Source organism: Heloderma suspectum, chromosome 5 (assembly GCF_057233095.1).
Source record: "Heloderma suspectum isolate Gila_16-S chromosome 5, 16-S_ref, whole genome shotgun sequence".
Classification (NCBI taxonomy): domain Eukaryota; kingdom Metazoa; phylum Chordata; class Lepidosauria; order Squamata; family Helodermatidae; genus Heloderma; species Heloderma suspectum.
In genome coordinates this window covers 50,019,265-50,163,443 of record NC_139462.1, presented here as the reverse complement: position 1 = coordinate 50,163,443, position 144,179 = coordinate 50,019,265, and positions in this window count along the sequence as shown.

The window sequence follows — 144,179 nt, the reverse complement described above, 5'->3', positions numbered from 1 at the left end:
CGATCCATGCCCTGGTAACCTCCCCTCAGGATTAGTATAATGCATTGTATGCAGACCTGCCTTTGAAAATGGTCTGAAAACTTCAGTTGGTACAGAAGAGGGTGGCAAGCTCGCTAACTGTGGCTGGCTATTATGCCAGTACTTTGTTATCTTCACTGGGTCCCTCACAATCCATTTCCAGGCCCAATGCAAAGTGCTGGTTTTGACCTTCAAGGCTCTTCCCAATGTGGGACTATGGTACCTGAAGGTTCGCCTCTCACCACATGTTCCTACCTGGACCTTGAGATCATTGTTGGAAGCCCTTCTTCGGGTGCCTCTGCCAAGTAAGCAATGGGTGGCTATGAGTGAAGGGTCTTTTTTGGTAGTGGCACCCTGGTTTTGGAATGCCTTCCCCAGGAGGCTTGCCTGTTGTCTATTTTAATGTCCTTGCAGTGCCAGGCAAAAACCTTTAATATTTTCCCCCAGGGTCTTTAATTTTTTCTGTAATTTTTAAATGTTTAACTCTTAAGTTTCATTCTCTGCTCTCCCCCCCCCCCGCCTTAATTTGAAGTTTGTTTTACTATGGCATCAAATGTTCTAGCATTACTCTTTTTATTGTTGTTGATTTTAATTTGTTTCAAGTTTGAAAGACACCCTGATAACCTTTTGTACAGGGAAGCCTATAAATATCAAAAATAAATGAGTAAAATAAATAAGAAGGTAGCACTAATTTCATAGAAGTTAAATGGCTTTCACCTGGCTTGCAATGGGGTGGATTTGCCCCACTCCTCCCTGCCAGGATGAAACACAAGCAAGTGGTGTGACAGAGCAAAGGGCAGATTGCCTTCATAAAGGAATACTTCCTTCTCAGTCTCTTTTCCTCCAAGTGGCAATGGAGGAACATCTGTGCCACAGGAAGGGAAAAACTGCAAGCCCAGCCCAAGGGCTTGAGCTCAGTGGGTAGTGACAAATGGGCTGGAAGAGTGACCAAAGTGGCAACAGTGGCAGGACCAACTTGAAGGAAGGCAGGAAAGGACATGGTTTAGTCCACAAAGGAAAAGAAAGGGGAGAAGGGAAGCCACTGGGGAGCTAGATGTACAGTCGGCTTGCTGGGTATGGGGTGGAGGAGCATCCCCCTTCACTTTCTGGATAGTACACCTTTTGAAGACATAAAGGCTGCTTCAACCCTGGCCCCAATCAAGATAGGAGTCTGTGGCTGCCTTTACACTAAAGAAAACCCCCACAGTCCTCCCGTTGTGGAGCCTTCCCACCTTTATTGCTGGCTCCCAGACAGCAACCACATGACTGCTGAGAGGGGAAGCTTTTAATTTTCAAGATTCCATCCAACTCAATGAAACAGCACCATCTAGTGGCTGTTTTAATAGTGTAAAAATCTGACTTTAACAGATGGTTCATAAGTTCTGGATCTTTTTGGAGCAAAATATCCAGGAAATACCTCTGGATGTCCCCTGGAGGTTCACGACGTCATGACAAGGACCTGCAAACTTCCATGAGTGAGCAATCTCAATAGCAGGATAAAAGCAGGGGTGGACGAAAGTCACTTACCTGTCCTCGAAGCTTGTTCGTGGTGGGGGGGAGGCGCTTCGCTGCTCCCCCCGTGAAGTTCAGGCCGGGGGGGGAGGCTTCCCGCCTCGCCCCGGCCGAAATTCAGGCCGGGGGGGAGGCTTCCCGCCTCGCCCGGCCGAAATTCAGGCCGGGGAGGAGGCGCCTCTCCTCGCCCGGCCGCGAACTCCAAAGTTTTTTAAAAAAACAAAAAACGCCCCCGTGATAGGCTACGTGACGATTAACGTAGCCTATCACGGCTAGATCTGCAAAGTCAGCCGTGATAGGCTACGTTAATCGTCACGTAGCCTATCACGGGTGACTTAAAAAAAAAAAGTGCGTACGCAAATGTCGGCCCCCATAGGGAGCCGCCATTCCCGTTCCTTATTTGGTCGCTGTAGTCTACGTAAATCTTTACGTAGACTACGGCAAAAATAAGGGCAACGCAAATAGCGAATGGGAAAAATGGGAATGGAGGCTCCCTATGGGGGCCGCCATTATCCGTACGCGCTTTTTTTTTTTTTAAGTCACCCGTGATAGGCTACGTGACGATTTACATAGCCTATCACGGCTGACTTTGCAGATCTAGCCATGATAGGCTACGTTAATCATCACGTAGCCTATCACGGGGGCGTTTTTTCTTTTCTTTTATTGGAATGGCGGGGGCGGCAGCCGGTCGAAAGACTGGCTGCTGCTCCCGCCCCAGACGAACACCCGCCAAAACGCCGGCCGGACCCGCCGCCGGGAGGGACATTCGGCAAAGGTAAGTCCTGTCCCGGGGGGGGGGGTGCGGGGTGCGGGGGGGTGCGGAGAATTTCTCCCCGAAACTTGTTCGGGGGGCCGAACATGTTGGCGCTCGGCCCCCCGAAGTTTCGGGGAGAAAATCTCCGCCATCCCTAGATAAAAGCTCTATGTGAAGGAGCCCTGTAGCAATCACAGAATTCTCTCTCTCCCTCTCTCATCTCATACTAGGGACGCTGGAGAACTCTGCAACAGATCCAAATGAGGTCAGACTTCTAGGAATCTGACCTGCAGATTCTGCAGAAGACTGGCTTTTTCCAAGACATGCAAATTCCATGGACTTGTGGACCAGTTTTTTTTAAAAAAACTTTGCGGGGATTTGCACTAATTAACTCATATGCATTAGCACATTCACACAAATGCATATTAGCACTAATGCGAAGTAGCACAATTAGAATGAAATTCTGGTAAAAACACACACCTATTTGTTAATGAGCAGGTGATAGAAAGATGCTTGACAATCCACAAAACCCTGATGGAATGGATTTTATAAAATCCATACGTTCTATCTCATACACACACACTCCCTCTCTTTCTGTCTCCATACATCCCTATCTCATACACTCACTCTCTCTTTCTCTTTCCATACATCCTTATCTCATACATTATCTCTCTCTCTCTTTCTCTCTCTCTGCCAATTTTAGTTTGTTTTAGGTGCCATGTTAAAGCAATTTTTACCCCTGGCTCAAAGCATTTAAACAATTAGTTGTTGTTTTTTAAATCACTGCTTCAGACTTATTTTTACGTTACTGGATTCAGTTGGTGCTTCCCCCGCCCACCCCCATTTTATGCTGCTGTTTTGTTTTGTTTTTGTTATAAAACTATTTGTATAATATCATTGTTGTATTATTCTGATGATACTGTGATTTATTGTTTTATTGGTTTGTATTCTTTGTCAATTTGCCTTGTGAATTTAATGTATGTTAAAAAAATCCAAATAAATTATACAAATGAATGAAATAAACATGTTGCTTTATTCCACCAATATTCAATAAATACATGCAGTTATCATTTTTAAAAGCTCACACTCTTGACTTAAGGATAGGTGACAAAAGTGTAATCTTTTTAAGGACACCCGGCAGTTGAATATTGGTATAAGGCTTACAAAATGTGTTAATTTAGCCATAACTGCATATTCCTGTCCTAGTTTCCTCTTCTGCATTTGAATTTCATGTTCCTTCAGATGCTTGGCATGGAGAATTCTAGTTGCAGTTATCATATAACATAACAATTTTCAGTGACCATTATTTATTGCTTTTGTATGTCGGTAAATTCTTAGAGGGTCAAGAGGTATTTCTATTCTAGTAACTCCTTTGATAATCTTGTTAATATTAAACCACAAAAAAAAGGCAAAAAAAGAGCATGGGGCCAAGTCAACCATAAATGGATAAAAGTTCCTGTTTCTCTTTTACATTTCCAGCACAGAATATTATAGCAGTCTGTAATGTTTGAGGAGTTATGTACCATCATAATTTTATAACGGTTATTTCTTAAATTAATACAATATGAGAAATTAATACTGTATTTCCAGATGTTTTCCCAAAGCACCAAGGTTTATAGTATGACCTTAGTTTTGTGCCCAAGTTATCGTGATTTTTCCCACTAGTTCTGTTTCACAATGTTTCATCAATAGTTTATATATGTTTGATAATAAGTGTTTTGTTGATGTTAGAGAATGAACAAGTCAGATCTACAACAAAATGGTGCACTGTGGAGTGTGCTCCTATTCAGGCCAGCCATGTCTGTTTCAGGATACTCAGTTTTCTTTCTCCTCTACCCCTGTTTTCTTTGTTTTTAATCCCCAACAATCAGGCATGACAACTGGGCATGCTCAGTCCTCAATGCGTGGTTCCCTCCCCCCTTTCCATAGGACATTTTTTCTAAAGTCTTTTCATAATCATTCAAACTATGGGATACCTCCCTATGGTGCTGTTTTGGCTACATAAGAACAGGTACTGAAAGAATGAGTTCACTAGGCCTTCCCCAATCCATCCTCCTACCTTCACTAGACCTTTGACCCCAGCAAAGGTGGGTGGAGAATTTCTGCAACCTTTGGGACTTATATCAAAGGTCAGAAAACTTCCTTGGATGGGGTCAATTTACTTTTCGATGAGGAGGCTAAGTGGTATCCATCTCCTCCTTCCTCTTCCTCCTCCTCCTCCTCTTCCTTAAACAAGGTCAAGCCCCTACATCCAGTAGCTGGCTGCCTGCTGTCTAAACATTGCTTTTAAGAATGGTACTGGGAACATCTCTGCATGATGGCATACCATGGTTTCCAGCAACATTGTACAGGGAAAAAAATAGCTGCCACCTAGTCAAAAAGTAGTTCTCACACACACACCTGAAAGTTTTCTCCTCTCAAATGTCACTAACCCCCTCCCAAACTTTTGGAGCCCCCCCCCACAACTCACCCACCAAAATGCAAAATATTCCACTGTGGAACAGAATCATCCTGGCTTTTAATGAATAAGGCTATGTAAAAGACAGATGAAATTGTGAGTGGTACCCACCAATATTTCACAGGTGAAAATAGGGGCAGTCTTTTAACAGCTGCTTAAGTTCTCCCCACCGCTACCACTGCCCCACATTACACATTGCTGAAGCTTCCATCCACTGCATGTTGCAATTCTTTAGTCTTCAGTAGGCTGTCCTTTGCTAACCAACAGCACAATCCTATTCATGTCTGCTTGAGTTCAATGGTTCTGATTCTCAGGTACGTGTGTATAGAACTGCAGCCTTAAAAGCCGAGAGGGTTTTGTTCTTTGGGTTAAAGATATATGGGAAAAGCATAATTGTTCTAAAATACATTACTAACATTTTGACATATATATCAGCAGCTGTATCATATAAAATGTCATGCTACGCACTGCATCAGATTTCCCCCATTATTCCTGACCATGTCCATGCTGTTTGGGGTAATATGGGAGGGCACCAGAATAGGGAAGTTTAAACTACATGCCTGAGAGACTAACTAACTATGTATGACACTATGATTATCAGTTCTGTTGCTGGTTATTTAAAATTAAGTATCAGTGTACCAAGAGCAGGATCGGCCCAAGACATTCTGACACCTGCGGCAAAGGACAAAATGGTGCCCCTCCCCACATTCAATGGATTGGCCAATGCATCTTTCTTCAGAACTGCCAATGGGTCAGCGTCCTCTACCACTTCTGAAGGCAGCAATAGGGGGTAAAGAGCAGGCCATGTGGAGCACTGGTTAGGCCTCATCTGGAGTACTGTGTCCAGTTCTGGGCACCACACTTGAAGAAGGATGCAGACAAGCTGGAGAGGGTTCAGAGGAGGGCAACAAAGATGATCAGGGGACTGGAAACAAAGCCCTATGAAGAGAGACTGAAGGAACTGGGCATGTTTAGCCTTGAGAAGAGAAGACTGAGGGGAGATATGATAGCGCTCTTCAAGTACTTGAAAGGTTGTCACAGAGAGGAAGGCCAGGATCTCTTCTCGATCATCCCAGAGTGCAGGACACGGAATAATGGGCTCAAGTTACAGGAAGCCAGATTCCGGCTGAACATCAGGAAAAACTTCCTGAGTGTCAGAGCAATACGACAATGGAACCAATTACCTGGGGAGGTGGTGGGCTCTCCCACACTGGAGGCCTTCAAGACGAGGCTGGACAGCCATTTGTCAGGGATGCTCTGACTTGGATTCCTGCACTGAGCAGGGGGTTGGACTCGATGGCCTTGTAGGCCCCTTCCAGCCCTACTATTCTATGATTCTATGATTCTATGATCACAGCTCTTTCTTCCAACACCTGGCTGCCAACTCCCAGCGTCTGCCACCTGAGGGGACCACATTGCTCTGCCTCATGGTAGAGCCATGGTAGAGCCATCCCTGATCATGAGCAATGGAAGTAAGTGGAGGGGCTCAGGATCTAGTAAGGAAACAGGAAGTGCTGGGAAAGGAAGCCAGTATGAAGAGTGCTTGCTTACTGCAACAGGTCTACAGAGACTCTGGCTGTGCACACTCATAACTGCAAAAAAACCTTTCCTCTCATCTAAAGCCAGCCAGTGATTTATGCTAATAAAACAATCAGAGGCAGATTAGGGGTGATAGTCATCAGTGGTGCAGCATGCAGGGAGGGATGGTTTAAGCCTTCCCTTCCCATCCACAACCTCAGTTTCACCCCCCCCCCAACACACACAATGCCAATTAGCATTAGGGGAAAAACTCCAGTTGGTGCCAATGGAATCATGGCTGAGGGTGGAAGGCTTAAACCTCCCCTTCTCTCCCCCTTGATATTTATCTGCTGCGCAATAGCTGAAGCTCTCTGGGTGGTTCACAAAACAAAACTTAAAACCATAAAATAAAATAACATAGTAAAACATAATATAAAAAGGTTAAGTTTAAAACAGAATAAAACCAGTTTAGTAATCAAGATAAAAACCCACAGCAATGTAAATATCTAAAAAATACATGAACATATTTTTTTTTAAAAAACCCAAAGGGCTAAAAAACCTGGGAAAGTAAAAAAAAAAAGGTCTCCACCTGGGGCTGAAAAGACCACAATGTAGGCACCAGGAAGCCTCTCTAGAGAGGGAATTTCACAACTGGGGCGCTACCCTCTCCTTAGTAGCCACCCCACCTCACCTCATTTGGTGGAGGCACCTAGAGAAGGGCCTCTGAGGATGATCTTCGTGTTCAAGCAGGTCTATACAGATGGAGATGATCCTTGAGGTAACCTGGCCCCAAGCCATTCAGAGCTTTGTAGGTTAATACTAGCACTTTGCATTTAGCCTGGAAACAGACTGAAAGCCAGGGCCCTTTGTGTCTGTGCACATGAATTTATTTATTTCATTTCTATACCGCCCAATAGCTGAAGCTCTCTGGGTGGTTCACAAAAATTAAAGCCATAAGGTACAACATAAAACATTATAAAACATGAAAGTTTAAAACTGCTTTTGTACAACCAGAATAAAACCTAGCAGCAATGCAGAGATTTACAATCCAGATTTAAAACAGCAGAGCTAAAAGACTCGAATACTAAAATGCTGGAAAAATGAAAAGGTCCAGGCGAATCACTCTAGCAAGCTCATTCCACAGCCAGGGTGCCACAACACAAAAGGCCCTCTTCCTGGTAACCACCCACCTCACTTCCTTTGGCAGAGGCTCCCAGAGAAGGGCCGGGATGCACTGCATATGCACATGAAATAAGATGTAATGCTCCCTCAGAGAGGGAGGGGGACATACCCTGAAGAATGACAACTCCAGTGACTTTTACTAACTAGGCTTAATTAGGCAGTCACCCAAAAGCAACACAATGAGGACAGTGATTTACCAGAGACAAGTAACAGGAAATAGAGATTGTCCCTGATAAATAGGAATGGATGAAGCATATGGAATGGGTACGTTTTAAAACTGTATGACTGCTTTGTTATGAAATATATGTTCTAATTGCTAATGGGTTTGTTGTAGAAATGAGCTCATGCTGAAAAGACAAATTTTAAATGCACAAGTAATGCCTCACTATGGTAATTTTTTCTAAGGAGAGACAATATTTCTGCTTCTAAATAATCTTAACAGCTGTGCAGAAAGCTACTCAGTGACTAAATTATCTTTGATCACTGAAATCACTTTTCATTGTTAATAAAACTTGATATCTTGGATGCAAGATTTTGGAAGGGGTTGTGAGGGAGCATTAATATTAGGCCTGCAAATGGCAGTCAATGATGTTTAATGGAATCTTTTATAACACTTAATTTAACTCAATAAAGAAAACATAACATTTCAGGCATATTATCTAACCTTAGCCACTGGCCTTAACCCTTCATGTTGATGTCAATGTTAAAATTACCACCAACTTAAAAATACATAATAAGTCTTGCTCTCAAGTCTGATATCTATCTATCTATCTATCTATCTATCTATCTATCTATCTATCTATCATCTATCTACTATCACACATACACACACACACACACACACACACACACACAGAGTATATGTATGTATGTATGTATGTATGTTATATACACCATTAAAGCAGATTTAAAAGGCAGACAACTTGAGAGATGGGGGGCGGGGGGGGGGCAAGATAGCTACAACTCTGACCCCAAAGCCGATCCTTTCCCTACATCTACTGCTTTTCACTCCTCTTTATAGGATTCCACCATTCTGAACAGATCAAGAACCACTACCTGTATTCGCGTAGATTCTGGGAAAGTGTGGCTGTAGCAATGGCTCATAAAAGGGTGCAGGTTTTGATATGAGAACTTGATAATGTGCTACCTCCAGCTCTGAGGCAGTTGTTCGAGAGCATAAAAACAACCCTGTTCTTGTTTGCGTGGTGCAGGTACTGAAAAGAATTCAGGTGGACCTAACCAATGTGCAGTTATAAGTTATAATGGTTCAGGGTTAAGTTAGAAATCAAGAAAATGCCTCTTATTTTATTCCTAACAATAAATGGGAGTGATTAATAACATCCATTGAAACTACAGGTAGTATCCAACAGGGCTGTGCACAAGTGGGACCCAGCACCAGTGCAACAGAGAGATAACCCTTTCTTAAGAAGCCCAGGGAATGAGTGGAAATGCTCATTTCCAGATTGGGACAGGACAGCAGACTTCCCTCCACTAACCCGCCCCATTCTGGTGGAAATGAGCATTTCTGCTTTTTTCTGGTTCCTGTATGAAGCACTAACTCCATTTTGCTAGTGGTAGGTTCTGGATACTTCCCAGTATCTCCAGCCCTTAAGCATATCTTTCCTATCTGTTTTCTTTTATAAGAGTGAATGTCTGAAATTTTAAAACTGTCCCAGACAAATGCTGTGAATGTCCAAACTTCATAAATATATGTGTAGCAAACTATTATCCAACCTTTCCTTCCTGTCCATTTTATCTTAACACTGTGAGGTAGCTTAAGCTGAGAGATATCAACTGACCCAAGATATGAACATGGGTTTTTCTGCCCCTAATCCAACACTCTATACCATATTTTTCTCATATATACCAGTGAATGTTGATTGGCACATAGAAATGAAATATTGGATTCACTTGTGTATTACAAAATGTGGGAAATATATCTATATCTACTTTTGAACATTTATATAATGTATCTAGGATTGTCAACAGTCAGTCACACAAAAATGTCAATATTCATGAAATTATGGACATTTGCTATGTCATAAACATTACTTTTGATTCTACCCTTAGCAACATTTGGTAAAAGCAAGAAAATTGTGAAATCATTGTGAAAATAATGGGTTGTATCCAATGGTGCCATTCCCTAGCTCAAAGGTTCTACTGCTTGCAGAAACCCCATTCTCTCTCTTTAGTTTTTTTAAAATACTTTTTATTCTGTTTTTTATCTTTACAAATGAAATAAATGGTACCAACAACAACAATCTACATTTTCCAACAATGCAGTATTCTTAGGAGGACACAGCAATAAGGAAAAGAGAAAAAAAATAAAAGAAAACAGAAAACAGAAGAAGGAAGAAGAAAGCAAGCAAGAAAATTAAAAAAATATACAAAAGTTACTTAAAATGATTAAATTTAAACTCCATTACACACAAACTTCAAATACCACTCTACTTAAAAGTTATACCTATAGCATTGGCAATATTACAATTCAGTACAGCATAGATAATCAACCTTACTTTTCAATAACATATTATCAGTCTTCTAGCAAGGAAGCAGGCCTACAATTCATTTCCAATAACCATATATTGCCCTTCAGTTAACATATGATAGACAGTAGAGTTTAACAATTTAACCAGCCAAAAATATTACTAACTAGTCTCATAATAATAATAGTAATAAAAATAAAAAGGAAGGAAATTAAAAAGGATAAATAATAATAACAAATCACTAATAAATTTTATATTGTTATATAATAATAATAAAGCTTAAAATCAACTTTACAACAATCACTAATATATTTTGTACTAGATATATAAATGAGCGTGCACATTTCTATACACCCTCAAACAGTAAATTTAAGTACAGTATATCATATCAATTTAAAGAGAAAGGATTTAAAAGAAAAGAAAAAAATGAGAGAAAAAAGATGGATATATATGAGCAATTATCTCTGGCCTAGCCTAGATCTTACAGACTAAGCATAGCCAGTTGACAAAACATGTTTATAAATTCCAGTTCATGGGGCTGGAACAAGAGTCTCACGTGTTTTTCCGATTAGCCATGCCTCCGCCATTTTGTGATTTAGAAACTTCTTCATCTGACCTTCAGAAAAAATGCAAAATGTAGCAGGATATTTAAATGATATTGTAAGTTCATTTGTTTTGCCAGGTTTTTCGCCTTGGTAAATTGCCTTCTTTTATCAACAATTTATTTGGTGTAATCCAGAAATAACATGATTTTATCTTGTTTTGATCCCCAAATAAGACTTCTGCCCCCTCTTGCCAGATGCAGGATATAATTTTTTTGTGGCAATTCTTGCAAATTGGACTATAATTGTATAACCAGTCCCTTTGGCATTTGGCACACGGAATGCCTGCTCAATATCAAGTAAATAATCAGATGACACAGGGAGTATCTCATGCAGAAGCTTATCTACAAAAGTAGACAAATTTACATCAGTAGGTAGATCTTTAATACCAATAATATGTACATTTGCCCTGTGCGTGAGAGCCTCAAGTTGGGAGATTCTGGCAGAAAAATTGTTGTTAAAAGCTTGTGATGCAGTCTCTTTCGCTGCTACCCAATCTTGCAGCTCGTTAACCTTCGGGACTTCCGGTCGGAGCCAATGTCACCCTGGCAGCATTCTGTGGAGCCTCCGTGGGATGCTATCTCAAACAGCTTTTAAAAGGTTGAAAAACCTTTTCATCTTCCCCTGGAATGAAAAGGGGAGACAAGAGCAGCATCTGGATGAAGTCTTGGAAGGGTAGCCCTCTTTGCAAAGCAGCAAAGGGGCTGGGCTCCGAGGCTAGTCTGCCAGAACTTAGACATCGCTCAAAGTTGTTTTGAGACTCCTATCTAATTAGGAGAAATCAGGGCTGACGTGCTCCAATGTAGTTTATGGATTAAGAAATACCAACAATATTTGAGGACCTGCAAGATCTGTTTGAAGAAAAGGATGGCTACATCAAGGAGGAAAAAAGGAGCAGGATCTCCACCTACACCCTCCCCATACCTCCCGTGGCAAAGGTTCTGAGAAGCAAAAATACAGAGGAGTTGCTTGCTCTGATAAAAAACGTTGTATTTGCAATTTGCTGAACAGGCTAAGAGGCTGGATACAATTCAAAATTCCATCATTGCCCTGCAAGGGGCTGTGGACTTAATTAACACTTCTTGGCAAAAAATGGAGGCAGAAACCCCATTCTCATTCTTGCAAAAGAGTCAAATCCAGTACTTAGATTCTGCTTGTTCAAGCTGTTGCACTAGCCATTATCTATTGCAAGAGGGTGTTTCATATTGCAAAATCCATTCCACAAACCATTCCACAAGGTGTTCCACAACTCATTACAGCTTCATCAGGCCAGGTGTTGCTTGTGCTACTTGTTCCAGTTGTTCTACTTATAGTTGTGTAACTGTGAGCAGAACGACAGCAACTCTTGTAATTTTCTGCTAGCATACCATTGATTATAACCCAATCACTATAATTAGGGATGTCGCAGGAGTCCAGGAAGGGGATGGAGTCTGGCGGACTCCCCCTGCTCAGCCTCCCAGACGCCAGTTTGTGGACCACCACTCTTGTCCGAGTCTGCACATGCCTAGTTGGGCAAGCATGGCTGTTGTCACTGGTCCCCCATGCTGCCATTTTGTAAAACAAGAAAAAAAAAAAATGTGGCTTGGGCTTTTTCATAAATGTACTGTTGCATAAATGGCGGCTGTAAAGGGGCCATTTATACAGCTTTACAGGCACAGATGGTCCATTTACACAATATTACATTTATGCAATTTTACATTTGCAAAAAACCCGAGCCACCTTTTTTTCACAAAATGATGGCTTGGCGAGGGATCAGATGGCCATGCATGGCTCACCAGGTGCCTGTGGACCATGTGGCAGCTCACGTGGCACAGTGAACAGGGCCGGCCAGCCGGCAGAGGTTCGGTGAGCAATGCGCCGCACAGATGGAGGTGAGTCCATTCATCCCTAACTATAATTTTATGTTTTTAATATGCTTTTACCATGATTTAAAAGCAAACTTTTTTAACTCTTGCTGTCCAATAAATTCATGATTAGGTCTCCTCAATCAAAAACAAACACACTAAAACTGATTATGAATTGTGGGGCCTTATTGAAATAACCTTTCCTTTCCAAATGGCATGGTTTTCTGCGTTGTAAAGGATATTCTTGTCACAGCCATATATATGCTGTTTATTTGTACAATTCCAATATATAATGATTAGATAAAAAGGATATGAATGTTGCACTGTGTACTTGGGAGCAGAAGGGCTACTGATTGCAGATTCAACGAGATGTGGCTGAGCTTCCAAGACAAAAAACTTATCACCAATAAAACTATTTAGCATAAGGCACATAGATATATTCCTGCTATTTTCATTACAATAATAATAAAAAGACTGGGTCTAAACAGTTGAGGTCAAACCCCGATCTCTATTTCTTTTACTTGGAGGTCTTTGCAGGAACTTTATAAAGTCAGAGTATTTATGCAGCATTTTCATGGATAAGAGATGACGGCAACGATTAATCCTGGGGTTTTCTGCTCAGACACAACACATAATGTGAAAGGAATAAAATAGCCCTTGCATGTTAAATGAAGTCTTAATTGGAGCCAAAGACCTATTTAAAGTTATTTTTAGGCAGACATATTCAAGTCCTGGGGGAGTGAAAAGAAGTCATATACCTATAACTGCAAAGGCCTTCCAGGCAAATACTTCCTGGCCCCATAAAATGCCTAGGAAAGCCAATGTCCTGTTCTCATCTTTCTCCACCCACATATTTAGGCAAGGCCATGACATCAAGAAATTCAGTGATTAGGTGCAGTCTTCTTTTAAATTGCCTCATTTTCATTACTGTTACTCAGTTGCCATGAGGATAGAAATGGAAACACGGCACACTGTAATATTTCAACTGCAAGTAGCATTCAGTCAGTATCTGCATGAAATCCACAACAGACTGATGGATAAGGCAATCAATAGGAACCTCTGCAGGGATGAGAAATGCTCAGCCCCGGGATGGTATGTTAGGGCCAATGTTAGAAAACCCAAGTAGAAGAGAAAAGCAAGGCAACTGTTAAAAAGCCAAGACCCAGACTATAGGCTACAGGTCTAATCAGAAAACAAGATGAAAACCAGTGTTCATGTCAAGATCATATATTGTCCAATTAAATGTCAGAGGAGCAGGCTCAGGAGAGGATATTTGTCTAGAATTCAGAACAGCAGGATAGAGAGAATTGGTGGGGGACACAATTCACCTGCACCCAAGTCACTTGGTTGGTAACGCATCAGATGCTGTAGAGCAGGGCTGTGGGGAGATATTTTCTGTCAAGAGCCTTAGGGGGAATCTGTTGGAGGCCCTTGACAGAAAATATCTCCCCCACTCCTGCTCTACAGATGCTGTAACAACCAAGTGTCTTGGGTGGAAGTGAATTGTGTCCCCCACCAATTTTCTGTATGCTGTTGTTCTGAATTCTATTATCCTTTCCAGAGCCTGCTCCTCTGACATTTACCTGGACAATTTATCCAGGTGGGGGGACATCCCTTCTCTCTTTCTCATCTCTCTCTTTCCCTCTTTCTGAAATTCTGACATCTGTCACTTTGTGGTGTCATGTCATCTCCCCACACAAAAGGGCTTTTCTCTCTGCATCCTCCCTCCGTCCCTCAATCTCACCTCTTTTCCCATTATCCCTTCTCCAGCCTTCTTTCTGACCCAACATATTTTGTTTGGACTTTTTCCTCCCCATTCCTCACTCTGTCTATCATCATGCCTTCACTCACACAGAGGAATTGGAAGAGCAAAGGTGCAGTCCCAGGAGGCTAGAGCAAGCTGGCAAAATCCAGAGAGCTACATGGTGCTTTGGGCCCTCCTCCGGCAAACGTGCTTGTTTTCTGTGATATGGCTGGGTGAGAATCTGGTTTAAGTTCTTTTCTTTTTTATATAAGAATCATACGTTTCTTTGTATTTGAGATAGAAAGAACTTCAGATTAAAAAGATCTGAAAGTGGAAGAAACCGAAACCAACAGGTTCTTCCATCCAGGCAGAGGGCTTTGAGTACTTAGCTCTTAACTGTGTCCTTGTGTATTCATCCATGTTTGTGGTGCTGAATTAGGCTCCTTCCTCTTTTTCAACATGGCCTTTTTCACGCTTGGAACAGCTGTATCTATTGAATTTCGCTGGTGCAGATGGGTGAGAAATTCATTTCAGGGTGTTTTGGATGAGGATTTACTAAAATCCACAAATTTCTTAATATTTGGGATGGAAAGAACCTGAGATTTTTTTTTTAAAAAAAAACTGAATGCAGGAGAAAGCAAAACTGAGAGATTTGTCTATCCCTGTTCTGAGATGGTTGCAGAGGGCGGGACTTCTCTTTCTTTCTGGCCAGCACGAAAACAAAACACACCAGGCAGCTAGAGGAGGGACAGATCAGTCTGTCCCTCCTGACTGAGCTGTTCACTGTGGTTCAGTGTTGGCCCCAGAGGAAGAGAAGGTCCTCCCCAGACCCCCTTCCTCTGCAGCCATCACACAAACCAAGCAGTCTCCAAGAGGACAGACAAAGTGATCCACTGCATTCCTGTCTGGACACACACAGAAGGAGTAGGCGGGGCAAGGGGGATTGACCAAGGCTGAATGAAAAGATGCTACAGGCCAGCTCTGGCCCGCAGGCTAACTGTTCCTGATCCCCAATCTAGGGTTTGAATGTCCATTCAGGTATGTTCAAGCCCAATTTCCTTTTGAAGACCTTCATGTAAACCAAATGTTAGTGAGCATGCTGCCCTGAACTTCTCACACTGCTCAGGAAAGTGGGGAGCATGTAACACAGGAGGGCTGGGGGCTATTTACACCCCTGGACTGCACCTCCCCCCAGGGTGCTATAAAAATAAAATAAAATAAATACATGGCATCCAGATCAGCTATGTAGTATCAAAAAGATTAAAAAATTACCTTGTTTGCAAGCTAATTTGGACCATTATGGTGCATAGTAGTGGCTATGGAGGACTCAAAGGGTCATCATTACTTGCAAATGAGCTAATTTTGACCCTTTTAGTGCTCTGTAGCTGCTCTGGTTGCCATTTTTAAAACGTTTTTTACAGTTTTAGGGAGCAGTGGGGGCAATTTTGTTCACCCCTGGTGTAATAGTACTGTTGTATTTTTATCTACATTGTGTAATGTGCCTTGGGGAAGTTTTCAAAAGGTGGGATACAAATCTGTAAAATAAACAAAACACACCAATAATAAATGTGAGGCATGTGTGAGCTTCTTTGTAAGTTAGTCCTCTTGGGTGTTTTGGAGAGCACCCTGTCCATAGGTCAATGGCCTAGTACATCCTTTGCATACAAAATTGTCCAGGGCATTTGTGACTCCTCCATCCAGCCATCTCTTTGAAACAGCCATGTGCAAAGCTGTTGCCTACACAAGGTATGAAAGAGGTACTTCATGTCTAAATTGCAACTTGTTATTTGAATTTACATTTTTCTAGATAAGGGATGGGAAATGCCATATTTTCATGTGCCACTGTATTACCCCCTTCCTTTTCTGTTAATATCTACATGAAACCCAAAATTATGTAATCTACCATTGTTACTAGCGGAAAATAAATAGCTTTTCCCCCCCAAAGGTATCCATTTTAATTCCCCACCCTCTAGGGTTGTGCAATACTTGGGCTTGTGGAGGTTCTCCAAATTCCACCTCAAATCTCATTTCGAGCTGTGCCTGTGCCCATATTAGATTCCAAGAGTTGCTTTTTCTTTTCACACAAATTTTTTTGCATATTTTTGTGCGTATTTTTGAAATGTGTACTTTTGGAAATGTACGCATTTTCTCCAATGCACTGAATTGTGTCTGTGGACATTTTTCAAAAGCGTGCATTTTTATGTGCATTTTGCGACGTGCATTTTTAACAAATGTTTTTGTTTGACAGATGACACTGTAAGCTTGAAAATTTATGGACTTCAGCCAGAGATTGTGTTTAGGTCCATGTTTGGTTTCAGGAGGTGTGAACTAGATAAATTCTGGTCAAAAACCTCTGAAACTAGTTTCTCATGAATCCCTACTGCCCACAACCTCCCTTAAATTGATGCTGAATATGATGGTCTATATCCTGCATTTCTTTACCCCTAAAACCTAATTCTCTGAAGCGAACTTATTTTTTTCGGCCAGTTATGCTTCATAACACAGGAACTACTAAGTCATAGAAATCCTACCTACAGCAGCTGGAAATAATATTCATTACTTTAATTAGATCTTTCCTAGAGTTCTATACAAGCAGAACTGAACCATAAACAAAGGGGCATTCGGTGGATGCTACTGCTAAATATACTTTGTTACTTGATGAATGGAAGAAAATAGGAAATGAAAAATAAAACTATTTTCATTTCATTGAACCCTAGCCAGCACTGTATCTATTAGGAGGACTGCAACCTTTAATCAGAGTAATCTGTAGAAAAATCAGTGAAAGGTTTCACTGAGTAATTAGGGGTGGGAGCAATATAATTGGTGAGGACAAAATTTAATTGTTTATGGTTATGGCAATGAGTTAAGGGCACACTTGTTATTTTTAGAGGCTACTTTGGTTACTGTGTCCAACTGCAAAATGGAAACAAAAAAGATGACATTTCTTTCTAACAATGGGTGGCAGCTTTTGTTCATTAAACTACTTGCTCTCTTTCATTTCCTCCAATACTGCAAAAAAAGCAACAATACTGAGGTTTTAGTGATACACACATCTGTTTAATTTTAATTGATGAAAAAGCAGATGGTCAATAAACTAAAGTTTCTTTAGTCAGTTGGCAGCCCTGGTATATACCAAAGAAGGTTGAGCATGTAGTTTATCTATGTAATTATCCAGATTGCTACTTACTTGGCATGCAGTTGTACAGTTTGTCCATGAAAAAATAATATGCGCATATTTAAAGTAATTAATTTAGTAATATTTGACAAAGCTAAACAGAAAATTACGTTGAAGTCTTTTGTTGTGGATATTTTCTGTTGCAATAGTATTTATGTGTTTAGTTTAGTTAGTTCATTCATTTCTTAGTTTAGTTAGACTGCAAGCTAACTGTGGGAGTAAGCTCCCTTGAACACAGATTTCCTTTGACCATTTATTTCTCAGTAAACATGCACAGGAGTGTATTGTTAGTGACCAGAGCAATCCTATGGGTCACTTGTAATGTTGTGGGAGATCTGCTGGCAGAGCAATCATTACATCTATAGCCTGCTGCAGTTAAAACAGTTAAAGGCACAATCCTATGCATGTTTAGACTGAAAAAGGCCTATAAATCCCAGCATCCCTCCAGCCAGCCATGCTGGATGGCGCATCCTGGGGATTGTAGGACCTTTTTCTGTCTAAATGTGAATAGGATTGCACCCTAAAGGCACAATCCTATGCATGTTTGGACAGGAAAAAAAAGCCTACACATCCCAGCATACTGGGAGTTGTAGGCCATTTTTCTGTCTAAACATGCATAAGATTGTGCCCTAAAACAATTAGAAGGAAATGAGAAATAACTGCTCATCTCCCCCTACTCCTGTAATGACCAGCCCACCGCTCTCCATCATTTGTCTGTTTAACACAAGTCCTGCATTCGGGTGACCAAAGAGTTCTCTCAGTTCATTTTTTGATGAAGAAGTTATAAAAAATCACACATTTCTCCATAAATGGGATGAAAAGAACTTGAGAGGTTTTTTGTTTTGTTTTGATTTTAAGAAATCAAATGTGGGAGGAAGTGAAACTGACAGATTCAGCCATGCAGGCAGAGAGCTTTGAATGCTTAGCTCTTAAACATCTGGGTTTGAATTCCTATGTATTTAGCCATGTTTGTGGTACTGAATTAGGTTTTGTACCTCTAGGGATGTACAGACTGTGTAAAATCTGCTCCGTCTGTGTTTCGCGGATTGTCAGGCTCCTTTCTTTCCATTGTCCGCCCACAGATGGATGTGAATATTTTCTCATCATGTGGAAAAATATGCAAATAATTACATAAATACTCCCAGTAGTAATGTATGGCTGTGAGAGCTGGACTATAAGGAAGGCTGAGCACCGAAGAATTGATGCTTTCGAACTGTGGTGCTGGAGAAGACTCTTACGAGTCCCCTGGACTGCAAGGAGGTCAAACCAGTCAATCCTAAAGGAAATCAACCCTGACTGCTCATTGGAAGGACAGATACTGAAGCTGAAGCTCCAATATTTTGGCCACCTAATGCGAAGAGAAAACTCCCTGGAAAAGACCCTGATGCTGGGAAAGACTGAAGGCAAAAGGAGAAGGGGATGACAGAGGATGTGATGGCTAGATAGCATCACCGATACAATGAATATGAACTTGAGCACACTCCGGGAGAGAGCGCAGGACAGGAAGGCCTGGCGTGCTATGGTCCATGGGGTCACGAAGAGTTGGACACGACTGAACGACTGAACAACAACAACAAAGTATTTACATAATTTACCTCAGTATGTAACATTTAGTGTATTGTCCCCCATTCCATTCAACATTTCCTCAGCAGAAACTTACGTATTTTTCTACAGATTTATATTTCGGGAAAGTAAAAAAATCATCCCAAAGTCCACAGACTTCACGTGGCTTGAGGGGGGCTCTCCACAGCAGATTCCACAGGTCGGATTCTTTGAAATCCAAGCTCATTTTAGTCTGTCTCAAATTTCTCCAGCATCTCTAGCCACCTCTTTTTCTGACAGGTAAGAACATAAGAAGAACCATGCTGGATTAGACCAAGGGTCCATCTAGTCCAGCATTCTGCTTACACAGTGGCCAGCCAGCTGTCGACCAGGAACCCACAAGAAGGACATGAGTGCAACAGAACCCTCCCACCCATGTTCCCCAGCAACTGGTGTACACAGCCTCTGGTACCCGAGGTGGCCATAGCCATCAAAACTAGTAGCCATTGATCGCCTTTTCCTCCAGGAATTTGTCCAACCCCCTTTTAAAGCCATCCAAATTGGTGGACATCACTACATCCTGCAGTAGCAAATTCTTCTCAGCTTCATGGCAGGCATGCACAACATGGTCCTCTCCATGCTAGCAATAGCTATGTATACCTACTGATTTTGGCTGGTTCAGATGGGTGAGAATTTCACTCGGTTCATTGTTTAGTAAGAACTTACCAAAATCTGCAAATTTCTTCATAAACAGGACAGAAATAACACCTCCCCCCCTCTCACACACACACCCCAAATGTGGGAGAAAGTGAAACTGAAAGACTTGTCCATCCCCAAGCACAAGTAACAAGGGGCAGAGCAATAGTTTCCCAGTACCATCTTCTAGATCTGGCCATCTATGTAGGAGTGGAACCACTGGAGCATAGTGCCAGATTCCCATCCTGGGAAGCTTCGACAACTAGTCCAGAAGGATACTATGGTCAATGTAGGTTCCAAAGGGTACGTAAAGATCAAGGAGAATTAACAGGATCTCATTCCTCCTCCCACAGGCCCTGCATAATGGTGACCAAGAAGGTTTCAATACCAAATCAGATTGAAATGTACCTAGAAAACAAGTGTTATTCAAAAATGTCTGAAGTTGTACATTTAGCACCCACTTAGACACCCCCCAGCTCCGCTGCCCCCCTACAAAGGCAGATTTGAGGCTGATAATTGGAACAATCTTCTTGGTCAGAAAAGGAAATAGTAGACTCGGGGCCAAACTTCAGCCCCTTCTAATCCATCTTGTTTTTTGAACAGAATAACATTATTTATTTATTTTGTTCCTAACCATCACGAGAGTATGTGTGAATAACCACAGTTAAAATTACAAGCCTATAAAACTTATAAGATGAAACACTTTCTAAAATGCTGCTAAAATAAAGTGCAACCATTTAATCCAATCTGTTCAAATGAGATCTTCTTACAATGCTTCTGGTGAAATCTTACAACACTTCTGGGCAGTGCCTAGGCTCATACTGGGATGAGCATGGAAGGAAGGAAGGAGGGGACAAAAGGAAGCGGGGTAGGAAGAAAATAATTGAGATGGGGGCATTTTATTCTCCAAAATAGTTCAACAGAATGAAATTAAAGCCCTTTAGGGTGCAGTCCTATGCAGCTTCTGACAGAAAAACATCCTACAACACTCAGCATTCCCCAGGCAGCATGTTGTAGGACTTTTTTATGTTTAAGCATGCATAGGATTCCGCCCTTAGAGATGTTTACTTAGGAAGAGTGGCAGAAGCCTCTCTACAGATGTTTCAGTGAATGTGTAGAACTCGGGAATAGAACTTGCTACTGCAGTGGGACTCCCTTTTCCCTTCACATGATCATTGTCCCCAAACAAACATCTGTAAGGGGATATATATATATATATATATATGAAGAAAGTATATCTGATTAGCCAGTTTAAGAGGGGGAAATACAACTGTTCTATATTTTTGGTAGGTTATAATTAAACTATTCCTTTTCTATTGCTTTCAGTTGTGCTTGTCCTATGAGAGGTAATTTGAAAGCAAACATGTGTCAGGCTGCTCAATCTTTCCAGTGGGTGGCTTTCACAATGGTTAGCCAGTTTCTAAGTGATTTCTTCATCAGAACCGCAAGACAAACAAAGCTAGACTTCTTCAACTTGGGGGAGGGGGAACACTGTTTGTAGCTCCCTGTCTTGAACCACATTCAACCCGATTAAAATGCAGTGGAGGCTGTTTACAAACATTGGCCATTTCCCCAAAGAAAAAGATTTCTGGATTAACTGAATCAGAGGAAGAGAATTTAAAGCCATGGGTCAGTTCCTGAAGTCCTTTGGCCATTTATTAGAGGGGTATTGGCTGATGGCCCAGAAAGAAAGTATGAAAGTATGTTAGAGTGTTGCAACTTCTATGGTAGAACATGAATGTAAGATAAACACAGAGAAACATAACTACACATTGATATAAAAAGTTACACTGTGCATCTTCCTCAGCAAAATTATAATTATTATAATTTATCAATGGATATCAAAGATCATGGGCTGGATCCAATTTTAAGCTGGATCAACTGTACTGGAAATGGACTTTCCCACCCCCCTCCTTCCCACAGGAGCCCCTAAAAATGCTACACAGAGAGTCAGGAGACCCTGCTGAATGGGATGAACTGTGGTGGGTGTGTGGGAGGGAGAAACTTCCAAAATCAGGTGGAAGGACCCTTTCTCTTGAAGAAGGCAGATCCTGGATCCAACCCCTAGGATTTTGCCAATTTCTACAATAGTTAAAAACACTTTGCCAGTATAAACATACATACTAGCCTATATAGAAGGGGTGGGTAATTTGTGGTCCTCCAGATGTTTTGGTCTACAACTCTCATCATAGCCATTGACTATGCTGGCTAGGTCTGTTGGGAGTTGTGGCCTTCCAGATGTGTTGGCCTACAAGTTGCCCACCCCTGCTATTTAGTTATCACTCAATAATATCACAAATGCTTTGCATGCAGAAGGTACCAGGTTCAATCTAGGGATGTTGTGGGAGTCCGAGAGGGGGGTGGAGTCTGGTGGATTCTCCCCTGCTCAGCCTCTCAGATCCTGTTCACCAAGCCTCCATGCTTACTGGACCCAGCTTGCCAAGCTACTGCACAGTCTGTGAGCACCCAACAGCTACCCAACCTGTCAGCAAACCACCATTTTGCAAAAAAAGATGGCGGCTTGAGTTTTTCCATAAATGTAATGTTATGTAAAGGGCATCATAAAGGGGCCATTTATGCAACGTTCCAGGCATAAATGGTCTGTTTACGCCTGTAAAGTTGCATAAATGGCCTCTTTACAGCCAGCATTTATGCAACATTACATTTATAGGAAAACACAAGCCACTATTTTTTCACAAAATGGGATCTCACTGACGGGTGGGTGGCTGCGAGGTGCTTGTTGGGTTCCCACGGACTGTGGGGCAGCTCATCCAGGGAACCGAATAGGGGCGGCCGGCCAGTGGCGGCTTGGCTAGTGCCTGGCAGCACAGACAGAAGTAAGTCCATCCATCCCTAGTTCAGTCGCAAACATCTTTCATTAAAGAGATTGAATTTAGCAGGATGGGAGAGTTGCTACCAGTCACAGTAGGGAATACTGAGTCTGATTCAGCGTCATCATCATCATGGCGATCACTCGTGACCGAATAAGATTGTCTTCCAAAGATAGAGTCTATATAGATAACTCTTTAAAAGGATTAGACAGATTCATAGAAGATAGGTCCATCAACACATTAATCTCTAGCAGTGAGTCTGCAGGTGGCTGTAAAAGCTGATTCTGGATCTACACAGCCTCCCATAGTGAGGACATAGGTTTCCAGGTGGAAGGTGGTCACGGTGAGGGTTTGCTTGACATGCCTTCTGCTGAGCTCGTTTCTCCCTTTCGCTCTGTACTCGTGCTTCTTCCCAGTTCTCAATGCTTATGTTACATTTTTTTTAGATTAGCTTTAAGAACATCTTTAAATCTCTTTTGCTGTCCACCAATATTCCGTTTTCCATTCATAAGTTGGGAATAGAGTAACTGCTTTGGAAGACGATAATCAGGCATTCGAACAATATGGCCAATCCAGCGAAGTTGATGTTGGAGAATCATTGTTTCAACGCTGGTGGTCTTTGCTTCTTTCAGTATGCTCACATTAGTCCGTCTGTCTTCCCAAGTAATTTGCAGAATTTTTTGGAGGCAGCGTTGGTGGAATTTTTCGAGAAGTTGGGAGTGGCATTTATAGATGGTCCATGTTTCAAAGGAGTACAGTAAGACTGGTAGTACAATGGCTTTGTAAACAAGCATTTTGGTCTCCCTGTGAATGTCCCGATCCTCGAACACTATACGCTTCATTTGGGAAAATGCTACAGTCTCAGATGCTGAATTTCAGCATCGATGTTGGCTTTTGTGGAGAGATGGCTGCCAAGATAAGAAAGTGATTGACATTTTCCAGCATCACACCGTTAAGCTGGATTGATGGTGCTACAGAGGGATTGGTTTGTGCCTGGTAAAGCACTTTGTAGGGATGTACGAATTCCTTACCTGGCTCCGTGCAGGGGCATCCGCGGTGGGAGGGAGGCACTCCGTCCCTCCCCGGAATCCTCCCTGGCCGGCTCTGCTCCATGGCGGCTCCGTGGAGCCACTGGCCAGGGCCATCCGCAGCTGGAGTTCCAGCCATGGCCGGGCTACTGCAGCTGCAAATGGCGGCCGTCGTAGCAGCCGCCATTTGCATCCTGCCAGGATGCCGTGATAGGCTACGTAAGTGTTTACGTAGCCTATCACGGCAAAGAGCAGGGACGCAAACGGTGGCCGCTACACCGTTTGCGCCCCTGCTCTTTCCGTGATAGGCTACATAAGTATTTATGTAGCCTATCATGGTAAAGGTGGCCACACAAATGGCATAACAACCACCATTTGTGTGGCTGCCTTTACCGTGATAGGCTACCTAAATACTTACGTAGCCTATCACGGCAAAAAGCAGGGGTGCAAATGGCATAGCGGCTGCCATGTGCCTCCCTGTTTTAGCCGTTGTAGGCTACGTAAATATTTACGTAGCCTATCACGGGCTACCGTAGGGATGCAAATGGCGTCCCCTACGCAGGACGCCATTTGTGTCTGCACCAGCCCAGCAACAGCTAGAGGCCCTGTTGCAGATCAGCCCGGGCGGTGGCTCCACGGACTGGCTTTGGAGTGGAGCTGGCTGGGCAGGATTCTGGGGGGGGGAGGACCAGATCGCCTCCCCCCTGTTGAGGATTTCGGGGGCGGAATGGATCACATTCCCTCCCCCCCAGCGGATGCCCCGACCGGAACCAGGTAAGGGATTTGTACATCCCTAGGCAGAAGCCATTTTGGGATTCAGGGAGATGTCTTCTGAGTAGGGCTGGATGAAAGTCCCTTACCTGTCCTTGAAGGATGTTCGCGGTGGGGGGGAGGCGCTTCGCTGCTCCCCCCGCGAAGTTCAGGCCGGGGGGGGAGGCTTCCCACCTCGCCCTGGCCGAAATTCAGGCCGGGGGGAAGGCTTCCCGCCTTGCCCCGGCCGAAATTCAGGCCGGGGAGCAGGCTTCCCGCCTCGCCGGCCGCGAACGCGAAAGTTAAAAAAAAAACAAAAACGCCCCCTGATAGGCTATGTGATGATTAACGTAGCCTATCACGGCTAGATCTGCAAAGTCAGCCGTGATAGGCTACGTCAATCGTCATGTAGCCTATCACGGGTGACTTAAAAAAAAAAAAAGCGTGTACGCTAATGGCGGCTCCCATAGGGAGCCGCCATTCGCGTTCCTTATTTGGTTGCTGTAGTCTACGTAAATCTTTACGTAGACTACAGCGACCAAATAAGGAACGGGAATGGCGGCTCCCTATGGGGGCCGCCATTATCCGTACGCGCTTTTTTTTTTTAAACTCACCCGTGATAGGCTACATGACGATTGATGTAGCCTATCACGGCTGACGTTGCAAATCTAGCCATGATAGGCTACGTTAATCATCACGTAGCCTATCAGGGGGCATTTTTTTTTCTTTTATTGCAATGGCGGCGGCGGCAGCCGGTCGAAAGACCGGCTGCCGCTCCCGGCCCGCACGAACACCCGCCGAACCGCCGGCCGGACCCGCCGCCAGGAGGGACATTCGGCAAAGGTAAGTCCCGTCCCGGGGGGGGGTGCGGGGGGCAGGGGGGGTGCAGAGAATTTCTCCCCAAAACTTGTTCGGGGGGCCGAACACATTGGCGCTTGGCCCCCCGAAGTTTCGGGGAGAAATTCTCCGCCATCCCTATTTTAAAGAGAGAGATAATTATGGTATCCCTGAAGTCTGCTGGGATGTCCTCCCTCATCCAGATTTTTTTGATGAGCTTGTGAAGCTGTTGTGTAGCTTCAGGCCCACCTTATTTAAAGACTTCAACAGGGATCTCATTGGCTCCACTAGCTTTATTATTTTTCATTTGGTTAATGCCTTTACTGACTTCCTCCAAACTAGGTGATACTGCAAGCTCATCTCTGGTTTCTTTTTCTGGGATTTGCAAGAAAACATCATCAGCCACAATAGAGTTACGGTTAAGGAGGTTGTGGTAATGCTCTTTCCAACACAGTGCAATAGACTCTTTGTCCTTTAGAAGTTCGGCACCATCTATTGAGCGTAAGGGGTTTGTACCATGTTTTGTTGGTCTGCAAATGGCCTTCGTGGCATTAAAAAAGCCCTGTGCATCATGGGCATCTGCAAAATGCTGGATTTCTTGAGCTTTCTTTATCCACCAGGTGTTCTTAAGTTCTCTAGTTCTTCTTTGGACCTCAGCCTTTGCACTGGTGTAGGTCTTTTTCTTAGCGGCACAGGTGGTGTATTTTTGCCATATTTGGTAAGCTTTCCTTTTCTTATCAATAATATGTTCAATCTCCCTATCATTCTCATCAAACCAGTCCTGCTGTTTCTTAGTTTGGTATCCAATAGTTTGTTCACAGGCTGCGGTAATGGAAATCTTCAGTTTATTCCAGTGTTCCTCGACATTTTCAGGGGTTTCCATAGGTAGATGTTTCTTGAGGGTTGTTTGAAAGCAGGCTCGCTTAATAGGGTCTTGAAGGGCTTGGGTGTTCATTTTACGACTTGGTTTTCTTCCTTGGAGCCTATGTTGAGGGACAATCTTAATGGCCATCGTGGAACGAATTAATCAGTGGTCTGTCTAGCAGTCATCAGCACTCGTCATGGCTCTAGTGAGGAGTACATCGCAGCGATCTCTGGCACGGACAATTATATAATCTAGAAGATGCCAGTGCTTCGACCAGGGGTGCTTCCATGATGTTTTAAATGTATTTTTCTGATGAAAAAGTGTGTTGGTAATGACAAATAGCGTTGGCAAATAGCGTTGCCCTTATTTTCGCCATAGTCTACGTAATCTTTACGTAGACTACAGCGACCAAATAAGGAACGTGAATGGCGGCTCCCTATGGGGGCCGCCATTAGCCGTACGCGCTTTTTTTTTTTTAAAGTCACCCGTGATAGGCTACGTGACGATTTACGTAGCCTATCATGGCTGACTTTGCAAATCTAGCCGTGATAGGCTACGTTAATCGTCACGTAGCCTATCACGGGGGCGTGTTTTTTTTTTTAACTTTTATTGGAATGGTGGCGGCGGCAGCCGGTTAAAAGACCGGCTGCCGCCTCTGCCCCTGTCGAAGACCTGACGAACCGCCGCCGGGACCCGCCGCCAGGAGGGACATTTGGGAAAGGTAAGTCCCGTCCCGGGGGGGGGTGCGGGGTGCGGGGGGGTGCGGAGAATTTCTCCCCGAAACTACTTCGGGGGGCCGAACACGTTGGCACTCGGCCCCCCGAAGTTTCGGGGAGAAATTCTCTCCCATCCCTAATTCAGAGGGTTGAGAGTCGTTCATTAATGCCAGTAGGAACTTCTGACAAGACCTTCATAAGTTCATTTTTAATAGCAAAGCCTACTCCATGGATTCGTCGTTCTTGTTCAGGCAGTCCTTTCCAGAAGAAGGTATAACCTCCTTTTTCTTCCTTCAGTTGTCCCTCTCCTGCTCTTCAAGTTTCTTGGAGTGCTGCTATGTCAATGTTAAAATGTCTCAGCTCCCTTGCAATGATGGCAGTCCTGTGTTCAGGGTGTTCACTATCTGTATTGTCCAGCAGTGTCCGTATATTCCATGTTCCAAAGTTCATTTGTCTTTTGCGACCACTAAATGGTGACCCCACTGGACGCAGTAATCCAGTCAGGGAGAAGATTAAGCAGACTATGTTTAGGGCACCTTTTCTAGCCCCCTCCCCATACGGGGTGAGCAGAGTGGGTCCTGAATAGGACTGCTCAGTCATGGATACAGCTGCTGAACTACTCAACTGCCTCGGTCCTTGAGTCAGGACGACTGAATCTGTGCGTTCATGTATCGTTGACCCTTGTTCCAGTCCATGACTAGGGGCTTCCCGATTTCACAGTCCTGCGACTCCTGCCCCTGTTGCCATTCACCAATCGCCATGGGACTTTTAGTTGGTTGGGTTTAGATTGGAAGACGCCTGTGCGTGAATTTGTTTTATGTGTGGAGATCAGTGCTAGGGGTGGACGAAAGTCCCTTACCTTTCGCCGAAGCTTGTTTGCGGTGGGGGGGGAGGCGCTTTGCTGCTCCCCCCACGAAGTTCAGGCCGGGGGGGAGGCTTCCCGCCTTGCTCCGGCCGCGAACGCGAAAGTTTAAAAAAAAAACAAAACGCCCCCTGATAGGCTACGTGACAATTAACGTAGCCTATCATGGCTAGATTTGCAAAGTCAGCCGTGATAGGCTACGTCAATCGTCACGTAGCCTATCACGGGTGACTTAAAAAAAAAAAAAGCGCGTACGGATAATGGCGGCCCCCATAGGGAGCCGCCATTCCCGTTCCTTATTTGGTCGCTATAGTCTACGTAAAGATTTACGTAGACTACGTTGCCCTTATTTTCGCCGTAGTCTACGTAAATCTTTACGTAGACTATAGCGACCAAATAAGGAACGGGAATGGCGGCTCCCTATGGGGGCCGCCATTATCCGTACGTGCTTTTTTTTTTTTTAAAGTCACCCGTGATAGGCTACGTGACGATTGACGTAGCCTATCACGGCTGACTTTGCAAATCTAGCCATGATAGGCTACGTTAATCGTCACGTAGCCTATTAGGGGGCGTTTTTTTTTCTTTTATTGCAATGGTGGCGGCGGCAGCCGGTCGAAAGACCAGCTGCCGCTCCCGCCCCGCTCGAACACCCGCCGAACCGCCGGACGGACCCGCCACTGGGAGGGACATTCGGCGAAGGTAAGTCCCATCCCGGGGGGGGGGTGCGGGGGGGTTCAGAGGATTTCTCCCCGAAACTTGTTCGGGGGGCTGAACACGTTGGCCCTCGGCCCCCTGAAGTTTTGGGGAGAAATTCTCCGCCATTCCTAATCAGTGCACAATGATCAACACACAGTCTTCACAGAAAAGGCTCTAATCCAATGGCATGAATATCATGACAATTGGTGGTCCTTTATCTGCTGCAGCCTTCATCCGCCTTCTCAGCCGTTGTAACATACACCTTGTATCTTCCGCCTGTTCTGCCGCTGGGGACTTTCTTGGATCGTTCTTTGTCTGGTTCCTCTCCCTTGATCTTACCGCCATGGGTGACCCTGCTGGGACTACATGACTCCCGACAGCTTCACTCACAGGGTTCACTGGAACACACGAGCCCTCTCACCACAGCAAGGTGACGATCCAGCAGAGTAGGTGACTCAGTGAAAGGCAGCATCATATGTACATTTTCATAAGTGTTTTGTGTCGATGTCTTTTGCTTGGTTATTTCTCCAGTAACGGGGTGTGTATACAGGCAATAACTGGAAATATTTGAGGGGAGATACCCTTACCCTTGGTTACTATGCTAGGGAACTTCCCAACTGAGAGAAAATGGTATAGACCCAGACAGAATCAATGAAGTGTCTATAAACATTACTTTAAAGACGCAGCTGGCACCTACACCTTTTCTCTTTACTCAAAAGTAAGTGTGAGGGACCCAATCCACACTGTCATGCCTTCATGTGGTTTTTTTAGCACCCTTTGCCATTCCTGCATTTGCAATCCAGATCAGACTACTGCACCTGCCATTTGCATTGCCAGACTTGCAATGGAAAATTGGCCATGCAAATTGCAATGCAAAAAATGGGCACTGCAAATTTAGCAGGGCATGTGTGTGCGATGATCCAGGTGGGGACAGCAGTAGGGGTAAAATGGTAAGCCCCCTTCTCTGTGCTAGGTTCCCAGTTCTGATCAGGTGCTTGTTTATGAGCCAGGAAAAACATGCAGCTGCTAGCCAGTAATATGTGGCTTGATCAAATGACTGCTTTTGTTTTCACTATGTGAAAACCAGTTTGTAGCCATTGTGGGATGGGAATCCCTTTGCATCTGGGTTATCAGTAGAACTTGACAGGTATCATTTGTTGTCCGAAGAGGTGGCGGGGGAAACAAACTTGATGAAAGAATGGTTTGGACTCAGCAAACTTTGGATTCTTTCAGATAGTGTAGTTCCAGAGGGTCCCTACCATGTAAGGAAGAAAAACGTGATCATCCAAATGCATATTAATTATTAAGGCAGACCAGGGATGATGATTGCCTTGGCTGATTGCAACAGAAGATGAGGAGAGAATGAAACAGATGGAGTCAGAATGAGAGCATGCCAGCACAAATCACATAAGGATTGATTTGTATCCCCAAGGGATAATAGAAATTGATTATCGATGGAAAGGAGCGGAAACACATTTTTTATTTCTTTTTTTATAATGTTATACACCTTTACTAAAAAAAAATGGTCCTGTTAAATTCAATGGGACTTATTCCCAATCCCAGGTAAATTGGTATAGGACTGCAGCCTAACGCTTCTCATTTTGCACTTTATTAATTGAGTTATCCAGTCATGTCTAATGTCTGACTCTTAGATAACTGTTCAAAACCAATCCACCATTTCTTCTGAATTCAGCCATGTCATTTCCATGTGCTATTCGAAAACAAGTAATCTTAAACAACCTTTAATTATCAAGCCTTTGTGAATCAGCTAATCCACAACTGTGCCCATAGTAATAACTCCTGGACTAGAATTGCAAATTAAAATACATTGGAGTCATTTCATTAAGTCCCATTTATGTGTTTTTTTCTTGGCAACACCCCCCTGCCGTGTGAAAATCCCAATAATCCTGCCCTTAAAAATCATGTATAAAATATATTAGTTTTATTATGTTATCATATTAGTACTTCAAATCATTTCAAACTCTAATGAATGTGCTTAATTATGCACAGGAATGCTTTGCCTCAGGGGAAATGAACGCTTTGCAAGCTTGTGTCTTAGCTTTGACAGATGTGACTGTTCTAAATTATGCTGGATGAGGAAGAGAAAAGTTTTAAAGACATGCACCCTTACCCGTCCCCCCCTTTCTTTTGGTGTGTAGCAGAGGCTTGTCTTTATATGTCGAATGAAATGAAATGACATCTCCCTAGGACTGAGCACATAGTGCAAATGGTCATAGGTAGCATAAATACCATAAATATTGACATTTCCCAAGTTTCTGTGATATCTATGCACGGAACAATAATTTACAAAAGACTCTGTTCCATTTTTTACTTGTGTCTGCTATGCTTATTATAGATCTTGATTACTGGGGAATGTATTCTGAAACAGAGTGATTCATTCACAAAGGCAAATAATTCATTGAAATACTCTTCAGATCATCACTTCATCCCAGGAATTCTTACTAGTGCAAGAGTTCAGATTCACATATGGAACTCCCTTGCCTGCATGGACTTCTTTTCTCATTTAAACAAGTAGGACCTTCTGTCTGGCGTTGTTCTTCCTGAAATACTCATAGAAGTTCAATGTAATACTAAATTCTGATTACATCCCTTGATTCCTCAGCATTTAAGTAGTGCCTCCACTTGACACAGCTGAATGTGCAGATGGATTCCTTTGAAATATATTCTGTTGAGGACCTGATCTACACATGCAGCAGCTGACAGAAACTTGAGGTGGACTGAGCCATAGCAGTGGGAAATCGCCTTTCTGAATTGTCCACCTAGAGCAAAAAAAATAAAGTATCTCCCTGCAAATAAGAAACCATTAAGAGAGAGATTCTAGATCAAACTGATCCTTGTTTTGCTAGTTTTCTACTTCTGGGAAGTTTCTTTCTGTAGAAGGGAGCATTTAGTATCTGCCATATGAAGTGGTGGTACGGTCCATGCCACCACCACAGAACTCTTGGTGCCTGATGATGATTAGCAGGGTTTTAACAATGGCTCCCTGCTATTTATGTAATAGTGCCGCTGATAATGTCAGTTCCTTTGGGACAGCCTGTACAAAAATGCACCATGCAATCAAGGACAACAACCACACCATTTGTTTGTGTTTATATGACATGAGAGAGCTCTGGGCATAAGCACTGAGATTCATCCTGATTGCTACCAAGTAATCGTTTACAGACTTGTTAATCAAAACTGTGGTTGATTTTCATCAGTGTGATTGTCATGTTTTTGAAACTGAGCTAATTAAATCTTTATGAGCATGCCATTAGAAAGAAGACAGACTGTCCTGCTTTTTGGCATTTGAAATAAAATAAGCCATAGAGATTCAGCAAAAATTAGCATCTTTTCTTTTTTGTTGTTTCCTAACCAGAATCTATGGGTCAGGGTTTTGTTTTTCAGTTCTGGCTTTTCAAGCTGCTTATCCCATTTGTTTCATATAGCTCGTGGCATAATGTACACACCATGTCATATCCCCATACAAGGACCACCCCTTGGGAGTGGTGGGGGGAAGGCAAAGTTAATGGACCAGGTGAAATACTTGGGCGATCGCTGGTCATTCTGGGGTGACATTACAGTCAAATCCAAAGCAGGACATCTCTTTAGTCATTGTCATGACTTGCTCTTTGTGAGGTAGCTTACCAGTAAGAATTAAACCTTTGGCAGGTATTCATGTGGAGTAAACTGAGTGCATGTGAGGAGGGGGCAACATGGAAGAAGGAGGCTCGGCCCCCAGCCAATGAACAATGTCTACAGAGAGCCCCCGCTCATATGATTTTAGGGACTCCCCACAGGCGCACATGAGGAGGCACTCTGGATGTTTTAATGAATTGCGTTGGTCAGTGGAAGGTAATGATGTGCCTGGAGCATGAAGCAGGAGTGGGAGACAGGACAGGAGTTAAAAACGGCCACAACTTTGTTGCTTACAGTTACAGCTAGGGATTCAGCAAAACCTGTTGAGACACTCTGAATTCCACACCTCAGGGCTCATTCTGTCTGTATCAGATTGCAAGCACTGTGTTTTCTCCACATGAGAAAATGCACATTTTCATGTGCATTTCCCCAAATGTATGCATTAATGATGCACATTTTTGAAAAGTATACATTTTTTTCTCCCATAATTCTGTACATGTTTCAAACATACACATTTTTCATGCATATTTTTCAAAAATATGCATTCTTCGGATACATTTTTGTTGTGCGAATTGCATTCGAAGTTCAGAAATGTATGGATGCCAGCCAGTCCACATTTGGTTCCAGGAGGTGCAAACTGGATAAATTCTGGTCAAAAACAAACAAAAATGAATTTCTCACCCATCTCTAATTGCAGCTTAAACAGCTACAGGAGGCATGGCATAGGGCAACTGGACTGCCCAAATGCTAATCAATGCAACCACCTGCATGCTGTGAAATGTAAGTCAGAGGGAGATGAGTTCAGGCCTCCATGGTGTGGGCCAGTTCAATAGGCTATCATCACCAGCCTGGCATGCCAGACCCTAAGCTATGCTGGGCCTTGAAGAGACCCCCCAGACCACTTAAGGGAGCCCCCAGTTATGAGGGACTCCACCTCTGCTTACCTTGCCTGTGGATCCTGCCCAAAGCCTCCAGTGCTTGCCAGAAAGTTGTGATGATAGTACTATAGTGAAGCATAATTGAACACGCCACACAAACACTGCTGTGCAGAAGGCCAAAAAAACATTCCCAGAACACTTCAGCCAATAGTGAATTGATGGGAAAAAAATCCTCCCCATCTCCAATAACATCTGTCCAATAACTCACTAACATCTGTCCATAGCAAGGTGATGAGCAATGCAAGATAAGGGCAGGTGGAAAGAAAGTCAGAGATGGCAATGCTGAAGCCCAGTCCAGACTCCCATATATAACCCAGGAGTGGACCAGAAGAAAGAGGTTCTCACTCTGGTCTACATCGAAGCCCTGTGCCCAGAGACCAAATGGCACAGCCAATTAGCTCATGGGCTGGACCTGGATGGTAGTGTGGCTGGATGGTGACCCAGCCAACCCACTGTCCAACCACTGCTGAGAGGATTGTATCCTTGTCCCCAGGGGTGCAACTGAGTCCCCTTCCTAAGTGGGGAATGCTACTGCAATGCTACTTCCCCTCACCCCCCATATATTCCCTTTACTTCATTTTACCTTTGTCTCCCTGTCTTGCTACCTCAGTCAAAAATACACACTTCCCTTTCCTCAGCTGATCATCAGTTAGCTCACTGGTTGCCTATGTACATGGTTCATATCCCCCACTTGCTGTATTGTTCTGTACATTGCACATTTAAATTATACTACTTTCAACACCTTTTACTAAGAAAGAGTAGAAATAGAATTTAGCATTTATTGAAGAGCCATTTCTGATGCATTACCCCTGGTGGCCCAGCTATCCTCCAGGTATTCTTATATGTCCACTTGCAGATTGGTTTAGGTATCAGATGGCAGAGGGAAAAAATCCCACTCACTCTATCAACTTTAGACTCAGATGCCTATGTAGGAACCTGCACCTAAGATGTTCTTGCCTTCTATCTCTACAAATTCCAGCCTCTAGGTAAAATAAGGTACAGGTGATGTCTAAGCATCTTTCAGTTGGTTTCCAAAGGTACATAACGATTTAGGATAGATGAACTACAAGTTTTCTCAGAAATTACTGTGTGTAAAAGGAAGTGATTAGGAATTGGATTATATATTCTGGAGTAGTTTACTGACTTTGTCATCTTACTAATGGTCTAGAAGAAACCCACAGTTATGATGTCCAGTTAGAAAGAAGTACCTTTGTATTCAGTTGGACTTGTTCCCAGGTAAGGGTGCATACACATATTTAGGAGTAAGCCCCATTAAAAACACTGGAATTTACTGCTGAGTAGACATGTATAGGGTTGACCTACATAAGATAAACGGCAAAATATTTTATGCAAAAAGAAAATGCTGGAACTCAGAAGCATCAAAATCAAAAGGGCATTTAACATGGAGATGTCCATTATGAGTGTTCTCCCTTAAAGTATTTTCAATCTCTGTTTCGTGAGATTATGAGAATTCTCTCTCTCTCTCTCACGCACACACACAATTTTGTTTATTTCTCAGTTAAAACCAAGCTGCCTCGTTTTTGATCTTTAAAATACTCTTCACTTTGTGATACATTAATAGGAGAACAGACATTAGTGGTTAAGAATCTGGGAGAAGAGATGTCAAAGCAATTTTCAACAAGATGCTAAAATTGGACCAGAACATACCCTGTGACCTATACTGTGGGGCTGTTGTGGTTGCTTTATGTAAACTGCACCTGTTCCACACCTGGAGTCCCATTGACATCAGTGGGAAATCAGCATGTGCAATGAATCTAGAAGAAAGAGGAACTGGACCATGAATGGAAAGAAGAAAAAAATGCCTTAAAGCTATAATAGACAAAAGACAACTCTTGCTGTTTCCATATTTGTGGGACACAATAATGTGTGCCCTGCAGAACAATGCTAATTAAGAGGTCTGTTACTTTATTGCTTACATGCTGTGTTAATTTGTAGAGACAACATGATATAAAGAGTATTTGTTTTTGGTCACTATTGCTTCACTAATGGAGACACAGATTGTAATTAAGCACCATTTGATTTATATTAATGGTGTGCAGATTGGCTTAAGAGTACACTGTGATACTGAAAACTTTTCAACAGGCAGCAAACCCTTTCCTTATAAAAATACAGATGCAGTTGATAAATTTCAGTTATTACTGAAATTTATGTAAGATACTGTATGTAAGATTTATGTATGTAAGATATTGGGGTAAAAGCAAAACTGAAGTACTTTGGCCAAATAATGAGAAGACAGGACACCCTGGAGAAGATGCTGATGCTAGGGAAAGTGGAAGGCAAAAGGAAGAGGGGCCGACCAAGGGCAAGATGGATGGATGACATTCTGGAAGTGACGGACTCAACCTTGGGGGAGCTGGGGGTGGCGACGGCTGACAGGAAGCTCTGGCATGGGCTGGTCCATGAAGTCACGAAGAGTCGGAAGCGACTGAATGAATAAACAACAACAAGGTATTGGGACCTTCTTGCCTCTGCATACCACTGGAAAACTACTTGCCCAAAGAGTTATGTAATAAGACAGCACACATTGGACCCTGGGTGGAAGTGGTGTCTCAGCTATTGCACACCTTGCTTCTTTAGTGAGAAAAGAACTTATTATGGACTCCGAGTTAACGAGCTTGATTTTCAGGTTCCTTCTTGACATCACTGCTGGCTCCAGGTTTTTGAGGGCCTTTGGACAAGACATCTTCAGTGGGCCCCCTCCCTCAGTGAATACCTTCTCACCAACATTGTCACCTGCTGTTATTGCTCCTCATCCTCTTTCTCCTCATTGCTACCACTTGTTTGCTTGACACACAAAGAGCCAGTGAGAAAGTAGGCAGTGGTATTTACTGCTCCACCTCACCATACACCATTGTCTGGGCCAGACTGAGAGGCAGGTGAAGAAGCAGGTTGTAATGATGAAGAGGAACAACTCTAGGGGGCTCTTGTCAGTGGGCCTCTGCTGGGGTGTGGGTCCTCGGTAGGTGCGCAATCATGCCTAGCCTTGATGCCAGCCTTACTTGACATAGCAATTCCACAGTGATTATTCCTCATTCTTCAGCCTTTCTTCTCAACACACCCTCCTTTAGCTCAGTGCTAAAGCTCAAGCTTTGCGTGTATAAATGTCTTGAGTTCAACTATTGGTATCACAAGTTAAATTATCTCAGGAAAGATGGACAAGCACTCTTCTGGAGGCCTTGGAGTGGCACTGCCAATTGGAGCAGACAGCAGTGGGCTGGATAGATCCATGATCTGCCTCACTATTTATTTATTCATTTATTTTACTCATTTATAATGAGTATAAGCCAGCAGCTTCATAAGTTTGTATGTATCTCACATCCTGAATCCAGTATATATCACAGACCTACTTAAAATGAAAGTGCTCTAAGGAATGCTAAATACCAGATCTCAAAATTGAAGTTGACTGAAGATCTCAACCACTGTGGAAAGAAAAGTTCCACACTATGAAGCAAAAAGCATAGTGCCATCATGTTACCACATCACAAATGCAAAGACTGGCCTTAAACTAGCAAAGCCAATCTGTCTGCAAAAATATACACATTCTAATACCAGGATGACATACTTGTACTGGGATAGCCACCTTGGGTGCCATTTGTTGGTAGAAAAGCAGCGTATGAATAAAATATAATAAAGACTAGGGATGGGTGAATGAGCAGTGGTCAAAATGTGGTCAAAATTGCTAGGATTTCCCAAACTTTGTCTCGTCCCTTACTACCTGGTGGCTGATTCCCATTTGTGTTTGCGATCACTGCTTGTTCTGTGCAAGCCGCGATTGAATGGGAGAGTTTCCCCAAATTTGCACAACTTTCCTAATTTGTGCAACTTCCCTCCATAGATAAGAATGGAGCTGATTCAGCTTATGGAGGAAATTTGCACAAATTAGGAAATTTGTGCAAATTGATCTGGGAATCAGGAACGAAATGAATGAGAGCACGTGTTCATCAGTTTACAAATATTTTTCGCTAATGTGCTCATGCTCACATGCACATTTAGAGCTTTGAATGGGGTATGCATGCATCTTTTGTGAGCAAAAATGAAATTCTCATAATCTCTAAGGAAGGCAATTAGTGGAATAAGAGCTTTTGGCTATTGGGCAGTATAGAAATCAAAAAAAAAAAGACCTATGACAATTGCAGTTCAGAGGAAAATACATGGCGACTCTCGTATCACACGTCCAGCTTTGTGTTATTGAAACTGCAGCAATACCCTCATATATGATCTTTTGATCTAACAGCCATGTTTTTTTTTTTTTTGAAGTGCCAAGTATGAAAATCTATCTTTTATTGTTGTTGTTGTTCTTGACTCTTGGAAAATGTGCTGTCTCTGAATGTGAGACATGGTTTTGCATCTTTTCCTAATAAACCAATTTTTCTGGAATAATAACTGGCAGATTTATTTTAAGAGTGGCCTTGCATTGTTTAAACCAGTTAGGAGAGGGCTGGGTCACTGGGTGAACTAAACAGTAAGAAGGTGACCAAGCATATCATTTATGAATTACTTTGGGTCACATCCTTTTAAACTGAGCCAGGGAAAGGTATAGTCAAAGAACATACAGTACCTTCTTGTGATCCACCAAGAAAAATATTACCCACTAGTCATGTAGAAAGCAGAAATGAGGGAGATACCAGGCACCTGGCAGGATACAATACATGGCTGGCATTGACCTTGGCAGGGAGGGCCATAGCTCTGCAGGCCTGTTCTACATGGGATCTATGAAACATTCATGATTTCCCCATTGATATTGTTTTGAAAAGGGTTGGTTAATGACAAGCAATGGTAAATACTGAAAGGTGAAAGTTCCCTCTGTAACTCAATTATTTTGCATTAGGCAATTAGTAGTAATTGGTACTACGAGTAATGAGTACATGAGCTGCTCAAAATTCCTTACAATAACTGTGAGACTCCAAAGCTCTCTTCAGGTGTTTGCCAAAGAGAGGTTAACTGTAAGAGTGGCGGGAGCTGGGGGTGTTCACTTCACCCCTGGCAGGCCCACTTCCAGTTGCCCGATCTTGACGGGGAAGGCAGGAAAGAGCAGTCTAAGCTGAATGCACTTACTCCCCTCCATGTGACCAGGAGGCCTGGATTAGCAGGGTTCCTGATCATGTGGGGATCTGTAATGTGTTCAGCCAAATGCAGTTCAGTGCCCTTTGCAAAACCTTCCCCATCAACAAGAAGAGGTCAGGAATGGAGCTGATGTATGGCCATCAGGACTAGTAGCCATTGATAGCCTGCTCTTCCATGAATTTGTCTAACTAATCCCCTTTTAAAGCCATCTAAGTTGGTGGACATCACTACATCGTGTGTTAGTGAATTATATAGTTTAACCATGCTGTGTGTGAAGAAGGACTTTCTTTCAAGTGTCTTGAATCTCCCACCATTCAGCTGCATTGGATGACCCCAGGTTCTAAGTACAGATGGGCGAACTCACCTTAGTCTGCCCTGTGCCCTGCTCACTGGATCCCTGCCAGCTGCCCACCCCTGCCCGCACCGGGACGCAAGCCACCCAGTGTTCCGTGGGAGCCCAGTGACCGGCCACCTGCTTCCCCGGCAAGCTGCTTCCCACTTGGCCACCGAGAGCAACTGTGTCTCTGTCTGCTGGGCACCCGCAGTGGGACACAAGGTTCCTCGGTGGCCATGGCAGCGAAGGCGGCAGGATGGGAACCATCCTGCTGCTGTCCCAGCTGCCAAGAACAACTGTGTCTCTCTCTGCTGGGCACTGGCAGAAAGAAGTGGATTGCTCAGTGGCAGCAGCAGGATGGGAACTGAGAGGTCCCATCCTGCTGCCACTGCGTCTGAGAACAACCACACCCTCTCTACTGGGCACCAGCAGAAAGGGAAGCGTGGTTGCTCAGCAGAGCACAGTGGCGGAGGCAGTAGGATGGGAACTGAAAGGTAAACACCATGGTGCTTCCCTCTCAGCTCCCGTCCTGCTGCTGAGAGCAACCGGAGGCCCAGTTGCTCAGCCAGCAGCAGCCCCTCATACGCTCCTTCATTGCACAGGGAGCATGAAGGGTTAAGAGCCCAGGCAGAGGGGGCCCATTCAGTAAAGGCCAATTTTATATAAAATCAGCCTTTATGAAACAGGCCAAGCTGCTAGTCAGGCAAGGAGGGACTCAGCATGTGCCGAGCCGGGCAAGGTCAGGGTGCTGCAGACTGGCATCTCATCTGGGGGGCTGAACTGGTGGGAACCCACCGAGCTCAAGCCCCCAAATGGGTGCTCGCAACATCCCTATTTCTAATAATACAAGAGACAGAGAAAGACTTCTACTTATCCACTCTATCCACACTATGCACAATTTTATACACCTCTATCATGTTCCCCATCACTCACATGTTCTCTAAGCAATTATGCCGAAAACATAACGTTTTCTCATAGGGAGTGTTGCTCCAGCCCCCTGATCATTTTGGTTAATACCATGGCATCACTTGAGAATCACCTATTCAAATTTAGGATTTGATCGCACACCATTTTCCCTCTGTCTCTTGGTCCTATTTAGCACGACGGGATAGTGGGATGGGAAAACTAAGGTCTACTCGAAATTACTGTCTGTCTGTAGCCTATTGGGATATTAAACCTCATGTGATTCCAATTGTGTAAGGGCAAGAGTGGGGCCATGCCTGCTTGCCCCTTGCCTTTTCCACAGCATCCCTGATGGCTCTGTCCCACTGCTGTTCATGTGTTGAGGCTGAAGGTCTGAAGAAGGGAGCCCAGTGCATGAGCGTAAGCACTATGTGCGGGTTGGAACCCTGATTGTCCATGGTTCTCAATGGGGCGGGGCCCAATATACATGCAGCAGGCTCCCAACATGTGGGTGGAGCTGGCGAGGATGCAATTTGGGGGAAAGGCCAGCAAGCGCTCCCCCACTCTCTCACTGATGCGATTGGAACCACAGGAGTAATGAATGCCCCGACAGAGCTTCTATTTATATCTTATTACTGAATTCCAGGAGCAGAAAGCTGTAGCCTTTTTTTCTTTTAGATTGGTGGGGAATAAGATCTCCCAGACTTGCCACTTTTTGAATTTTGATTGCTGCTGTGTCTGAAGTCACAAAAAAATGTTACTTTAGAATGAAACCTAATAAAGACAGTGGGTCAATGTGTGCGCAAAGATGTGTTCTGCTCACAGGAAGGCTGCTTCACATACACCTGGTGCTGGAGGGTTGTGCAAGAAAAGTGAAACCACAGAAGTTCTTGTGCTTGCAGGCAGCTCTTGCACAAGCAGAAGCATAGAAAGAACTACAGAATGTACCTGCAATAGCACTGCGCAAAGCTTTTCTACAACAGCTTTTGTACAACAGCACTAGTGTCTATTTTTGTTCTGCTTATGGTTCTTTGGATCCAACCCAATACATCATGTATTGGTTTCTTCCCCACCCATCTGCCTGCCCTGTCGCCACTGTACAGGCAGCCTTAAAATTCCATGCTAACGCTTGGATTCATACACTTCTGTATTTCCTTAACTTTTGGCTTCAGATTGGTAAATAATATGATCATTTGAGGGGAAAATATTGCTCTTGAGTTTATAAGGTTTCATTGTGACTTACTGTGAATTTAGATTTATAGCAACAGGAACATTTTCTGAAGCTCTGAACAGGTTATTCATCACATAGATGCAGTCATTTGATCACACAGCACAGCACAGTGTTGGTGGTTGCATAAAACTGCAATCATTTCTGTTCCCCTTCTAATCCCCAGCGATGGCTACAGATACTTTGATTTCATGGCTGCTTTTTTCTCCATACCAAACTGAATGTGAAAGGAGCACACAATTAAATACCACTGACTCAAACTGCATCTTATTATTTTAATAGCTCTACAACTGCACTCCCCTTGTGTGGCCTGCAGTCTGCAGAACATTGGTAGAACACTGTAATAGCAGCTGTGAAAACAGCCAGCCTTCCTTGTGTTTAGATATCTATCTGTGGCTAGGGAGTATGTGTGGGGAGGAGAGGAGGGAAGCCCAAACTCAAAGAAGGTAACGAGGGTTGAGAATTGTACAGTAGATGCATTCTTATAGCTGCTCTTAAGGAAAACTAGTTGCAGGCCTGTCTTCTCGTTCATAGAGAAGCCAAATTTCCTGACAGTGACCTTACACTCAAGCTCAGTCTTTCTGAGGGTACAGCATATGATCTTTAAGAGTTCTATTTGACTGACACTGAAATATGAGCAGACTCCGGTCACAGAGTAGAGAAGTAAAAAAGAAAAGAAAAAAAGGCAGATCTGGACCTCAAGGGGGAGCTGCTTTAAGTGGACTTGCATGTTTTTTTTCTGAAACACTGTCCCTGGAGCAAAACCACCATGAAACTGATATACAGCTAACCACCCTGATTTCTTCAGATGATGGGCAGTCTAAAAATAATTTTAATAAATAAAACAGCAGTTTCTTAAACAAGCGATGCTACTGTGTGAATTGATCCTAAACCCATAAAATGATACACACATCCCCATAAACATAATTATTATTCTGAAACATCATCCATATCCACATGTTACTCATGTATCTAGGGCAGAGGTCCCCAGCCTTTTTTGGTTGGTGGGCACATTTTGAATTTTTAGAACATGTAATGGGTTCTCTTGTGAAATGGCTGCTATGGGGGGGGGGGCTTGCCTATTCATAAAATGGCTGTCATGGTGGGCATGACCAGTCACAAAACACTTATTTCCCAGAAGGCAAATGGGTAAGGCTAAAAGAAAAGTAACTCGCCCAAGAACCTAAGTTCAATGAAGAGGTGAGATTCACTTTCCAAACCACAAAATCACTCTTTTGAACCCAAATAAAATTGGTGCTGGAGGGCAGCACTCTGCTTTTGCAGCATGCCAGTGTCCCAGTTAAAAAATAATTACTTTAAAAATCTTAAGAAATAAAATAAAAATCAGGAGGGGTTGGGAACCTGGCAGGTGCCAAGAGAAGTGTCTGGGGCCCATTTACACCTGTAACCTTGCGTATATCAGCCATTCACAGCACCATTTTGCAGAAGAGCAAATGTCAAATGTGTGCTTATCTGCGCCTGCCATTTTTTTTTCACAAAATGGCAGGTGAAGAGATTACTGGATGGTCCTGGGTTAAGTGTGGGTGGTTTGGCAAGCAGGGGGGAAGTTGGTCACATGTCCGAGGGCATGCGAGCAGGGGCAGGGGCTTGGCGGGCACCTGGAAAACCTGGATGGGGAGGGCACCAGTCCTTCCCTAGTGGCAGGGCTGCATGTTTAATGCAGTTCCATTGGCAAAGGCATTCAGAGCACCATCTGGTCCAGTTTTATTGGATGAGTTTCAGTTATTGAGTCCTGAGGATGCAGACAACGTGCTTGGCCAAGTCTGATCGACCACTTGTGTGCTTGACCCTTGCCCTTCATGGCTTATTAAATTAAACAAGGAGGGGATGTCTGACTGGGCCCAGGAGGTTGTAAATTCCTCCTTGAGAGAGGGAGTGGTGCTGGCCTCTTTAAAAGAGGCGGTGATCAGTCCACTCCTGAAAAGCCTAACCTGGACCCGGAGGACGTTAACAATTACAGGCCAGTGGCCAACATCCCCTTCCTGGGCAAAGTGCTTGAGTGGGTGGTTGCAGGACAGCTCCAGGCACTCTTGAATGAAACAGATTATCTAGATCCATTTCAATCATGCTTCAAGCCTGGTTTTGGAATGGAAACTGCCTTGGCCGCACTGTGGGAAGACCTTTGCTGGGAGAGGGACAGAGGAAGTGTGACACTGTTGATTCTCCTGGACCTCTCAACAGCTTTCAATACCATCAACCATGGTATCCTTCTGGATAGGTTGTCTGGGTTGGGAGTTGGAGGCACTGCACTTCAGTGGTTCTGCTCCTACTTGGATGGTCGATTCCAGAAGGTGGTGCTGGGGGATTATTGCTCTGTGCCATGGCAATTATGCCATGGGGTTCCACAGGGCTCTATTTTATCCCCCATGCTGTTACCATCTACATGAAACCACTGGGGGAGGTTATCCAGAGGTGTGGGCTGAGGTGCCATCAATAATGTGAATGACACCCAGCTCTACCTCTCTTTCTCATCAAAGCCAGGTGAGGCAGTGGCTGTTTTGAATCAGTGCTGGGCACAGTAATGGGCTGGATGAGGGCCAATACACTGAAACTCAATCCAGACAAAATGGAGGTACTGTTAGTGGGTGGTTCATCTGCCCGGCTAGGTAATATTTAACCTGTTCTGGAGGGGGTTGCACTCCCCCTAAAGGATCACATTCATAGTTTGGGGCTGCTCTTGGATCCAGAACTGCACTTGAGGCTAGGGGTGTACGAAGCCCCACCTACCTTGCTCTGCTGGGGTCTGGGGGGGGGGAGGTGATCTGGTCCACCCCCCCAGAATCCTGCCCGGCCTGCTCCGCTCCCCGGCCAGTCCACAGAGCCGCTGTCCGGGCTGATCCGCAGAGGGCCTCCATCCGCTGCTGGGCTGCTGCGGACGCAAATGGCATCCTCCGTAGGGGACGCCATTTGCATCCCTATGCTAGGCTGTGATAGGCTACGTATTTATTTACGTAGCCTATCACGGCTAAAGCAGGGACGCAAATGGTGTAGGGGATGCCATTTGCGTCCCTGCTTTAGCCGTGATAGGCTTCGTAAATAAATATGTAGCCTATCACAGCCTAGCATAGGGACACGAATGGCGTCCCCTACGCCATTTGCGTCCCTGCTTTAGCCGTGATAGGCTATGTAAATAAATACGTAGCCTATCACGGCCTAGCGTAGGGATGCAAATGGCGGCCGCTATGCCGGCTGCCATTTGCGGCCGCAGCAGCCCAGACGGATGGACCGGACAGCCGACACAAGGTAGGTCTGTTCTGGGGGGATTTCGGGGGTGGTGGTGGGGGGTGTAGTGTGTTCCGCCACAGACTCCGGAGGGGGGGGGATTCTTTAGAATCTGGCCTCACTGGAGTCCATGGAGGATTTCTCTGCCATCCCTACTTGAGGCACAGGTGAACTCAGTGGCATGGAGCACTTTTTTTATCAGCTTAGGCTGATATACCAACTACGCCCTTAACTGGACAGACATAGCCTAGCCACAGTTATCCATGCTCTGATAACATCTCGTCTGGATTACTGCAATGTGTTATACACGGGGCTGCCTTTGGAAATGGTCCAGAAACTTCAGCTGGCCCAAAAGAGGGCAGCAAGATTGTTAACAGGGACTGGCCAATGAGCTTATATTATGCCGAACTGCCGGTACTTTTCCAGCTGCACTGGCTGCCAGTCCATTTCTGGGCCTGATTCAAAGTGCTGGTGTTAACATTCAAAGCCCTTAACGGCTTGGGGCCAGGTATCTGAAGGATCGCCTCCTCTCATACCTGCCTGCCTGGACCTTAAGATCATCCTCAGCAGTCCTTCTCCATGAGCCCCTGCCAAAGGAATTGAGGTGGGTGGCTACTAGGAGGAGGACCTTTTCTGCTGTGGCACCCCGGCTGTAGAATAAACTCCTTAGTGAGGTTCGCCTGGCACCTACATTGTTTTCCTTCCAGTGCTAGCTGAAGACCTTTTTATTTTCCCAAACATTTTAGCATTTTAGCTTTCTAGTTTTTTAGCTTTGGTGTTTTAAATCTGTATTTTAAATCTCTGCATTGCTGCTAGGGATGGCGGAGAATTTCTCCACGAATCTTCGGGAGGCCGAGCGCCAAGGCATTCGGCCCCTCGAAAGTGTTGGGGAAATTCTCCACTGGCCCCCCGCCCCCCCCGGGATGGGGCTTACCGTGGCCGAATGTCCCTCTCGGCGGCGGGTCCCGGCGGCGGTTCGGTGGCGGTTCGTCGGGGCCGGGGGCGGCGGCTGGTCTCCCGACTGGCTGCCGCCGCTGCCATTACAAAATAAACAAGTAAAAAACAAAACAAAACACACACTCGTGATAGGCTACGTGACGATTTACGTAGCCAATCACGGCTAGACTTCCAAAGTCAGCCACGATAGGCTACGTAAATCGTCACGTAGCCTATCACGGGTGACTTTGGAAGAAAAAAAAAAGTGCGTATGCAAATGGCGGCGGCCCATGGGCGCCGCCATTTGCGTTCCTTATTTTGGCACGTCTAGTCTACGTAAAGATTTACGTAGACTACGGCGAAAATAAGGGCAACGCAAATAGCGTTCCCTTATTTTCACCATAGTCTACGTAAATCTTTACGTAGACTAGACGTGCCGAAATAAGGAATGCAAATGGCGGCGCCCATGGGCCGCCGCCATTTGCGTATGCACTTTTTTTTTTCCCCAAAGTCACCCGTGATAGGCTACGTGACGATTAACGTAGCCTATCGCAGCTGACTTTGGAAATCTAGCCGTGATAGGCTACGTTAATCGTTACGTAGCCTATCACTTTTTTTCCCCCACTTTTTCTTTCACGGCCGGGGAGATGGGGCGCTTCTCCCCGGCCTGAATTTTGGCCAGGCAAGGCGGGGTGCCTCCCCCCCCCGGCCTGAATTTCGGCTGGGCGAGGTGGGGCGCCTCCCTCCCCTCGCCTGAAGTTCGGAGGGAGAAGCTAAGCGCCTCCCCCCCACCGCGAAGCAAGCTGCGGGACACGGTAAGTCCCTTTCGTACATCCCTAATTGCTGCTAGGTTTTATTCTGGTTTTATTCTGGTTACATTGTTATATTGTGGTTTTAATGCTTTAATATTATATTGTTTTGCTGTGTGCTTTTTGGTTTTAATTTTTGTGAACTGCCAAGAGAGCTTCGGCTATTGGGTGGTATAGAAGTGAAATAAATAAATAAATAAATAAATGCATACATACATACATGCATGTTTAACACCCCGGCCCCCATGTCAAGCCACATTTTCTCTCTCCCTCCACCCCACTGTCACTGTTGCCATGTTCTGCACAACTTCTGCAGTGGGGTATCTCCTGTACTTGTGGAAGGCTCCTTGGATGATTCAGAACCCTGATTATGCCTCCAGACATATAGAACCCACTATATTCACTATAGATACACTGTTCACATGAGCAGCACATGAATAGGGATATAGTGTCCTATTATTCAAATCCCTGGGTTTTTGTGTAGCTTCATTGATAACAACCAATACTACTTAACATTAGAAATGCCACCAAAATCTGCCAACCTCAATTTGGAAATTAATGACCTTTGGGGACTTGACAATGCTTGCCTCAAAGGATAGGCAAGTGCTAGAAGGACTGCAATACTTCTCCAGCTTGGATGAAAAATTACTCTGATTCAAAGTGCTGTTATTAACATTTAAAGCTCCTAATGGCTTGAATAGTTATCTGAAAGATCGCCTCCTCCCATATGTGCCTGCCTGGAACCCAAGATCATCCTCAGTGGTCCTTCTCCATGAGCCCCTGCCAAAGGAAGTGAGGCGGGTGGATACCAGGAAGAGGGCCTTTTCTGCTCTGGCACCCCGGCTGTGGAATGAGCTCCCTAGAGAGATTCGCCTGGTGCCTATGCTGTATTCCTTCTGGCACCAGGTGAAGACTTTTTTTTAATTCTCCCAGGCATTTAGCTTCCTAGTCTTTTATCGTTGGTGTTTTAAATCTGTATTTTAAATCTCTGCATTGCTGCTAGGTTTTATTCTGGTTGTATTGTTATATTGTGGTTTTAATGCTTTTATATTTTATATTGTTTTATCCTCTGCTTTTTGGTTTTAATTTTTGTGAACTGCCCAGAGAGCTTTGGCTATTGGGAGGTATGGAAATGAGATAGTTAAATAAATAAATAAATAAATACTCCTGTAGGGAAAAAGCCCACCCCTCACAAGGGAACTGAGCCAAGGGTCCCCTGTGGGTGAGTGTTTGGTCCTGCGCAACATTTTTTGGGGAAGCAGCCTTGGAAAGTAGTGATTAAAGAGGATTTGAAGCCCATGTCTTCACACAGATTTATATAAGGTCCTCAGATAGATTTATATATGATCCAAGCTCCAGGGGTGTGTGTGAGAAAGATTACAGTGGCCTCTATTTCAGGCTTCTTGGCCCGAGTTACTGAAATGAAAAGAGTGTCCTGACACTTTTCCCTTCAGGAGTGATTTGGCTTTCTGAGTCAATCAGTGACTAGTAAAATACAAAGCCAAGTCTATACATTATCTTGGCAGACAGAGGACAGATGTCTCAAAATAGGGAACCATAACTATTTCTGCCAATTCTTCAGGCTCGCTATATTTATGGTTTATGAGGATAGCATAATTGACAGTACCCCAAAGAGCTCTGCAAAGCTGGTGGTATTGGCATGTTTGTGGCATCTCACATTTTTCCAAAGCAAGATGATCAATAGGAGATGTGTGGAAATAGTCGTTACTCGTTCCTGAATCCACACTAGGGCCAATCCAAATGACCCCACAGGGGAACATTCAGCAGATTTGCAGGGGAGTGGGCAGGGGCAAAACCCATCCCGAAGAAGAGGAGTGACATTTGGATGGAGGAATACTAGTTAATTTACATTAATACAAGGTGGTCCGAGGGCTTTTTCTCTATTATTGCTTCTTTTTGTGCAATTTCTGTAACAGTAAAAGCTGCATCAAGCATCTAGAAAGTGCAGCTCCCCCCTCACACTTTCTAAATCATTCTGGAATCTGGAATAATATATCTGGAAGTGGTGCTACATGAGCCAGTAGCTTCACAGTGATGCTGTGCAGCCATGGGAGCTGCCATCTTTTTTTCTGTACAATGTCTCTGGAAGTGACGCTGTGCTATCATGTAATGCAGGGGTATTGAACCTCAGGCCTGGAGACCAAATCTGGCCTACCAGGAATCTGAATCTGGCCCTCTTGGATTCCCCAGAAGGTCACACCCTCTTCCCCATGTCACCAGATGGTTCCCACTCCCCCCCCCCTACCCAACTGCCTATCATGTTGTGGTTTCCTGGAACTGCGGTTTTCCTCCATTCTGAAAGGTTGGAATGCCTCTCCTAAGGCTTCATTACTGGCAGGAAGAGCTTTAAGCTAAAAATATGCTGATATTTTTGGTAGTTTGGCCCCACCCCATTTGTTTTTGTCCCTGCCCCCTTTGCCTTCAGCCCCACTGCACCTATGGTCTGAATTTGACCCTTGAGCTTTCAAACTCCTCTGCAACACTCCTCAGTTCAAGGGGCCTGCTTCCAGCCCCATTTAGGAAACACAAGGTGGGAGCTGCACTTCTAACAACTTTATACTAGAGCTGGGCACAACTGGCCTCTCATAGTTCTCCAGCCTATTTGTGGGGAGAGTAATCGGAGGGACAATTCCACCGAATTTCTCCGAGGGGAGGAGAAATTCTCCAACACTTTCTAACAGATAGGGCTCACTATTGGCAGGGGTTGTGACGCAGCTTCTTTCTTTTTTTTCCCCTAAGATTTTTTGGTTTATTTCATTGCTGTGAACTGTGTTGAGGCTTCCACTTCTTTTGAGGCAAATTTTTAAACTTCTTTTGGTAGTATTTTTGAGCTTGCCTAATCACTGTGAGGTGGTTGAGGGTGCTGTGTGTGTTTTCTCTCTCTATTACACATCTTTCCATTGCTCTGCAGCCTCCTAGCCCCCCTGCACTTTCTGAACTGAAAAATCCCCATGGGAGGAATTGCCTCATGATGTCTTCCTCATGGCGGCTTTACCTGATGTGTGGGAAGCCGAGAAGGCTACAGGGTGCCACAGAGATTACTGTACAACGACAGATAGGATGCTCATGTACACTGATCAGCCACCTCACAAGTAAGGTAAGCACAACAACCCCGCACCCAACGCATGAGAATTTCTCCGAAATTTCTCCTCCTTTAATTTCTTGTCAAAAGCAATTTCTTTTCTATCAAATTGAATGACAATGGTAAAAAAAAAAATGTGGGAGAAATTTTCAGCACAGCACTACTTGATACAGCCTTTTCCTTTATAAAAGTTTTTTTAAAAAGAAGAAATAATGGAGAAAAACCCATAGGACCACCTTGTAACTGTAAGTTTAACAAGTAACCTCCATACCTGAAAGTCAAATGACTTTTTCCCTCAGCTCCCGGATACCACTGAATTTTTCCTCCTTACCTTTGTTGGAAACAGAAATCCAGCAATGGTGCAGGAGGGAGCTTTGCACAGTCCTAGTCCATACCATTCTTCATAACTGAAATCTTAAGTTCCTAAAAACTATAAGCATTTCTACAACTCATCCATTTCTAACCAAACTGTTGGAAATATTGGTAAGCTTGCTGCTTTGCAGTATATTCATCATCAGAAGGACATGTTGACCCTTTGCTTTGCTTTCATTGTTTTTGAATGGTGCAGAAAACTGAAGCAACCATAGGAGATTTATATATAATGTATGCTCCTACCCTCTGATTAGATGAGTACATTATAATAAAAATTAGGAAGATGAATGAGAGGAGCTGTTTTAATTGTAGAACCAAATAGCAACAAAAGAAACAGAGTATATCCCACAAGTGAATCAAGACCATTTTGTTGGGGTAGGCAGTTTTTCATTAAAAACATGCAAAAAGTTCTATTTGGCTGAAATCCTATGCACACTTGTGTGGGAGTAAATCCCATTGACCACAGTGAGATGTATTTCTGAGTAAGCATGCGTAGGATTGCACCAGACATTATTCTTCAAGCATAGATATTTTAAAATTAATTAGGGCACAATCCTATGCATCATCAGCTGGCTAGGGAATGCTGGGAATTATAGGATTTTTTTCTGCCTAAACATGCATAGGATTGTGCCTTTATTCTGTTGTCACCCAGTCTGAACCTGAAAATAAAGGCTGATTCAGCCTAAAGTGAACAGACATGTTTACCTGGTGCCAACTGTATTATCTTTTAGGAGCCAGGTGGGGTCTGGAAATATTTAGCATTTAGAGTTAAGCATGTGTTTGGTTCCCTCCCACTAAAATCAAGTGCTTAACTTTGGCTGGGTTGTTTCTTCAATAAAATATTTATTTCATTTTAATTCAGGTGGTCAAGACTTCAAAGTTGATTTCAGAGATGATGGACAATCACAACCTAAGAGAAAAAAAAAATCACTTGTGTTGTTGAAGGTAAGGAGTACACTGGATCATGTTTCTTCCTGCTTGGCAAAATAGAATGACAGTTGATAGAAAGCTATGGCATGTATCAAGGCTTTTGTACAGAAATCTTGTCTCTTTTTACACTGTATTACAGCAGTAATGCTTTCATTTTAAAAAGTAAAATAAGAGAAGTTAGATTTATGATAACCAAACAACTAATAGTAAGCAAATCTCAAACCAGAACAACATGGTGATATGGCTTTTGTCACAAACAACCTATTTACTTGGCCAAGTCAGATTTAGAATTTGTACAACAAGCTGCCAAGCATGTGCTTTCATTTACATGCATGCGCCTGGGCACATACATATCAAAAACGGTTTTGCAAATAAATACTGACGGCTAGAGCTGAACTGAAGGGGGGCATTGCAGGTTTAGGCAAGAAGAAAGAGATGAAATACAAGCTTTCGGGGATGGGCCACAGCTTTATTAGCAATTTAATAGCAACTGCAGAAGCAAACCTAGATCTGCACATAGTGCAGGCATTACTACTAAGGGCTGTTTGGGGATGAGGTTCATGCTGGTTTTGAACCAGAAGCAGTTAGTCACTGCAACCATCTCATCATTGCCATACCTTGTGGCAATGCCTGAATCAACCTGCCCCCGGACAGTTACATCTGGTCTGGGTGGGTGGGTTATGCATGCCCAAAGGGTGCTCTTGGTTTCCCCACCTGGATCTATTACCACTGGGAAATTGGTCTGAAGAGCCCTTCCCTCTACCTTGCATTTGAAATTTCAGGCTGCTGCTGCTCACCAGTCTTTTCTGTTCTCTGTCTGCCAGCTGTGACCTGGCAATCAACTAGTTATGGCTAGGGGTATATGAGAAGTTCATTTCAGTTTGTTTTTGGTCAGGATTTTACCCAGTTTGCACCTTCACAGACTCAGATGTAATCTGTGGTCAATGTCCATACATTTCTGAGCTTGCAATGTGATTTGCAGAACCCCTCCCCCCCAAAAGTGTTTGACAGCATGTGTACATTTCAAAAATACATATGTTTCGAAATGAGTATATTTCAAAATGAGTATATTAAAAAAAAAGTAAGTTTAAAAAATGAGTATGTTTCAAAAGGGAATATTGTCAGAGATTGGGCCGAGGCTCCATGTTGAGTCTGAAGATTCTGATTCAGATTCAGAGGCAGGGCTAGGAGAAGAACAGCTGGGACAGAGGGCAGTGGAGGAAATTCCAGAAGTCTTTCCAGGAGCCAGTGAAGAACTTTCCCAAGGGCATATCAATCAGGAGGGTCAGGTACAGATACTGCCTTCCCCTCTCCCCATGGGAAATCAGCTTCAGACGGGCAGGAAGGGCACGAATTGGCAGATGCAAGAGTCCACTGTCGATCCAAGAGGGAGGGTCTTATGAAAGGAGGAAGATGCTCTGCCAGGCTGGCCACCCACTGGAGGCAAGGGAGGGAGGACCCACCCTGAAGGAGGGGCTCAGAAAGCCATTTGGGTACTGTGTAGCAGCCTGTAGTTAGTTGAGCAACAAATCTCTTCCCTACTGAAGTTTTCTGTACCAGAGGGCTCAACTTAGCTAATTAGACTCGGAGGGCAGCCTCTAGCCTTACAGGCTCTGGTAGTTTGAAGAGCCAATGTTAGCTCAATAAAAGAGTATAGATTGCAAGTCGAGTCCCTGACTGTTTCACTGCTCAGTGGGAGGGCCTTGAAACACGACAAGTATGTTTAAAAAATGAGTACATTTAAAAAATGAGCACATTTCAAAAATGTGCATAACTGATGCATACTTTTGGGAAAATATGCACAAAAGTAAGTATGGATTTTCATGTGAAAAAAAGGGGGGAAGCTCACAATGTGATATGGACTTGAGTCAGAACAAGCTGCAGAATGGAATGTGGAGAATTTTGGCAAGCTTGGGTTTTGCTGGTTTGCACATCCCTATTTATGGCTACCTTCAAAACCATTCCTGGCTTATTGGGGCAGAGTAGAAAAAACATTATGGGGCTGCGGTGGCTTAGTGGTTAAGACGCTGAACTGCAGACTGGAAGGTTGGCAGGTCAGCAGTTCGAGACCCGAGTGCTGCGTGACGGAGTGAGCTCCCGTCTTCAGTCCCAGCTTCTGCCAACCTAGCAGCTCGAAAGCAAGAAATTGCAAGTAGATAAATAGGTACCGTCTCGGCGGGAAAGGTAACAGTGTTCCGTGCACCTCGGTGTTCAGTCATGCCGGCCACATGACCACAGAAGCGTCTTCGGACAGCGCTGGCTCTTCAGCTTAGAAATGGAGATGAGCACCACACCCTAGAGTCGGACACGACTGGTTGGGGACACCTTTACCTTTACCTTTTAGAAAAAACAATCAAACCCCTTTTCCCATGACTAATGCAGGTTAAACCGGGGGGGGGGGATCAGCTTGGCCCTTTGACCGCCAACTAATTCTGCACTGTGTTGAAGGGAAAGTGAGGTGGTGTTGATCTGCTTGTGAAGAATGCCTGGGTGGAGCTGCCACCCGCTTGAATAGCCAGTGCCCGCCTGCCTCCTGTTAGCTGCCTGCTCCCACATCAGCGCAGATAATAACTGATGCTTGGTTCTGCCTTCCCTCCAAGCCCACAAACATCCCTCATTGAAACACTGCATGGTGTGTGGAGTGGGAACAGCTTTCCATGGACATCTTCAGCAGAAGTTTTGGAATGGCTCTCCCTTTCCAGAGTGGTAGCCCCTGCTATTCTGTTGCAGCCAAGCAACAAAGAGTCTTGTGGCATCTTAAAGATTAATAAATGTATGGCATAATAATGGACTGCGTTATGAACCACAGTCCACTTCATCACATGCATAAAGCGTTCTCTGGAGTTACAGGTATATATGCACATGCCTGAGTTACAGTGATATATGCAAGTGGTTGGGAGAGGGGAATTGTAAACACTGAGGTCAGAAGGAAATGAAATCCAGAAAGCACAGACAGTGATAATCATGATATTGTGACCATTCACGCTACAGTTGTTGCTGATAGCCTTATCTTCATATTTGTGTTATCAGTGGCTACTAGTCATGATAGCTAAGCATTTGCATCCAGTTTCAGAGGCAGTATGCCTCTGAATACCAGTTATTAAGGAACATGAACAGAAAGCTGCTATTGCATCATATCCTGCTTGTGGGCTTCCCATAGGCATCTGGTTGGCCACTGTGGGAACAGAAAACTGGACAACATAAGCCTTTGGTCTGATCCAGAATGATTCTTTTTATGATATCATGTTAAACATCCTGACAGTTTGTAATGGAGCAAAGATTGAATGGCCTTTATGATTAAGTATAGGATTAAGATAACTTCTTAAAAGTTATCCTAAGACGAGATGGAATATAATAGAATTGTACTTCAGTTTACAGTAGCTGTAAATTCTCAGAATGCATACTTGAAACTAGGGGTGTCAGAGAATTCCACCACAGACGGGATCGAATTCCCTTCAGTCCCTGCCACGGAATCCTCTGTGAAGCGGCACCACGAGGTCCTGAGGAGCCAGCCATCATGTGGCTTTTTTGCTGTCATTCGCAAAGAGTTGCAAAATTTACATAAATAAATACGCAGTATAATTTGTCAGTTGGAAGGATAGTAAAGTAATATAACAATAATACATCTGTAAGGTTTTTTTTTTTTTTTTAATGAATTGTACTTACTGCCTTGTGTGTGTTCTTTTTAAATTGAAATCCTCCTTCTCTGTTGGGGAGTTTACTTTCAGCCAAAAACTTCCTCTTCCCAAAAGAAGGCTGTCTTAGGTGTGCCTGAGAGATAAACTATTTATTTAAAGCAACACTGTTTTAAAGAAAGAAAAAAACCTTTTAAAATTACCATGCCAGTCCTGGGGCCCTGCACCATGTATTATTCCCCCTGCTAAGCTTTGTATTTCCACATCCAGTGTTGTTGATGTTGTGAGGCTAAAATGGTGAGGAGAACCAACTCTGTGCATGTCTACTTAGAAGTAGGTCTTATTGAGTTCGATGGGACTTACTCCTACACATGTCAGCTCAGCACCCCTCTTTGCCCCCAGCTCAACTTTGTATTTCCACATCTAGCTCATCATCTAACCTCACCTCCTACTAGTTATCTGAGAAGACCCTTGGGTGAACGGGGGGGGGGAGTTTTCAGGGAAACAGCTGGATTGGAGGAGAAGCTCCCCCCCACCCCACACATAATGGCAGAATGTAGTTCTTCATATTCCCTGGTATGTTTATTCCTTATTTTTCCATTCCCTGAGCATGTGCAGAGTGTGCTTTTTATTCAAACAAAGAGAGAAACTTGCTAATCTTTCCACTCATGCTACATTTGTTCAACTGGTTATCAGTAGCAGCCATCATCAACCTATAAATTGATGATGGCTATCAACCTATCAATCTATAACCCTCCTTAGTCTACTAATGGTCCAGAGCAGCCTGCTAATCACAGCTTTTGATGTAACACCCCCCCCCTCCATAATTTTACACAGGTTTCAGCTTGTATTTACATGCTGAAGTTCTAAATATCTAAGCACAATTTAGCATTAGCAACTGTTTTGAAATTCAGGGAGAAATATGATGGAGAAGAGAACTTCAAGTCCAGTTCTACTGGGGCTGTATCAGCTATGCCAGCACTTTGCTAGAAGAAAATATCAAGTGTACTACTTAATGTGCTGACTCATAGATATTTCCTTCTGGTTCCAATTCCATTTATGCTTGTGTTTTATAGGACTTGGGTTGATGGAGAAATATTGCTGGAAGATCCAGATCACATTTCCAATATAAGCTCTAGGGAGCTTCTTGTGTGCACTGCTTTGCTGAGCAAACAGAGAGATGCTGGAGTCACAGCTAAAGGAAAACAAATATTGTCACAGATAGGATAAAAGCAATGGTTTGGCACTATGCTATGCATTCTGTGTAATAGATTTTCTTATCTGATGTTCTGTTATAATTCTTGACAGTGTTATCCTATAAACTGAAATGATCATATCTGTGGACATATGTCAGCTGGACATACGTTAGAATAGTTATTAAATCATGGTTTTACTAAAAGCATAATTCAAAACCCACTTTCATAGTTAGAGTGAGAGTATTACTGGTTACATTTCTTTCTTTCTTTCTTTCTTTCTTTCTTTCTTTCTTTCTTTCTTTCAGCTACACCAATGCTTATGACTCTGTTTTTGATCTGTGTCACTGTTGCATGTGTTCTCTCATAAGTCTACTCCATCACATTTCTGCAGTAATCTCTGATTTTTTAAAAAATAAAATCTGCCCTCAAATTTGCATTTAAATGTTTTACTAATTGTGGCTTCTGGACTGTCTTCAAGGGAAGCCCCACATACAACATATTGGGAATAAAATATATCAAAAGATTCATTAGCAAAGTTTCAACAGCATTCTCTGGAGGTTCCTTCAGCTTTGCAAAGAACTGAATACTCTTCTGTTCTCACTGAAAACAGTGTCAGACTGAAGAGGGAAGAGGGATGAGAACAGTATGCTTGTGAGGGCATTACCTTTAAAATGGATTGTGGAAGACCATGTCTGTGTATTGACAGAGTGTGGTCCATGAGGTTTTTCAAGGAATTATAGGGAAACACAGAAAGGAAAGTGTTGGGATACCATCACCTAAGGTGATCTTCCTTTGAAAAGAAAATTATGTATGTATTTCTGTACATGAGGTATGGGGAATCACGTTAAGCCTGTGGGCTGAATAGGCCCCAGACTGGGTCATGAGAGGTCACATGCCATCAGTGGGCAGAGCCAATGTCCAAAGTGAAATAATGATCCATAGAACGGTTGACTGCAAAAAACTGGAGACGAGTCTTTCTCCCAGCTGCAGTGCTGAGAGAGGGAAAAGGCCATATCTCCAATCTGTTGCGGATCAGAGATAAATGCTTTCTCCGTCTCTCGGTGCAGGGGCAGGGGAAAGGAGTGGGGCCTGGAGAAGAAGGTTGGTGGGTCAGATGAGGAACGTCCATGGGTCATAATCAGCCCACAGGCCAGAGGTTCCTCATGTGTGCTGTGCATAAAATGTGAAGTGAACAGAAGCCAGACGTTTGCTCCTCTACAATGCATACAGTAGCATAAAATGCTGTTCACCTTTCTTCATAGGCTCTCGTCAGTGTAATCAGCATTGCTCTGTTCAATTAGTGGAGCTATGTCACTAATATGTGTCAGGTGTGGACATGGTCAAGCCTCCTAATAAACACTGTAATCAAGGGACACCATGTCCTCATGCTCAATTGGCCCTTTTGCCCTTGTAGTTTGCCAGTTCACGCACACAGTTGCCTGTGTGTTCTGCAGCTTCATTGTTTTGAAAAGGCACCCTTTAATAGGTTGTAGTTCTGGTTAGTTTTGTTATGCACAGTGTAGTGAGCTCTTTGCAGAACAAAATTCTTTTCACTGGAGCATGAAGGGAGCACTGGAAACAAACTCTGTCATTTCCACGTTTATGCAATAAAACAAAGGGGAAACATGCTCCTCTCTCCGTACTGTTGGGATCTGCAGCTTTTGTTTTTCCTCAGCTTTCAGCTTGAGAATTGAAATTTGTTTTCAGTTTGTGCTTCCCAAGCATATTAATGAAGTGCTATATATATATATATATATATATATATATATATATATATATATATATAAAAAGTATGTGGACATTTCTGTGTTGCAGAAGTATCACAGGCTGTGTGTGTGTGTGTGTGTTTTCTGAGCGATTGGCACATAAAGTCTGGAAGGGGAAATAATTTACTGGAAGGCTCTTTTTTTAACAAGAGTTTATATAAAACTCCTTCTTCAGGTTGGGGCAGTGGCGGTGTAGGGGGGTTGGAATCATGCTTTTATGAATTTCAAAAACCTCAAATTCTGTAGCTGTTTCAGAGACATGCAGATATGTAGTACTAAGATAAGGATTGACAAGTCTCTGGATTTTGTTTTTCTGCAGGGTTTCATTTTTTCAATCCTCAGTTTGTTTGGTCCCATCAGTTTGCTGGGGGTGGGGTGGGGGGTGTCTCCATGAAAATGTGTGTGCAGTTTCATGTACATTTTCCTAATGTACACATTTTTGTAAGCAGTTTGTCAAGTATACACATTTTTGCAAGCAATTTTCCCTTACATCATGCTTTTTTTAAAAAAAAAAATCCCACTAATGTATGTATTTTGTGTTTGGAGAACTATATCAAAACATTTTGGGAAGTGCAAGTACCAAACGATAACTGCAGTCCTGATCACATATTTATTTAGGATGTGCAAATTTGGTAAGTTCTAAATGTGACATAAAGAAAATTCTCCCTCATTGCCTACAAAGAGATATATGCAACAGATAGACAGGCAGACAGACAGGCAGACAGACATAAGAGATGTGTGAATGGGCCAAACTCGAGCTCACTGAAGTTCTCTGAATTCCACCTTGAAGCTTGTTCCAACTCGAATCCATATCAAATTGTGAGCTTTATTTTTTTCTTTTCACATGAAAATCTGTGCCTATTTTTGTGACTATTTTACCAAATGTATGCATCAAATATGCACATCTTTAAAATGTGCACATTCTTCTCCCACTGATTAAAGCATATTTGTATCCATTTTTCAAAAGTATGCATTTTTCATGTGCATTTTTTAAATGTATGCATGTTGCTGTATGCATTTTTTTTTTTTAGGCCCGCAAATCACATTGCATGCTCAGAAATGCAAGAATAGCCTGACCTTAAGTCAAGGGACACTTTATTTCTGCAGTGCTCCTAATGGGGAAATCCTAGAATAGGCCCTCCCCCACATCACTGAAAGGAGAAGGCAGTTCCAGGAGTTGGTGGATCATCCCTTAGAAGTTTTCAGTAAAAAGCTAAACAATAATGCAACATGCAAAAATCATGTCCCTTTTCCAGACCTCAAGCTATCATATAGCATTAGCAATACATATGTGTAACTGGATATTGAGGCTGACGTATAGAACTGATGTTATGGATGTGGCGATGAAAGCAGGAGAGACCACAAGCAAGTCAGGAAAGTCAAGATACCATCAAAATGGCAGTATAATGCATATTAAGCACAGCCACTGCTCACAAAGTCCTAAAACTGATTTTTAGCTCACGAAGCAGAAGCATGTATTCTACCTAATGGCAGCATAACATCTGTTGCTGGGCTCATTATTAAACTGACCAAAATAGTGCCTGGATGTGATGGTCTGTTGAAGATATAAACACACAAGGTTTTTGTAAAGCCTCACTTATATGCCATTCAGCTTCTGCAGTGCTCACACACTTTTAAATAGTGCCAGGAATTCTCATATCAAATAATTTATAATAATCATGCAAGACAATACCAGTGGCTAATACACCAACAACTTTTTTGGTAGTATACACCATCAGAGATTTTATCGAGAAAGAAAACAAAATGGGCCATTGTTTGATCCATTTCCTACTCAAGTGGTTGCCTTTGACATAAATACCATATAGCTCATTACCCAACAGCAATGTTCATAGAATGATGGGTGATGATGATTTCACTTGCTAATGGTTCTAATTTAGAACTTACTTCTGTATGGAGTGGAAGAAGACCATTAGTGAGGCCTTAGTTAAATCACCAGTCTGTGTAAAACAATAGTTTAACCATGAGGAATATATATCTATATCCATATCCATCTATCTATATCTAGCAATCAGCCATGATCACCTTGAGGTGATCATTCAGATTTATTTAGGGTGCAATCCTAGACAGAAAAAAGTTCTACAACTCCCAGCATTACCGAGGCATCCATGATGGCTGGGGAATGCTGGGAGTTGTAGGAATTTTTTTCCTTTGGATTATGCATAGGATTATCCTCTTAAATGTATAGCCCAACTTATCCCAGCATCAACAAATGGGAAATATATGAATATACAGTACTTGTGAAACCAAGCACTATCATATATGGAAAAAGGAAAGAATACAAGCAACAGGAAGGAATACTATATACTATGTGTGTGTGTGTGTGTGTGTGTGTGTATTCCATATTCATGTAAATTATAACCAATTCACTGATGCTGGATATGCTGGACAATAATATGTAAATAAATCTGGATTATTACTTCAAAGCACTGTGGGTCATTGCACAAGGATATATGTGGCCAGCAAAGGGTGCAGTAAGTCTTGCACTAAAGCAGTGCCACAGTTCATGACATTGTGTATCAGTTATGAACCTGGCATTTACCATCAGTGCAAGGAGGGGTACCTGAGCAATAAGAAGATAAGAAATAGGTGAGCTTGGAACAGGAGCAGAGTTTGGGATGGCGAATGGGCCATTAAAAGCTCTCCCAAAGTATATATTGATGCAGTTTTACACACCTAATATTTGCCAATACCTTTTACAATGGGATCACAACTGTCTTGCAATATATCAGGATGAGTTTGCTCCATGCTAAATACAAGATGATACTGTAGCTACGTTGATGCAAACCATTCAGTAGAACCTTTGTAGAAATACTTAGCTATGGAATGAGAAACTTCTAATTTTATCTGCATTTCTCAGATTGATCAAACTGCAAAGCCTCTTGCTGGCTGAAGGAAACAGTGCCTCTGAAAATGGGCAAGGTTTTGTGGAGGTGGTAGGTTATTCTTGTGCTGAAATATCATTGGCTGAAGAACAATTCCAAGAAAAAGAAAGTGCTGAATTAGTGTAAATAATCTGGCTCTCTCCCACCATCACCAGAAGGCATGCTTTGTATGTCTAAAAGCAAGCCTCATTCTGTTAACTAGTACAGCTGTCATTTAATCTTTACCATGCTGTGTATGTCTGTTGCCTGTTCCTTGTTCAGCTCTACAGTTCTGTTTGTAGAAATAATTAAGGAACATACCACAGGTGGGTCAAACCAGCCATCAAGAGAAAATGTTGGCAAGCAAGCAACACATTTTAAGCTGTGGTCTTACCACATTTTGTGTACACTAGTAGCATGTTTCGATCGAGTCCTTTTGGAAGTACACAGACTGTAGAATGTAAAACTGTACACATTAGGCAACTTAGAATGCAGACTAAGTTTGCACTTGGGATGGGGAGAATTTCATTTGGTTCACATTTGGATATAAACTTACCAAATTAGCACTTCCCAGATCAGTTTGTGAACCAGAACACAGTAATCCTTTGGTACTTGCACTTCTCCTGATTTTGTGATGCACTTCTTCAAACAAAAAATGTGTACCAAAATGCATATAAAGTGCACAAGCACAAAAAGTGTACATTAGGGTAAAGTGCACAAATATGTGCATATTAGTGGGAAAACGTACAGAAAGGTATCATACAAGAGGAAACTAGGTGTATACAAAATACGGGTATACAAAAATTGTTGTTGTTCAGTTGTTAAGTCGTGTCTGACACTTCATGACCCCATGGACTATAGCATGCCAGGCCTTCCTGTCCTTCGCCCTCTCCCGGAGTGTGCTCAAATTCATATTCATTGCATCGGTGATGCTATCTAGCCATCACATCCTCTGCCGTCCCCTTCTCCTTTTGCCTTCAATCTTTCCCAGCATCAGGGTCTTTTTCAGGGACTTTTCTCTTCGCATTAGGTGGCCAAAATATTTGAGCTTCAGCTTCAGTATCTGTCCTTCCAATGAGCACTCAGGGTTGATTTCCTTTAGGATTGACTGATTTGACCTTCTTGCAGTCCAGGGGACTCATAAGAGTCTTCTTCAGCACCACAATTTGAAAGCATCAATTCTTCGGTGCTCAGCCTTCCTTATAGTCCAGCTCTCACACAGCCATGCGTTGCTACTGGGAAAACCATAGCTTTGATTATATGGACCATTGTTGGCAAGGTGATGTCTCTCCTTCTTACTATGCTGTCTAGGTTTGCCATAGCTTTCCTCCCAAGGAGAAAGCGTCTTTTAATTTCATGACTACAGTCACTATCTGTGGTGATCTTGGAGCCCAAGAAAATAAAATCTGTCACTGCTTCCATTTCTTCCCCTTCTATATGCCAGGAAGTGATATTGAGAGCTTCAGCTATTGGGCGGTATAGAAATTAAATAAATAAATAAATAAAATAAATAAATAAGAGATAGGGCCAGATGCCATGATCTTAGTTTTTTTAATGTTGAGTTTCAAACCAGCTTTTGCACTTTCCACTTTCACCCTCAACAAGAGGCTCGTATACAAAAATAGGTGTATACAAAAATATGCATTTTAAGAGAAATGCATGGAAATACATATGAATTTCCATGCAGACATTTTTAAAAGAAAAAGTTGCAAACTGATGCAAAAATGGGATGAAGCAAACTGAAGATTGGAAAAATGAGAAAAAGAGAGAAACTAATTTGTCCATCCTTAGTTCACACACATTGCAGGCATGAAAGGTATACACATGGAAAGACATACAGGCAAACCTTCAATGTGAAACAGGGTTGATGCACACAAATACCTATGCCATGATGGACAATATGCAGCCTATGGGCTCATGCAACCCCAGCAGTCCCGTCCCCCCAGTGCAATCCCTCACCCCTTTGAAATTTGCTCTCCCCTCCCAAGTATACTATTTGGTGAACAAAATGGCACCCGAAGCTGCAGCATAGTGGCAAAAGGGTCAAATTAGCATGTTTGCAAGCTAATTTTGACCCTTTTGGTGCTCTGTAGCAGCTCCGGACACCATTTTGCTTTTATTTTATTTTTATTTTTAATTCTCTCACCCTGTTTTTGGCACCTGTGTGTGTGGGTGGTGGTGGTGGAGGGAATGGCTGCCAGATCTCCCAAAGTTGCCTGCCCCTGGCCTATGGCAATGGACTCCAGTTCACAGTGAATGTTATATACTTGTTTGGGGAGGATGAATGAAACTTGGACTTGATCCCATACCTGCCATGCATTCAGCCTTCACAGCCAGAACCATGCATATGAACTGGCTCCCAAGTTGCATAAACTGATGTACAGTGCAACCCTAAACATGTCAACTCAGAAGTAATCCACACTGAAGTAAATGGACCTTACTCTCAGGTAGGATCGCAGTGACAGTATGTTTATTCTTTGTTTTATATATGTCCATGAAAGCCAACTTTTTAGGCTGACTTCAGTGAGACTTTGCAGTTTTACGTGTGAGCGGCAGCAGGGTTTGTGTGAACCGCCCAGAGAGCTTCGGCTATTGGGCGGTATAGAAATGAAATGAAATGAAAATGAAATGAAATGAAATGAGATCCATAGGAATTCAGACATGGATTTCAACTACTTCTAGAACACAATTCATGGGTTTCAGCTGTTCATTTTAAGTGCCCAACAGATGGCTTGTGATGGAACAGTTTTATTTTAATGGCATCAGGTTTTTAATGTTTTTTTGTTCTTGTTTTTTGTTTAAATGGGTCTGATTTTTCTGCTTGTTTTCTGAGCAAGTACAAGATATTACACTGAGGACACATGAAGAGCAAAGTGTCTGCAGTAACTGGTCAAGGATACAAAAAATGATTCTCTTCTCATCAGTTTCCAAAAGTGAAACCTGCCAAAAAAATATTCTAATTGGGAAATAGCATCTCCAAATTATTTTACTGTTTGCCAAGACATGTTTTTTAAATCTTTGGCAGGAGTTTTCATTCAGGATAAAAGAAAATATATAGAAGACTGAAAAACAATTAGGAGGAGTCCTTTGAAAAGAACAACTAAATATATATGCTTAATCCTTTTAAAGTGTATGTGTGACTTTTGCCATTCAAGTTCAAGTGCTGCAATCAAGGGAGAGGAAATAGGGATAAATAGGACTATAGCTACATTATACTAATAACAGCCAAACCTAAATATACTTTTCTCTTAAATTCTAAAAACAAAAACATGCGCCACACGTTACAGATAAAGCTATTCTTTTTACAACACACACACACACGCACACGCACACGCACACACTACAATAGAATGTCTCACATTATTTAGTAATTTATCAGCTGCTGTTTACTGGACGTCATACTTAAAAATAATATACAAGACTGCAATCCTTTTGCCAGTTGTTGTTGTTTATTCGGTCAGTCACTTCTGACTATTCGTGACTTCATGGACCAGCCCATGCCAGGGCTTCCTGTCAGCCGTCACCACCCCCAGCTCCCCCAAGGTCGAGTCTGTCACCTCCAGAATATCATCCATCCATCTTGCCCTTGGTCGGCCCCTCCTCCTTTTGCCTTCCACTTTCCCTAGCATCAGCATCTTCTCCAGATGTCCTGTCTTCTCAGTATGTGGCCAAAGTAATTCAGTTTTGCTTTTAATATCATTCCCTCAAGTGAGCAGTCTGGCTTTATCTCCTGGATATGGACTGATCTGATCTTCTTGCAGTCCAAGGCACTCTTAGAATTTTCCTCCAACACCACAGTTCAAAAGCATCTATCTTCCTTCGCTCAACCTTCCTTATGGTCCAGCTCTCGCAGCCATAGGTTACTAAGGGGAATACCATTGCTATAACTATGCGGACCTTTGTTGTCAGTGTGATGTCTCTGCTCTTAACTATTTTATCAAGCTTTGTCATTGCTGTCCTCCCAAGAAGTAAACGTCTTCTGATTTCCTGGCTGCAGTCAGCGTCTGCAGTAATCTTTGTGCCTAGAAAGACAAAGTCTGTCACTGCCTCCACATTTTCTCCCTCTATTTGCCAGTTATGAATCAAGCTGGTTGCCATAATCTTGGTTTTTTTGAGGTTTAACTGCAACCCAGCTTTTGCACTCATTGAGGAGGAGCCGTCGTCATGAGGTTCCTCAGCTCCTCCTCGCTTTCAGCCATCAAAGTGGTTTCATCTGCATATCTGAGATTGTTAATGTTTCTTCCAGTGATTTTAACTCCAGCCTTGGCTTCATCAAGCCCAGCACGTCGCATGACGTGTTCTGCCTGTGTACAGGTTGAATAGGTAGGGTGAGAGTATACAACCCTGCCATACTCCTTTCCCAATCTTAAACCAGTCCGTTGTTCCGTGGTCTGTTCTTACTGTTGCTACTTGGTCGTTATACAGATTCTTCAGGAGGCAGACAAGATGACTTAGTATCCCCATACCACCATGAACTTGCCACTATTTGTTACGACCCACACAGTCAAAGGCTTTAGAATAGTCAATAAAACAGAAATAGATGTTTTTCTGAAACTCCCTGGCTTTCTCCATTATCCAGCGGATATTGGCAATTTGGTCTCTAGTTCCTCTGCCTTTTCTAAACCCAGCTTGTACATCTGGCAATTCTCGTTCCATGAATTGCTGGAGTCTACCTTGCAAGATTTTGAGCATTACCTTACTGGCATGTGAAATAAGTGCCACTGTTCGATAGTTTGAACATTCTTTGGTGCTTCCCTTTTTTGGTATGGGGATATAAGTTGATCTTTTCCAATCTGTTGGCCATTCTTGTGTTTTCCAAATTTGCTGGCATATGGCATGCATCACCTTGACAGCATCATCTTGCAAGATTTTAAACAGTTCAGCTGAGATACCGTCATCTCCTGCTGCCTTGTTATTAGCAATGCTTCTTAAGGCCCATTCAACCTCATTCTTCAGGATGTCTGGCTCTAGCTCACTGACCACACCGTCAAATCTATCCCCGATATTATTATCCTTCCTATACAGATCTTCCGTATATTCTTGCCACCTTTTCTTGCTCTCTTCTGCTTCTGTTAGGTCCTTGCCATCTTTGTTTTTGATCATACCCATTTTTGCCTGGAATTTACCTCCAATGTTTCTAATTTTCTGGAAGAGGTCTCTTGTCCTTCCTATTCTATTACCTTCTTCCACTTCTGTGCATTGCTTGTTTAAAAATAATTCCTTATCTCTTCTGGCTAACCTCTGGAATTTTGCATTTAATGGGGCATATCTCCCCCTATCACTGTTGCCTTTTGCTTTCCTTCTTTCTTGGGCTGCTTCCAGTGTCTCAGAAGACAGCCATCTTGCCTTCTTGGTTTTCTTTTTCTTTGGGATGTTTTTTGTTGCCACCTCCTGAACAATGTTGTGAACTTCTGTCCATAGTTCTTCCAGGACCCTATCTACTAAATCTAGTCCCTTAAATCTATTCTTCACCTCCACTGCATATTCATGAGGAATATTAGTGAGCTCATTTCTAACTGCTCTGTGGGTCTTCCCTATTCTCTTTAGTCTGATTCTAATTTGTGCAATAAGAAGTTCATGATCTGAACTACAATCAGCTCCAGGTCTTGTTTTTACCAACTGCATAGATGTCCACCACCTTTGGCTACAAAGGATGTAGTCAATCTGATTTCGGTGTCGACCATCTGGTGAAGTCCATGTATAAAGTTGTCTCTTAGGTTGTTGGAAGAGAGTGTTTGTTATGCACAGTGAGTTGTCTTGGCAAAATTCTGTCAGCCTATGTCCTGCTTCATTTTGTTCTCCCAGACCATGCTTGCCTGTAATTCCAGGTGTCGTTTGACTACCCACCTTAGCATTCCAGTCTCCTGTAATGAAAATAACATCTTTTTTTGGTGTACTATCCAGTAGGTGCTGCAGATCCTCATAGAACTGATCTACTTCTGCTTCTTCAGCATCTGCGGTTGGGGCGTATATTTGGATCACTGTGATGTTAAATGGCTTACCCTGAATTCAAATTGAGATCATTCTGTCATTTTTTGGATTGTATCCAAGCACTGCTTTAGCCACTTTATTATTAATTATGAAGGCTACTCCATTTCTTCTGTGGTCCTCTTGTCCACGGTAGTAGATCTGGTGGTCATTTGATGTGAAGTGGCCCATTCCAGTCCATTTCAGTTCACTGACAGCCAAAATGTCTATATTTAATCTTGCCATCTCACCAATAACCACATCCAATTTGCCCTGGCTCATAGATCTTACATTCCAGGTTCCTATGGTGTGTTGATCTTTAGAACATTGGATTCGTCGTTCACCACCAGCACCATCGGCTGCTAGCCGTCCTTTTGGCTTTGAGCTAGCTGTGTCATCACATCTGGGGCTAGTTGAACTTATCCTCTGTTCCTCCCCAGTAGCATTTTGACCATCTTCCGACCTGGGAGTCCCATCTTCCAGTGGTATACCGACATATCTCTGGTTGTACTGATCCATTTAGTTTTCATGGCAAGAATACTGGGGTGGGTTGCCGTTTTGTTCCCCAGGGATCGTATTTAGTCTGACCTCTCTGCCATGACCTTCTCAACTTGGGTGTCCCTTCACGGTTTAGCTCATGATGTCATTGAGGTGCTCAAGCTCCAGCACCACGACAAGGTAACGATCTCCTTTGCTGGAGTTTGCCAGTTAAGCACCATTAATTTAAATGAGAATGATAAGTTTGTAACTGTATGCAGGATTTCAGCCAAAATATGTACTTCCTTAAAAAGGATAAGCTTCCTTAAAAAAGCTTTTTTGCTGATTTATACTGATTAACATGCCTGTTTAAAGGAATTCAGAGTTGTTGTTATTATTATTATTATTGTAAGACTCTTTATGTCAAGCTAATGACTGTTTGAGCCTCTCAAGTTGCAATGAAGACAGAACAAAGGAAAGTTATCTGGTTGGCTGTTCACCTTCTTCTCCTTAGGTACGGGATGGAGGACAAAACCAAAGGAATAAAGCTAAGCCACACAGAAGAGGAATCTTTGTGAAGCAAGAAGGTTCATTGATTTCCATAACTGATAATCAACATAATGGATGGGGCCCACAGATGTTTTTATTGCTGTGGTTCACAAGGGCTGACAGTGGGTTATCACTCTGCCTCCTGGTCTAGTAAAGGAAGATTTCAGAACTGTACCTCTCTTAGGAACTCCCCAAGCATTGCTAGACAAAGGCCTATTGCAGACTTTGAATAATGGACTCTAAACTGATTCTAGAAATGTAGTTCCTAGTGCAATCTAAAGGGAGATTTTTGACTCCTTGGAACAGAAGGTGCAATCAATTTCCAAATTACTATCATAATGGTTTAAATAAAACTCAAGCTGCTATAAACCTCCTACCCACTCAGCACTTAAGTTCAGGAATAATATTCAACTGGGAACATAATAGGACAACAAAAGGAGTTTTCATGTTGGAGCCAACAAACTTCAGTTAAAATGGTTTGAAGCTCTCCACTCTAATTTTCCCTAAATAATTTTCAGCCCTTCATTCAGTGTGAGTAAGAGAGGAACACAGTTTGGCTGTATATCAAACAATTGGATCACACAATCAGTTTCCTGAAGAAGTGTAGAAACAATACCACATTCTGGAGTTGCCACCCTTATACACAATTGTTGACTGTATTTATTATGTATGACCACCTTTATCATTGTCTGATATTACTTTGAGACAGCGTAATCTATAAGTATTGTTAAATATCATTATTTTGAGACAGTGCATTCACGTAGGACCACTTTGGTTTAAAAAGTAATTGCACTTACCAAGTATCATCGTTTTCTAATTGTCCAAATGTACTTTAGAGTTAGACAATTTTGGTTGAACCATTAATTCTACTGACTTTACTAGGCATGATTGCCCTTATCTTTGTCAGAAATTATTAATTTGAGTCGCCATGCTAAATTAGTCAACCTTGGAGTTGTTTTTTGAATTTGTATATAAACCTCGTAACAAATCTTTTGTATTTCATATTTATGCTGTGCTTCACACAAGCACTAGCAGCCTTATAATTGACAATATTGCACCTTTTCGGTCCTTTTGATCTCATTTGAGACTGAAATAAAACCGATGACACACTTGGGAGGTGGCCAGATAAGAAGAAAAGAGGACACAAATTAGCACAAAACTGCAAATTTATATGTATAGATACAAATTTAGAAATAATTAGTACGATTTTAATAGAAATACAATGCATCTCACTATAGTGGGGAAGACTGTGGCCAGATGACCTGTGTGATTAATCTTCTGTCCAGTTGGTTACTGTGGATGGACAACTTCAAGGCCCCTTCTCTGAGTTTGGAGTGGACAGTTTTTTTAAATGGAGGGCATCTTCAAACAGCAGGCTGTAAAGTAGGACACATCGGACTTCCTACACACAGCTCTCCTTCACTTCAAGACATTCTTTGATTTCAAACAGCTTGACTTCAAGGAGGATTGTGATGTCCTTTGCATTACTTCCATGTTTCTGCCTCTGTACTGTGTCAACTAATATGCTAAAGAGGAGGCGGATGCAATAGTTAATGTATGAAAACATCTGCTGCTTTTAGACCCCCTGAAAGGCCCAAATATGCCAGGCCCCCAACATTCAGGGTTTGGATCTGGGCAATAAATGAAAGAGAAACTGCTGTGAGAACCTTGTGTTTTGAAATGCATGCATTTATATATTTGAAACCTACATGTGCAGTATTATATTAAGCTAGGTTTTTACACAGATGTTTGGAATATAAAGGGAGGATCTTGTTGTTCACCTTTAATAAAGTCTGTTCTAGAAACTTGTCTGGGTCAAATCTGAGTCTAATCTATAAAGTCCGCTGGGCCATGTGATGAACTACAGGCATCAGAATCTTTTCGAATGAAAGAAAAAAACTTTTTCCTTAGGTTCTGAAAAAATTACCAATAAAAAGAGCCAAATTCACCCATAGTTCAATTGCACAAAATCCAGAAATAAAGCAAGCTTTTGAACTTCCCACAGCTCTCCTTCTGGCAAATGTGTTTAAAGAAAATGCTGGATTATGCTAGGTTGGGTAGTTTAATTAGTTCATATAAATGTTTGAGGCAAAAGAGGGAAAGTAACTCCAGTATGAGGTTGGTAGTTTAGTGAGATGGCTATAATAATGAGCTTATTAGGGCTGTGCAGGGACCCCCCGATCCGCCTTGGAGGCCACTTCAGGGCTTCTGAAGAAGGCCCAATTCACTTTGGGCCTCATTTGGGGTCCCCTGACCTGCTTCAGCCTCTGGAGTCGAAGTGGGATTCGGATGTCCGAATTCTGTTCCTCTCCACTTTACCTGGGCCCTTGGGACGGCTGCGTTGTTCCAGGGAGTCATCATTGTCACCACCAGCAGAAACTCCTGGGCCCTTGGGACACATGCTGGCAGCTGTCTCCTTGTTCCAGGGAGTCATCATTTTTAAAATGTTGATTCCCTGTATTTCCAGAAATAGATACTGTGCAAATAGCATCCATTAAGCCATCAGTTATGCTACATTAATGTTGCATGCTTCACAGCTGCCATTTGTGCTGGATCTATTTCCAGAAATACAGGGAGTCACAATTTTACAAATGGCGACTCCCTGGAACAAGAAGATGGCCACTGGCATGTGTCCCAAGGGGCCAGGTAAGGAGCTGGGGGCTGGGTGGTGGCATCGTCGTGGCTGGGATTCTGGATCGTTCCAAAGAGCATCAAAGGGGTTAGACTCAATGATCTTATAGGTCCCTTCCAACCCTACTATTCTATGATGCTATGACCTGCTTCATACAGCTTTGTGCCCCCACCACCTTGCTTCGGAAGCAGCACAAAGCACCCCACTTTACTCAGGCCGAAGTGGTGCACAGCCCTAGAGCTTATGTTCTGCTTAGGGGTGTACAGATTCCCCACCGTTTGTTCTGGTGGGGAATCCGGTGGGGGGGGGAGGTGATCCGTTCCTCCCCCCCAGAATCCTCCAGAGCAGCTCTGCTCCGTGAGGATTCGGCTTGGGGGCCACTTACCTTCCCTCCTGCCAGCCAGAGCCGTTCCCTCCTCCCTTTCCCTGCCAATTGCCATGTCTTTTCTTAAAAAAAAAAAAAAAAAGGCAATCAGGAGGATGTGCCCATAGACTTAGATGCAAGATTCATGACTCTATTTGCATCTATGTCTATGGGCACATCCTCACGATTGCCTTTTTTTTTTTTTTTAAAGAAAAGACATTGCAATTGGCAGGGACTGTGAGGAGGCAAACGGCTCTGGGTGGCAAGAGGCAGCCGAGTGTCGTTCCGCCTCCAGTCCTCCTGGAGCGGAGGTAAGTGGTCCCGATCTGCTGCGGATTCCTGAGGCCGGATTCCAAAGAATCTGGCCTCATTTGAATCCACAATGGATTTCTCTGACATCCCTAGTTCTGCTTCTTGCATTTTCTAGTTTATGTTAACAGTATAGGGTATTTTTCTCCCAGCTGATCCAGCAAGGTTCACCAAGGGTAGGGTCAGTCAGAGCATGTTCAAGTGAGGTTTATACTTCCATCATAAGCCCCCTTCATGTGTTAATCACAAGAAGGGATCTCCATGATTACAAGGGGCCCTGAGGTAGTGTGGCTTTTTAGGCCCCATCGCTGATGTCTATGTGAATGTCAGCTTACCCAATGCAGGCACCCACGCTCAATGGAATGACATTGCCAAGGAAACTTGACAATGTCAGAGTGAGGCCAGCAGCATGTCCCTTATACTCATGGAGACCCCTTCACCCAATTAATTTTTGAAGGGACCTCTGTTGTTTGGCAAAGCTGTAACTGTTAGACATCATCCTCACATTGGGTTGGATCCAGACTTAGTCATACTTAGAATAGATCATCATGACTAACTTAAGTTCCATTCATTTCAATGGGTCTACTCTATATGACTAAGTCTGGATCCAGAACATTGAGTTGCCTTCCTTCTGATGGTGTTGCATCTTAGCAGTAGGAAATGTAGGCTTCCTTTACACTAAAGAAACCCCCTGCAGCCCTCCCATTCTGGAGCTTTTCCACATTTATTGTATTCTCCCAAACAGTGACCACATGATTGCTGAAAGGGGAAACTTTTAATTTTCAAGTTTTCATATAACACAATGAAACGGCGCCATCTAGTGGCTGTTTTAATAGCATAACAATCTGACTTTAAAAAATGGTTCATTAGTTCTGGAACTTTTTGGAGCAAAATATCCAGGAAATACCTCTGGATGTGCCCTGGAGGGTAATTTTTCTGTGCATGCAAATAGCAAAGGTGCATTAACAAAACATGTCTTATAGAGCATCTTGACCATTTTCAGAGATATATAAAACCCATATGAATGCATCAATAAAAAGAACAGACCATATGAACCCACCACTGCCAATAAAGTTATTGTTCTACCAACCAGTAATCTATTGCACACTTCTGGCCACAATACTCACAAGCACAGAACTGCTTGATTTTGTATAATATTATTTATATACTGACTAAGAGGTAAGACATATATCCTGACAGTATGTCTAAGATCTTCATATTTTTATTGGTAAATTACTAAACACTTGAAATGCAGGTACTCCCCAGTTCTCTGAGTTGTATATGTGTATCATATGATAAAGTGTTTACTATTATTTAAAATAATATGGTTACAAAATATTCATGCACAGACACCATTTCTTTTTCGTTCCTTTTTGGTTTCTACCTTTAAAATATTCTACACTTGTGGCCCATGAGCCACATAAACAGAAGGAACTTAAATGTAGAAGTCTTGAATTTAGCTGTAGCATATTGTCTGCCAAAAGATGTGCTCCCGAGCATTACATGTGAACAAATGGGAACATGAGGAGTTTCTGATTATGGGCTCCTTCACACAGCTGTAATTGGCTGCATTTACCTTAAACTAAGGCCTTTATGGCTGCAAATGGCGTCCCGGACGCCATTTGTGGCCGCAGTCAATCTGGCCCACCAGCAATACGGCAATGGCAGCCATATCACTGGCACTTCGGAGCCGGCTAGCAGGGAGGATCTGGCCAGCGAGGATTCCTCGTGGAGGCGGAGGTAAGTCTTCCGATCCTCCACAGACTCTGGGGGGCGGGATTCTTTTGAATCTGGCCTCACTGGGGTCCGTGGAGGATTTCTCCCCCATTTAGGGGTGTACGAAACCCTGCTTACCTGGCCCCCTGGGGTCTGCAGGTGGGGGGAGGCAATCTGTTCCTCCCCCCGGAATCCTCGACGGGGGGGAGGCGATCCGTTCCTCCCCCCCGGAATCCTGCCTGGCCAGCTCCGCTCCGCAGCCAGTCCGCGGAGCTGCTGGCCAGGCCAACCCACAGTGGGGCCTCCAGCTGCTGCTGGGCTGCTGCGGATGCAAATGGCGTCCTGCGTAGGGGACACCATTTGCGTCCCTACGCCGGCCTGTGATAGGCTACGTATATATTTACGTAGCCTATCACAGCTAAAGCAGGGATGCAAATGGTGTCCCCTATGCCATTTGCATCCCTGCTTTAGCCGTGATAGGCTACGTAAATATATACGTAGCCTATCACGGGCCGGCGTAGGGACACAAATGGCGGCTGCTACGATGACTGCTATTTGCGGCCGCGGCAGTCCAGCTGCAGCCGGAGCCGCTGATGTCGTTGCCACCGCCGCTTAATCTGCCACCGGAACCGCTGCTGGAGCCACTGCTGCTGGAGCCGCAGCCAGGTAGGCTCCGTTTCGTGGGGCTTTCACGGGGTGGTGGGATGGGTTGCTCTGTTCCGCCACAGATTCCGGGGAGGCGAATTCACTGGAATTTGGCCTCCCTGGGATCCATGGAGGAATTCCCTAACATCCCTAAAATTAATGCTTTATAGCTATAAATTTATCAGCATTAGATGTCTAAGTTGTCTATGGCAGCACAGATAATTAGCAGTTCTGAAGATATAATAAAATACAGATTGTACAGGCCACTCCTACTTCACCATTTGCCCAGGTTCATATATAATTCTAAGTTCTACTGAAGATTGTAAGGGAAATCTCTGATTTATATCTTACTGAAAAGGAACATATGCAAATTCCTGTTGTCCTAGCAATTTAGTCTGAGTAAGTGAACTAATTTTAATAGTGATGTTTCTTTTCACCCAGCTTGGCTCAATGATAATGGCACATTTCATATTAGTCCTCCCCCCCCCAATATACACACTATTCATAGACATTGTTTTATATGATTCATGGCGAGTGGACAGTTTTGATGTCTCTCTAAATAAATGGGGCTTTAGTAGGAAAAGAGTATGTCTATGTGTCTATATGTTAATTTTAAAATGTGACTGCTAAATGGAAAAGATCATTGGGACTATATGAAGACTACATTACCCTGGAGTGAAACAGTAAGTCCAAAAATCAAAGTTCAAACACCAAGTTCAAAAGTCTTAAACATCAGTTCTCCTTTAGAAATAGTTCTTCCTGTTACATGTCATTCTTCTCCTTCTGTTACAGAATCAACAGGATCTGTTACTAATAATGTTTAAGGATAATTACTTGAGTCGGGAATAATCAGCAGGATATTATGAATTTTAATAAACAAACATCCTATTTTCATTCAGTCATTCATAGCAACATAAAACTCACCATGAAAACCGACCAGAATGTTATATAAGGGTAATTGTTTTGTATTTCAGAATTTTCATTGAGATATAAAAGTCCTTTGGGAATGTTCTGAACCACAGCACTTCAGGCTATATAGAGAAACTGGAGGGGAGACAAACATTTTTGGAGGCACCCCCAGCTTCTCTTACTAGAGGTCTTCCTATTAATTTTGAAAACTCTGAACTTAAGAAAGGCTGAATAAAGTATTGCCTAAGGAGATCACGTTTCCACTTTGACTGTAGCCCTCAATCATATGAAGTCGTGGGTGAAGGAACAGAACTGTCCTCTTTGTGATTTGTTTGTTTTTAGAATATTATGGAGTTAAATCTTTTGTGTGTGTGTGCCATTCAGTTTCAGCAAAAATGTTAGTAGTTTGAAGGTAAAACATTTAGTTAGAATACAGAGGTCAAGAAGTTTACCCATAGGAGTCAGGAATTCAAAAGTTCAACAAAAGGTCAGAGGAAGAAAGAGAACTGTTTTTAATTTAGGAAAAAGAAACTTACTCTGCAGAAATGAACAAGAAATTATGCTCCTGATTGGTTGAACTTGGGGAGGAAGTAAAAAAACCCCTAATGTTAAGAGATAAAAGCCTAAGGGAAAAAGGAAGAGAAACAGAGAGAAGTAGAAAGAAGATGGAGAGAGAAAAAGAAGGGAGGAAGGGAGGAAAAAAGCCCAAAGTCCTAGAGGAAAAAAAGACTAGGTTCAAACAACACAATAACCCATGATGGGTTAAACAAACCATGATGGTTTATTTAACCCATTGTGGGTTATCACGTTGTCTGTTGGGAATTTTTAAAATCCACGATGGGTTATCGTGTCATCTGGCAGGCACCATGGATTATTTTGATTATTATTTCAGAGTTGTGCTGCAAGAGTGATTCAGATCGCTGCCACTTTGCTCCTGCAGGTGTTCTCTGTGTTAAGGAAACAGCCTACATGGGCTATTTCAGTAGTGTCTATGGGGGGAAATGCACAACTGGGAACACCTTAAGTTTGCAGGATTGGGACCAAACTTCATACACAGGCTCCCCTAGTCAGGAGGCACCCAATGTACCATCAAACCCCTGCATGATTACTCACAAAGGTGCACCAAAAAGGGGGTGGCAGATATAACATCTTGGAGGTTTGCAGGATCGGGACCAAACTTTATGCACAGCTGTAGGGCACTTTCTCTCATTCGTTAAAGTCCTTTAGTGAAAATAGGGATGTATGGCCACCATCCGTTCCAGTGGGGAATCCGCGGGGGATGGGAGGCGAACCGTTCCTCCCTCTGGAATCCTCGCAGAGCGGCTCCTGCAAGATTCCGCAGAGCCGCAAGCCGCTGCTTACCATTTGTTTTCAGGTCCACAGATTGTGTTGTCTGCCCTGTTCCGCCGTTTTCATGCCCTAGATTCTCCCATTTTTTCCCCAGCTCCCCAAACTTATGAAAATAATTCCGTAGGTACCGCCGAAAAATCCTTTTTGTGCGACTGCCATTGGTCTCTGTAAGCCTCAGCTCATAGGGAAAATGCCTATTTATTATCGTAAAAAGGGTAAAGCCCTTCGCGGGGATTCCCCACGTAACTTCCGGTCACTTGACCTCACTGGACCTGTCCTGACCCCACCTCACCTGACTCCACCGGACCTCACCTCACCTCACCTGACCTCACCTCCACAGACAATAAACAGAAAAGATGGAGGATTTCTGTGGACTTTGCGACTCAGCCTCAGTGAAAGAAAGCCTTGGATCACAGGGGAAATGCCTATTTATTATCGTAAAAAGGGTAAAGTCGTTCGCGTTCTTCTTCTATTTCTGAGCTACAGATTTCTTTTTGTGATTATTTTCATAAAATCCGCTGTTCAGTGGACAAAAAAAAAAAGTGTCTGCATGAGCTCCGGTCCGGGTCGACCAGGCCACCCTGTTCCGAGGAGGATTCCGTGGACCGGATTTGTCAGAATTTGATCCCATTCAAAATTCGTGTGGAATTCTCTGACATCCCTAAGTGAAAAAGCATCTAACAACCAACTCTACACTACCTAAAGTATATACCTGAGACCCATAGAGTTTTAAGGCTAATTTGGTGGGGGCAGCCAAACAAATAAATATTTCCACCTGGTGGCAGCAGAAAAGGCCACAGGTAGGGATGAAAGGACTCAACCTAGCCTGCCTCGCATGCTGCTCACTGGTAGGGATGTGAGAACCCAGCCACCTGACTGTGCTCACCATGGCAGCAAGCCACGGGTAGTGAATGACATGCAGCCTCCTGGTTCCTCGCCAAGCTGGCAGCTCAGTCTTTTTTGTAAAGGGCTGTGTAAATGGGCCACTTTACAGCTGCCATTTGGATAAAGTGGCCCTTTACAAAAAAGGCTGAGCCACCATTTTGCAGCTCGGCAAGGGAGCAGGGATCTCCACATTTGCCCAACTCAGTGTGTGCCGAGTCAGCAAGCACAGGAATCTGCAGACTGGTGTCCGGGGATGGGGGGGGGGCAAGCTGGCAAGACATCACCAGGCCTCAAGGTCCAACCAGACACCTGCGACATTCCTAGCCACAGGAAGTAAGAGGAAAAAGGAGTTTGGGACACACTATCTTGCCTGTTTTCCCTTCTATTCATGGAACAGGCTGTTTCTGGTCCATGACAATATCCTAGCAGTTTGACACGTATTGAAAATGTTTTGCTGCATGTGTTTTGCCCCACTTGTTGAGGCAAAGAATTCGAACTTCGCATATGAACTTCTGAGATCTGAGCTAGTGGTGACTGACCAAGAAAGATACCTGGGTGTTCTGGAGGACAGTTCAATGAAAATGCTGGTCCAGTGTGCTGCTACTGTGAAAAAAGGCAAATTCCATGTTCAGCATAATTAGGAAAGGAATAAAAAATAAAACTGCCAAGATCACACTGCCCTTGTACGAATCTATGGTGTGACCACACTTGGAATACTGTGTACAGTTCTGATCACTACACCTAACAAAAAGATCTTGTAGATAGGGATTGCATGGGCACCTGATTCCATCCAGGAATCCGCCCCCCGCCCACTCCCCCAAGCCCTGCTTGCTGAGCCCCTGCCCCCGCTCACCCCCTACCCATGCTCAGTGAATGGCCCATACTCACTCCTTGTCAAGCTCCACGGTTGCCATTTTTTGAAAAATAAAATGTAGGGATGTTGGAGAAATCTGCCACAGACTCGAGTGAGGCTGGATTCTTTGGAATCTGCCCCCCCAGATTCCATGGCGGAATGGACTACCCCTCGACTGCCACCCCCCGAAATCCCCCTGGGACGGACCTACCTGGTGGCAGATGCAGCGGCTCTGGCTCGTCTTCCGGCCGCTGCCAGGCTGCTGCAGCCGCAAATGGCGGCTGTCGTAGCAGCCACCATTTGCATCCCTGTAAAGACTTACGTAGCCTATCATGGCCTAATGCAAGGATGCAAATGGCGGCCGCTACAACGGCTGCCATTTGTCGCCACAGCAGCCTGGCAGTGGCTGGAAGTCCGGCTGTGGCCGGCCCTGGCCGGCAACTCCGCGGCCTTGCCATGGAGCAGAGCCAGCTGGGGAGGATTCCGGGGGGAGGGACAAAAAGCCTCCCTCCCACTGCAGACACCCCAGAACAGAACGAGGTAAGGGATTCCTACATACCTAATAAAATGGCAATCCCAAAAGTGTGCATATTTGTGTATGCACGAAAATGCGCTTTTTGCAAATGCATATATTTGCGTAGGGATGTACGAAACTCACCTTTTCGCGGATTGATTCGTGGTGTGGGGGAGGCGCTCCGTCCCTCCCCCCGGAATCCTCGATGGGGGGGAGGCGATCTGGTCCTCCCCCCTGAAATCCTGCCCAGCCAGCTCCGCTCCACGGTGGCTCCGCGGAGCAGCTGGCCAGGGCCATCCGCAGCCGGATTTCCAGCCACGGACGGGCTGGTGCGGATGCAAATGGCAGCCACTGTCGCGGCCGCCATTTGCGTCCAGCCAGGCTGCCGTGATAGGCTACGTAAGTATTTACATAGCCTATCATGGCTATCCCCCCCAACCCCCCCAAAAAAACCAGTGTGCGCAAATGGCGGTGGCTTCAGCGGCCGCCATTTGCGTTCCCTATTTTTTGCCATTCTAGCCTATGTAAATATTTACGTAGGCTATTATGGCAGAAAAAAGGGGAACGCAAATAGCGTAGTGGGCGCTATTTGTGTTCCTTTTCCCCCCGCCGTTCTACGCCCACTACGCTATTTGCATTCTCCTTTTTTTTGCCGTAATAGCCTACGTAAATATTTACGTAGGCTAGAACAGTGAAAAATAGGGAACGCAAATGGCAGCTGCCATAGCTGCTGCCATTTGTGTACGCTGGTTTTTTTGAGGGGGTTAGCTGTGATAGGCTACGTAAATACTTACGAAGGTTATCACAGCTGCAAGGATGGCAATGGCAGCCTCAGCAGTCTGGCCGTGGCTGGCCAGGAGACCAGCTGCCGGAGCCTCCGCCGCCGGAACCGCCGCCACCACCGCCGAATCTGCCGCATCCGCCCCAGATACGTTCCATCCCGGGGGGATTCCGTGAGGGGGTGGGGGGCAGGAGGCTGTTCTTCCACATATTCCAGGAGGCCAGATTCTTTAGAATCTGGCCTCACTGGAATCCGTGGTGGAATTCTCTGCCATCCCTATATTTGCGTGTGTGAAACTGTGCATATTTGCAGATGTGCATATGAGGAAAGGTTACAATATCTGGGACTGTTTAGTTTCAGAGAAAAGGCGAATGAAGGGAGACATGACAATAGGGATGTACGAAACCCCTATCTTCTGTACTGGGGCGGGGTCCGTGGGGGGGGAAGTGATCCGTTCCTCCCCCCGGAATCCTTGTGGGCTGGCTCCACTCCACGGCGATTCCATGGAGCTGCCAGTCGGCTCTATATAACCAGTGATATGGCCACCATTGCCGTGCTGTATAGCTGAGGAGGAAGGAATCTGGACGCAAATGACATCCACTACGCCATTTGCAGCCATAAAGCTCTTAGATTAAACTAAAAAAAAGGTAAAGGTGTCCCCAACCAGTCGTGTCCGACTCTAGGGTGCGGTGCTCATCCCCGACATTTAGCTTAAACTAAGGGATTTACAGCTGCAAATGGCGTCCACTACGCCATTTGTGTCTGTGGTTTTTCATGCAATAGGCTAGCCATTTATGGCTACATTTAGTTTAAGAGCTTTATGGCCGCAAATGGCATAGTGGACGCCATTTGCGTCTGGATTCCTTCCTCCTCAGCGATAAGGCATGGCAATGGCAGCCGTATTGCTGGCTAAACGGAGCTGACTGCGGAGAGGAGCAGGCTTCACAGTGGATTCCGGGGGAGGCAGAAGTGAATGCCCCGTTCTGCCACGGACTCTGGAGGCCAGACTCCAGAGGACGGATTACTTTGAATCCAGCCTAATTGGGGTCCGCAGTGGATTTCTCCGCCATCCCTACATGATGGCAGAGGTGTACAAAATTATGCATGTTGTGGAGAAAGTGGATAGGGAGACATTTTTGTTCCTCCCATCATACTAGAATCTGGGCCCATACCATGAAGCCTATTGGTGGAAGATTCAGGAACAATAAAAGGAAGTACTTCTTCACACAACACATAGTTAAGCTATGGAATTCGCTACCATAGGATGTAGTGATGGCCACCAATTTGGATAGCCTTAAAAGGGGATTAGACAAATTCATGGAGGAGAAGGCTATCAATGCCTACTAGTCCTGCTGGCTATATGCTACCTCCAGTATCAGAGGCAGTATGCCCTTGTACATCAGAGGCTGGGGAACATGAATGGGAAGGTGTTATTGCATGCATGTCCTACTTGTGGGTTTCCCACAGGCAGCTGGTGGGCCACTGTGTGAACAGAATGCTGGACTAGATTGACCTTTGGTTTGATCCCGCTTGGCTCTTCCTATGATCTTATGCCTAAGAGACATAACCCAAATGTTGACTTTGACTTTGCACTTAAACCTGTGATTATGTAAGCTTCCCAGTACTATCATTTATATTTATTTATTTATTTATATTTATATTTATATTTATATATACATACATACACACACACACACACACACATATATATATATATATATACACACACACACACACACATACACACACACACCGCTATATACACACACATACACATGCTCACAAATGTAGCAACTCTTGAAAATATAAGAATTTCTGAACATGGGTATGTGTGTTTTTTAAAGAAGACTGAATTCTCATACCTGCCTAAACAAGTACATTTAATCTATGTAAAACATAAAGCTCCAGGCATGGCTTGTAGGACACACACACACACACACACACACACACACTACAGTAAGGCAACAGTGTATTTTGCATGTGTCTGGTTACAGCCTTCCTAAATATACTGTCAGCAGTACTCTAAAACTGTGTGCTAATACAGTTGACTCTCCTTCACCCTGTTTGACTTCATGTGTCAATTGCTTGCCAATGAAATATTAGGGCAGTACTTACACATATGACATTGGCTCTGGTTTTATATCTGAACTCCTTGTAAGGTTCAGTGGGTACAGCTGCATTTATCCAAACGTTTGGGGAACAACTCAGACATCTGGATAATTATATGTTCAGATGCAATTGGAGTACTGTTTACACCAGATATACAATGATGTGGGTCTACGTGGAGGTAAGTGCACTGCCCAATCTATTTTCACCAGATGTCACTAGTTCCAGACTCTGGGCAATAGTCCTTTTATCGTGGGAAAAATGAAACTACAAAAGCAAGCTGTTTAAGTCAACCTCAGAAGTGCATCCTCCTCCCTCATAGTGCCATGAAGCATGTGGGAAAGAGGCTAAATAAAGCAGAGGATGAAAACTGTATAATGCCAGATTATCAATTTGGAATTATAAAACCAGAACTAGGAACATAGGAAACTGCCTTTGAGTTAGACTGTTGGTCCATCTAGCCCCATATCGGTCCATCTAGCCAATGGCAGCAGATCTCCAGGGTTTCAGGCACAGGTTTTTCCAGCCCTGGAAGATGACAGGGATTGAACCTGGGACCTTCTGTTTGCAAGGCATGTGTTCCACCACTGAGTTACGGTCACTCCCATACATACAGCTCTCATTCAGAGGAGTGGAATAGTGTAAACATTGACTGGAGCAAAATGGGAAGACAGAAGTACCCTCCCCAGATTCTGCTCCTGTTGCCCAAGCTGCTGCCGGGGGAGGGGAAAACAGCTGCACCAGCACCATGTTGTTTTTATTGCTATTTTATTGTGTTTATGTTTGTATAGCTTTCAATATTTTAACTGTTTTATGTATTTCATTGCTGTAAGCACCTTGGGAGGGCTTCTGTCCTGAAAGCCAAGAAATATTTTAAATAAATAAATAATTTTTGAGAAATATGAATTTTGAATATGCCATTTTCCCAGTCATTCATCACCCTCTCCCCCCTACACATTTTTTTTTTTGCTTGAGACTAATTGGCCACACTGGAATCTACTATTGTGCACCTTCCCCAAACAGTTCAGTTGACACAAAAATGAGTGCTGCATGGAGTAAGCCTCATGTCTTGAATCCCATATAGAAGGTGTTGTGTCTCATACAGAAACTCTTGATTTTGGTACGTATTCAAGAATTCGTGTGCATCTGGGAACACTCTGTGGAGAAAGGGTCCATTAAAGGAGAATCCAAGCAGCTCCCTTTAGCAATGTTGTCAACTTTGGGCATTTTGGGGTTCAGAAATGAACCCTTTAATTTGGAAATACTGAGCTTATCTATTTACAGTCCGAGCCTAATTTACTCAAAGCTTATTTATTTACAGTCCTTTTAATTTTTTTTTGCCTCAGCTCATAAATAAGCTCAGCACAGTCCAAGCTGCCCCATTTCCCTTGGGAGACATGATGGGAGAACTGTTCTGCACACCTTAGCAACAGGACATTCTCAGCAGAAATGCTGCCAGAGAGCATTATTCTCCTGCCATTTTGTATTTCCCCTCACAAGCACCTCAGCTAAAAAGGCTATTTGTTTGAGAAGGTGAGTTAGTAAGGTTCTAGCAAACCAGGACAACGTGCACTTGAAGTTTCCATTAAAACCCTTTATTAAAATGCACTAGGCCCCTCCTAGCATGGGACCTCCTGAAATTTTTAACACCTAACCCTTCCCCTGCTTCCTAATCTAATCCAGCCACCCTGTAACACCTTCTGATTGGCTATGAAGAGCCCTGGGATTTCATTTCAGTACTTTCCACATCACCTAAAGCTTAGATTTTTGATTTTTTTTTATCAAGAGGAACAAGGTTTTTGTCTCTTTTTGTGAACTTGCAAAATATACTTCCCCTTCCTTTTGTAACCTTTGTTTTTAAGACTATAATTGGCCTTGATCCAGACAGTGAGGTCATAAGAACATAAGAAGAACCATGCTGGATGAGAGCAAAGGCCTATAGCTCTTTTCTGCACCTTTTCTAGCTCTGCAATATCCTTTTTGAGGTGCTGTGGTCAGAACTGTACATAGTATTCCATGTGTAGCCACTCCATAGATTTGTATGAAGGCATTATAATTGCCATTCATTTCATTTATTATATTCCTACACCTCCTCATAGCCGAAGCTCTCTGGGTGGTTCACAAAAAATAAAAACCATTAAAACACACTATACAAAGTACAAACAAAATTACATAAAACCCATATAAACAGATAGCACATCTGTTTAGACAACATATATCTAAAAACAATTTGTTAAACTATCAGCTAAGATGATCCAGGACCTAATTAAAACTCATTATATGCTACCAAATGCCTGAGAGAAGAGGCCATTTTTTGGCAGTTCAATGACTTTCAACATGGAATTCCCCCTGTTCTTTTTTTTTTGCAGCAGCTACACAGTGGTCAACATTTTCATCCACCGCAACCCAAAGATCCCTTTTTAGTCAGTCACCACCAGCTCAAAGATTTCATTCCGTCCATATGTTTAAGCAAACCGACCTGATTCACACTCTCCAAGCTAATATGCAGATCAGAAGCATTTTCGCACTTCCACAAATGTTGTGATAGAGTTTTCAGCTCAAAAGATGTATAAAAGGACAAAATGTGTACAACAATGCATATTTTAGAATAAAATGCCATCCTTTCACCTTTTTAGACTTGCCCATTTCTCCCAAGAGACAGATGGATTTGAAAGGCTATGGTAGAAAGCCCAAAGATGCTCATCTACCATGAAGATTGATATTGCCTTGGAAGAAAATAATTAGAAAATGACTGAAGTAAAGCCCTATTCAGGCATTCAGCTGAATCTAGGAGGGCATAAGATGTGTAGGGGGGACATATGCAATTTTCTACCCACAGCAGCATCCTACTATGTGCAAGCTGCAATTCAGAACTTTTTGTGTTCAGGGCAAAGTTCTGAAGAGGGCCTCTGAGCATGTTTATCTGAACACACTTAGAAGCCTCCAGGCTATTGGAACCCTGCCATATCATGAGCTTCCACATGTGGGGATGCTGGGGAGGGGGCTTGCATGCACACCCCACACCCATACATATTTTGAGTCCTCACTTATTCAGATGAATGCAGTTTAAGCTTATAACTAACAACAAGATAAATCCATGAACAGCATCAGGGGAAGAACAAGGATACAATTTGAAGTTGGCACCAAAAGATCAGATTTTTCTGCTACACATATAGTGTGTAGCAGAATAATATTCAGTCTGGCCATTTTTCAGGTATCATTAAGAATGGGGGGGTTGCATTTTTTTCTTAATACAATATAAAAAACAGAAAAGGGGGGCTGTTTGTTTTTAAAAAACAGGGACACCTTTGGGACATTATGTTTTCCATTCCATTCATACATGTGGGAAATACAAAAACAGATTGTTGAAGTGGTCTTTGTGAAAATGGATTAGGATTTCATACTATGAATAGTCTGAAATTAAGGTTGCAGGTACCAATTTGTATTCATACACACACACACACACACACACACACACACACAATCTTCTCTTTCCACCAGTTCCATCTATAATGAAAATTGCTAACATTCCAAGGCTTGTTTGGACGAGGACCTTTGAATTCTGGGTTTAATTTAAAAAATTAAATGTAATTCTAGTGAACTAATTTGTCTCCAATCATTTTCTCAGCATGCTGGGCTTTGAAAAGATTAATACAAGATGGAAGTTTCATCCTTTCTCCATTTTGAAGTGGGAGACTTACCAATTTGTCCTTAGGGTGCTCAGTTTGCTGGCTTGCTGGGTATCCCTGTTGGTCTGACGCCCAGATACCGTAGGAAGGTTAATCAGTGGACTTAAATCCAGTCACTGTAAATCTTTTATAAACAACATCTTTCTGTCGATTGAAACCATCTGCGAGTGTCCATTTCAGATGATACATAGTTGCTCTTCGTCCTTCCATGCAGACATTCCAAGGAATCAGAACCTGGAATGTGGATATGGTACATCTTAACAAATGACAGTCTGCTAAAGTTCACTGAATATTGTGTGGCAGGGAAGAATGAGACAAGTGACAAGTCTCACGTGGTAATATGGCTTGGAATTCTAAGCAAGGCATTTTGACACACTAGGCAAACCATCACTATCACTTTGGCCCTTCTGTACCAAATCCTACAGATCCTAGTGTCTGGGTTTATCAGGGCTACATGGAGTCCCTTTCAATCACATTTCCCTTGCTAAGCCCTGATGGAGTTCTGCTTCATTTTCCCATTCTGACAAACCTTCTGCTACAATCCCTGGATTGCTACCTCACACTGGACAGCCAGTGTGGTGTAGTGGTTAGAGTGTTGGACTGGGGTGACCCAGTTTCTAGTCTCTGCTCAGCCATGAAGCCCACTGGGTGACTTTGGGCCAGTCACTGACCCTACGAGTTCCTATGAAGGTAAAAGGAGAAGGAGAAAGATCATGTACACCACCTTGGCTCCTTGGAGGAAAGGTGAGATAAGGGATATACATGTAACAAATAAGCAAATAAATAAATAATAAAAACTAGCCCCTTACTTAGCCCTGTCCTCAAGATCCTTTATATCTTACTAACTAGCCTCTTAAGATCCTTTATATCTTATAACTAGTATCTTTATATCTTACTAGTTAGTAACTTACTATTAACTTTATATCTTACTAACTAACCTCTTAAGATCCTTTATATCTTATAACTAGCCTCTTACTTAGCCCTATCCTTAAGATTCTTTATATCTTACCCATATACACTGTGCTGCTTTGGGTCATTTAGACCACCATTCCACTGTCCAGTGATCCTTTACCCATTGCCTGGGCTTCCTTTGTTTTCCTGTAGCATGCCCTTTCTTTTCTTCCGGCCCTTAAGGAGCAAAATAATCATTTTATTTGTTATATTTCTATACTGCCCATTAGCCGAAGCTATCTGGGAGGTTCACAAAAATTAAAAACCATTAAAATACATTGTATGAAGTATTAAAACACACACACATAAAGACATAAAACAGACAGCATATGCACCAACAACATATATCTCAAACAGTTTAAAACGATCAGCCTGATGCAATCCAGGACCTGATCAAAAAACTTGTTATATGCTGCCAAATGCCTGAGAAACAAGGGCAGTTTTAACCTGGTGCCGAAAAGATGACAATGATGGCATCAGGCAAGCCTTGTTGGGGAGATCATTCCATAAATGGGGGCCACCACTGAGAAGGCCCTCTCCCTTGTTGCTGCCCTCCAAGCTTCTCTCAGAGGAGGCACCTGGAGGGGGGCCTTGGGTGCAGAGTGTAGTGTATGGGTTTGTTCATGCTGGGAGAGGTGTCCCATCAAGGGTGTCCCATCAGGTATTGTGGTCCCAAGCCGTGTAAGGCTTTATAGGTCAAAATCAGCACCCTGAACTGGGCTTGGAAATGTACAGGCAGCCAGTGCAAGTGGGCCAGAATTGGTGTTATATGTTTGGACCAGTCAGAAGAATCGCACACTAACAGCATCTCAGTCTTGTCTGGATTGAGTTTCAGTTTATTAGCCCTCATCCAGTCCATTGTCGCAGCCAGGCACCAATTTAGCACATCCACAGCCTCACCTGAAGAAGATGAAAAGGAGAAATAGAGCTGCATGTCATCAGCATACTGATGACAATGCACTCCAAAACTCCAGATGACCACACTCAACAGTTTCATGTAGATGTTGAATAACATGGGGGACAAAACTGACCCCTGAGGACTGGAGAATCCATGGGGCTGAGTAATAGTCCCCAAGTCCCACCTTCTGGAGCCAACCATCCAAGCAGGAGTGAAAACACCACAATGCAGTGCCTCCCAATCCCAACTCAGACAATCATCCCAGAAGGATACCACAGTCAATGGCATCAAAAGCCGCTGAAAATCAACAAGGTTACACTCTCCCTATCTCTCTCCTGACATAGGTCATCATACAGGGCGACCAAGGCTGTTTCCGCACCAGGTAAGCAAGTTGACCTCAGTGGTATCTTACTGAAAAACAAGGGTTATTTGGGTGAAATAATGTAAATCTTGTACATTTGTATCAAGCAGTACTTTAGCGAATCTGGGGAAAAGAGACCACAACTTCAATTTCTGGAAAAAATCGTTCAAAAATCTGTCAATTTTCAAATAATCATGACATTGAGCCTCCCTGAAGTGAAAACTGTTTAAACCCTTAGGTTCTTGATTTTATCATTTGGGGGGGGGGGATCCAATATTTATCCTAGTTTAAGGCTGCAATCCTATACCTACTTTCCTGGGAGTAAGCCCCACTGAACTCAATGGGACTTACTTCTCAGTAGATATGTATAGGATTTCACTGTAAAGTTCACTGATGTTCACTAAACTTGACTCCAAAGTGAAATTTGATGAAACACTTGAAGAAGGACAGTACGTATGCATTTGGTATAGTTAGAACGTTACCTTTCCTCAATAAGCCCCAAAGAGTTAACAACATAAGTTAAAACAATACCTTGCCAATTAAAACACAAACAAAAACAGTTTGACAACAACAATAAATACAATAAAGCTGCCATAGAACACTAAAACACCAGAGAAAACAGATTAAAAGTTATAAACAACCATCAATGGTAATTTAACCACATCAGTTAAATTTAATAATTTAATAATTTCAAAAGGGGCAGTGACTATTTATGGCCCCAAAGCCTACATCAGTTGGAAGGTTCTAACCATCCAATGGAAGTCCATTAGAGAGAGGGCAAGTCTCCCAGAGCCTGAAAAGGTAGTCCCAATTAGGTATATTTATGGGGACACTTGGACACACAGGAAGGCCTCTGACAATGATCGCAATAGGTGGACACATTCATATGGTAGAAGGTCAGATCTCCTGGTTCCAAACCATCACCATGCATTGAATAGGGCCTGCAAACAAACTGGAAGCCAGTGTAGCTGCTTCAATAAGGGAGTCAAATGTTCCCTGTATGCAGTCCCTGTCTTAGCATTCTGGACCAATTGTAGTTTCAGAACACTCTTCAAGGGCAGCCCTATGTTGCACACATTGCAATAATCCAGACATGATATAACTACGGCATGTGCCACCCCAGCCAAATCTGCAGTCTCCAGACATGGGTGGAGTTGGTGCACCAACCTAAGTTGGACAAAGGCACTCTGGCTACAGTCAACACCTGAGAGTCGAAAGTCAAACCCAAGTTCGGAAGACCCCCTAAATGATGAACCTCCAATTTTATGAGGAGTTCCACCCTATCCAACACTGGTTGAACTCCTGTGCCTAGGTCAGTTTTACTAACCAGTAGCAACCTCTGCCTTGTCTGGATTAACCTTTAATTACTTTGCCCACAACCAATCCATTACTGCCTCCAGGCATTCGTTCCGAAAGGGAGAGGACATTTGTGCCTGTCATAGTTAAACATTCCAAGATTTAGTTTTGTATTTTCCCCATTGTTATCTGTATATGACATTACAAAAGACCAAGATCCATCTAGTTTGCTGAGAAGGAACCTTCAGAGCCATCACATATGAAGGAGATATACATATATGGTAGTATGGCTGTTTCAAAGTGATACTTTGGCTATTGAATTTGCTCATTGTGTCATGTAGATCCAGTCATGTGAGTGGTCAGTCACATGTCCAGAGCTCTTCTCACTGCATCCTAAAAAAATCTTCTCTCAATTTATAGAGGCTTAAAAATGTAAAACAAATATAAAAAACCCCTCCCCTAGCTCCCCAAACATGTGACAAAATATGCATAAATGCTCAGCTGCCATCAACTTCCATTGATGTCTTCTTGAGCTTTTGGGTAGCACCATAAAACTGCCTATTTATTATGGCAACAGAGTTGAACATGTGTATTCATTGATTTTAACGTTTTGCAGATCAGTAACACCCAGTAAAAACAGAAAATTATAGGCATCCAAATGTTTTCAGTATTTCAATTACTGTTATTTCTGTTGATCCCATCATCATTCACATATGCATACTTTAAAATTCAAACTGGTTGATGTCAATGGATTTCATCCAAAAGGGTTTATTCCATAATCATATGCAAGAAATTCTTTCATGAAGCTTGACAGCTTCAGCCATGCCATCTAGAAACTGATGGTTGACAGCAGTGAACTTGGGATATCAACAATTCCTGGAGAAAAATCAAGAACTTCATATCCTATTTGACTTGGACATTAAGTTTTCTGGCCATTCATATTGTGCTTTACAAAACTTGGCCTGTCCAAGCAGAAATGTATAATAGGTAGAAAATAGATGCATTCTCAGCGGTTCTTCTTTGCGAGCCCCTGCCAAAAGAAGTGAGGAGGGTGGCTACCAGGAAGAGGGTCTTTTCTGCTCTGGCACCCCAGCTGCCGAATGAGCTCCCTAGAGAGGTTCACATGGCACCTATGCTGTATTCCTTCCGGTGCCAGGTGAAGACCTTTTTATTCTCGCAGGCAGTTTAGCATTTTTAGCTTCCTAGTCTTTCAGCTCTGGTGTTTTACATCTGTATTTTAAAGCTCTGCATTGCAGCTAGGTTTTATTCTGGTTGTATTTTGTTATATTGTGGTTTTAATGCTTTTATATTTTATATTGTTTTATCCTGTGCTTTTCGGTTTTAATTTTTGTGAACCACCCAGAGAGCTTTGGCTGTTGGGCAGTATAGACATAAGTGAGTAAGTAAGTAAGTAAGTAAGTAAGTAAATAAATGAGTTTGTACTGCTAAGAAGATATACCCTAGAGTATCATTAGTGGATACAGCTTCTTCTTTTGTTGCGCCATCAAGCAATATAAACATTTATCAAAGGTCTTTAGAAATGGTTAATTGGTAATTGTTTTTTATTCAGTAAAGCTTGCAAGCAAGCCCCCTGAAATCATGAAACTAGACATGGAGGGTTAGATGAAACGAGGGTCACAACTTCATTATATTAACAAGAGATCTGCATCAGTGAATTCGGCTGGTGCATATGGGTGAGAATTTCTGTTGTTTGAAAAGGATGTACCAAAATTTTAAAATGTCTTCCTAGAAAAGGTCAGAAAGAACTTGAGATTTAAAAATTCCAGTGTGGGAGAAAGCAAAACTGACAGATTTGTCCATCCCAAATTTTGGAAGAACTGGCCACAGTTATCAATGCACTGTAACTTTACATATTGCATAGTATCCTATTGTGCCTCATTCAATGGGTTTTCACATTTCTAAAAACACCCCGAAATTAGGAATGTCAGAGAATTCCACCACAGACCGAAATGGGATCGAATTCCCTTCAGTCCATGCCACAGAATCCTCTGTGGAACGGCACCACGAGGTCCTGCGGAACCAGCAGTCATGCGGCTTTTCTGTTGTTGTTTGCAAGGAGTCACGGAATTTTTGTAAATAAAAATGCAGTATAATAATATTACTATAATAAATACATAAGGGTTTTTTTTAAAATGAATTGTGCTTACCGTCTTGTTTGTGGGTGTTCTTTTTAAATTGAAATCCTCCTTCTCCATTGGGGAGTTTACTTTCAGCCAAAACACTTCCTCTTCCCAGGGGCTTCCCAAAAGAAGGCTGTCTTAGGTGTGCCTGAGAGATAAACTATTTGTTTAAAGCAATGCTGTTTTAAAGAAAGAAAAAGGTCCTGGAGCCCTGCATGATGTATTATTCTCCCTGCTAAGCTCCAGGACCAACATGGTCATTTTAAATGGTTTTGTCTTTCTTTAAAACAGCGTTGCTTTAAACAAATGGTTTATCTCTCAGGCACACCTAAGGCATACCTAATCCGAAGTAAACACCATTGAATTGAGAGGGACTTACTCCCAAGTTAACGTGCTAAAACAACAGCAAAAATGCATCAGTAAAACAAAGTTGGGGATGGAGGGACCATTTCAAAAACACATTTCTCCTCAAATTACTGTCTTATTTCCCTGACTTTTGGATTTAATTGCTATATCTTGCCAGTTCTATTTTTAGACTGCGATCTCATACACTCTTTCCTCAGAGTAAGCCCCACTGGACTCTATAGGACTTAGTTCTTTGTAGACAAGTATAGGATTGAACTATTAGCCTGTAGGTTTTATCAATGTTGGCAATTATGCTGTTCTGCATGACTTATTTCACTGTGTTTGTATATGTACTTTTGTAAGCTGCTGTGAGAGCTTCGGCTGAAGGATGGCCAATAAATACCATAAAGAAAAGTAAAGAAAACAAACAAAAAAATTATCCTGCACTGACGTCATTCATGCATGGCACGGCTAATGCAAGAAGAACTCAAGTGAACTTTTAAATATTCCATCTGAAAGAATGTGATGAGAGAGTGATTTGTTTCTGTTCTCTACACCCATCTCTATTTGAAGGGGGGGGGCAGCAAAAAGCATTTAGCAGAACTACGAACACTGTGATTAGCAGCCCCTCTTTCAACTATTGCAAAACCTCCCATATCAAGGCTACTCCACTCACATGGATTTCAGCCTGCATCCATCAGGTTGCACCCTTGAGAAGAAGAGAGGCTAAGTAGCAGACATCCTGACCTTGAAGCCAAAAATAAGTTAAATAACTGATGTCTTTTCAGACAGGACAGACAACCATTTCTATTCATCATTAGTGGCAAAGTAATCCATATGCATGTGCACTCACAGTGGATTAGAGGCTCCATTCTTATACGTTTAGTGTTGGTGGCAAACTGGAGGCAGGCTGCTTCCACCTCCTTCATATTTGCTGTCTGCCTTCATAGACTCTTAAGAAGCCAGATTTGCTTCTTTCTTTTGGGAGCCAGCTCCAAAGGTTCCTGTTTTCTTCATTGAGAACTGACCCAAAATATTATGAACACTCTGTTTCCGGCAGCAAACGTGGGAAACCAACTGAAGCAACTTGGGCTAAGACGTAAAGCACCTGCATAGTCCCCCCCTCCCCTCCATCCACAATGCTATATGGGGCATTTTGAAACAGACAGACAAGACGACATACAGAAAACGGACTACTTTGAAACGGAAGGATGTGATATTTGCATGTTATTTCTCTGCCAAATGCAATCTATCACTACGTGCCTGCAGCTCACTCCAAATCAGCCTGATTCGTGTATCTGCATTTGAGTGAACTGTTTTTCTTCTCCTCTCCATTACTCTCAAGGTTATGTCTATAGTATATACACACTGTTTCTTGTTAGATATACTCCTGTCTTCCAGTGCTGTATCTGATCCTTGCTCTCTGAGAGCATAGCATATTAAAATGAAATTTACAGTTTACTACAATATTGTCTAGGTTTCTCAAGAGACCCATATGATGCAAGCTAAAATTACTGATACTATATATAAATAATTACCCATGATATGGGGCACAGTACAAATGTTGGCATTGCTGTTCTCAGTAATGAGATCTGGCAGGTTCTGAGCTAACCAGGATCACTACGTTTTATGGGTTTCCATGCAGACAAGAAAATATCTTGGCAGGCAGCCATGATTCTCTTGTTATGGAGTAGACCTACTTACTTTAGTGAGGCTAATCCAGAATAATTGGTTTTTGAATTCCCTGGTTTTGTTAAAAGTATTTGCTGAATATACTTTTTTTTAACCCTGCAGTTAATCCAAGCAGCAGCAGCATGTGGTGCTTCATTTAATGTAAACTGATTGTTTTATTTTTTAAAAATGAGAGAAAACAAACATACAATTAGAATGTAGGCACCTTCAGTTATATGACTTTGTGCAATGAGTAGATTATGTGCATTTAAGAATCCCTAACTGTCACCTCAGCCATTTTTGACTGTGCAGAATCACGCGCCCACCTACCCACACTGGGCCAGTGGTGCCCATGAGGGTTGAGGAGGAATTTTGGTTTTTTCCTGATTGGCTGTTGTGGGTACCTTTCCCTGCCTACTCCCTACTGTTCTGACCTTCATGGTGCAGTGTTTCCTCAGTTTGGCTTTGTTGTTGTTGTTCAGTCGTTCAGTCGTGTCCGACTCTTCGTGACCCCATGGACCATAGCACGCCAGGCCTTCCTGTCCTCCGCTCTCTCCCGGAGTGTGCTCAAGTTCATATTCATTGCATCGGTGATGCTATCTAGCCATCTCATCCTCTGCCGTCCCCTTCCCCTTTTGCCTTCAATCTTTCCCAGCATCAGGGTCTTTTCCAGTGACTTTCCTCTTCGCATTAGGTGGCCAAAATATTTGAGATTCAGCTCCAGTATCTGTCCTTCCAATGAGCAGTCACGGTTGATTTCCTTTAGGATGGACTGATTTGACCTCCTTGCAGTCCAGAGGACTCGTAAGAGTCTTCTCCAGCACCACAGTTCGAAAGCATCAATTCTTCGGCGCTTAGCCTTCCTTATAGTTAGGGGTGGACGAAAGTCACTTACCTGTCATCGAAGCTTGTTCGCGGTGGGGGGGAGGCGCTTCGCTGCTCCCCCCACGGAGTTCAGGCCGGGGGGGAGGCTTCCCGCCTCGCCCGGCCGAAATTCAGCCCGGGGAGGAGGCTTCCCGCCTCGCCTGGCTGCGAACTCCAAATTTTTTTTTTTTAAAAAAACGCCCCCGTGATAGGCTACGTTAATCGTCACGTAGCCTATCACGGGTGACTTTAAAAAAAAAAAGCGCGTACGCTAATGGCGGCCCCCATAGGGAGCCGCCATTCCCGTTCCTTATTTGGTCACTGTAGTCTACGTAAAGATTTACGTAGACTACGGCGAAAATAAGGGCAACGCAAATAGCGTTGCCCTTATTTTCGCCGTAGTCTACGTAAATCTTTACGTAGACTACAGTGACCAAATAAGGAATGGGAATGGCGGCTCCCTATGGGGGCCGCCATTACCCGTACGTGTTTTTTTTTTTTTTAAAGTCACCTGTTATAGGCTACGTGTCGATTAACGTAGCCTATCACGGCTGACTTTGCAGATCTAGCCGTGATAGGCTACGTTAATCGTCACGTAGCCTATCACGGGGGCGTTTTTTTTTTCTTTTATTGGAATGGCGGTGGCGGCAGCCGGTCGAAAGACCGGCTGCCGCTCCCGCCCCGCACGAACACCCGCCGAACCGCCGGCCAGACCCGCCGCCGGGAGGGACATTCGGCAAAGGTAAGTCCCGTCCCGGGGGAGGGGTGCGGGGTGCGGGGGGGTGCGGAAAATTTCTCCCTGAAACTTGTTCGGGGGGCCGAACACGTTGGCGCTCGGCCCCCCAAAGTTTCAGGGAGAAATTCTCCGCCATCCCTACTTATAGTCGAGCTCTCACAGCCATATGCATCCTGACCACAACTGGCAGGTAGTGTATGAGCTTAGATGGGAGATGCCCCAGTTAGGGTTGGCGGAGAATTTCTCCCCGAAACTTCAGGGGGCCGAGCGCCAACGTGTTCGGCCTCCCGAAGAAGTTTTGGGGAGAAATTCTCCACACCCCCTCGGCCCCCGCACCCCACCAGGACGGGACTTACCGTTCCCGAATGTCCCTCCCGCCGGCGGGTCCCGGCAGCGGTTCGTCGGGTCTTCGTCAGGGGCGGGGGAGGCAGCCAATCTTTCGACCGGCTGCTGCCGCCGCCATTCCAATAAAACTAAAAAAAAAAACCTGCCCCCATGATAGGCTACGTGACGATTAACGTAGCCTATCATGGCTAGATCTGCAAAGTCAGCCGTGATAGGCTACATTAATCGTCACGTAGCCTATCACGGGGGTGTTTTTTTTTTAACTTTTTATTTCGCGTCCGGGCGGGGCGAGGCGCCTCCTCCCTGGCCTGAATTTCGGCCGGGCGAGGCGGGAAGCCTCCCCCCCCGGCCTGAACTTCAGGGGGAGAGCAGCGAAGCGCCTCCCCCCCACCGTGAAAAGCTGCGAGACCAGGTAAGTGGCTTTCGTGCACCCCTAGCCCCAGTAAACATTCTGAGGCAACTGGAGGGCGAAAGGCGAATGACTAACCTACCTCTCATTGCCAGCCAGCTTGAGAGTATGTGGAAAGGGAGTGGTCCTTGGCCGCTGGTAGCTTTATCAGTTAGAGTTTAACCCCCTGAAGGCTAGCCAGTGGAGGTGGGCCGGAATAGTCAAGGTGGGAATTCTTGGCCCATCTTTATGCTGGGTAGGGGATGAGATGCACTGATCAGCAAGCTATTTGATCCACTGCTTAGAGCCGGGGTGGTAATACTATGTAAAAGACTGTGAGAGGCTCTCCTAATAGACCCTGCCTGTCTCTGAGTGCCTTCATAGATTTGTATGCTCAATGCAGATCCTAATTGTAATTAATAAAGTTGTGGCTCCTAGCTCAAATGCTATGTTGTGTCTTTATTCTGGTATGCGTGTGTCCGGGGGGAGGGCAAATCTCAAGACTTGAATGGACCATGCATGCCTGTAGTCTTGTGTAATGGCCACTTTATGGCTGTCATTTGCATAAAAGGCCTTTTACATAAAACAACAAGCCACCATTTTTACACAAAATGGCAGCTCACTGAGGGGTCAGGCAGCCACATGCTGCTAATCAGGTCCCGCAGACTGCCCGGCAGCTTGTCCAAGGACCCAAAGAGGGGCGGGTAAGTGGCAGTGGTCCACGGACTGGCATCTGGGAGGCTGAGTGGGGGTCAGTCCACTGGACTCCACCCCCTTGCAGATTCCCACAACATCCCTAGTTGCAACACACATTCAATACTTCCTTAGCACAATAAGAGAGGAAAGCAACAACTTTGTGGCTGGACATATGCAGCCACTAACTGCCACTTTCCAAAGGTATTGTTCCAGTGAACACCTCTGTGATCCAGTACTTTCCACCAGAAATCTTATTTTTTCCCCAAGAAGCATCTGCAAGATGCATATTTAGTACATGAAGAGTCTTTTGGCACTTAAGACTAATGAATATTAGTGTATGCTTTCATGCAGTGCAGTCCATGAAAGCTTATGCCAGCCTACGCCAACCTGGTGCCCTCCAGATGTTTTGGACTACAGTGGCCAGCATTCCTATTAGTCATGCTGGCTGGGGTTTCTCGGAGCTTAAATCCAAAGCATCTGGAGAGTACAGGTTGGGGAAGGCTGGCTTATGCCATGATAAATTTGATAGTCTTATGGTGCCACAAGTAAAGATGTATGGATTGTGTAAAATCTATTCTGTCTGCATATCACAGGTTGTCAGGTGACTTTCATTCCATCATCCACTCACTGGTTTATTTCTAGTTTCCAAATTTGTGCAAATCTGCACTTGCACAAATTTGCTCTTGCAAAAATGCGCAACCCCCCCAAATACACAAATCCCCCCAAAATGCACAAATTCCCTCACCTCCCAAATATGCATTTTACACTTTGGCCTATGAGGGAAATTTCACACATTTTCAGCCATTAAATAATGTTTTGCATATTTTTCTATCACTAAATTTGCACAAAATTGGGAAAGTTAAGAAAATGGTCCACAAGTCCACAGAATCCCCCCAGCTGGGAAAAAGCTGCTCTGCTGTGGAATCCACAGGTTGGATTCATCAAAATCCAAACTCTTTTGATTCCATTGCAGCTTTCTCTGACATCCCTAGCCACAAGTCTCTTTGTTGTTCTTGCTGCAACAGATGAACATGCTACTCCTCTGAATATACTTATTTAGTGTCCAGAATAGTAAAAATAGCATCTCAAGATGAACTGTCATGCATGCATATACTGTTACAGGATTTTTGTGCTACAAACTAGGGCTGTGCACAGACCCCCCATCCGCTTTGGATGCCGCTTTGGATCATCCAAAGCAACCCTGATCCACCTCGGACTGATTCGGACCCCTTCTGATCCAACTCCGATCTGAATTTGAAGCAAGATTCGGATATCTGAATCTCCCATTTTGAGCGTTTTCCCATTGAATATGATTTAAAGGGGTAGGGGGAGACATGCCCAGAAGGCAATGTTTGTTTTTAAAATTCCAAATAATGGTGGGTTTGTAAAAATCTAACAGATACACAGTTGAATGACAAAAATGACAAGAAAATAGAACGTAGAAAGCAGAAGTAAGGCTTGACGTTAACCAACGAACGCAGCCTTTTCCAGAGTCCAAAATCGAGATAAACAAGCAAACACAGGAATGGTGAGGGGGGGAACGTGGCAGGAATTTGCAAGGAAAAGCTATGTTAGTTTGAAAAAATATGGAAAGGAGAGATGAATCTAATCAAATACAAATAACAAACGACTTGGAGGTACAAAGATATAGGAGAAAGAGGCTGGCCTGGAAGAGGTGCTGCAAAAGACACTGTTCCAATGGGGATGGATGAACAAGGAGCGAGAGAAGGGAATGCTCCCAGTACAACCAAACTGTTTCCTTTTAATTTAAATTCTGAGGAAAGACTAACGGCGATCAAAATTGAATAAACTGAAGGAACAACTCCTAGGAATGCATGTGCGCGCACATGCACAAACAATCATCTACCCACACCAGCCCTTGCTCCCAAAGACACAGCCAGCCAGCTAGGGTGGGTCCCAAAGACCTACCTATTCCTCTGCTTGGGAATCCGCCCACAGGGGGAGGTGATCCATCCCTCCCCCTGGAATCCTCCCTGGCTGGCTCTGCTCCGCTGTGATTCCTTGGAGCTGCCAGCCGGCTCTGGAGCACCAGCGATACAGCTGCCATTGCCGTATCTTGGCAGGGCTGACTGAGTCCAGATGCAAATGGCATAGCAGATGCCATTTGCGGCCAGAAAGCAATTAGATTAAGCTAAATGCAGGGTAAATAAAGGGCTGTGGTGGCTTAGTGGTTAAGACGCTGAACTGGAAGGTCGGCAGGACAGCAGTTCAAGACCTGAGTGCCATGCGACGGAGTGAGCTCCCGTCTTCAGTCCCAGCTCCTGCCAACCTAGCAGTTCGAAAGCAAGAAATTGCAAGTAGATAAAAATAGGCACCGCTTCGGTGGGAAAGGTGACAGCGTTCCGTGCACCTCAGTGTTCAGTCATGCCGGCCACATGACCACGGAAGCGTCTTCGTCTCGGACAGCGCTGGCTCTTCGCCTTAGAAATGGAGATGAGCACCACACCCTAGAGTTGGACACGACTGGTTGGGGACACCTTTACCTTTCACCTTTTTAAATGCAGCCATAAATGGCTGCATTTAGCTTAAACTAAGGGCTCTACGGCTGCAAATGGCATAGTGGACGCCATTTACATCTCTGTTTTTCACGCGATAGGCTAGCCTAATCTAATTGCTTTCCGGCTGCAAATGGTGTCTACTACACCATTTGTGTCCAGAGTCAGTCAGCCCAGCCAGCAATATGGCAATGGTGGCCGAATCACTGGCACTCCGGAGACGGCTGGTGGGGAGGATCTGGCCAGGAAGGATTCCTCAGGGAGGCGGAGGTAAGCGATCCATTCCTCCATGGATCGTGGGTCCATGGAAGAATTCTCTGCCATCCCTACAGTTAGGGGTGTCAGAGAATTTCTCGCCAAAACTTTGGGGGGCCGAGTGCCAACGTATTCAGCCCCCCAAAGTAGTTTCGGGGAGAAATTCTCTCCCCCCACCCCCCCCGGGATGGGACTTACCTTTTCGAATGTCGCTTCCGGTGGCAGGTCGCAGCGGCGGTTCGGCAGGGCTTCGACAGGGGCGGGGGCGGCAGCTGGTCTTTCGACCGGCTGCCGCCGCCACCATTCCAAAAAAAGTAAAAAAAAAACAACCGCCCCCGTGATAGGCTACATGACGATTAACATAGCCTATCACGGCTAGATTTGCAAAGTCAGCCGTGATAGGCTACGTAAATCGTCATGTAGCCTATCATGGGTGACTTAAAAAACAAACAAACAAGCGTGTACGGCTAATGGCGGCCCCCTAAGGGAGCCGCCATTCGTGTTCCTTATTTGGTCGCTGTAGTCTACATAAAGATTACGTAGACTATGGCAAAAATAAGGGCAACGCTATTTGCATCGACCAAATAAGGAACGCGAATGGTGGCGCCCTATGGGGGCCACCATTTGCGTACACGCTTTTTTTTTTTTTTAAGTCACCCGTGATAGGCTACGTGACGATTTACGTAGCCTATCACGGCTGACTTTGCAGATCTAGCCGTGATAGGCTACGTAAATCGTTACGTAGCCTATCACGGGGCGTTTTTTTTTTTTTTAACTTTTCTGTTGAAGTTCGCGGCCGGGGAGACGGGGAGCTTCTCCCTGGCCTGAATTTCGGCCAGGGGTGAGGCAGGAAGCCTCCCCCCCGGCCTGAATTTCAGCCAGGCGAGGCGGGAAGACACCCCCGCTCGCATGAACTTCGGGGGGAGAAGCGAAGCGCCTCCCCCCCACCGCGAAAAAAGCTGCGGGACAAGGTAAGTCCCTCTCGTACATCCCTACCTACAGCTAGTGCAATGACTAAATGCAGCCTTTAGCAGAAGTATATACCCCCTTCCTCCAATGCTGTCTCTGGAGACTGCTAGCGTTGGTTCTGGCTGAAGGTTCCTATTCACCAAAGCACACTCCGTCCTCCTCCTGCGCTCACCTTCCCACCTCCCTGTGTCCGCTTGCCTTTCCCCTCCCTCCCTCCTCCTCCTCCTCCTCCTCCTCCTCATGCCCGTCCACATGAGCATTGAGAAGTTGATACATTTTGGAGACAGCCTGTCTGGACTGCTGAGGCATTCAGTAGAGCTTCGATTATGTGAGGCGGAGGAGGTGCTTCGTGGGCCGTGCGCTTCGCCCCAGGGCACCTCGGTACTGCTCTGATCCACCCCGTGTCATGAGACTTTTGCTCTAAAACAGCTTGCTTCACCTCATTATTCGGACTTTGTAACGAGGCGGTGCACAGCCTTACTCCAAGCCTCTGCCTAAGCATAGTTGAATGGCTGCCCTGTTAGTCTGCCTACTCTGCCTTGCTTTATTTCCTCATCAGACTCAGATCTGTATTCATTGTATCTGCTATTAGGACAGTTAAATATCCTGCCTGTAGGTTCCTTCAGGCTGCCACATTCAATAATCACACAGCAAATAGTGTTGCAAAAGCCAATTGGCTTGATTTTGTTTCGTAAGGGAAATATGTGTCTGCTTTTTGGATTAAATCATGCTTATAAAATATTATAAAGTTATAATTTGTTCTTGCATCTTTAATTACCTTGGTTTTTAATTTCATTGTTTATCTTTAAGTTTGCAGTTGTGACCCAGCCCCTCTTTTGTTTTAATTAAAAAGTTCATCAAGAAGCAGGTGATATCACAGAGTTAAAATTTCATTTTGAATAATATTTTATTTTAGGGCCAGAGAGTCCAGTGAATGTGAGGGCAATGCCTACATTATATTACATGCATGTATGCTCATGTAAGAGAATGGATTTTTTGAAATGGGCTTGTCAGTATATTTTGCTGAAGTAAGTATTGAGATAAGTAGAGCTAATATTGAGATACTAGCCAGACTATTACCCTTTCTTTCTTTCTTTCTTTCTTTCTTTCTTTCTCCCTTAGCAAGGCATCACTGGATAACTCTCTAACCGACTACCTAGTTGCCTTACCCTTCCACTGTCTTCTTCTCTTGCAGTGCATGGCATCTTCATTGGGAAGCTGTGAAATGGTGACTGGAATAAAAGCAGCCCTCTCCTTTCTTTTCTAATCACTTTCTCAATCTCTGCCTTGCAGTACACATCTCTTTCGTTGAGAAAAACATGCTAGCAGAGCGTAGTGCTGGGAAGAATTTCATTCCAGATCCATGTTTTTAAGAAACTGACCTAATCCGCACTCCCTGGACTAATATGCAAATTGAAACATACCTCTCCAAATTGTCCAGTGCAATTATCAGCTCAAAAATGCATACAAAAATGTGTGTATTAGGAAAAGCGACATGATGGGTAGTGGTAGAACCCTTCCATCAGAAGCACCCACCATTTCCACTTTGATTCACTTTTTCAGGACACTGTTTCTGAAAAATGCCATTCATACAAAAATGCTTCTGGAATTCCCTCAACTCAGTTCATCCAACAACTTGTCACAGTACAATGCCTGCTGCTCACGCAACAGGAAAGAATAGGAGCCTGAGCGTATATACTCATAGTAATCAGGGCTACATGCAATTTATGCTGAAGTCTCTCTAGTAAAAAGAAGTTGTTTGGTTTAGCAATCATCATGCATTTTTCTCAGTTTCTGGCAGTCTATTCATGTACACTGAACAGGAGAGCAAGTAAAAAAAGAATGCTCAAACTGGAAATGATTGCAGCAAATTAGCTATAATTGTCTAATTTTTCACATCTGGGAAGTTTTTATATTTTCAAAATTAATTAATGTGGAGTGTAACGGTTTTTCAGCATGTCAGTGCTCTCAGTATCTCAAACTCTCTTTACATTGAATGTAAACTTTTATTGTTCATTACATGGAAAATTGCCATTCAGGCATTTCTCGGCTTCAAGCAAGATTATGTGTTCAAATGACAGAAAACTCTTTCATGGTTCACTAACACAGACGTTAAGTTCAGGTTTGGATACATTTAAACAAAAAGTTGAGGTACTGACTATTCAGATAAGGAAATGGAAATCTCACTATATAAGGACAAGGCAGAATGTTAGGAGAGCATTGCTTTTCGTGGCAATTGTGTCACTTCCATTTGCACAGGATAGGGCAAATAGAAGTGTATTTTGAAAGCTGTGCAAGTCTTGTTGCAAGAGGAAATCGATTCCTCCATGGTAACAACTGGACTACAATTAGACAAGGATGTCAGAGAAATCCATCTGGGAGGTGAAACTCACTGAACTTTCAGCAGCTTGTCCCCCCAGATTTTGGCTCCTTCCCTGTGAGCTGGCCCAACTCAATGCAGCTCATGGATTTTCGGGCATGGGGGGGGGGGATAAAAAGAAATGTGTACAAATTGCATCCATAATTTTCTTGATTTGCACAAGTTACAGCTGCAATTTGCACAAATTACACAAATTGTGAGTGTAATTTGTGCAAATTCCTTTTTACAAATAAATTTGCAGGGGGAACCCCCCCCCCCGATCCCAGATTCTGGGAAAAACCCACAGCTCAACTCACAAGTGCAAGCCAAACCAGGCAGGCAGTGGGATCCGTCGGGCTTAAAAAGAGTTGGATTTTCAAACAATGGACATCCCTACAATTAGATGCATTTCATGGCTCCTAGGTAGGCCAGTGTTTGCTGTTGATCATGGTGGCCTCCTTAGCTACAAGCAGGATTTATTTGGATAAAAGGGTGGGTGGGAGGCAGGTAGCAGGGCTTGAGACGGTGTCACTCACTTCTCTGCAACTACCTATGTTCTCTACACAGCACAGCCACCTCACTTCATGCCTAATGTTCAGGAAGAGGGAAGAAATGAAGGAATGCCTCTCTTTTACAATGATGGCAGGGACTTCTTTCCCTCTCTCACCCACTCCAGCCAACACACACACACAAACACACAAGCAACAGTCCAGAAATTCAGGTGAGAATTCAAATGTTCTGGTATGCTCAGCTAAAGCTCAAGAAGCCTAGCTGGCTGCCTCTGGCTGCTGTTGTCCTCCTGGGCAGAAAGGCAGGGGTAACTTTCCAGACTCAGCATTCATCAGGTGACACAACTGGCCATTCCTAATGGGGTTTTCACCTGGTGTCATAAGGCGCCAGCCTCTGGCCTGACCCTTCAGGTTTGAGCAATGTGTCCCTTGAGCAATTGGGAGGAACAGGAGAAGGAGGAAGGCTGGCTTCTGATATTTAATGGCAGCATCCAGTAGGAGGGCTGGCTTGGTGGCAGTGCATTCTCTTGTATCTGAGCTACATCCCCTATAATTGGACCAGTGGCAGGACAGTTGCATCACAGGGCTGGCTTGAGGTTTCCAAGTTCCTAGCATCTGTTCTCTTTAGCTTCTCCTGGGTTAGCTTATTTGCTCCACCCATAGTTGGAAGAGCTGAATCAGTGCAACCACTAGGAAGTTCAGCTGAGGTGGTAGCCTGGTGAATGATGAGAACAGCTAGGCCAGCCACCAGGAACAGTATGGAATAACCTTAGCCAATGGTGGTGAGTTCCTTCCCAACTACTCTTCCCAATGTATGTGTGTGTGCGTGCCATTTGGTGTGCAAACTGTAGCTGGGCTCATATGCTTTGGTCATTCACTACTCTGAAGAAACACTTATTGCTATGTGCTTGTGTAAAGGAAGGACAGAATTGTCCTCCATTTTTTGGCATTTAGTTTTGTCATAGGATAATATGGAGTTAGATCTTTTCTCTATGTGTGATGGTCAGTTTCAGCCAAAAGGTTACTAGTTTAGAGGTCAAATGTTTAGTCAGAATATACTGATCAGAAAGTAATTCCTTAAGCTAAGAAAACAGGAGAGAGGAAAATTCAGCAGAAGGTTGGAAGAAGAGAGAGAAAATTTTAACTCAAGAAACAGAAACTTAGTTGTCAGACATTAACAAGAAACTACCCACCTGATTGTTGGAGTTGAGGAGAGAGAAAACTAATTTTAAAAGATAAAATCCAGAGGCAAAGAAGCAGAGAGAAGAGAGAAGGAAGGAAGGCAAGAGTCCTAGAGAAAAGAAAGAGTCAGATCTGCTGAAATTGGAGAACAATAAGGAGCATATGATGCCCTTCCTGCCACTTTGCATGCTGCAGTAGGTGAAGCTGATTTTGAAGTGATAACTACAACAACTGACCAGTTTTGCTATTGCAGAGTAAATTAATACCTCAGGGAGCAGGCAGACAAACACCTTCAAAAATGTGTAATGGGGTTCCCAAAGCAGTGGTCCTTGTAATGAGAATAATATGGATGTTGCAACTATATAAGTGTCCATGTTTCTATTTTCATCTGTGAAAAGTTGGAAGGGATGCTTTCCTCTCTGCTAGATCCACTTCATTAACTACTGAGGTCCATTTTAAACTTGCCCTCATTGGAATTAATAATAAAGATAAATTGCTCGCAACAATCATTTTCCTGAATCAGGTTGTTCTTTTCTTCTGCAATAAAAAATGAAACTAAAAGCTGGATGCCTTTTTATTCTAAGCAGTTTTTGTGTAAAACAAATGAAAATAAACAGGACAAATATGGAACACCATTTCATACAGCCATGACAGAGTTTCATGGGACATGGATTTTATAGGAGCTTACTGGGTTTATACATTCTCATAATCTCAAATACACTGGTTCATTAATGAATATGTCTAGGCTCAGAGTTGAATGTTCAGTGATGCACAAACCCTTCCTGTGAAAGGCCTTCATTTTATGTGTGCTGTTAGGACATTCACAAAGTCTGGAGCATCTAAAACAAGTAAAGCTTTCCAATACAGCAGCAGCAGCAGCAGCAAAGGGAAACACAATTATTACAATTTTCCTATTTATGCTGGCTAATGGACAAGAGGACAAGGTCTGGTTCACAGAGGAATATGACTTGAGATGAGCCCCATAAATCCCACAAATTACATTTTATGTTTCTTTTCATAATAATCCTCAAATTCTTTTTTTTTTTTTAAATTGTATAATCTCAACATTACCATTCTTTTTTTTCCTTGATGCTTGTTCTATTGGCATGCATTGGAATGGCCAGAAATAAAGAAATTCATTTCTTTTTCTAAATAAATTGAAAGGGCACATATACCCTCTAAATCCACCCTAGTTGAAGGACTTCTTTGATTTCCCACATTCAACTCCAGTAATCATTCAAGGACTCAAAGAGCACCTTTTTTGATGGGTTTATATTTCTTCATCTTATTTTGCATTTCAAACATATTCTGACTCTAACCCAGAGCATACAGGGGCCACCATGTTTTTACTGGACTGACTTCCACACACAGAGGCAATGATTTAAAACAGTAGTAGTAGCAGTAGTAGTAGTAGTAATTTTATTACAGTCAATTGACCAGCAAAATAGATTTACAACATTATACAAAATCCATAGAAAATAACAATTATTAAACTAAAGAAGAGCACATAGCACAGAGTTATACATAATAAAACCTCAAATTAAAGCCTGGCGTATTTTAATCGCTACTGCATAGAATTTGGCAATATCAAGAGTGATATGTGCTTTTATGTAGAAAGATGTAAATAAACATAAAAAGTGTCTGAACGTCCTGGCATTTAACTAAAAATGGTTCAATAAAACTTTTACGTGCATCCCAGATAAAAAGGACACTGTTTCAGTCTCTCCTGATCCACCTGGGCACTTACGTTCACATCATGACAAGGAGCTTTTCTATATCTGCCTTCAAGGACAGCTGAGGGAAGTGAGTTACCTCGGGCTAATGTGAAGGCTCTACGATATCTTTGAACTGAGAGTGTAACATGGTATTTTGCTGGATTAAAAGGCCAGAGCACTCTATCATATAGGCCAGGATTGATCCTAAATCCTGCTGGTGGTCTACGTCAGCAAGAAATTGTCTAAGTAGTACCCTGGCTGCCATGTATCCCACTGGGATGAGGTTGTCCCATAGGACTGCAGCTTTTGATATAGTTTATTGGTCCATGTGGATTGTAAACTATAGTAAAGAATTATTGGGGCTAGGTCAACGGGGGGAAAAATTAACTTCAGCCAGATGTTAAAAATTGCGAACCAGGCCCTGGTTTCAATGTTTTGAAGTCCAGCTTCCAGACATGGAATTGCACTGGAAAGACACTGTGGCACTTTGAGGATGGCCCTCAAAAATTTAGTTTGGACTATCTCGAGGGTGGAGAAAGTGGAGCATGGTGCAATTTGTACACTGTACAAAAGTTGGGTTATCACTTTGGCCTTAAAAAGCTTTATTGCAGCCAGAACATAGTGGCCACCTCTAGTACAAATATATATGTAGTACAAGCACTCCTATGGGCTGACTGGCTGACAAAGTCCACATGCGCCTTCCATCCTCCATTTTAAAAAAACACTTTACCTGCTCTATTTTGTGATTATTGATAGACCACTTGTACAGCTTCGGGTTTTTTGGCAAACGTCATTACTTTCGGTTTTTTGATAATTAATATGAAGATGTTCGTTATGACAGTGCTGTGCCAAAGGCCGTAACGCTCTCTTCAGGCCAATAGGTGACTGTGAGAGAATTACTGCATCATCTGCATATAATAACACAGTTAGGTGCCTGTTAGTTAACTTGGGTGGATGGAAGTCAAGATGGTCAAGGACTCTAGCTAGCAAATCTACATAAAAATTAAATAGCGGGGGGGGGGATATGCAGCCTTGCTTAACGCTGTTTAAAGTAGAACAGAATGTTTTTATTAAAAAAAAATGTACACGCACCTTCCATACTTAATACAGAAATATAAAAGAATAGGATGAGCTTACTATATTCATTGGTGAAGGATCTGTCTTACTTCAAAGTCCCTTTGTATGGGGTTGGAAAAGACTTCAGGAATCTTGAATGAAGACAGAAGCTGGCATCTTGGCCAAGGCTCTGTTTTATACCCTTATACCATACCAATTTCCTTGCCTGTTTCCATACTTGGTAACCACTATGTTTTAAGCTTGCTGATTGTTTATTATAAGGTGGTCTAGTTCCTTCTAAGAGCCTTAGTCTAAATCTAAATGCCCACCCCCAGCTACTAATGCCATTGTTGATGTCTTTGTTAATTCCAAAGAAACTCAAAAAGGTCTCCAGCTTCTCCTTAAGCAACCTGTCTCTGGACCCTGTGGTTGGCAACTTGTCTAAAAAATGTGCATCATCTACAAGCTTTTCCCATACACCTCTTTCTTTTGCAAAGTTAAAATTATTCTGCTACCAAGCAATCATTTCCCCAAATTCACTTTGGCTCAAACTAGGCCTGTGGAACCAATTTTCAATCAGGTCTGAAGAACCAATCTTTGGTTCTTTTTAGTTATGCTGCCTGAAGAGTGCTACAAAATAATGTAGGTTCTATGATCAAGCCCTATGACTTGTTATGCTGAATCAAAACCTATGCTATTTTATGCTATCTTATTTTTCAGCAAAAAGCTTATGGCAGGTTCATATAGTCTTCTGCCTTAAATAAACTCAGTTACATTGCCTTTTAAATTTCCTACAGGGAAACCTAAGTGAAGCCCTTCTGTTTGCATACAGTCCCTTGCATATTCATAAAGGAATCAAGTGGGCATGTCTTCCATCTTTGATACGGTTTCTGGAAAATCTGTGTGACGAAGATTAGATACATTGTAGCATGCAAAGACATTTCCTCTAGAATTTGTATTCTCTGAAACATTATTCATTATCAACTAAGGCTATGAACTGTGACATATCCTTGAAGAATTATTGGACACCTGTTAGGGTCGTCAGGATGCTAAACCCAGTCTAATTCTGTTTCTCATGAGAGATGAACACTTCACCTTATGCTTGATTATACCAGTCCATATTTGCCTGTTGGAACACTGTGGGTCACCATATCAGCCTTGCTTGATAATTTCATATGTTCGTTGATAAAATGAAAGACTGAAGATGGTAACACTTTGGCGAACATGGAAAACAACAAGCTTAAGAATTGACCTGTCGTGGCATCAGACTAAACTTTTATATGGTCCAGTACTCTGACTTAGTTCTGACAACATCCCAAGATGAAATGTAATCAACAAAGCAAGATCTGATGCAAGAGCACCACTCCTATGTTGTGATCTCACTTCTTAATGTAATACGACTGGTCAGGTGAGCAGGGGGTTGATTGTTTGGTTGTTGGTCTTGTTGTTTTAGTACAAGATCAGCTTCCAGAGTTTTGCTGGAACCAACTGTCTGCACAGTAGATAGCTGGATTATGATTTCTATATTTATTACATTTATATCTTGCTTTCCTTTAAGAGAACTCAAGGAGGTATTCATAGGGTTCCCAGTCAGACTCCCATCCATACACGGACCAGACCTAGTCTTGCTTAGCTTCAGCAAAGATACTGAGTCATATGCCTTTAGACCACAGCCCTTGCCTAGACCATAGATGCCCCTGGAAAGCTCATGCTTTCCAGGAATGCTGGAATATGGGAATGCTTTCGATAGCCCTCTGTTGTTGCTTTCCTCCACAGGATCTGTGAATCAGAAATTAAGCTTGTTTGAATATAGGGTTTTGTTTTTAGCTTTCATGGATATTTGCCATCAATAGCTCTATCCTCCTTTTCAACATCATCTAACCCATAGGTTGGCTACACGCAGTCCACATGAGGGCCCTGCCACACTTTAGTGCAGCCCCTGTCATCCCTCACTGCCCCCACCCTAGCAAAATAATATTAATTCCAGAGTATTATGGCACAACAAAACAATCAAATCTAGCTTGTCTGCAAGCTTGATTTGATCTTTTTCTTATTGTTCAGTCGTTAAGTGGTGTTCGACTCTCCGTGACCCCATGGATAATAGCACACCAGGCCTTCTTGTCCTCCACTCTCTCCTGGAGTGTGCTCAAGTTCATATTCATTGCATCGGTGATGCTATCTAGCCATCTCATCCTCTGCCGTCCCCTTCTCCTTTTGCCTTCAATCCTTCCCAGCATCAGGGTCTTTTCCAGAAAGTTTTCTCTTCGCATTTGGTGGCCAAAATATTTGAGCTTCAGCTTCAGAATCTGTCCTTCCATTGAGCACTCAGGGTTGATTTCCTTTAGGATTGACTGATTTGACCTCCTTGCAGTCCAGGGGACTTGTAAGAGTCTTCTCCAGCAGCACAGTTCGAAAGCATCAATTCTTCAGCACTCAGCCTTCCTTATAGTCCAGCTCTCACAGCCATACGTTACTACTGGGAAAACCATAGCTTTGATTATGCAAACCTTTGTAGGAAAGGTGATGTCTCTGCTTCTTACTATGCTGCCTAGATTTGCCATAGCTTTCCTCCCAAGGAGCAAGCGTCTTTTAATTTCATGGCTACAGTCACCGTCTGCAGTGATCTTGGAGCCCAAGAAAATAAAATCTGTCACTGCTTCCATTTCTTCCCCTTCTATATGCCAGATGCCATGATCTTAGTTTTTTTAATGTTGAGTTTCAAACCAGCTTTTGCACTCTCCTCTTTCACCCTCAACAAGAGGCTCTTTAGATCCTCTTCACTTTCTGCCATTAGGGTGGTATCGTCTGCGTATCTGAGGTTGTTGATAATTCTCCCGGCAATCTTAATTCCAACCTGTGATTCATCCAACCCAGCGTTTCTCATGATGTACTCTGCATATAAGTTAAATAAGCAGGGCGACAATATGCAGCCTTGTCGTACTCCTTTCCCAATTTTGAACCAATCGATTGTTCCATGTCTGGTTCTTACTTTTGCTACTTGACCCTCGTACAGGTTTCTCAGGAGACAGGTAAGGTGGTCTGGTACTTCCATCTCTTTCAGAATTTGCCACAGTTTGTTGTGATCCACACAATCAAAGGCTTTAGCGTAGTCAATGAAGCAGAAATAAACGTTTTTCTGGAATTCTCTTGCTTTCTCCATGATGCAGCAAATGTTGGAGATTTGATCTCTAGTTCCTCTGCCTCTTCGGAACCCAGCTTGTACTTCTGGTAGTTCTCGGTTCACATACTGCTGAAGCCTAGCTTGTAGGATTTTGAGCATCACCTTGCTGGCATTTGAAATGAGCGCAATTGTACGGTAGTTTGAACACTCTTTGGCATTGCCCTTCTTTGGAATTGGAATGTAAACTGACCTTCCAGTATTGTGGCCACTGTTGAGTGTTCCAAATTTGTTGCCATATTGAGTGCAGCACTTTAACAGCATCATCTTTTAGGATTTTAAATAGCTCAGCTGGAAGACTGTCATCTCCACTAGCTTTGTTGTTAGTAATGCTTCCTAAGGCCCACTTGACTTCACTCTCTAGGATGTCCGGCTCAAGTTCAGTGACCACACTATCATGGCTATCAGGGACATTCAGATCTTTCCTGTATAGTTCTTCTGTGTATTCTTTCCACCTCTTCTTAATCTCATCAACTTCTGTTAGGTCCCTGCCTTCTTTGTCCTTTATCATGCCCGTCTTTGCACAAAACGTTCCCTTGAGATCTCCAATTTTGTTGAAGAGATCTCTAGTCTTTCCCATTCTATTCTTTTCCTCGATTTCTTTGCATTGTTCATTTAAGAAGGCCTTCTTGTCTCCCCTTGCAATTCTCTGGAACTCTGCATTCAGTTGGATAGATCTTCCCCATTCTCCCTTGCTTTTTGCTTCCCTTCTTTCCTCAGCTACTTGTAAAGCCTGATCAGACAGCCTGCTTTCTTGCATTTCTTTTTCTTTGGGATGGATTTTGTTGCTGCCTCCTGAACAATGTTACAGACCTCCGTCCATAATTCCTCAGGCACTCTGTCTATCAGGTCTAATCCCTGAAATCTATTCCTCACCTCCACTTTATATTCATAAGGGATATGATTTAGGTCATACCTGAATGGTTTAGTGGTTTTACCTACGTTCTTCAATTTCAGCCGAAATTTTGCAACAAGAAGCTCATGATCTGAGCCACAGTCAGCTCCAGGTCTTGTTTTTACTGACTGTATAGAGCTTCTCCATCTTTGGCTGCAAAGTACAAAATCAATCTGATTTCGATATTGACCATCTGGTGATGTCCATGTGTACAGTCACCTCTTGTACTGTTGGAAAAGAGTATTTGCTATGATCAGCGTGTTCTCTTGACAAAACTCTATTAGCCTTTGTCCTGCTTCATTTTGTACACCAAGGCCATGCTTGCTTGTTATCCTGGTGATTTCTTGACTTCCTACTTTAGCATTCCAATCCCCGATGATGAAAAGGACATCTTTTTTTGGTGTTAGTTCTAGAAAGTGTTGTAGGTCTTCATAGAACCCATCAACCTCAGCTTCTTCAGCCTCAGTGGTTGGGGCATAGACTTGAATTACTGTGATGCTGAATGGTTTGCCTTGGATTCGTACTGAGATAATTCTGTCATTTTTGAGATTGTACCCCAGTACTGCTTTTCCCACCCTTTTATTGACTATGAGTGCTACTCCATTTCTTCTAAGGGATTCTTGCCCACAATAGTAGATATGATGGTCACCTGAATTAAATTCGCCCATGCCTGTCCATTTTAGTTCGCTGATTCCCAAGATGTCGATGTTCAATCTTGCCATCTCATGTTTGACCACCTCCAGCTTACCTTGATTCATTGATCTGACATTCCAGGTTCCTAAACAATATTGTTCTTTACAACATTGGATTTTCTTTTCACCACCAGACACATCCACAGCTGAGTGTCCTTTCGGCTTTGGCCCAGCCGCTTCACTCTTTCTGGCGCTACTTGGAAATACCCTCTGCTCTTCCCCAGTAGCATATTGGACACCTTCCGACCTGAGGAGCTCATCTTCCGGCATCATACCTTTAGCCTTGTGACACGTTCCATGGGGTTTTCTTGGCAAGAATACTGGAGTGGGTTGCCATTTCCTTCTCCAGTGGACCACATTTTGTCAGAACTCTCTGCCATGACCTGTCCGTCTTGGGTGGCCCTGCACGGCATAGCTTATGGCTTCACTGAGTTATGCAAGCCCCTTCGCCACAACAAGCCAGTGATCCATGAAGGGGGATTTGATCTTTTGGTGCTCCCTAAAAGGGTCAGATTTTGTTTGCAAGCAAGTTAGATCTGACCTTTTCAGCACTCTGTAGTGCTCCAGATGCCTTTTGGGGTGGGCGGTTAAAATATTTTTTTTCAGATATATTTTTCCATAGACTGTGGCCCATGGGGTGTGTGAAAATGGCCCCTGGACCTCCCAAAGTTGCCCACCCCGATCTAATGAAGTGGCTGTTGCACTGTGTGGCAATGAAATTGGAGAAAGCATGGGGGTTGTCTGGCATGATGCTAAATCATAAACTAAATTTTCAAGGGTGCAGTAAAAAACACAAACATATCGGGTTTTGTTTGTTTCATTGTTGTTTTATTTGGTTGATATTTGTGCAAAGCTCTGCATCCAAGAAGTGAGAAAGTGATAATACTCTCTGCTTGGCATTTCCATTTCATTTTTTAAAAGCTAAAGAATGTGATAAAATGATCCAGAAGAGTGCTACAAAATAATGTAGGTTCTATGATCAAGCCCTATGACTTGTTATGCTGAATCAAAACCTGAGAGGTCAAACAAGAGGAGCTGATGGTGGGATTCAACCTTGCTCCCAGTGGAGCTAATAGTTCTATTTCAGTACTTAAAGTGGCAGAGGTGGAGATAATATTGTTTATTTTAGGAAATCCTTTTTCAGAGGCATCATTGGTACATCTGAAGGTCTCTGACAACATAACAAGTTGGTGGCAGCCCCATTTTTCTGACAATTTTAAGGGGAGAAAATCTAAAGCTCCCAGAAGACTACACCAGAGTAACTGTTTTGGGGATTGTGGAAGAGATTTTTGATGTTGGAAATGCTTTGTGTGTGCGATTTCTCTCTCTGGAATCAACAGAACTCCTCTCACAGTCAAACATTTCTGAAGCGTGTACGTATATGCCTCGTCCAATTCATGTTCCTTTCTCGCAAAACAACATAATGGCTTACTGTGCCTGTGTTTCCTTACTTGCGTTTGACTATGGAAAGAAAATCGATTGAGTTAAGGACATACAACACACTCTTGTGTGTTAGCACTTGCTTTATATGAAAGGAAAACACATAATAAACCAACAAGAAGACATTTCCTATGTTGTTTGATCAGGCTCCATTGGAATTTGGATACTGTTGTTTCTGTGGATATAGGTCTCCAGAGAATTGAGCTTTAGGCAGTAGGAAAAGGCTGTGCTATAATTTCCAGTAAGAGATTAAACTTGAAAGTTCTTCATTTGTTTTCAGACATGTGCAGGTGGCAAAACGTTTTGTCTGGTTTGCTAAGGCAGTTAGAATGCTCGCTTGGTTCCACCTAAGCCAATACAGACAAAGGTCCTACAGAAAACATTGTTTCCATCTGTAAACTGAAGTATATTCCACTCCTCTCACAAGCTTCTTCCTACCCTGTTGATTCTAATAAAGAGTCAAATTAAAATCAGTGACATTGATAAAATATATTACAACCTTATTACTTCAGTTCACCTCCATGAAATGAGAGTCTTTTCAATGTTTTCAAACTGTGTTCATTTTCATGTTTTGGAGAGTCTCCAGAGGTTGTGAGCCAGTTACCCAGAATGCTTTTTTGCATGTGTCTGACATCCTAATAGCAGTTCTAAGAAACACATTTAGTCAGTCTTGAAGACAATAGGATGTAGAAATAAGACTTTTATGGATCATTCGGTAAAGAGAGGGAGAGAGAATAGAATGTACAAAACTGATTAAACCAGCCTTCCCCAACCCGGCACCCTCCAGATGTGTTGGACTACAACCCCCAACATCCCCAGCCAGCATGCTGGGAGTTGTAGTCTAATACATCCGGAGGGGACTAAGTTGGAGAAGGCTGGATTGTTCTGCTAAGCTAATTTCCATTAAAGATTGCTTAACAGTGCAGTCCTATACATGTCTACTCAAAAGTTTTGCTGAGTTAAATGGACTTATTCCCAAGCAAGTGGTATAAGATTTCATCCTTATTTAACTTTGTCAATTTCAAAGCTGTATCTTAATATTCATCCATGTCTCATAATGGTAAAAACATGATTTAAAAAAAATATTATTGCATGGTACCCTCTTTAAAGCATCTTGTAACGAGGAAGACAGGCATCTGTCAGTTCCAGCTACATGACTGATGGGGCAAGTATCATAGTTAGCATTCATTGCCATCCTGATTTATTTGATTTCCCTAGAGCAGATTTGAGAAGCATTGGCTTACCATGTTGGCTTACCAAAGGCCAACTCTCCATGCAGTTTGTTACAATAATTACATGGGAATTGTGTGATTATACCCCTATGACAAAAGGCAAAACTGAAGTACTTTGGCCACATAATGAGAAGACAGGATACCCTGGAGAAGATGCTGATGCTAGGGAAAGTGGAAGGCAAAAGGAAGAGGGGCCGACCAAGGGCAAGATGGATGGATGATATTCTGGAGGTGATGGGCTCGACCTTGGGGGAGCTGGGGGTGGCGACGGCCAACAGGAAGCTCTGGCGTGGGCTGGTCCATGAAGTCACAAAGAGTCGGAAGCGACTGAGTGAATAAACAACAACAACAACAACAACAACAACAACCCCTATGACAGAACTTCATATAATAAGGCTGCACTCCTATGCATGTTTAGACAGAAAAAAGTCCTACAACTCCCAGCATGACTCAGCCGTCCATGCTGGCTGGGGAATGTTGGGAATTGTAGGACTTTTTTCTGTCTGAACATGCATAGGAATAGGATTGTACCCTAAGAAACATGGGACAGTCACCAACAATTGCATCCCCACATCCAATTCTTCTTCCCACCTCTCCATAAAAAGCAGTACTGTTTACTTCCCTTCTCCATTTCATTTGCTGCCATAGGGGGAAGCATAATACCTCAGCACATGGGGGAAGTTGTACTATGCATTACAGAGTGCGGAGAAACTCGAGTGTGCAGGGCAGTTTTTTAGGGCACATCTATGTTTCTTATATTGTTTCATCCGACCATTCATCTGCTCCACAGTAACTTGTACTGGAGAAGTGTGCTCTTCTTCACTCTCACTCGCATTAGAAAACAGTTTTGTGTGCTGCATTTTAGAGAACTGAAAACAAATATTATATTCTGACTAAAATCCCCCCCTTTTTCTCCCTGTAAAAACTGGCTGGGTTCTTCCAACCTGACCTCATATGACTCGTTTTAGCAGCTATTTATAATACTTGTTCTTCTCTGAATCTAATTTGTTGCTAATGATCCATCCTGAAATATGATGCTCACATCAAAAGAGTACTCTAAATAAATTAAGTGTGATTTGCTTATCTGAAATTGTGTAGCTTCTTCACGTGGCTCGGATGCCATGTTTCTGCTCATCATGCATCCTAAAACAATACAAACCTACTTTTCTCCATCGTTGAGAATCTCCTTGCAATGTGAATCTCTGTCCGTTCATTCCTTGCCACAAGAGGATTCAGTCAGAAGATAGCTCGGCAATTATGTAAAGTAAAACAACAACACCGCCATGGTGGATGTCCGCAGAGTCACCCTTTCATTCCATTGCCCAAGACTGTACCTGATCTAGATAAGAAACTGGTGCTTCCTAAAAGGGTTTTGAATTCTGATCCTTCAGGAAAAGGATTAGAAAAAGATGCATGAAGTCCGTTTTTTATTTGATGATGGTCATGCACAAAGGAAGCCACTGAAAGGGCTAGGCTTTCACTCCTCTTCTAGCCAAGTTCCATTTATTATCAGAGGTTTCAAACGATGTGCTGTTTTTTATTTCTCACTTTTGGTTAACAAATGCCATATAATTATGAGGATTTTCATACTCAGGTTTCCAAAACTTCCAACAGATGTCTTGCCAACAGCAAGGATGATTAAAGGTTTATATGTTTATAAAGAACAACTCTGCTGAAAATATGAAAGAGGACCCTGCTATGCCTAAGTCGTTTTGGGCCAGCCTTATTAGAAAAGGGTTTCCTTTTGGATCCAATCATGGAAAAAACAATCATGTGCTACTGCACGTTGGCTTAGTTTGGGAAGAGTATTTAGAAGCTCCAATGCTGATGTCTTGAAAATTATATCAAGGATTCATGAAGTCCAGGCCATAGAGCTATTTCATGCACTTCTGATCTATGTGCATAACCAGCCGTTTGGAGGGTCAGGTTCCAATGTACAAATATTAATTAATTTAATAGTAGGGTAGTCCTGAAGTCATCCAATATAATTAAAGCTGAGCCAATATTTATCCGAGTACATTTTTCTGAGACTTTTCGGGGGAGGGGGGGTGAGAACAAGGGCACTTTTGCAGAATTTTCTCTGAATATTCTCCACCTTTTTGGTGTATGGCAGTCACCAGTTTCCCCCCACAATGCCCTGGAATGACAGTAGGTCCAGGGTGTCATGGAGGATGCAAAATGGTGTCCAGGCTGCCAACACAGTTGCTGCAGCAGCCATTTTAGGAAAAAAGAAAGATGTTGTGCTACTGCCTTTGCTAATGATGAGCCCCACCCATGAGAAACTGTTGGAGAATTTCTTATCCCCTAGGAAAATGTTTATGAAATATTCCTCCCAATTTATTTGATCATAGTCTGGAGAATTTTGAGAGGACATTTGAACACACCTCTATGATATAATACAAGAGAATTAACTGACTGAGTTTTGGAGTAAAGGCCTTGTGGACTGCCATAGAATCGTAGAATCATAGAATAGTAGGGTTGGAAGGGGCCTACAAGACCATTGAGTCCAACCCCCTGCTCAATGCAGGAATCCAAGTCAGATGCAGGAATCCAAGTCAGACGTACCTCAATATGGAGCTTTTCTAAACAATCAGCTGTTAATTCACTGTATCAGTTTTCGGTTTTGTCGCAGAATTGAGATCTAATCTAAGCACTACATGAAGAGCATTTCCTTTCCTGCTTTTCTGCTATGTAACCTCTAAATAGCACTGTGGAATAGCAGAAAGCACAACCACATAACCAGAAACAGCAGTTTCTTTCACTTTTACAGTTAGATACCATGTTTTCCCTGCTCCAAAAAAACTCGCTGAAAGTGCTGTTTAGACACAGAAGCGAAACTGGAAGGTCACAACATTGTCTAAAGAACCTGTAAACAGTGGTGAGTAGGAGTGATGAGCACATGATAAATACCTCATGTGGAAAAGCCCATGCACATTTCCCAAGGCCTGTTGGAAATTATGTATATTACATCTTAGATCTGTGGGGGAGCCTTGTCTTGTTGTCCCACCATTGGGGAAAGTACACTGAGTGGTGACATGAGTTAGGATCTTCTCTGTGGTAGTGCCCCAACTTTGGAAAACCCTCCCCTAAGAGGTGCCAACTGGCCAACTGGCTAAGACCTATTTGCTCACCAAGGTATTTATGACTACTTCACTCTGCTGTGAATTAATTGATTAATTTGTTTATCACAGTATCTATCTGTATCTCCATATTATAATTGGATGTTTTGATGCTTTTGTTACCCATCCTGGGATTTATTTTGTTTTTCTTTTTTATATGAAGGGTGGGATATAACTGAAAATAACTAAAAAATGTACAAAATGCAGTCAAGATATGCACATTCCCTAAGCCCTGTTGGAGATTACATACTATTGCTCATAGAATGTACAAAATCCTATGGAGATATGCCAAGGCCGCTTGGAGGATATGGATATGCAAACCGAGAACTACCGGAAGTACAAGCTGGGTTTCGAAGAGGCAGAGGAACTAGAGATCAAATCGCCAACATTCGCTGCATCATGGAGAAAGCAAGAGAATTCCAGAAAAACGTCTATTTCTGCTTCATTGACTACGCTAAAGCCTTTGATTGTGTGGATCACAACAAACTGTGGCAAATTCTTAAAGTGATGGGAGTACCAGACCACCTTACCTGTCTCCTGAGAAACCTGTACGAGGGTCAAGAAGCAACAGTAAGAACCGGACATGGAACAACCGAGTGGTTCAAAATTGGGAAAGGAATACGACAAGGCTGCATATTGTCACCCTGCTTATTTAACTTATATGCAGAGTACATCATGAGAAATGCCGGGTTGGATGAATCAGAGGTCGGAATTAAGATTGCTGGGAGAATTATCAACAACCTCCGATATGCAGACTATACCACCCTAATGGCAGAAAGCGAAGAGGATCTCAAGAGCCTCTTGTTGAGGGTGAAAGAGGAGAGTGCAAAAGCTGGTTTGAAACTCAACATTAAAAAAACTAAGATCATGGCATCTGGCCCTATCACTTCCTGGCATATAGAAGGGGAAGAATTGGAAGCAGTGACAGATTTTACTTTCTTGAGCTCCAAGATCACTGCAGACGGTGACTGTAACCATGAAATTAAAAGATGCTTGCTCCTTGGGAGGAAAGCTATGGCCAACCTAGACAGCATAGTAAGAAGCAGAGACATCACCTTGCCAACAAAGGTCCGTCTAATCAAAGCTATGGTTTTCCCAGTAGTAATGTATGGCTGTGAGAGCTGGACTATAAGGAAGGGTGAGCGCCGAAGAATTGATGCTTTCGAACTGTGGTGCTGGAGAAGACTCTTACGAGTCCCCTGGACTGCAAGGAGGTCAAATCAGTCCGGGAGAGTGCGCAGGACAGGAAGGCCTGGCGTGCTATGGTCCATGGGGTCACAAAGAGTCGGACATGACTGAACAATATATATATATATATATATATATATCTCGACTGGGAAATGTGAACAATTACCTGTTCGTGGACTGATTATGTGCACATTCTCCATGAGGTATGGTGAATGTGCACAATGGTCAGTTGTTATGGCCATTGACTGTTCAATTCACGTTGTACATAACATATAAAAAGTGGGAAGGCAGGGCATAAATATCTTAAATAAAATGCCAAAATTTCTAACCAAATGTTGTGATTCATATTTGCTTGTAGAATTCACATATACAAAAAACTGAGAGTAGCTATTTGTACATGAATGTTTTCTTCACTAGACTCCTCATTTCATCGATTATGGATGTGTTCCATAACAGTAAAGAGAGATGACAGGGAAGCCTGCCATTGTCTAGTCGCCTCTGCATAAGGCTTAGAACAATAGTATGGAAAAAAGGGTTATGAGATGCAGAAGAAATAAACAGAAAGAACAGACAGTATTGTTGAGGGCTTAGAAGCATTAACACAGATGTCCATAGCAAATGGAAAGCAGTGCTGTTCGGCATATGAGTATTAATACATTTTCATATTCCAACATCTGCATTCAGTCTTGTCTTTAAGGTTGCATCCAAAGAGGGCCACAAGATAAAAATCAGATTACATACTTTACATTCACATGACAATGATCTGTGTGCACTGTCTCCATCCTTAATATGTTTATCATCCCCAGAACGCAAAAGATTGTGCCAATTTGCATTCTTAACACTTAAAAAAATCAAATAGAATAAATTCTTCATCATCTTTATTTTTCACAATAACAGACGAGCCAAGCATGAGAAACAGTGCCCAATAATTTTACTACATCTGTTATTTTTCACATTATCTTGTCACATTTCACACGTCTACAAAATACCAACTTAGAAAGGAGGAAATACACTGGATATAAAAATGGTTTAGCTGAAGAAAAATGTTTACAGCTGAATCCTATAATTCTGCTATTGCTATAGTGGTGCAATGAATGGCTTATAAGCTGTTCAGTCTTCTAACTTGGACACATGTTAGTACAGGCATGCAGACCAATATATGGGTGGTGGCTATAGGCTGGAAGATATCAGTGGATGTGGCCATGACCTCTGACATCATCATCCAGTGCCCCACTCATTGGTAACCTGGGAAAAGAGTTTCTCCCAGTGCTAGCCAAGTCCCTGGCTTTGGGCAGCACCTTGCATCCCCATGGGGTTGCCACATACCTTAAAGCTGATTGGTGGGAGATTCAGATGGCCACCAATTTGAATGGCTTTAAAATGGGGTTAGACAAATTCCCAGAGGAGAAGGCTATCAATGCCTACTAGTCCTGGTGGCTCTATGCTACCTCCAGTATCAGAGGCAATACACCTATGAACACCAGCTGCTGGGGAACATGGGTGGGAAGGTGCTGTTGCACTCATGTCCTGCTTGTGGGTTTCCCGTGAGCAGTGAGTTGGCCACTGTGTGAACAGAATGTTGGACTAGGTGGACTCTTGGTCTGATCCAGCATGGCTCTTCTTATGTTCTTATGTTATGTTCTTACTGCACAAAGCAACTCAGCCAGCCCAAATTCTCAGTGTTATTTCTGATCGGAGATGACACCAGGAACCCTGCATGCCACTCCCTCCTTCCAATGGATTCAGATACTAGCCTCACTCAATTCAGTAATTCTGCTTAATTGTGCTGGGCACTAGACTGATGAATAAAGTTTTGCACATTGCTTATGAATGGAAAATTCCTCACATGGGTTTTCATATTTATTTGCTATAAATTTGTTACTTAAATATTTCTATCCTACCTTCCCACCAAGATGGTCCTTCATGGTGCCTAGAGAAATGTTGGAAGACATTGTCTGTTTACAGGGTGAGTCCCTGTCTCTGCTAAAGTGAGACTCATTATGATTTTTTTTTGTAGCATGGATATACTTCTTCCTCTGTGTATCTAGTTGAAGCTTAGAGATAGCTCTTCCAGCTGATGAGCATCTGGAACTTCCATTGACTTTGGTGCTCAGCAGATGCCAAGACCCTTGCATGGCTTAGGAACATTCGGAAACTGCCAGCACCTGGCCATAAGGAAGATTTGGGATTGCCGGGAGGCCTATAATTTACTGGCATCATAAATAATGTCACAAAGAACTACAGTTTGATGAAGAACATCTCTCCTCTGAAAGGATGGATCTTAAGAGATTCAGTGACATGGTTCATTAGCTATCAAATATATCATCATGAATATTGGAAGGTAAATAATGATGTGGCAAGTATCAACATACCTTTAGAGTTTTCTAGTAGAAAGAGCAAATTCTCAGATGTATAATATATTTCACAGGGGATGTCAGGAATATTGATCAAGGGAGAGAAATAGGAAGGTAAGTAATTTTTCAAATTTAGCTGATACATAGCTCATTAATCTTCAAATGGTGAACCTTTGGTAGGTCCTGCTATTAAACTGGGCAGTAGTGGCTAGATGAAAATGGCCCTCTAGGACCCATGCTAACTGCTACACTGTTAAAGGGGATGCTTTTTGTAATTGATCTTAGAGATGAGATAAGGAATGAGGAGGTATCTTAGAACACGTATATCATAATAGCTAAGAGAATTAGCTGGGGAGTGTGTCATGGTTCAAGTAGGCCTGAGCCAAAAGTCCTACTTTTTCAGCTCGAAATTGGGGAGCAGATCTGGAGGCGTGAAACTGGGAAAAACTTCAGAGAGCAGCAGGAGAGGCAGTTTTTTTTCTTTTTAAGTTTTTTCTTCATTTAAATTCTGTTTTTCTCTTTAAAAAAAGTTTTTGTTGTTGTTGCCACCTGTATTGCTAGTGGTACCAAAGGCCCTCTCTTAAGCTGGTAGGTGTCATTTTTATTGCCCAGAATGCCCTGGACTTAAAGTTGTTCTGGGGTATTCTGGGGAAAATGGCAGCCACCACTGGAGACTTCCATCCCCCTCCCTCCCTCCCAAATGGCCTGTAGTGACTCTATATCTCGGGCATTTTTGGTATTAAAATGGTGGCTGCTAGCCAGCAGCTACAGTGAGGGGAAATAGTTAAACTGAGGAGGAAAAAACAGTTTAACGGGGGGAGGGATGGAAAATGGAGCTGCCACACAATGGTAGACACCACAACCCTTATGAACATTTGGCAGCTGCCCAATCACTGATATCGCCTCACCCAATTCAGACTGTGCAGATATGGTGATTTGGGGGAGCATTTTCTCTCAGCTCTATTTCAAATCTTAGCTCAGCCAAAACATATTAGGTGCCTTGAGGCATGTAATTAATCCCTCAGCCTCAGTCAATCCACCTACAATATTGACATAATTTGAAGGACTATCGTAAAAATTACTGAGGTGCAATGTATGTGAAGTTCTTCGAACATTTGAAATGCAATCTATAAATGGTAAGGCACAATGTTATTTAGTTCAGTCATTATACTGGCAGTGTGATCCAAATATTAGCTATCTTACATAACAACCCAGTTTGCATGTAACAGCTATGGATTGTGTAACCCATAGTTAGTTGGGGCTGCACAGTAGTGAGCTAACACACTGTCTCCTGCATACTTGTTGCTTCTACTTTCAATCAACAACACAGGAATGCACCATTCCTGAATTGTTATCATGATGTCTGATCCTCGAACTCTGGGTTGCTTAGGGATTAAACATCCCAGAGTTAACCCAACAATTGCCCATGGATTGTTGTTTGGTTAGCTCTGAGCTGTTTAACCCCTAAACAACACAGAGTTCTAGTTTTGGACATCACAATAACAACCCAGGAATGGGACATTCTGGGGTTGTTGATGGAAAGTGGAAGCGATGATGAGTGTATGGGAGACTGTGTGTTAGTTCACTGCCATGCAGCAACACCTAATTATGGATTAAACAACCCATAGTTACCCGTTATGTGTGAACTGGTTCATTCCCAGTTAGCCTATTTGTCTTTTTTGCATTCCTTTATAAAAATATTGGCTTTAATTCTCATGCATGTCATCATAAATGTACATCTAAACTAAGTCCTCTTTGAGTGACATTTTTCTTTTATTGCTTTTCATTCTTTTTCATTCTCTCTAAAGAGCTGGATAGTTCCACATAGACTTGTAGATCTAACAATGTGTGAGTTTTATCCATTTTTATATGTGATTCCCACATTTCTAAAAAAGCATTCCTCCTACTAATTGAGTGTAACCTCATTAATGCTTTAGGCCCACAGGATTTTAAATAGTGCTTACATTCTTCAGGATAATTTAACGTGGTCATATAAACTATTAGTATTTGAATATGTCCCTGAAGCATTTTGTAAATGCATTAACAGATTTTGGCCCAAGATATATTAAGAAGTTTCAAACTTAACCACAGAAGTGATAATTGAGAGAAGAATAGACAATGTCTTGATGCTTCATCTAGGAAACTAAAACAACAACAACAACCTTCTTCCTTTCTTGCTTGCTTAGTAAATTTCTGTCACAGCATTTTAGGCCATAGCATTGAAATATCTGACTTCCATCCTCACATCATTGTATCATTCTTTTCTATTACTTAGTGGTGTCCATTCATATGTTTGCTTTTCCCTTCTGTCATCTAAGCTGGACAAGAGAGAGATGAATGCTGGACTATTTAGTGCTGAGCCAGGATAGAAAAAGGAGGAAAACAAAATATTGTAATGTAGTTCTAGTTTCTTCTCATGGTTTTCTCCTTACATCCATGGAATGCACTCTTTGAGGAAAATGATCTCCTCAGTCTGTTACTCATATGAATAATAATCCTAATAATTGAGTTTGGCCAATTACCTCTTGTCTGATTTCCTACTTTTCCCTTATTCATTCACATCTGAAAATAAGTAACAGCTGCCTTTTCTGATCCCTTCATTAACAGTAGATTCAAGTTTCAAAATAGCTGTCTGTTTATATACCATTCTTCTCAGAGAACAATTAGTGGATGAGAAACATTTGTTCTAAATGGTCCAGCTCTATAATCATTGAGTTCATGGAACTCCATTGACCAAATTATATAGTTGGGGTTGGGGTTTTTTGGTATGGATACTTTCACAAATGGCTTAGAGGACACACCAATGAGGAAGCTAGACAAGAACTTTACTGTCTCTCTTGAACAAGAACACAGCAACAACAGGAAACTCTTGACTCCATCCAGATACAGCTAAAGGCCAAACTAGATGTTCTCTTGATACATAGCATGCAGCTATGTATTCCTGTCTAATTAATTACAGGCAGGTGGACATGAATCTTCCTTGGAATGCAGCACACATGGAAGGGAGACTTATTTCATCCCTTCCAAAACAATCAGAGCGACACCCCCCCACACACACTTCACACTTCTAGAATGCTTAGATAAAAAAGTCCCCATTGGCACCAGTGGGGCTGGGGGCTTGGTCTGATCATGCTGGGAGGGAAGAGATAAATCTCCCTTTCCCAAGTGCTGTATTCCAAGGAAGATTCACCCCGCCATTTAATTAATTAAGGGGGACAAATATATGTAACTGGCATGCTATATATCAAGACAACTTCTAGTCTGGCTCGAAGTCCCGTGCTGCCTAATGACTAAACTAATGACACTTACCCACACAGATACTAAAACATATAAAGACCTAAATTTTAAGAAAGACCCCCGGAATGGGATAAATAGGATTGATGTCTATTTGCTGCATGATAGGGATTATCCTATGTCTTTGTGCATTGTTTTGGGAAAGAAAGGAAATGTAATAATAAAAAAAAGTATTTCCCCAATGGCAATGAAACAAATAAGTAGACCTTATGAAGAACATGTAGGGAAGTTGGAGAAATCTGCAATGGAATTAAATGAGTTCAGATTTTTATGTATCCGACCCATGGACTCTGCAGCAAATCAGCTTTTCTTCAGTTGGGCAGATTTCACAGACTTGCAGACCATTTTCCTTAAAATGGAATTTTATTTCCGGAATTTTGTGCAGATTTTGTAATAAAAAATACATTAAAAAAAACTGTCTGAAAATGCACATTTCCCCATAGGCTAAAGTATGAAACTGTGCATTTGGGTGGGAGTTGCGCATTTGTGCAAGTGTGAATTTGCACAAATTCAGAAACAAAAACAATCTGATTCAGTTGATGAGCAGACGATGGAATGAAAGGCACCTAACAATCCACAGAACACAGACAGAACAGGTTTTACACAATACGTCCCTAGGGACATGTGGCTGCTTCCAACCTGCATCTCACTCATGTGTCTTTTTTTAGTGGTAGACAAAATGCATGACTTAGATGTGATCACATCCAACATGTCTCTGCTCCAATTCATACTCCAATTCATTGGCTTCTGCTTGCAGGAGCGGCATAACAATTAACATGATGATCTCATGTCCCATGTTTATTTTGCTAAAAGTTAAGAGGCAGATGCAAATCAGCAGCTGCCATGCATCCACATAGTTTGGCCCTCAGATGAAGTGTATCTTTGAAAATATGACTAATTTCAAGAACTTCCAGTTGCAGAATTTGGAAGAAAGGTATCACAGAATTCATAGGGATCTGACCATATGGTTTTCATCCTTATTGGGAAGCGGGGGGGAGGGCATGGCTGGAAATATAGCCAATGGAACCAAGCATAAGAAAACAAGTTCTGCCATGTTGAACAATATGCCAGTGCTTCATCTGTGTCTCTGTCCTGTCTTTTACAGTACCTGTATTGCACACAGCAATGGCTATTTCACTCACACAATAGTTTTGAATTGAAAATAGGCTGCAAAAAATCTACACAGTTAGCAATCCTTTTATTTGTTTTAATAAGGCCCCTTTTTAATACAAGCTACATCTAAACATGAATCCATTGCATTAAAAAGTGTTATATTTTGCAGATAGTAGTAGGATAGGGTGATAAGTGGATCATTTCTTGACCTATAGCCAGGGTGAGGGTGGGAGGATGGGATGCAGAGAGAAGGACAAAGTAGGTGCTATTGCCTACTTTGTCACGTGTTACATTTTCAAGGGATACAATAATTCACAATTTCTCCTCACAATAGTCCTGTGAGAAACAGGTTATTATTCTTTAGATTTCTTTTAGAAAGCAGTCAACTGGAAGATAAGTTACATAATCTTGTTGCTCCGGTGGAATGAATCTGTGTGTGTAAAGGAACGGACCACACACTGATTGGTTTCCCCCATTGAAATAAATGGGGAAACCCTTGTGAGTGGGAACCTTTGACCATGTAGTTGAGCACCTATGCCTGAAACCACAGGATTAGGTGTGACCACACTTGGAATACTGTGTACAGTTCTGGTCACCACACCTAAAAGAAGATTCTGTAGAACTTGAAAAAGTGTAGCAAATGGCAACTAAATGATCAAGGGGCTGGAGCATCTCCCCTATGAGAGAAAGTTACAACAGCTAGGCTTCTTTAGCTTGGGAAAAATGAGGGTAAGGGGAGACATGATAGAGGTGTACAAAATTATGCATAGTGTGGAGAATGTGGATAGGGAGACATTTTTTGCCCTCTCTCAAAATATTAGAACCCAGGGTCATCCCATGATGCTGATTGGTGGGAGATTCAGGACAGGTAAAAGGAAGTACTTCTTCATGCAGCACGTAGTTAAAGTATGGAATTTGCTACCACAGGTCACAGGATGTAGTGATGGCCACCAATTTGGATGGCTTTAAAAGGGGGTTGGATAAATTCATGGAGGAAAAGGCTATCAGTGGCTACTAGTCTTGATGGCTATGTGCTACCTCCAGTACCAGAGGCAGAGCCTATGTACACTAGTTGCTGGGGAATATGGGCGGGAGGGTGCTGTTGCACTCATGCCTTGCTTGTGTGCTCCTGGTCAACAGCTGGTTGGCCACTGTGTGAACAGAATGCTAGACTAGATGCAACCTTGGTCTGATCCAGCATGGCTCTTCTTATGTTCTTATGTTGGTTGGATCCAGATGTGTCCCTTCATGAACTGAAGGTCTCTTTTCATTCAGGGAGGGAACCAGGATCCAGTGGAAACTCTCCATTGCAGGAAGGGAATGGGCTGTGATTTTTGCTGATTCCTCCCTCCCCCTGCAGCCCCCACCATGGCCCCACTTTCTATGCTGTTCTGGAGAAGAACCTAGAGCAGATTTACAGGGGCTTAGGGCGCCAGGGGGAATCAATTAAAATTGTTTCCCTACTTTTACACCCATGGAAGCATCTGCTTTACCCAACTCTGGATCCAACCTTATGTCCATGGATGGTTGTAATGCAAAGACAAAGAGGGAAAACTCACTCTATCATGGGGAGTTGAGTATTAAACCATAGGAGCCCCTCCATGTCCTTAACTTTAAATCTGATCTTGAGCTCTCTTTTACTGGGAAAGCAAAACGGCTTGCTGTCTGTAAGATGTTGCCACCTAGCTGACTTTTAAATTCTGTTTTTATAAAAACTGATCAGACCAAAATGTTTACACAATAATCTATTGTGTTGCCCACCCTGCACCCATGTATTGGTTAATGACTAAAATAAAACATTCTAGACCTAAAACAGCTAAGCGAATGCAGGCAGTGATGTATTAAAAAAATCTGCTTTTACTTTTTCTCCCTAGTGTGCTCAAGTCAATCTTTGCATGAGAGTAAAATACATTGATATAACTGAGTTAAATAGGTCAATGTGATGTTGCTAGGGTATGTAATCTGACTGAACAAAGAGCAAGAATGTAAATATTCATTTAAAAAGTGGTGGACATTTATTTTACTTTCCAATAACGGAATAGACACATCCTAGCCAACACATATACATATACATACACACACACACATATATATGGCCTTTTGGTGGATATTAGTTGCCACCCCACTCCCATCTTCAAACTCTATTGTTTCTAATGTTTTAGCCTTCATTTTAGTGCTTCCATGTTATTTATGACTCACAAGTACCACTTCTAAACAGGAAACAATAAGACTCGCTTTCCCCTAATATTGTTCATGATCTAATAAAGTCTTATGCATTAGAATATTTTTGGAAGTTGAGGATTCCCGGCCAACTTTTAGAACTCTTAAGAATATTTTATTGCTTAAAGGAGGGCTTTTGCAAACCAAATCCCCTGAGATTAGTAATGTAGGACTAAAGAAATTCTAAGCATTAAACACCTTTCCCGTACCAGATCTCTGGAGCTTTGCTTTCCATTTACAATGATTTTAGCCTCCAAAATTATACTATGGGGTGTGGGGGGGTGTCCCATACATTTAACTGTGTCTTTCTATTCTCAGTTAACAGAAGGCAATAAAAGAATGAAATTGGAACCATCAGTATGGAACATTTATTGATACAAAACATGAATGCATAAAGCCCAAGTGCAGTATGCTTGGATATCAAAATACTTAAATTATTATGTTTCTCTTTTGAAGAGGTCCAACTTGCATGAAATCGTGATGACTGAATTTTGATCCTTAGCCACTCCGAGAGACAGACGGCCACATGACTGTGTAGTCAAGTGATGCTACAGGTTAGAAGTGGATGTAGCCAGAGCTTAATCCCAGAATTGTTTGTCAGTAATGACATCTAGACATCTTTATTTGCTCCCAAGTAGGGCGGCCATATCGCCTACTTTAAAGAGAACAGTCCTCTACTTGAAGGGCTGTCCAGTCTAAGTCTGGTTTCAAGATAAAGACAGGAAAGTAAGGGCAATAATGTTGTCCATCAATAATTAGCAGCACCTGGACAGCAGACCAAGCAAGCATACAGGTTCCTTGGCCACAGTCTTTCCCAAAATGGTGTGAAATGTATTGTATCTGACAATGCTGCATGCTCCAAGGTCCATCTCAAGATTCCTGTGCTGTTTATTGTTTTGCATGATATTATATTTTTATTATGTTAAATATTTGTACTGTATTTTTTATTATTAATTGTGTTTTAAAATGGCATTTTAATTTTTTAATTGGTTGTAATCCACCCAGGAAACATTACTTATTGGGCAGATTAGAAATCTAAGTACGGACAGTGCTGGCTCTTTGGCTTAGAAACGGGGATGAGCACCGCACCCTAGAGTCGGACACGACTGGTTGGGGACACCTTTGCCTTTTACCTTTTTAAGTAAATAAGAGTACCTTTAACAGAGCATTTAGTGTTGCAGCTAGGGATGAGCACTGTCCATGCCATGTGCCACTCACCAGACCCCTGCTGGCTGCTTGGCCCTGCTCGCTGCACGTGGCAAGCCACCCGGCAGTCCATGCATGGGCATTGGCGTGTGGACATGCGGCATCCCATGCCTCCTCTGAGCCATCATTCTGTGCCAAATGGCAGCTTGGCCTTTTCCATAAAGGCAGATTTTGCATACGTGGCAGCTGTGAAGAGGCCCATTTACGCTACATTACAGGCGTAAATGGTCTAAATCTGCTTAAGACTCTCCTTGCAGGCTTTTCCTGAGGTTAGGGATGTACGAAATGACTTACCATTTCGTGGATTCTGCTCATGGGGGGGGAGGCGTTCTGTCCCTCCCCCCGGAATCCTCGATGGGGGAGGGAGGCGATCCAGTCCTCCTCCCAGGAATCCTCGACGGCCGGCTGTGCTCCACAGCAGCTCCACAGAGCAGCCGCCCAGGCCCAGGCCAGGGCCGTCCACAGCCGGATTTCCAGCCGCGGAGGGCTCTGGGTAAAACAAAAACAAAAAAAACACCACATACGCAAATGGCGGTGGCTACGGCCGCCATTTGCATTCATTATTTTTCGCCATCTTAGTTTGCTATTTGCGTTCCCCTTTCTTTTCTTCATCTTAGTCTACGTAAATAATTGACGTAGACTAAGACGGCAAAAAATAAGGAATGCAAATGGCAGTGGCCGTAGCCGCCAGCATTTGCATATGCATTTTGTTTTTTTTAAAAACCCAGACGTGATAGGCTACGTAAGTCTTTAAGTAGCCTATCACATCTTAAAAAAAAAAAAAACCCGACAAGACTGCAAATGGCAGCGGCAGCAGCCGGTCGGAAGACCAGCCGCCGCTGGAGCCGCCACCGCCTGGAAGATCCGCCCCAGGTAAGTTTCATCCCGGGGGGGATCCGCGGGGTGGTGGTGGTGGGGTGGCAGGCCGTTCCGTCACAGATTTCGGGGGGCCGAATGCACTGGTATTCAGCCTCACTGAGATCTGTGGCAGAATTCTCTGCCATCCCTAGCCATGAAGCTCTTTGGGTGATGTTGGGCCAGCCACTAAATCTCTCAGCCTAACTCACAGGGTTGTTATACAGATAAAGTCAGTTGGGGGAAAAGGCAAATGGAGTAGGGAGGGAATTGACCTGCTTTGGCCTCTAAGTGAAGGGGAAATGGATGTTGTAAATAAGGATGGACGGACCCATCTCCATCCGGGGTGGGGGGAGCTTGACAAGCTGCCCCTCCAGCTCATGTGGCCTGGGCCTGCTTGGTGAACCTCCATGCTCACCCTGCCAGCCCGCCGAGCTACCTCTCCTTTATGTGCACAAGGGCTTGACTGCCAGCCCGCAGCTCTCTTGCCCTGGCCTCCTTGGGAGGAGGCCAGGGTGAAAGCACTGGGATGCCGCTGAGGCCCTTCCTCTCCATGCTGGATGTTAAGTAGGTCCTCGACAGCCAGCAAAGGCAGGATGGGTCCCGGCATGGCAAGCCCTCAGTGCTCTTGCTCTGCCCTCCTCCCGAGGAGGAGCTGCTAGCTGAGCTCTGGGGCACTCAGTGGCTGGATCCGTCAATGCCCCAGGGCTTGGTGAGCGGGGTCTGGGAGGCCAACCGGGGGGGGGTCCATTCGACTCCACCCCCGTTTCAGACTCCTGCATCATCTCTAGTTGTGAGGTTCTCTCCCTGTGCCATACAAGGCTATTTCAGGAGGAAAGAAAGGAATAAGGAGGCCACCTTTTCACTTCCCCCATCTCCAGATACCCCTTTCCCCACATATCAATAAGATACTTAAGCTCAGTCTGACAGCCAGACCCAAATCTGATCCCTCTAGTGCTATATCCCTCGGGGAAGGGTGGGGAAAAATTGTCCTTCCTTTTTCCTTTCCCCCACTCAGAATGGAACAGTCCTGCAATGTTCCTGTAACAGGCTGAACTGCAGCCCTCCTGTTAGGGATACACTGCAACATTGTGTTGCATGTCCCACTTGTACAATCACTAGTTTATCTGTCTGGATCACACTGATATCACCTTGTTCACCATACTGCACTAAAACGTCCTTTTATGTTGCCATCTATTTCGGGGGTGGTGGTGTATGGGGGATATAAACACTGAAAGCAACAGCAAAATGTGACACAGGGTTACCATCATGTTCTAAATCTAAGTATTATTTATAACTTGTTCCCTGCTATGTGGCTTCTTCTCAGAAAGCTGACATTCAGTGCCTGATATAGGGACTTTTGCTTGGTTTAGATGCAGGGATTAAATTGCTTTGCCATTGCAACCTACCATAGAAATAACAAACCCTTCACAAAGCATACACTGTAGATTATTAAATGGAAAGTTTCCAAATAGTATTATAAACCTAACCTAGAGGCAGTCAGAAAGCATTAACTCAGCTACAGGAGGGTGAGTGGGGGAAATAAGTGTAAGCATTTTACATGTACATGTGTTTATTTAGACAATTCAAAGATTGCATTCTCATTTTCTGCTTTTAAGTGTAATGTTACACGCTGCAGAGTATTTTACTTTGTTCACTCTCAGCCACATTTTCTAATAATGTATTTCTGCAGAAGTACAGTGAAAGATCCATTCAGGGTCATTTAAAGACTTTTGAGAGAATTGTTGTCCATATCTGTTCTCTTCCCCCCACCCCTGCAATTTCTGAGAAATTCATTCAATGTAGTTAAAAATAGTGACGTTGACATTTGTAATTGCCTGTTTTAGGGCACAATCCTAAGCATGTTTAGACAGAAAAAAAAAGTTTTCTACAATTCCCAGCATGCCCCAGCCAGCCATGTTGGCTGGGGAATATTGGGAGTTGTAGGACTTTTTTTTCTGTGTAATCATACATAAGATTGTGCCTTTAGAATACAATCCTAAATGGCCTGTTTTAGAATACAATTTGTGTCCAAAATACAGGGTTTACTGTATATATTATCAGGTTGCAATGTACTGCAAAACACCTTCTCCATCTCAGAATGTACAATGGGGTTCTGTGCGACTCTCTACCTTCACGGGCTTCATTCAGCAGAGCAAACACTCAAAAGCCAGCTGGTTTATAGGTACACGTGCAAGCGTTCTTTAATGTTAAGTTCCGAGTCTTGCACAAACTGTCAGTGATTGGTAAAAATGTATACCAGGCCCATCTGATCAGTCATGCTTTTATTTGCAGAATGTCTTCCCTATTTGGGTGAAATCTCTTGGTTGTTTCTTGCAAACATCTTCAAAACCCTGATCTTAAACCCTCTCTTGTTCCCATTTTGTGTGTGTGTGTGTGTGTGTGTGTGTGTGTGCGTGTATGTGTGTGTGTGTGTGTGTGTGTGTGTTTGGTGGGAGCTTGAATATTCACTTGCTTCTCTAATGTGGCTGGTGCAGGGAACTATGATTCCAAGAAGTCAATATAAGGCACATGCATGCAACTCCACTATTAGCAAGCATGTACCAATACTTGAAAACAACTCTTAGAAAATAGGCAAGTCTCCCCCATATCCCTGCCCCTTCCCCCCAAAAAAAAACCCCACAGAGTAAACTCATAATTCCCACCTCATTTTGAATCAAGCTGAGGGGAGTTTAACCATTCCTGGCTGAATGAATGAATCTGACAATTTTGGTTTCTCACAGTTTATCATTTTTCTAATCTCAAATTTGGTTCATCTCGAACTTTGAGTATTTCTCCAGTCTTACATTTCATAACGTAAATTCATAAGCATTCCATGCACATTTCTCCTAATACATGCATATTTGTATTCCTTTTTGCCCAATATACACATTTTTGCAAGTCATTTTCTTAAAATAATGCATATTTAATGTTATTTTCCTTAACAGACCCATTTTTGTACACATGCAAAAATGGATAGCTCCATTGCAAAATCTGGAGAAGTGGATAACTGAGTTTTGATTTGCATAGTGGTTTTAAAAGTGCAAAATTAGGTAAGTTCACATTAAAATATGAACTGAACAAATTTCTCCACCATCTCTATCACTGGTTCCAATAGGATTTGAATGCAAGAACTCCTGTAGCCCAAACTAGGTTACAGTCTATGCATTACACTGAAAATGGCCTTTTAGTTATGATTTAAATGGAATACACTGATATAGCATAATTCTCTCTTCTCGAGTTCTGCATCATGTGGAGTATCTCTCATACCAGTGCCGCCATGCCAGTGAGTGGGCTAGTGGCTAGTGCTGGCATGGAGATACTTCACATGATAATGGAGATCAGTACTACACATTCAGCTGTGATGCATTTATATCAGCACCCATGCCATCTCAGATGATCCCTGCATGCTGAAAAGAGTCTTTAAAACAGCTCAAGAACACTGCCACTAAACCACTTTAAATTTCAAAAATTAGCAGTTATGGATAAAAGATTATATGATACTATTTTGTAGACCACAAAGTTATCAACCAGCCTCCACTATATAATATAATATAATATGTTGGTTAACTGGGCAAAATTGCATATTCTTTTTGTCAATTTTGAGTACAGACTAATCAGACCTGTACTCTGATTAAAGCTCATTTTGGGATGCAATCTATACAAACATAATAACAAATCTCCCTTTGATTATAATAGCAGTAGGACTTAACAATCAGAAATGCTTTCAGAAACTATCACTGTCCCCACATATCAGAACCGGTAAGTTATAGAAAGAAGGTGGCGTCAAAACAACCCTTACTGTTTCATTTGGTTCTTGGCTTGTCAAATATTGCCATTGACTTTTCAATGCCTTTTACTCCCACTTTCAAAGGTTGGGTTTTTTTTTTTGTTTTGGCAGTTTGGGCTTTCAGAAAAGCAGGAGACCATGGTCTCATTATGAGCTGACATCACAGGGAGCGCTCCAGCATGGATTATGATATTTCATCACTAGTGGTGTGCGCTCAGTCATCGTTGGCCAATAAAATATACTATGACAGTGGAGCAGCAACGGAATCAGCAGAGCACTAGAAATGACTACTATGTTGGGAGAGCTGGTGGTAACATTTTCACTGTTCTACTGGAAACAGACCTATGGGGATTGTAGTTTTTACACTGTGCAGTGAAATATGGAAAATGAATGATTGGGTCAACAATACTGAATCATTTTTCAAATGCTACAAAACTGGGTGAGATTATTCTGCTGATTTCCCTGTTATTTCCTGAACTTTGAAGGCATTTTTGTACACCTCTAGTCAGAAAGGCAGCTTTGTTTTTACCTTTTTGCCATATAACATTGGTTTTGACATTAAATTTTAAAATAGTCATTTCTCCATTGTTTACCTCTAGTAATTGGTTCTTACATTCTCTTCCTTGTTATTTTCCCATTTTCATCTATGTTTGTGTAACCCACAATATCTTTGCATTTGATAGGAGAAGTGGGTGGGTTCAGTCTTTTCTGACAGTGTGATTCCCATCCATATTTGCCATGACAAAGAAAAGAAACAACAGAGCTCAGACCTAATTGTATATTGAAATAAAGGAAATAATTCTCATTGATACACAGAACAGTAATACACAGTGAAGTGATCGTAATACTCTCGATATTATTGACAGTCTGGTTGCTATTGTTCCATAGCAGCAAAGAAGTCACCGTTTCCTTCAGCTATTAACAGGGTGCACAGAAGAAGAAAACAAACAATGAGCTCGCAGTCCTTTTATAGTTGTTGCAGTTTTCTTGTGCAGGAATCTAAATCTTCATTCTTCAAGCACAGCAGGCCTGTGAATAACAGAGTCTGAGGACCTTCCCTCTGGAGCAGCTTTCTCTTCTTGGGCAAGGCTGGACTGCGGGAATCTTCTCAAAGAGCCCCCCCCCCCAGGGTACTTACTGAGCATGCTCCAATAGCTGGTTCTAGAAAGGGGGAGAGATAGTAGCCCCACCCAGTGCCAGCAAACACAGGCATGCTAGATTCGCCATTCTTTTAACAATGCTGGGAAAGCAACAATTGAAGCATGGGTACTGAGGCTCCCAAGAAGCATTGGGTAGCTGTCCCTTCCCTTTTCTTGCCTCCCTTCTCCTTCCTCATGATTATATATTGCATCCATTCAAACTTTTGCAAAGGAAGGCAGAGTTCAATCACTAAGCAGCATATCAGTGTGAATATATTAACATTCAAAGCCAAGCTGTCATTGGAAATTAATGAAAAATATCAAGTAAGTTAATGTAATAACTGCTGTCAATAAGTTACGGGAATTATAGCTGGAAGGCTACCAGGCACTGCAGTTAATACCTGTTTTAGCTAAACCAATGCACAGGCAAAACAATGGAAAGAAAAGCTAAACCATCAGCAGCTGCCAGATTCACTAATGATGAATGGAATTTAGTAAAGTTGGACAATTTATTTTTAATGCACTTCGGGAATTTGTTTGAGGTTAATTGGAGAAAATGCTGAATATGATCCAAACTATGTTTCCCTGTGCTTCATTTATTTTTATTATAATATAGCAGAAGCATCAACTTTGCGGGCTGCTGAAACTGCTTCTATACAGGACTTTGTCTTGTTTATTTATGTATTTAGTATTAAATTTATATCCTGCTGTTTCCCTCCAAGGAACCCAAGGCAGCATACATGATCTTCCTCCTTCCCATCTTATCCTCACAACAACCCTGTGAGGTAGGTTAGGCGAAGAGTGAGTGAGTGACTGGCCCAAAGTGACCCAGATCTCCCAAGTCCCAGTCCAACCTCCAAAGACTTTTTTTTTGCTAGTCAAAATGAATGTCAGTGCTACTTACAGTTTGTCCCTTCTGTATTATGCGTGAATGCACTGCTCTGTTTGGATATATGTGTTGTGTATAATTAGGTTTTACTGAATGTAGAATATTTTACTGGTTTTTAATTTGTTCTTTTTACAGAGTGCCCTTGAGAAAAGATTTTTTACAACTGGAAATGTGTTGGGCTTAAATTAAATGTTTCCTCAACTATCCAACTTGCAGTGCTCTTGTTCTGGCACCGGGGGGCGGGGAGGGTCCCTCCTTCAGTCTGCTTGATAATTAACTAACCCAACTTTGTATTCATGTTTGAAGGGTCTCTCTCTCTCTCTTTCTCTCTCTCTCTCTCTCTCTCAGTCTCTCTCTCTCTTACACACATTGTTGTTCCATGCGCAATATGCTTTACCTCAGTAATATCCCCAGTGAAATTCATAGGCACTCCAGGACTCTCAGGAGTGAAGTGGAACCTAGGCCCATAATTGTAATGGGTGTTCTGTCATCAGGCATCCAAAAAACGTGTTGGCCTTGGAGGAGTAATATGGACAAGTCAATAATAAGTCTCTTTAGGATAAGAATGCAAAGACAAATCCAATTCAAGACAAGGCAGCATTCAAGTATGATGGTGGAGAGAAAGACCAAGCTGTAGGCAAGAGCAGACAATGGCGCTATATACGCAAGGAGGCTGGAGGAATTGAGGCAGGAGCTGTTACAAGGTTGCAATGTCAGTCTAAGGCTGAATGGGAAGCTAAGACAAGATAGAGTTTAAAGGTTCGTTGGGCAGACAGAGAATTGCCAAATGGACTTTTGTTTACTAGTGTGACCAGTTAACTATGATCTGGCGAATAAAGAATACTGGGATCTGAAAAGTCAGTTAACTTTAAGAGGCATTGTGCTCAGTGGGAGTGTATATCTGTGCATGTAGAAAGTCCCAGGTTCAATCTCCAGCATATCCAGTTTAAAAGATTCTTGAAGTAGAAGGGTGCAGGCTAGACCCCCTTCCTGAGACCTTGGAGATCCACTGCTAGTCAGAATACACAATACTGGGCTAGATGGACCAATGGTCTGACTCTGTCAGTATGGGGGACCTTCAGATGTTCAACTTGTGAGCCAGCTAGGGATGTACGAAAGTCACTTACCGTTTCACTGATCTGCTTTGCAGTGTGGGGGGGGAGGCGCTCCGTCCCTCCCCCTGGAATCCTCGATGGGGGGGAGGCGCTCCGACCTGCCCCCCCGGAGTCCTGCCCGGCTGGCTCCGCTCCGCGGGGATTCTGCGGAGCCACTGGCTGGCTCCGCCAGCAGCCAGACATCCGGCCGCTGGGTAGCAGGGACGCAAATGGCTGCTGCCGTAGCCGCTGCCGTTTGCATCCCAGTATTTAACCATGATAGGCTACGTAAATATTTACGTAGCCTATCACATCTGAGTTTAAAAAAAAAAGCGTACGCAAATGGTGTATGTAAATATTTACGTAGACTAAAACGGCGAAAAATAAGGAACGCAAATGGCGGCTGCCGTAGCTGCCGCCATTTGCGTACGCGCTTTTTGTTTTTGTTTTTACCCAGACGTGATAGGCTATGTAAGTCTTTACGTAGCCTATCACGTCTGGGTTAAAAAAAAAACCAAAAACAAAAGACAAGACTGCAAATGGCGGCGGTAGCAGCCAGTCGGAAGACCAGCCGCCGCCGCCGAAGCTGCTGCTGGAGCCGCCACCGTCCGGAACATCTGCCCCAGGTAAGTCTCGTCCTGGGGGAGGTCCGCAGGGGGGTGGGGGGGTGGCAGGCCATTGTGCCACGGATTTTGGGGGGCCGAATGCCAGTGCATTCGGCCTCACTGAAATCCATGGCGGAATTCTCCACCATCCCTAGAGCCAGCCAGGCGTATGTTTTTGCTATTGAACCTATTGATCCACTAGAGTCATCTGCTGGAATTGGGCTGGTATTTCTGAAATCAAAGTTTGTCATTGGCAACATAGCTATCGGTCTTTGTGGGTCAGTCATGTGGAGGTGGACAAACAGGAGTGTCATTATCTATTTTGTATGCCCTACCTCTGCACTGCATTCCCTAAGGAGGAGAAAGGGGAGGACATCCAAAAGCCTGAGAAGTCCTTCCAGTGGTGGGTGCTGGGCTGAGTTTCAGCATTTCCTGGACTGGTTTGAGACTTCCTATGATGTGGTTTGGATTCAGCAGGCAAATATATCTCCCTGCTGTAATACTCTTCCGATTGAAGTAACATGACAGCTTGTGAGTTTCCAAGGAATTATTGAATGCATCTGGTTCATCTGGTTCATCATGAGGCACAAGATCGAGAGGCTGAATTGTTTCTACAGTTACAAATGACCAACAGTCCCTTAGGAATCTCTCTCTCTCTCTCTCTCTCTCTCTCTCTCTGGGGTGTATAATTGCTATTATGGAAGAATGGAAGTTAACAGGGAGAATGGTCATGCTTATAAATACATTTGGAACTACTGATATTATTCTGACATCATCATTAACCAACTGGGTACCTCTGTTATGGTCCATCAAGTTCTTGAGCCAGTTAAACCTTTCTTTCTTTCTTTCTTTCTTTCTTTCTTTCTTTCTTTCTTTCTTTCTTTCTTTCTTTCTGATATTGTCTTACCACATGAACCTGGATTCTAGCCATTCACCAGCAAGACAAACTGGGCTAGTAAAAACCTTGGCACATATAAGCACAATGTTTAGCAGAAACATTGCAACAAAGGCAATGGAGGCAAAGGCAAAGGAGGGCAACAAAGATGATCAGGGGACTGGAAACAAAGCCCTATGAAGAGAGACTCAAAGAACTGGGCATGTTTAGCCTTGAGAAGAGAAGACTGAGGGGAGATATGATAGCACTCTTCAAGTATTTGAAAGGTTGTCACAGAGAAGAAGGCCAGGATCTCTTCTTGATCATCCCAGAGTGCAGGACATGGAATAATGGGCTCAAGTTACAGAAGCCAGATTCCGGCTGAACATCAGGAAAAACTTCCTGACTGTAAGAGCAATACGGCAATGGAACCAATTACCTGGGGAGGTGGTGGGCTCTCCCACACTGGAGGCCTTCAAGACGAGGCTGGACAGCCATTTGTCAGGGATGTTCTGACTTGGATTCCTGCAATGAGCAGGGGGTTGGACTCGATGGCCTTGTAGGCCCCTTCCAACCCTACTATTCTATGATTCTATGATTCTATGAAAGCAACCTGTGCCATTTTAATAGAATTTGACCAATAAAATACAAAACATGGAGCTACTTTAATGGGGTACTTTTCAAGCTGAGTATCCCTTTCACTTTTTATGGGTTTTTAAACTATTATAAGTAATCTATTGTATATATTCCCATCAGGGTTAAGCAGGTCATTTAGCAACATGCTGACCACACAGGAAGTGGAACATGGACCGGAGAACCATAACTAATTTGCACCCTTGCTGTGCTGTCATTGTGTTTAATTAATACAATTCAGAGAATTCGCACTGTGGTTCTGATAACCTACATACAATTTTCATGAATAACTGAGGACATCACACTATTTATTTATTTATTTATTTATTTCAGGCTGGCTTTCTGGGCTACCAATTCCAAGGCTGCTCATAATATATTAAAACACAAAATTCGTAACTGTGCAAAACACAAACAGATCTAAAGACAGAATGGCAAGAGCTGGTGCTAAAAACGGTATCGGCAGACTAAAATGGTCTAAACGTAAAAACAAGCAGCAAAAAAATAGAAAATTTGAAACAGCAGCAGTTGAATACCATGCAGTAAAATATCAATTAAATACATTGATTTAAAAACCATTTAAAAACCATGAACATAGGGAACGTACATACCTGCCTAGACAGGGAGGTCCATAAACATTGGGTCACTACTGAAAACACCTGTCTCTAGTGCCTGCTGATCTAATACTTCATAATTGCAGGCCCACAAACAGGGCCTATGAGGCCAGCCTTAAAGCCCAAGCAGTAATATTGTACTTATCCCACCTTATTATTGCTATGATGAAATTGTTTCCAATGTGCGAGCATTTGTCCTATGAAAAAACATGATACAGAAACAAAAAACCCTGTTCCTTTGAGTTGTTGGTGGAGCAAAAAAATTCCATAAAATCAGGCACAAGGATCTCAGTGCCTGTGTGATTACACAGCTCTGGCTTTCTGTGTTCTGGCTGTGGCACGGTAATCTTGAGAACCATTAGAAGTGCCTCGGAGTTCTTCCTCTGGCCAACCATATGTCTTAGTTTTAGGTGGGCAGTACGTGTCTGTCCGTGAGGGGTGGGGGTGGGGGTAGGAAGAGCAATCTGAAGTGGTGGTGAGGAAGTAAGATGGCAGCTCAACCATTTCCAAAGCCCTGCTGGCTCACACTGGCCAGGGGAAGGTCTATGTGTGGGGGTCAGGTTTTTTTCCTGCAGATCTGTTTTTTAAAATCCCCCCTTGAAACCAATGGAGGGGGGGAATTAACTATATGAGTTCTAGACTAGCACATTTGTTGGTCCTGGGGCCTCTAAGGGGAATGAAGAGACTTTGGATCCTGCCTCTGACCCACTTACAGAACATCCCACTGCTGGTGGGAACACTGCTAGTAGTAAATCTATGCCTGCAGAAGTTTCTGTGGGTGTTCCAGGGGTCTCTGTGGCAGGTGTGCCCTCCACCACTGGCAGCCCTTCTGCCCCATTATAACCCCCACCCCAAATAGCTGTCTGAGGTGGTTTAGACTGTGCTCCTACGCAGGGCTGCAACCTCGGACCCTTCTGCTTTATTTGTGCCAATGCAATTTGTTGCTTCCATCACAGCAGCTAAGCTGGCTCCTTGGTTCCAAACTACCCCAAAGTACTTTAGTATTATTTTCACATGTTGTTCTTCTCTTTTTAATTATGAGGATAAACAGCTATTTGTGGTGTTGTTTTGTTTTTTAATAAAAGCTAAGCTCCTCAAAGTCCCAGGGGCTTGACAAGTGTCTCTGGAATACCATGCACCAATGTCTTAATATTATCATCAACGTATATAAAAGAAATTAAGTTTGAGATACAGAAGTTAAATAAGTAACGCATTGAGAAAAAGAATGTGTAAGTATTCTACCTAGAAGACATGTACCAATGAGAAAGATTTTATATTTCCCAGACGTATAATATGCTTCCTCTCTCCTGAGTGCCTGTGTTATGAAAAACCTCTATTCAGAATATTAAATTGTTCCATTTTGCAGTGCATATGTGTAGGGAAGGTTTGAAACAGTTAAGCATGCTATATAAATGCACACACAGAGACATAGTATAGCCATAAATGAAAGTAGTTAAACATAACAGGCAGATGATGGGATTTTTGCAGCCTGCCCATCAGTATTGTTTGCTGCCCTTTGAGTGTCAGTCCACAATATGTGGATTTTCATTTCCAGTCATGTAGGCTATAACTCTAGAGAGCTCCTTCTAGCAAATGCTCCTTCCAAGTATTTGACAACTATACCACAAATAAATAGACCGAGACATCATTAATCACACAACGGGTACTAGATTAGTTCCAATTGAAGTTAGGTGTAAAAACAGACAGCCATCATCATTTGATTTTGGTGTTCACTGCTGCTACTTGAATCTGCTGCTACTTGAATCTGCTGCTACTTGAATCTGCTGCTACTTGAATCTGCCGCTACTTGAATCTTGAATCTGCTACTTGAATCTTGAATCTTGAATCTGCTGCTACTTGAATCTTGAATCTTGAATCTGCTACTTGAATCTGCTACTTGAATCTGCTACTTGAATCTGCTACTTGAATCTTTGGGGTGCAGCTACTTGAATCTGCTACTTGAATCTACTGCTACTTGAATGTCTGTCAGGCTCTCATTGATCATGACAACAAACCCACTGGAGAACAAACCTGGTGACCTCTAAAGCTAAAAGTAAAGCGTTCATCGTCCTTGTGTTTGGTGTAATGAGTATATCTAACATAAATGGGTCCCTCCCAACCCAAGTCTTATACTGCAGTGGGTATCCAAACCCTGTGAACCATCCTGCATTTGAGTGAACATGTGCATAAAGGCATAGGTTGTTGGCTCCACTTGCTCATGTCTGTACAAAGTGCAGAACACAACACGTTTGTAAAAACTGGGAAACCAGCTTAGGAAAGACTTGTCAAATCACGCTCTCTTGAAAAATGTGTTGGGCTTGAAAAGCTATTTAATGTTAATGGGAAGAATCCAGCCCCACTGATTCTGTTCCGTGAGAGGCACCCGCTGCTTGCGGAACAGAGATGTAGCATTTCTGGGGGCAACTTGAAATAAGTGGAAACACTCGTTTCTGGAATGGGGCAGGGTGGCGGAGCTCACATAAAGGAGCTCCACCAGCCTGCCCTGTTCCAGAAGCCAGCATTTCCACTCATTTCTGGGCTTGACTCAGAAAGCACTAAACCTCCATTGCGCAAGCAGTGGGTGCTGCTTGTGCAACTAAATTGGGAGGGGGGGGCTGGCTGCACACGGAATGAAAGCGGCGGTGAGCCCCACGCCCAGATGGGCAGCATTGGATACTGCCCAATGTGTCTATTGATTTGTGGGTTTAACCCATACCATCCCTGAAGGATGAGCAGCAGTTAGAAACAAATACTCAAACCACTATATTTTTATTTTTATTTTAAAAATGTAACAACTATCAGGGACAAAATAAATGTGGTGCCAGGGATCCATGATGAGAACTCCCAGTTGTTTTCTTTTCAAAGCAGCCATGCAGGGCTCTAACTTTGACTGGAGAAGTTGCACTGAGAGAGGGGGGTTTAATCTTTCCCCCTCCACCATTTTCTCAAGCTTCTATGAGCCCTGCAACCAGGGAAAAAAACCCACAGGTATCTTGTACATTTTTGTATTGAGGGAATAAGAACAGCGGAGGGGGATTTTGATCTGGAAAATGGCATGGGGAAAAGGGTTGAAAAAAACCTTGCTCACACAACATTGCTGCACCATCAAAACATGAGTGGTCCATACCAGCTTCAAAGTAGGGGGGTAAAGCTTGAGTAATCACATCACGAATCTCCTTCATGTCTGTTTTGACCCTCAGGCATCAAGAGAACCCCCTGGGAATTCCCAATCATAGAGAGCTTGTATTGGTTGATAGTTTACTTAGGCTTGGGCTTTGTTTTGACTCTGAAAGGAGGCAGTTCCAAAGCTGTGAACATCCAGCCACCAAGAACATCTTTCTAACAGTGCCACACTACATGTGTCCACTCTGAAGTAAGTCCCATTGAGCTCAATGCCTCTGTCCTTAGCCCAACTGTGGAATGGTCATCCTCATCTTTTCAAGTACATTGCCTTTGATGAGGGACATCAATTGAAACTATGCTAGAAAAACAGGAGAGCTTCATACCTAAAGATTAAACTCTGCTGCCAGAGTACTGCTTGGCAAATCGTATCAAATGCATGTGATCCCATCAACAAAGTCAGTAACAAACTTATTGTAGCAGATGCAAGTTAATTGTGGCTCTGGACAGACAGTCAGGATTTAGCAGGACTTTTTCAGCTGGATCAGCTCCAGAAACCATCAGCTCCAGCATTTTTTCCCCATCCTCACAGCCACAGACCGGTCTTTCAAAAACAAACGAACACCTGATCCTACAGAAGCTGATGCATTCCTTTCCTCTCATTGTTGTTAGCCTCCCTTTTAAGAAGCTTCATGTCCGACGCCTCTTCTTCGGGTTCAGGAGGAGAAAGACTAAGAAGGTCAGACCCCTGCAAAGGAAAGGGGGAGAAAATAAATGTGGAGCTGCTCCTCCCCAGCGCAGTTAGCACATCCCTTCCTATTGTACAAACAGGAAACAAGGAATGGTACTCTTATCTCTTGATCCAAATAAGATAAGAACCAGTTGGGAGAGATTTCAGAGCAAAGGTTGTGTTTCCCTTAGCAATAGCTGCTGCTTCTGTAAGCAGGCCAACATCACCCTTTGAGAACAATGAAACTAGAGGAAGTCTGGGTCTCTGGCTGGTGGCAATGGCATACTCACACATGTTCCATGGAACAGGCATAACACAAGAGGCAGGTCAATAGGGTAAATGCAGGCTGACCTGAGGGTCACATTAACATTCAGCTTCTTTTTCTGGCACTGGATTTTAGAGTGTGGAAACGGCTGATGCACAAGGGGAGTAAGAAAAAAATGTGCGACACAGTCTCGCTCTGCCAATTGGATTGAGCCAGTGATATAATACCATAGAGCTAAGAACAGGTATCCTGTTATGATGTAGAAACCATTTATTTATTTTGGATGTCTGTGAAAATCTACAAGTGTATCCAGCCTTAACTCATGGTAATATAAAATATCTTAATCTCTTTGTATGAAGTCCTTCTAGAAAGCTGTTATTGCTATTTACTTTGAAGGGATTTTTGTAAGGAAGGGAAAACACTTCCTGTAAGCCTCCACACAACAGAGAGTGCAGAGAATTTATGCTTTGTTGTTGTTCTTAAAACAGATAGAAATGGTTTACACATTCAAAAAAAAAAAAAGTGCACAGAGTCAGACCTCCAGGGACTGTACTGATTCAGAATGCTGATAGGGGAAATCTCATGTTTGTTTCCCTCTAGGAAAAATGTCCTACCTGCACATAAAAGCCTACCATGTCAAGGAGTCTGCTATAGTATAAGAGCCTTTCTTTCTAACATGCTAGCTTTCCCTAGCCAGGGAATTTGTGATTTTGGCAAGCATTCAAGTTATTCAGTCCTATATGCTGTAGTAAGTGACCATATTTGCCAGGGTCAGTCCCAATTTTCTGGTATTTGTTCCTGGCCTATCACTATCCCTAGTATTTTCTCCATATTTTTGCCTTTGGGGGAATACGGTGTGTGGGTGTGTGTGCGTGTGTGTGTGTGTGGGGGAGAGAGAGAGAGAGAGAGAGAGAGAGAGAGAGAGAGAGAGAGATTAAATAGAGTAATCTTCCTTCAAATATCTAACACTACTGGCCGATCAGTGAAGGGACATAGCAGATCCCATTTAGCCCCGCAGGATGAGGTCATAATGCCATAGTTCCATCATATCAAAAGGCAAACAGAAGTTGCAGAAGCCCTCAATAAGAAAAGAGAATTCATTGGGGTCACATTTTAATGTGAGATTACCCACTTTGCACACCCCACAACCAAACACAGACTGAATGCAATGCAAGTTTGCAATGCCTTTTGCAAAAAAAAAAAGTATTTGACAACATGCATACATTTGAGAAATGTGCACGCAAAAATGCATACATCTCTAAAATGTGTATAAACATGCTTTTGTCAATGGGTGCATACATACATTTGGATAATGAGCCCCCAAATATGTACAAATTTCTGTATGAGGCTTGCATGAGGCTTGCACAGCAGAAGACTGAGAACCTGAATGAGCTTGAGCTTGAAAAACTCACCCATCCCTAGCCCTGGAATTCTGTGGAGCTCACTTCCAAGAAAGTGTACATAGGATTGTAGCATAAACTATGGAACTCATGATAATAATCCCATAAGGACAGAACGACGTAATGCTGAATAATACTTTTAACTCAATCCAGGCTGATGTTACATGTCAGTATTCTATCAAATACAATAGAGACAACTAATCTGGAGGCAGGCCTGTTGCACAAATCAAGTGAGGTTTATCTTACATCACTAAACACAGCAAGCACTGCTGATTCACAGCAGCATGTAAATTCATATAATAAAGAAGACACGAGTTTGATGACATGCATAATCCCTCTGTGAATATATTATTCACCCAGTGAAGAATTGCAGCTATTTTTCAATTATACCAACATGCAGTACATTGAGGAAAAAAAGGAGGGTTGGTTGAATAAAAATACAATTAACTCTATGGCTGTCTTTGCTAATTTATACCAGCTGAACATATGGGCCTCTATTTCTTTGTCAAGAGCAAAATGCTGGTAGAAAGAAACATTGCTCTAAATGTCCTATCTTTTCCTCACATTATACCTTAATACGCTCACAAACAGCTTGTACTTCTTCGCACATAATATGTGCCCTTGCAAATAAAAAAAAAACTATGTTTTTATCATAAACATGCTACCATACTACAGTGAAAACATGTTCTTTTGTTTTCCTGAACTTCAGAATGCTGTGTGTGTGTGTGCGTTTTTGTTTTAAACTGAATTGATTTTAGCCAGAAAGAAACTGTCTCTATGGCTTCCTTACAATAAACTGCATATATCCATGCCCTGCTAACCTCTAGATTAGATTACTGTCATGTACTGTATGTGGGGCTACCTTTGAAGACTTCTCAAGAGCTTCAGTTACTACAAATGCAACTGCTAGGCTACAAATTGGGACTGGCTAGGGGGAACATATCTCACTATTGCTGAAACAGCTACAATGGCTACTGGTCTGCTTCCTGGCACAATGCAAAGAGCTGGTAGTTATCTTTAAAGTCCTAAATCATTTGAGCTCAGGGGCCCTGAAAGATAGTATTCTACTACATGAACCTTTTTGAATTGTATTAGGCCTTTTCCAAGTCTCACTACTAGGGTCCCCCGGGCAACTGCCCCTCTGATGTAGCTCGCACTCCCCTGGACCCATGCCTGAACTCCCCCCACCCACACTTACCGAGCCACCCGCACTCACCCTGGGTCCATCCAGTGAGCTCTGAGATTGCCATTTTGCAAAAAAGAAGAAGAGGCAATCGTGAAAATGCACACATCTGATCTTATGCAAAATGGCACTGTGAATGGCTGATCTACACAAGATTACAGGTGTTTATGCAGGGGGAGCTCAAGCAGGCCAGGGGACTCGATAGGCATGGCTTGGGGCAGTGTGTGTGGGGGGGGTCTGCCAGATTCCCAGACTCAACTGGGTGCCCGCACCATCCCTATTCCCCACTATTTGACATTAGGTGGGTGGTAACACGGTGAGGGCTTTCTCAGTTGTGATGCCTTGCATCTCCTCCTCAGAGAAGTTTATCTGGTGCCATTGCCCAGGCATTCCACCACCGTTTGCGTTCATTGCGAAATTCTCTGACATCCATAGTCTTAAGAGAGACTTTGACAATATCCCAGTAGCTGACCCAACAAAAACAAACAATATATGGAAGAACTCTATCAACTAGTACTAAATTTGGCTGCTGGTTGATCTTGGTGAAATCATGTTACATTAGTTCTGAAGGAACTACATTGGCTGCCTATTCACTACCAAGCCAAATTCAAGGTGCCAGTGCTTACCTTTAAAGCCCTAACATCTTGGGGCCCAAATGTCTGAAGGAGTGACCCCTTCTATACCAACCTGCTCATGTATCAGAGGACCTTCTCTATGTTCCATCTGTAGGAGAAGTATATTATGCATCTAAAAATGAAAGGACTTTCTCTGTGGTGGCACGCTGACTTTGGAATGTCCTCCTAAGGGAGGTATACCTGGTGCCATCACTCTATCCTTCCTGGTGCCAGATTAAAAACTGTTTATTTTCCCAGGCATTTTAAATGTTGTAACTAAGGCATCACGGACTAAATACCACACAATGAGATATCATAGACAAAAACTTCCATAT